Below are 129,323 nucleotides of genomic sequence, written 5' to 3' on the forward strand. Positions count from 1 at the left end.
GGAAGTACGCGTGTAATTAAGATGTTACTTTTTGCGTATGTTAGATAATCGGTTATGTCATTTATGTCCGTCGTGAGGTCGGCTATCATAGCGGTTATCAGTATTAATTGTTCGTCTATTTCTTCTCTGTGTATGAATTGGTCGTGTAGTTTTCTGGTGACGTTTGCCAGTAAATTTTCGTTGTGGGATAACGTATGTTCCAATTTTTCCATATGTCCTAGCGTGGAGTTGATGATCTTCAGCTGGTTCTTTGCTGCGTGCTGTAGCGTTTCTTGCTGATTATTAAGCAGTTGTAATTGCTCGTTGATTGTTTTTGCGTCTTCAGCATCCATGGTACCAAATAGAGTTTTGCTTATCTCTCCAATGGCATTGATTAACCCTCGCTTAGATGCGGGTGACTTGTAGATTGTTTGTAAATGTTCTATGGCGCGTGTTGTTTTATCGTTTTCTCTCTTATTGATCTGGAGAGCAATCTGGCATTTATTTTTGGCGTCTCCAGTGGCATATTTGCAAAGTTCCTCGGTGTTCTCTAAGTATCTCTGGAGCTGTTGGTGTCTGCTTTTTAATGCGGCTACGTCTATGCGTATCGCTAATTTCCACGTTGCTTTCGTCTGCTGCAGGTGTCCGATTCTTTCGAAGTAGATACCTGGCTCGTTGATAAATTGTATCACTTCGTATGGTGGTAGGGGCGGTGCTTCTGTTGCGAGGTGCTGGTAGAGAATGAGCGTCGTGATCCTGTAGTCAGAATACTTATTTTTACTTTGGCTGACATAGCTGTCAGTGGTCGCTCTCTTATTATGCGTTGTATACTGTGTAATAGTTTTTTTTTTTTTTTTTTGCTCTTAATTTTCAATAAAGGTCTTTAGTCTGTTTGCGTGTACGCGTAACGTTTTTCGTCCTTTTTTAATTATGTAATTTACGTCGTTAATTTTTTCCATTACTGTGTACGGTCCTATCCATTGCGATTCTAGTTTTTTTTATCTTCCTCGCCGAACCGTTTCGTCATATAATAATACTGGATCTCCCGCTTTAAATGTTTCTATATTTGTTTTCTTATCGTATTGTTGTTTTGCCTTAATTTTTTTTTGCTTAGTGTTTTCTCTCGCTATTTTGTTCGTCGCGCGTATTCTTTCTCGAAGTTCATTTGCGTAATTGTCGTAGGTATATGTCAGTTTTGGCGGTTTCGTTAGAGCCGTCGGTAATATAGCTTGATGACCGTAAACTAACTCGAACGGTGTAAATCCTGTCGTGGTGTGGGGGGTTGTGTTATATGTGAACATCGCATAGGGTAGCCATTCATCCCAGTTCGTCTGATCTTCATTTATATAATGTCTTAAATATTCGGCTAATGTGCGGTGCGACCGCTCCAATGCTCCGTTACTTTCTGGATGGTATGCTGTCGTTTGTATTTTTTCAATTTTTAATAATTTACACACGTTTTTGAACATTTCGCTAGTAAAATTTGTACCCTGGTCCGTGAGTACTTTCTCTGGTATTCCGTGTTCTAACACGATTTTAGTAACAAAAGCTTTCGCCACAGTAGTTTTTTTATAACGGTTTTTTTCTTTTTTATTTGCGCACCACGTTCCGTGCCTGACTCGCATTCGCTGTTTTAAATCGTTGACACTTTCACGAGTTTAATTATATTATTAAATAATTAAGACAACCATGGCAAAAAAATTCTCATAATCTTAATAATAAACTGAGTGGATTAAACCTACAGGGGACACCACATAAAAAAAAAACGCGCCACTAACTCTACCGCAAGGTGGTGAGGAAACGAGTTCAAAAGTATACTACAGCCTCTGACAAGGGAACGGTCGGGGGTGTCCGAGACCGATTTGGATGCGCTTTGGATATGTTGTTGAGCATCAAAAAATATTAGACTCGTATTTTTTTTTTGCGGCTTATCTCGACGTTTATTGGTCGAAAAAACCCGATTTAGAACCTACCCGATTTGGATGCGCTTTGAATATGTTGTTGAGCATCAAAAAACATTAGACACGTGTTTTTTTTTGCGGCGTATCTCGACGTTTAGGGGTTGAAACAACCCCTCGAAAATAACGGATTTTATAGTTTTTAGCGAATATCTTCGAAAATATAAGGCGTATAAAAAAAAGTTTGGTACAAAAGGTTTATGGCTTTTTGTGCTCTTTACAATGGCGTAATCAGATTTTTCAAATTTGTCACATTTTTTAATTTAACCCCACCCCCACCTATTATTTTTGCCAAATATAACAATTTTTCCAACGCAAATTTAAGAGCGTCAAATGCCAAATACATCCATGTGTATTTTTATTATGATACCATTATTAGATTTTTGGCAAGACGAGATGATATGTGGTATAGGCGTCGCGCTGTAGGTAGGTGTTGCGTTATTTCTGTTCAAGTTGCGCCGTACGCTTAAAAATTTCCATTTCAACTCCGGGATGACCGAAAGCGCTGATGCGAAGGCCAGCGCAAGGCTATTTCGAGAGTCCTGGACTAGCAACGGAATGTAGACTCCGATATTATAAATACCACCGCCGAATTGTAAGATCGAGCGGGCAGTCGCAAATTTGAACGTGCGTCACATTAACCGCTACAATAATACACTATCCCAATTATAACTCCGGGACAACCGAAAGCGCTGATGCGAAGGTCAGCACTAGGCGCTGACAGCGAGGAGTTTACGCTATTTCGATAGCGTTAGCACGAAAATAAATAAGCAGGAAGTCCGGAAGGTTATATGGAGTAGGGGAAAGCCTTCGCGCGTTCTGAAGGAAGGCACGGACGGACGGCAGATAGATTTGAGTCGCTGAGCGAGAAGTACATAACATAATTTGGAGAGAGAGAGAGAGAGGTGAATAGTTGAAAGCAGTGAAAGTTGCAGAAAGTAGCATTATTACATTGTATGAATTAAACTTCATTCTGAAAGATATTAAAATTAAATATTTGTCTCGAACTTTAATTATATAAATAAATACGCACTTTATAATTAATGGAGTGGTCTTTGTTAGGTTTGATACCGTCTCTTTCCAATTTGCGACTGCCCGCCCGATACAATTCGGCGGTATTTATAATGTCGGAGTCGACATTCCGTTGCTAGTCCAGGACTCTCGAAATAGCCTTGCGCTGGCCTTCGCATCAGCGCTTTCGGTCATCCCGGAGTTGAAATGGAAATTTTTAAGCGTACGGCGCAACTTGAACAGAAATAACGCAACACCTACCTACAGCGCGACGCCTATATCACATATCATCTCGTCTTGCCAAAAATCTAATAATGGTATCATAATAAAAATACACATGGATGTATTTGGCATTTGACGCTCTTAAATTTGCGTTGGAAAAATTGTTATATTTGGCAAAAATAATAGGTGGGGGTGGGGTTAAATTAAAAAATGTGACAAATTTGAAAAATCTGATTACGCCATTGTAAAGAGCACAAAAAGCCATAAACCTTTTGTACCAAACTTTTTTTCATACGCCTTATATTTTCGAAGATATTCGCTAAAAACTATAAAATCCGTTATTTTCGAGGGGTTGTTTCAACCCCTAAACGTCGAGATACGCCGCAAAAAAAAAACACGTGTCTAATGTTTTTTGATGCTCAACAACATATTCAAAGCGCATCCAAATCGGGTAGGTTCTAAATCGGGTTTTTTCGACCAATAAACGTCGAGATAAGCCGCAAAAAAAAAATACGAGTCTAATATTTTTTGATGCTCAACAACATATCCAAAGCGCATCCAAATCGGTCTCGGACACCCCCGACCGTTCCCTTGTGAGAAGTGAGATACGGCGAGATAAAGTCGCTGAAACCGTTTGTTACAAAAAGTATCCTACTTTTCCCAGCTCTAGCGCCAAAATTATTGGTCGTAGGAAAAAAACCTATACTTCCTTTTCTGTAGAGAATTTAATTCCCTGCAATATTGTATTAAACTATTTTAGCCTAAGTCTAATGGAATCCGAGATATTCGCGAAAAACCGATTTTTTACCCCTTTCTTCCAAGATGGCGGCCAAAGCACACCACGGGGGAGGTCAGAAACTTAGTATGTCATTACTGACACCCAAATAAAGAGATTAAAATTTTTTGCAGCTTTGTCGTAATTAGTCGATTTATTTGTCATTTTTAACAACGTGCCGACTGGACTAGTACACATGTAAGCGGAGGAGAGGCTACCGCACCTACCCTGCCGGCAGGGATGGGTGGGGGTGGACCTCGGTTCGCGTGGAAAGTTGAAAACCCGAACTGTACAATGATAGACCTTGTTTTACCCTATATGCAGGCCGGGATGGAGTAGGGTGACTTTTGCTTCGATCTACCCCATCCTACCTTTGCTTACAGGGCGAAACAAGGTCTATCATTGTACAGTTCGGGTTTTCAACTTTCCACGCAAACTGAGGTCCACCCCCCCACACCCCCGCCTATATGTGTACTGCCTATACACGTATATTAGCAAATTACTTTTCTTATAGACCTCGTTCCGCATACACGTATGGGCTGGGGAGGGACTCCGCTGCCCACGCATTCAATAAATAATATTTATAATTGTAATCATACAATTATGGTAGAAACAGAGAATACTTTGTATTCATGCTTTCTAACATATAAAATTGTATATATACTTTTCTATATTCTCTGCTTTAACAAAAAGATTGTTCAATATATTAAGGGGTCATGCCTAGTCAGGAAGCCGAAAAATAGGTGATTTTTTTTGCATAAACTATAAGACTTGTTTAAAATTGGATTGGTCTATGTGAGAGAATATATTTTTATGAATGTAACATAAATTTTTAATAAAAAATATTAATAATTAAAAAAGATACGGCCATCCTCCTGAAGGAAAACTGGTTTTGCGATGATCACTGCTGCTCGGATTTGGATCATCTGAAATCAAAAATGCGAAAAGATTTATTTAATATATTAAAGTATCTAGTTCGTGAACGAACAGTTTTTCAAAATATTGATTTGGGACAAAATGGCGGACGTTCAAAGTTAAAGTTTCGATTTTCGATAAAATAAAAATCGAAACTTTAACTTTGAACGTCCGCCATTTTGTCGCAAATCAATATTTTGAAAAACTGTTCGTTCACGAACTAGATACTTTAATATATTAAATAAATCTTTTCGCATTTTTGATTTCAGATGATCCAGATCCGAGCAGCAGTGATCACCGCAAAACCAGTTTTCCTTCAGGAGGATGGCCGTATCTTTTTTAATTATTAATATTTTTTATTAAAAAAATTATGTTACATTCATAAAAATATATTCTCTCACATAGACCAACTCAATTTTAAACAGATCTTATAGTTTATGCAAAAAAAAATCACCTATTTTTCGGCTTCCTGACTAGGCATGACCCCTTAACGATTCACTGGTTTAAATGACTTTTCCTCGTTCATATATGTACGATTTTCACATACATATTAGTCGTTTATGCCTTTCATACTCAAAATAACTGCTATATTTTTCAAACTTTTTTTGTTAATAACTTTTTAACAAACAATGACCGAGGGCTAAAACCTTCTGAAGGTCACTCAGAAGGGTGACCTTGACAACATATATCAAGGTCAAGGTCATCGGAGGGTGGTCCTCTATAATACATAATTACCAATATTTACCATTGTTAGTAATAATTTTCGTATTATTCCAAAATTTTTATGAAAAATTTTTATAAAATATTTAGGTTCTACATATTTTTGGAAAATAAATTTTCAGAATATATATGAATATTTATCATAAATATTTCTGTGCTGTCTGGGATAGCCGATAAATATAGAATTCTTTACAGTTTTTGTTTCAAAACGGGTTCAATCGATGCCGAATTATTTGTTGGTCCCAAATAAACTAATTAAAACGTTTGTTGAATCAGGGTTTCTCTTAAAGAGCCCAAAAACTGTATATCGTCCAGCTACCGGGGAGTGAGGGTGAGACGTATGTGGTGTGAATTGGCCGGGCAAATACTTATGTATCGACCCATATTCCGAACGCACTTTTATCCGTAAATGCGCGCATTTAGCATATAGCATATATTCACATTACATGTACTGTAAAATCTGAGAAATAAATATGCGTATTTATCGATAACTCACACCACATAGGGTAACTCCGGTATATACGCCACAGCTAAGGGAAACTTAATTTATCGAGTAATATTTACTATGTTTAAGGCAAATAAATTATACCAAAAAGAACTTTATACTGTCTACTACTATAAAAAAATAGAAATATGAAATATTTATTCTTTGTATTTAATAAAAAAAACTTTTAGAAATCCTTGCATTTTTGCCATATATCTCATAGGGGTAGGATATATTACATTCATGGGTGAAATATACGCTTTAGACAAAACGTTGTCCGATTGAATAATCGCTAAGATATTTTTGTTTTTGTTTATTTTAATTTTTTATCTAAACATTTTAATAGAACATTTACAACATTTTTAGAATATTTTCTTGCTTTACAACTTTATTTTCTTCCTCGTCGTCCTCGAATTACTCGTCGTTCTCGTCCTCCTCGTTGTTTGGTCTGCGTCGCCGCTTCCTTCTTCTCTGCTCCTGAAGTTTCTGTCTGCGTAGAGGAATCCCGTTTTCCTTGCTGTTCCGTCTGCGTTGAAGAGTCTGGAAACTCCTGACGAAAAGTCTGCGTCCCCTCAGTGGTTCTCCTGATCGGTGACAGCGAAGGTGGAGAGATCAGGGGAGGAAGAACCCACGGATTCTTCGGCGTTGATCCTCCTGATTCCGGCGTCGACGTCCCAACTTCAAAAAGGCCGTTTCCTTTTTGGCGTCGTTGATTCAACGAGGATTGAGCGACTTGCGCCGAGGATTGGTGAATGACCGGCGCCGGAAGTCGGTGTTAAGCCAGGGGTTGAGCGACTAGCGCTAGGAGTCGGCGGAGCGACTGAGCGACTTGCGCTAGGAGTCGGCGGAGCGACGGAGCGACTAGCGCTAGGAGTCGGCGGAGCGACGGAGCGACTAGCGCTAGGAGTCGGCGGAGCGACGGAGCGACTAGCGCCGGGAGCAAGGCGCCTTGCGCCGGCAGATGTCGGCTTTGAGCCGTGAGCCAGGCGTCCTGCGCCGGTTGATGGGCGGCTAGCGCCTAGGGAAGGTGTCTGAGCACCTACCTTGAGGCGTCTAGCGCCGGAGGCTGCGGCAGGAGCTTCCTTCCTCCTCTTGACCGCGAAGATTTGGTCAAGAGGAAGCGGGCGAGTCTTGCGCCTCTTGGTGATCTCTTCCTCGTGGGAACGAGGAGAGATCGGGTTACTCAAAAGACGACGAGGCGTTTTGATCCTGTATATTTATCGCCAGGACAATTCGCCTAATCGCCGAATTTCTTCGAAATCGGTCGCCTTTATATTCACTCGTGATTGAATTTTAATTACGAGTTACGACATCCACCTATGGGTGATTTTTCGAAAAACTCGGTTGCTAGGAGACACGAAGTCCTGTCAAACAAATCGGAGTAATTGTAATTTTGACAGGATGCCTCGATGTTTCTAACCTGTCGCCGCGAAACGTGATCTCCGTGACTTCCTGGTGGCTGACGACGGCTGCCACATACGCCTTACAAAAAATTAAAAATAATGTTTATAAATAAAGCAATAAAATGTCATAATAAGTTATAAAATGTGTGTAAAAAGTTTATTAAGGTGTAAGAATGATAAACAAATTATAGAACTGAAAAATTTTTTAAAGAAAATAGACGAACGATAAATGCATTAAAGGTTATATGATCCAAAAAAAGACGGAAAAAGAACACATAGGAGATTTCGATTTTTACAGAGTGTTTGTACTATGGCATAAATCCCGCACGCTAAAATGCCATATATCCTAAACAGAAGGGATATACAAGATATCAAGCTAAACAAAGAATATAAGAGTTACCCGCGACGCTGCAGGAAACTCCGAGAAGAGTACCGTCCAGTACATCACCTGATATGTACGTCAGCCAGAGCGCTACAACCAGCAGTTCAATGTCCCGCACGAACTCGAGTAAAGTCACTAACACCACGTAGATGTAGATCAAACAGAGGGAGGTCATCAGACCGTTTCAGTCCATCGAATTATCAATAAGCGAGAATAAGAAAGCACTCAAGATAGGCTAAATATCGAGTAATATAAAGAAATTTTATTTGTGAGCAAGTTCGACAGCCTAATGACGTTTCTTTCTAATTTCATTATTTTATGTATTGTGATAATTAGAGCAAAAAGGGGGCTTTTCTAAAGAAAAAAGGATGTTATATGTGGCGTGATGAGAGATTCGACTGTACGTTCAAGTCCGAGCATTCGCGCTCGATTCCGGGACTTAATCCCTGTACTCTTATACTTTAAGACCGCGCTTCACGCACAACTCAGTTTGTACTAAAATCTAAGAATAAAGGTAAGATAAGTTTGAAAAAGGAATAAGCTCGAAATCTGGAATCTCATCTCGTATTAAATTAAATTTTCAAACAATCGCTTCTGAGTTTCGACTCGCAGTTTTCGCTGACAAAGAGCGTGGTGATCTGTCCTGGGCGCTGACGAAGAGTATGGCGAACTGGTACTTTTGCTGCCGAAAGGCGTGGCGATTACGGGGTTGATTCTTAGAAATCACAATAATCGTTATTAATTCCCGAAAGTGAATTTGGCCTTTACGCTGACGAAGAGTATGGCGGATTGGCTTTGAGCGCTGACGAAGAGTGTGGCGAGCTTAAAATTCATTTTCGAGAACTCGGGCTGAATGACGAAAAAAGGAGGTAGACGAGTTCAAATCAAACGAATTAGGTTCCAGATCAAACAAGCTGTTACTTCTAATCGAGATCCTTTCCCTCTTCTCCAGGAATTGCAACAACTAGAAAACGCACCACCATTTAAACCTATTCCTGTCGACTTCGACATTGATTATATTATCCTAATTACAATCAGATAGATAAAAGTGATCATTGTTACAAAATTTATAAACTCAGATATCTTTTCGGTCCCGAGTAATAATAATAATAACATAACGATGACGATGACGATGACGATGACGATGACGATGACGATACGATGACGATGACGATGACGATGACGATGACGATGACGATGACGATGACGATGACGATGACGATGACGATGACGATGACGATGACGATGACGATGACGATGACGATGACGATGACGATGACGATGACGATGACGATGACGATGACGATGACGATGACGATGACGATGACGATGACGATGACGATGACGATGACGATGACGATGACGATGACGATGACGATGACGATGACGATGACGATGACGATGACGATGACGATGACGATGACGATGACGATGACGATGACGATGACGATGACGATGACGATGACGATGACGATGACGATGACGATGACGATGACGATGACGATGACGATGACGATGACGATGACGATGACGATGACGATGACGATGACGATGACGATGACGATGACGATGACGATGACGATGACGATGACGATGACGATGACGATGACGATGACGATGACGATGACGATGACGATGACGATGACGATGACGATGACGATGACGATGACGATGACGATGACGATGACGATGACGATGACGATGACGATGACGATGACGATGACGATGACGATGACGATGACGATGACGATGACGATGACGATGACGATGACGATGACGATGACGATGACGATGACGATGACGATGACGATGACGATGACGATGACGATGACGATGACGATGACGATGACGATGACGATGACGATGACGATGACGATGACGATGACGATGACGATGACGATGACGATGACGATGACGATGACGATGACGATGACGATGACGATGACGATGACGATGACGATGACGATGACGATGACGATGACGATGACGATGACGATGACGATGACGATGACGATGACGATGACGATGACGATGACGATGACGATGACGATGACGATGACGATGACGATGACGATGACGATGACGATGACGATGACGATGACGATGACGATGACGATGACGATGACGATGACGATGACGATGACGATGACGATGACGATGACGATGACGATGACGATGACGATGACGATGACGATGACGATGACGATGACGATGACGATGACGATGACGATGACGATGACGATGACGATGACGATGACGATGACGATGACGATGACGATGACGATGACGATGACGATGACGATGACGATGACGATGACGATGACGATGACGATGACGATGACGATGACGATGACGATGACGATGACGATGACGATGACGATGACGATGACGATGACGATGACGATGACGATGACGATGACGATGACGATGACGATGACGATGACGATGACGATGACGATGACGATGACGATGACGATGACGATGACGATGACGATGACGATGACGATGACGATGACGATGACGATGACGATGACGATGACGATGACGATGACGATGACGATGACGATGACGATGACGATGACGATGACGATGACGATGACGATGACGATGACGATGACGATGACGATGACGATGACGATGACGATGACGATGACGATGACGATGACGATGACGATGACGATGACGATGACGATGACGATGACGATGACGATGACGATGACGATGACGATGACGATGACGATGACGATGACGATGACGATGACGATGACGATGACGATGACGATGACGATGACGATGACGATGACGATGACGATGACGATGACGATGACGATGACGATGACGATGACGATGACGATGACGATGACGATGACGATGACGATGACGATGACGATGACGATGACGATGACGATGACGATGACGATGACGATGACGATGACGATGACGATGACGATGACGATGACGATGACGATGACGATGACGATGACGATGACGATGACGATGACGATGACGATGACGATGACGATGACGATGACGATGACGATGACGATGACGATGACGATGACGATGACGATGACGATGACGATGACGATGACGATGACGATGACGATGACGATGACGATGACGATGACGATGACGATGACGATGACGATGACGATGACGATGACGATGACGATGACGATGACGATGACGATGACGATGACGATGACGATGACGATGACGATGACGATGACGATGACGATGACGATGACGATGACGATGACGATGACGATGACGATGACGATGACGATGACGATGACGATGACGATGACGATGACGATGACGATGACGATGACGATGACGATGACGATGACGATGACGATGACGATGACGATGACGATGACGATGACGATGACGATGACGATGACGATGACGATGACGATGACGATGACGATGACGATGACGATGACGATGACGATGACGATGACGATGACGATGACGATGACGATGACGATGACGATGACGATGACGATGACGATGACGATGACGATGACGATGACGATGACGATGACGATGACGATGACGATGACGATGACGATGACGATGACGATGACGATGACGATGACGATGACGATGACGATGACGATGACGATGACGATGACGATGACGATGACGATGACGATGACGATGACGATGACGATGACGATGACGATGACGATGACGATGACGATGACGATGACGATGACGATGACGATGACGATGACGATGACGATGACGATGACGATGACGATGACGATGACGATGACGATGACGATGACGATGACGATGACGATGACGATGACGATGACGATGACGATGACGATGACGATGACGATGACGATGACGATGACGATGACGATGACGATGACGATGACGATGACGATGACGATGACGATGACGATGACGATGACGATGACGATGACGATGACGATGACGATGACGATGACGATGACGATGACGATGACGATGACGATGACGATGACGATGACGATGACGATGACGATGACGATGACGATGACGATGACGATGACGATGACGATGACGATGACGATGACGATGACGATGACGATGACGATGACGATGACGATGACGATGACGATGACGATGACGATGACGATGACGATGACGATGACGATGACGATGACGATGACGATGACGATGACGATGACGATGACGATGACGATGACGATGACGATGACGATGACGATGACGATGACGATGACGATGACGATGACGATGACGATGACGATGACGATGACGATGACGATGACGATGACGATGACGATGACGATGACGATGACGATGACGATGACGATGACGATGACGATGACGATGACGATGACGATGACGATGACGATGACGATGACGATGACGATGACGATGACGATGACGATGACGATGACGATGACGATGACGATGACGATGACGATGACGATGACGATGACGATGACGATGACGATGACGATGACGATGACGATGACGATGACGATGACGATGACGATGACGATGACGATGACGATGACGATGACGATGACGATGACGATGACGATGACGATGACGATGACGATGACGATGACGATGACGATGACGATGACGATGACGATGACGATGACGATGACGATGACGATGACGATGACGATGACGATGACGATGACGATGACGATGACGATGACGATGACGATGACGATGACGATGACGATGACGATGACGATGACGATGACGATGACGATGACGATGACGATGACGATGACGATGACGATGACGATGACGATGACGATGACGATGACGATGACGATGACGATGACGATGACGATGACGATGACGATGACGATGACGATGACGATGACGATGACGATGACGATGACGATGACGATGACGATGACGATGACGATGACGATGACGATGACGATGACGATGACGATGACGATGACGATGACGATGACGATGACGATGACGATGACGATGACGATGACGATGACGATGACGATGACGATGACGATGACGATGACGATGACGATGACGATGACGATGACGATGACGATGACGATGACGATGACGATGACGATGACGATGACGATGACGATGACGATGACGATGACGATGACGATGACGATGACGATGACGATGACGATGACGATGACGATGACGATGACGATGACGATGACGATGACGATGACGATGACGATGACGATGACGATGACGATGACGATGACGATGACGATGACGATGACGATGACGATGACGATGACGATGACGATGACGATGACGATGACGATGACGATGACGATGACGATGACGATGACGATGACGATGACGATGACGATGACGATGACGATGACGATGACGATGACGATGACGATGACGATGACGATGACGATGACGATGACGATGACGATGACGATGACGATGACGATGACGATGACGATGACGATGACGATGACGATGACGATGACGATGATAATAATAATAATAATAACTTTCACACGACTTGTCCAAAACCCTGGTAAATTACTTAAATGCATTGACCAAAAAACGGACAAACAACAGACAGAACGTGACAACGCTATCTATTGTATTTTATATCTTCTCATTTTATTATGTCATTGTATTTCATACATTTTAAATGTCTTCTACATCCTATATTAAGTCTACTGCAATTTTGAGAGATAGTTTATAAAATCTTGTACTTATATTCCTTTAAATTCAATTTCACGCACAAAATATATATCTTGCGAAATATTACTTACTCTAATAAATATACTTGGAATAATACTTTGATTTCACTTCTTTTTTATACCATCATATTTATTTTTTTCCGTTTTTTAAATAAATATTTTCTTTATTTGTCTAATATTATTTATAAAATTATTTTGTCTAAAATATACTTGGCGTTTTTTTTTACATTTTTAATGTCTTTTTTTAAGTAGATTTCACGAATTTTTGTTAAGTATTTTTATTACAGTAATACACAGTAATAATATATACTTTGTAATTAATTATTTATTTTTCTATTTATTACTCCCTTAAGGCCATTGTACGTAACAATGTTTTAGTTGTAATTGTAAGGCAGTGAGAAAAAAGACCGATCACAGTCGATTATTCTTCTCGCGCTTTAAGAATAATCGAGTGTGATTTGTCTATTTTCTTACGGCCTTACGATTAAAACTAAAACTTTATTACGTGCAATGGCCTTTACTCAATACCGAACATAATATCAGTTCATCATTAGTTAATAATACAACATTGCATTATTAAACAAATATAATACGATGTTTCTAATAAATATTTTTTTATTCTCTTTCACTAACTTATTATTATGTTTTTGCTTATAGACCGTGCGGCCTCAGGTGTCATCAACTTTCTTTGATCACTCCCTCGCTCGTAACAAGCCCAAACATTTTAGCATTTTGTTTTCGAGTAAGTTAGCCATTCGGAATTTAAATAAAAATTTGAATCGTAAAGTTACTATCAAAGTTTAAAAAAAATTTTTTTGTAAATTTTTTATTTTTCTTTAAAATTCTATAACTTATTAACTATTAATTTTAGAAGATGAGTCTATAGGACCTTTTTTGTCAGCCACATGGAGCCCTATCCATAAAATTTTATCTCATTTCAATCGGACCATTTTTTTATTTTCAACCCCCTCCAACCTTTAACTTTAAAAATTAATAACTTCCAAATGAAGAGGGCTAGAGGGATGAGCCCAACGGCATTGGGTCTGGCTTTATGAGGGCTACCATTCGTTCTCAGATGCCAATCCTCCCCGACTGCTCTCTAGCTTGTAACAAGTTCAAGCGTTGAATATTGCATACTGGAGTGAAGTAACCACCCTAGACGTAAACTAAAATCCAATTTAGGCCAAACTAACAATAAGTATAAATTAAGCCTTATTTAAAATTCGAAATTTTTAAACTTTTTTTAAAAAAGGGAGTAAGTGGTGGGGAGTTGGCATCAACCCCTATCTAACTACAATTGCAAAGCCTACAATCCGTCCTCAGACACCAACCACCGTCCATCACTCCTTTCCCTTCTTTCCTTGGACAACTGTTTTTACCCCTTTTCATCCCTATACAGGCCACAGGGTGTTGCTGATCAATCCCGGACCTGTGTCAAAATCCGAATCATGATAAACTAAGTATGAATTAAGCCTTAATTAAAATTCAAAATTTTTAACCCTAACTGTTATGTATCTTTCTTTATTACAACTCTGGGTTCGATAGATATAATATATCTATGAGATATAAGAGGAACAGTCTCCGTGACTCGCGATATCGCCGGTTGGAGCTAGATTCCGATCCCCGCGTGCTCCGCACACATGTTCGGTTTCCCTATCGGCGATCCGCGGATTTAATTGTGTCGCTAGCCTCGCGGACGCGAATCCCTTAGACGACGCGCGCTATTCTGAATGGTAAAACGCGCACTACTTACGTCGGTATATAACATCTCTTCTCCCCGTAAATTAATTACAATATTAATGCGATAAATAATTGCCGAAACGATCCGGTGGTTTTCGCTTTCGCGCTGGCCATGCATGGCTCGCAACTAACGCAGGTGATGCCTTAGACGCAGATGATACATTAGGGTGAACAGTTTGATCCGGCGCCTCCTCTTCCTCGACATCCGAAAGCGTATCCTGAACATCTCGTTGTTCAGAAGGTGCTTTCAACAGTCTCTCTCTCTCTGATAACGAGTGCGGTGGCTCACGTGATTCGTTCAGATTCTTAGAATCTAAATTTACAGCCGGACTTCCATAATCCAACATTTGCATTGGAGTGTTGTCGGCCGCTGCCGAACCTACGTGTCGTTTCCAAATTTTGTTGTTTTGCAACTGTACTCTGTAATGTAATCTACCTAACTTTTCAATTACTATCCCAAAACGCTATTTAATGTTTTTATCTATGTATTCACTTACAGCTACTCTCTCTCCTATCTTAAATTGTTTAATAGTCATATTATCGCTTTTGACTTTCTGTTCCGTTCTAGGAAAGATCAAATTTAATTTACTATTTAAATTTCTACCAAACAATAATTCTGCTGGCAATTTTCTAGACTCCTGATGTGGTAACAGTCGGTAGTGGAATAAGATTTTTTGTAAATTTTGTTTAATATTTTTATCTGTAGTCCCTAATTTCTGTAGACCTTGTTTCAATGTTTGAATAAAACGTTCTGCTAACCCATTTGTAGCTAGGTTGTATGGCGCAGTGCATTTATAAAAAATACCATTTTGCTTTAAAAAAAATTGGAATTCTTTAGAAATAAAAGTTTGGCCATTATCCGATACTAACACTTATGGTAATCCAAAGGTGATAAAAATTTCTCGACACTTTTCTATAGTTGTTTCTAAGTTAATATTTTTCACGATATGCACCTCGGGCCATCGGGTATATGCATCGACCAGAACCAAAAAGTTATATCCCAGGAAGGGTCCCGCAAAATCTACATGTATGCGTTGAAAAGGTTCTGATTTCAGGTTCCCAACGATGTTTAATTTTAACGCTTTTAGGATTATTACTAAATGTATTTCATGCGCTACAATTTTTCGCTAACATTTTAATGTCCTTGTCTATACCTAACCACCAGCAAAAATTTCTACTTAAATTTTTCATTTTAACGCAACCGAAATGCCCTGCGTGTAACTCTCTCAAAACTCTACTCGATAAAGATTTTGGAATTACTACTCTTTCCTTTCTAAAAATTATTCCGTCTTGTAAGGAAAATTCGTTATCCTGGTAACCTACAGGCACGAAGCTTTTTCCTTGTTCTAAGGGATTTACTATTTTTGCTAGTGATTTATCTTTACGTGTTTCTTTATAAATTTCTTTTGCTGGTACTGGTAATGTTTCTAAATTTTCCATTAGAAATACATCTATGGGATCGTACTCCCCTATATGCTTTTCTGCTATTGGTAATCGCGAGAATCCATCCGCATTACCGTGATTACTTGACTTCCTATATTTAATCGAGAAATTAAATACATGTAAAAATACTGCATAATGTTGCATTTGCATCGCGCTATACGCTGGCAAACCCTTTTGCGGATTAAAAATCTGTGTTAATGGCTTATGATCCGTTACTAACGTGAAATGATTACTATACAAAAACTGATGAAACTTTTTAATACCAAATATAATCGCATACGCTTCCTTATCTATTTGGGCGTACTTTCTTTGCGTTTCTGTAAGTGAGTTTGAAGCGCACTGTATCATTCGCTCGCTTCCATCCGGGTATACGTGTGATAATACAGCACCCACACCATACGGGCTAGCGTCAGTGGCTAAAACAATTGGCAACTTAGTATCAAATGGAACTAAGATTTTCTCTTTCTCAAATTCCGCTTTTGCCCGTTTAAACGCTACTTCACAATCTCTTGTCCATTTAAAGGGAACATTCTTTTTAAGTAAATTATTCAATGGGCGTAATAAATAGCTTAGATGTCTAATAAATCTCCCGTAATAATTAATCAACCCAATAGATGCTCTTAGTTTTGTGATATTGGTAGGTCTAGGCATTTGCCGTACCGTTTCAATTTTATTTTTCTCTTTGGAAATTCCATTTTTACCAATTTCGTACCCACAATAACTAATACTGTCTTTAAGAAATTCACATTTATCCTTATTAATACGTATTAATAACTAATTCTAACTGTTGCACATGTTCTTCCCGGTTCTTTCCCGCAATTCTTATATCATCCAAAAATACCGCGATTCCTGGAATTCCATTTAAAATCTCTTCTATTGTTCGTTGCCAAATTGCTGACGCTGACGCTACTCCGTACATCAATCGATTACTTCGGTATAACCCTTTATGTGTATTTAACGTTAAAATCTCTCTATCCTGTTCGGTTATTGTAGATACGTTTGTTTTAAATCAATCTTAGAGAATACTTTTCCTTCGTCCATCGACGCGAAAAGTTCATCTGTTGTCGGTAAGGGGTGTTCAACCACAATTAACCATGGATTTACCGTGACTTTGAAATCACCGCAAATTAGAATTTGACCGTTCTTTTTCAGTACCGGTATTATGGGCGTGGCCCATCTTGAAGACTCTACTTTTTCTAAAATATCTGCTTGGACCAATTTTTCTAATTCAACTTTAACTTTTTCTTTTAGTATAAATGAAACTGTTCGGCTTTTTAAAAATACCGGTTTTGCATTCTCTTTTAATTTTAAATGAGCTTTGACTTTGCACATGGATGAACATTCCTCACTTATAATCTCGAGGTATTTCTTAAATAGTTGCTCTAACCTATCGCAACTGTGCGTCTCAAGCGTTTTAATATTTCCAATTTCCTTTAAACTCGACTTTACTTTTTCTAAAATTTTTAACTGATTGATCCATTTACGGCCTAATAATGGATTTCGATCGTAACAACCCACTCGGCATGTAATATTTCAAAGGCATTTCTGCAAAATTCCATTTGAAATATTACATCTTTCATTAATATTTCAGAAATTTTTCACGACCGTTTCTACATCATTTCGGCAATGTTTCAATGTCCGCAATTATTTCAAATGCGACCATGCTGAAAGATTTTGGCAATGTTATGAAGTATTTCTCAAATATATCTACGAAATATTGCGGAAACACTTCAGAGATGTTTCAAATACATTTTACACTAAAAAAATGTTTCGTATTAGCAAACAAAATTTTCTTACTGACACAAAAACTATTTGTTGATATGTGAAAAATAAAATATTTTATTACCGGAACAAAAAAAATATATTAAGCCGTATATGTGCGTATAGCCGTCGCGCGTTTGTCCGAAGAAATCCGCTCTCTCAACCGGTCACCCATCCAAGTAGTATACCGGCGCCTTGTCGCTTGACATCGATGATCGAACAGGGTAGTGGTGATCCTCTGACTTTGACGCTTCTTTCTTTCTTATACTTGCTTATTTTGGTGAGCATAAAGCTATCGCATAACAATATTAACAATACAGATATACGAATAAATCTTTTTTGCCAGTCAGCGTCGAATATTATTTTATATTAAATATTATTAAATATTTTATATTTTATATTAAAAATGCCATATGACAAAATTTGGAATATCAGAAAATTCTTAATAAAAGAGAAAAAATGCAATAATTATATAATAATAAATTTAATTTTTTATAAGTTCTAAAGTCTGTCAGCAACTTTTCGGAAATATTACAAATGCAATGTTGTATGTGAAACATTCAAAAATATAACGCGTGCAATGCAAACGTAATAATAGTTTTATCATGTATCAGAAATGTTTCTAAACCATTGCATCTGCAATATTTCTCCCGCAATATTGTAGAAAATTCACTGCCTGCAATTCAATTTTTTATTACCGACGCAATCTTTCGGAGATTTTTCACAGGTATTTTAGATGCGGTGTTGCGTTTGATATGTTACAGAAATATTATTCGTGCAAAGTAAACGTAATAGTGCTTTTGTAGTGCTTTGGAAATGTTTCTGAAATATTGCATCTGCTACATTTTTTTTTGCAATATTACAGAAACTTATAAATATTGTAAACAACTTTCTGAAAGATTTCAGACATATTGTTAATGCAATATTGCAAAAAACATGGTGCAAGTACATTTTTGAAATATTTTAGATGCATAGTTGCAAGTGAGATGTTAATGAAGTGTTTCTGCATTGTTTCCGAATATTTCAATATTTCAGCAACATAACATGCCGAGTGGGAAACTACATACATGTTCAATTCGCGCACGTCATTTATATCGCGCACCCTGACCTTGACAAATCCCAACGGCACAAAATTCTGTTTACAGTATGAACGCAATTTTAACTGTGTCTTCTGTATAATTAACCGTGGAAATATTTTCTGCAAGCATTTTTCACTCACCAGAGTGACCGCCGCTCCGCAATTTACTTCGAAATTGACTCGCCGCTTTTCAAGATAGAGAGAAAGACTGTGAATTTATCCCGAAAACGAGAGTGTTCCATCTCGTTCAGTCTATAAACCTCTTCTAACAGTTGCGTTTTACACTTCTTTTTGCAGACTTTCTGCAAGTGCCCTTGTCCGCCGCACTCACATGGCATTTCACATGTCGAGGAAGAGTGTAGTCAGGCGCCAGATGATTCCGTCCACACCTATAACAAGAAACGTTATTGGGATCTGACATTCGTCGCCATGACATCTGGTAGTCGAAAGTGAAAGCACTGGACTCTTACAGATCTCGTGGCATTGTACAGGCTTGACGTGCGGTCGTACTGGCTTTGCGTTACTGGCTTTGTATTTTTATTAATGTGGAATTTTCTCCGCGTTGTAAATCTACGAGCAGAATTAAGTGTTCAGTTCGCGGTTGTAAAAGTAAGGTTGATCGTAATTTAAATGTTCGATTTCATCTCTCGAAAATTTAATTTGGCAGTTAGATTTTTGATATTTTTTATTTTATTTCACATAATGAGTAATAGCAAGTAGTTTATTAAAATGTCATGTTTATTTAAATGTTTATTAGATATAGGATTATAAAAGATATAGAAAAAGTTAAAAGAATGAGTATATATTTATATTAATGTTAACATGTTAATGTGATAAAGTTTATTTTAAAAGTTGATATAAAATGATATATGTGTTTAACATTTTAATAAACTACTTGCTATTACTCATTATGTGAAATAAAATAAAAAATATCAAAAATCCAACTGCCAAATTACATTTTCGAGAGATGAAATCGAACATTTAAATTACGATCAACCTTACTTTTACAACCGCGAACTGAACACTTAATTCTGCTCGTAGATTTACAACGCGGACAAAATTCCATATTAATAAAAATACAAAGCCAGTAACGCAAAGCCAGTACGACCGCACGTCAAGCCTGTACAATGCCACTAGATCTGTAAGAGTCCAGGGCTTTCACTTTCGACCACCAGATGTCATGGCGACGAATGTCAGATCCCAATTAGATTTCGAATTATGTGACGGTTGTGACTTTGACTTATAATTCATGTTTTTTCCATTTTTGGAATTCTTCTGTTGTCCCTTGTGTTTGGCATCCTCCGTCCTTCTTCTTCTTCGTCCCTCTGGCGCTCGCTCCAACGAAATCTACGGCAGCTGCTGTCTCCGCTTTCAGCTCACTTACACCCTTCTCCGCCAGCTCCATCCCGCCGGCCGTCTTCAAGGCTGATTCCATCGTCAAGTTCGCTGTCTCCACTAACCGCCCTTAGATCCGTTGATTTCGCAGCCCATATACAAACTGGTTCCTGAGTTCAGCTTTTAGATATTCCCCGAACTTACAGTGTAACGACAGCTTTTGTAAGGCTGTCATGTATTCTTGGGCGCTTTCTTCTGGCAATTGTAACCGTTTTCGAAAAACGAATATTTCCGCTATCTTTAACGGCTCCGGGGCGTAATATTCCTTCAACTTGTTTAACAAGGTATCGTAAGGAATTTGATATGGATCTTCGGGAGCTAGTCGATCGCACAGGATTCCAAATGCTTCTACGCCAAGAAGATGCAATAGATACGCGACCTTCTCTTGTCCCTCTTGTATTCGAAACACTCTAAACGCTCCTTCCAATCGCTGTAGCCATCTTTGAAAAGTTTGCTGCTTCGGAACAAAAAAATCCACGCAAATAGTATTACGTTCGGAAGATTGTTTCGTTGTCTGCCGGGTCAGCTGTCCGGAAGTAATTAATCCGGAGATTTCCGCGCTCAGATTCATACGTTCTTTCGTCGGCATCCTTGTCAGATACGTAGCCGTCCTTCTAGAGCGCTCCGCGCCACGCACTCAATGTCCACGTGGCTTCTCCAGCACTCCGCGCGTATCTTAATTATCACTCCTTGCCCAGTGATTTATTAAGATCCCATCCTCGTCGCCAACTGTTGTGTATCTTCCTTTATTACAACTCTGGGTTTGATAGATATAATATATCTATGAGATATAAGTGGAACAGTCTCCGTGACTCGCGATATCGCCGGTTGGAGTTAGACTCCGATCCCCGCGTGCTCCGCACACATGCTCGGTTCCCCTACCGGCGATCCGCGGATTTAATTGTGTCGCTAGCCTCGCGGACGCGAATCCCTTAGACGACGCGCGCTATTCTAAATGGTAAAACGCGCGCTACTGACACCGGTATATAACACCTTTCTTTAAAAAATGGGGTAAGGGGTAAGAAGTAAGGGATAAGGGGTAAGGAGTAAGGGGAAGGGGTTTGTGTTAATCCCTGTGGAACCATTCTCGCGAGAACTACAATCCGTTCTCAGACACCAACCACCGCCCACCACTCTTTCCTCTTCTTTCATTAGAACTGTTTCATTAGAACTGTTTTTACCCCTTTGAACCCTATATAGGCCACATAGGGGTTGCTGTTCAATCCCGGAATTGTATCAAAATACGAGTCATGCCACTCCACGTACATACAAATCTGATGATAACTCATAATAGAAAATTTGAATCCAGTAAACTTTGCCACCTAACACGGCTCTCACTTACTAGAGCTTTGGATTATAAGAGTAGCGCAAACCTTTTATCTTGCCGACCCGCCATTTTTGACCTATCATTTAAGAGTAACAGGGTCAGAATATATAAGAACGAGTCACAGACCGGCCTTAGGTCCGGTTTGTGGAGGGGTTGTGCGCTACTCTTGTAATCTAGAGAGCTCTATTACTTACTCGTGACGAGTGTCATCTAGCGGCACGGTAGGCCAAACCGACAACTCTTTTTAAGATTTCGCGAAGAAGAAGACGACGACGACTACGACGACGACGACGTATCTGAATGATATAAATTGGGCAGAAAGATAGACCCAGATAGGAAAGCGTGTCTGAGCAAAATCGCGCAAACCTGTGATTGCTTATAATGCTGGAAACTTGCCGTTCATTTGCTTCAATTGATTTCGAGTAATTTAATATTTAAAGCAACACGCAGGCAACATTGGATATATGTATTGCCAGCAATTTGTCGGCAAGAAAGCAGCATCAAATTTATTTTGCGTTGCTAGCAATATGACAGCATTGTGTGATCCTATGAATTATTACAGCAACATGACAGCAACAGCTCAAATTTTGAATCAGACGATTTTAGACCGCAGCGTAAGTTGCCAACAAGTTGCTGGCAAGTTGCTATACAAAATTGTTATATCGTGTGAAGGCATCAACTTGCCGACAAATGCGGACTCAGTTGCCACAATTCTGATAGCAACACATACTATGTTGTCGGCAACATGCCAGCAACAATGCAGACACGTTGCTATCTGGGGAAGCATATATGCATATCCCCAGATAGCCAAGCGTGATAGAGCATATTGAGCAAACTAATGCATTGCATGTGTTTTCATATATTTGCTGTAAATTTGCTGACATCGAAATAGAACACGTTACAAGTACAGCTACATGACTGCTTATACATGCAATCAGTTGACGCAATTTCAAAAGCAAACGGTCAGCAATATTGGTACGTTGTGTTGTCTGCAACATGTCGTGCTATCACAAATCCCTCACAAATTGATGCTGTCACGTTGCAATCAATTTGCTGTTAATAGAAATATGATTCATATGAGTTCAACCCGACAAGCATAATGCTGTCTCACCTTGTCTTGAGTTTGTCAAAATTAGTTGCATTAATTTGTTGGCAACATGGCAGCAAACTCACAGTATTTGGCTATCTGGGTCTATGCGTCAAGCGCATATCTGTGCATCAATGTATCGATCATTATAATCAGAAAAATCTATTTTTTTCTCCGATATTTAAATCTTTCGATAATATTGACTTATTGTTAAAAAAAATTCAGTGGTTTATTTCTAGAGAAGCGTTTACCTTCCTGTAAAAGATACGCTATAGCGTCTCGCTTATGAAAGGAGAATGTATCGCTCCTGATCTTGTTAATCGCTTACGAAAGGATGTATCTCTCTTGTATCTTATTAAAAAATATCTTGTTAAAAAATTATGTATTTGGCGTGAGACGCTACCGCGTCTCTTGATTAATAGTTTTAATAGTTTGTCAAAAATATATATTACTAATTTGAAAATTAATAATTAGTGGAAAATAATTATTAATTTTTTTAATAGTGAATAATTAATTTCAGGTAAATTATTTATTTTAAAAATTATTAATTGTTAAACGTAGTTAAAAAAATAATTATGTTAATGTTATATATATGTATATGTTCTAAGGTATATACAGTACACATGTAAGCTATCGCCCCTCTCCCGCTGGCAGGGGTGGGTGGGGGTAGACCTCGGTTTGCGTAGAAAGTTGAAAACCGGAAACGTATAATGATAGACCTCGACTTGCCCTATAAGCAGAGGTGGGGTGGGGTGAGGTAAACCTCGCTTCGCGTAAATTATTTTCTGGACAGCATTATACTTTTAACGCAAAGCGAGGTCTACCCCATCCCACCCCATCTCTGCTTATAGGACAAAACGAGGTATATAATTGTACGAATTTTTAACTTTCCAGGCGAAACGAGGTCCACCCCCACCGACCCTCGCCTACATATGTACTATCTATACATACATATTAGTAAATTACTTCCCTTAGCACTGACAGAAACTGCTATATTTCTCAAACTATTTTTGTTCATAACTTTTAAATAAGCAATGACCGCCGATTAAGTTATAAGGAAAAATTACTCACAATCAGGGTCATATCGTTGACAACATATTTCAAAATTATAGAAATTGGGGGTGGCTCCTTAATACTAAATATTTACCGCATTTTTTCTCATTTTCATGACGATATCTTAGAAAATACAAGCAACCCCCAAATTTTATCAACAGTTTGGGATTCAGGGGGCAAGAATACATAAATTTTACCTCCTTCCAATTAATTTCTCGTATAAGCCCTAATTGTGGAGTTTTACCAAAGTAAGAAATAAACTTTTGGCTGCTATTTACCTATGTAAACCTGGCACTCGACTTTAAGAAAAAAATTTTTTCAAATACGCCTTAAAATTAGCTCGGTTTGTACTTATTTGTACCACCTTTCTTTTGTTTGTACCTCAAAGGGTTGAAAATAATAAAGGGTTGAAAAAATTGTAGCACCCTACTTTAAGATATTAATGTTTTCTAAATGCCATCTGATTAAGCATCATTTGTACCCATTCGTACCCCGTAAAAACAAAAAATATCTATAAAAATAGCGATGTTGAATCTTACCCTTATTTTGAAAATCCGGTACAATTATTCCCTTAAGAGTACAAACAAAATGAACAACGGTACAAACGGGTACAAACGAATCTAAAACAGCACCCGCTTCCGGATTTAAAATATCTTAAAAAATGGCGATGTTAGCTCTTTCCTCTTGTGGTGATTACATCGGCACATTCGTTACCGCTGGGTGAACCACCCAAACGGTCGCGCAAAGAAAAAACACCGAGACAATAATAGACGTAAACACAACAGACAGCGAATAATCATGTGAACAGGTACCTAGAATCGTTAAAGCCCCAGGTTGCAAGTTTAGCGAAAATCGTTTAGAATTTAGGGCCGACATCTCCCGCGATGCGATGCGACGATGCATTACAAATAGGTGCATCCGGGTTTGCATGGTCGCGGCGAGCGAATAATCAGAGCCGTTAGAGGAGTGACCGAGATTAAATGCGGACGGACTTTTCTCGAATTTTAGTAAAATGTGGTATACCGTTGTAAAGAGTGAACCCTTGGCTACAAAATTTATCAGATCAGGGCATTTTTCGTCTATGTCGCTTTGTTCAACTGGTATAGAGTAAAAACGACAAAGGTGCAAACATTGAAATGTTAAAATTTCCGGGGCGGAGTCGTCACTCTATTCTCGGACTGGATTTCAAATAAAAATTTATAATTTCAATTATGAAAAATGATAGGATACATTTTATTAATTATTTTTTAATAAAAAAATGGGAACATTAATTAAAAACACTATAGCGGAAAATAATTACAAGAAAAGCGCACATACTTATGTGCCCTACGCTCGCACGAAATGCACTGTTTCTCGTCAGCTCTGTTCTCTGTCACCTCTGAGCACACGCAGCACATATTATCCAAGTCCTCATCGGAATCCGACCACTGCTGCTTCTTTGACTTTGATTTTCGCCCGAAGCCTTCATGATATATCGTACGGCCACGTCATCCAAGTGTGCTATTTCATCATTATTCTTCTTCAGCCAGTCTTCAACGTAGTTCTTGGGACTCTAAATTGTTTTGCGGCTACTTTTGTCTTAATTTTATCTTTTTTCATCGCAAGAACTGCCTTCCTGAGTTGCTTTTTGTCGACGGGAATCGTTTTGCGATGGTACGTGCGTACCATTTTCTTGCAATTGAGAAATACAATGACGCATTTGCAACGAAAAATAGAGTGAAACCACCGGGATAAAGTCGTCACAGTGACGAATCTGCCTCGGTGGCTTGGTGACGACTTCGCCCCAAACACAGATTTTAAGTTTGATCGCTCATGAAATATTAAAAATCACCAAAATAAAAAAACTTCACTGGATTCGTGGTCAGCATGCATTACTCTTCAGAATCACTTATCTCGGGATTCGGAGAGAAAATAATATTTAAAATATTAAAAATTTTCAATGCGCAAAAAATTTCACTTTTGACCTCCGAAAACACGTTTGCCTTAATAAAAATCAGAACATGGCATATAATCTTACTGAACTCCGTTGGTCACATGGTAGCGTTTATCATCATCATAAGTAGCGTTTACAATATTAATGGCGAGTTTACACAACATACAGATTTCGAGATAATTGTAGTGACGACTCCGCCCCGGTGACGACTCCACCTCGGTTTCCCTTAAGTATGGAAATTTTGCTTTTATATATAAATTATATATTATACATATAATTATTATATATAATCTTTTTTTCCCGGGAACTTTTGTCTGAACCTCGATAATTGTTTGTCGGAGGGAAAAGTGGAAACGGACTTTTTGACTTAATTTGGCCTCAAGAATATGCTGTTGCAATAGTACCCTAACTTTTTGAAATAATTGTATAGACACTTCCTTGGAGCTTTTATGTTATACACAAGTAAAAAAGTTGGGGTTAAACATTGAAAAAGTTACAAAGTTTTCTTTGAATATTTCAAAAAATATTAGGCAAATAAAAAAATGTTTCAGACAAAAGTTGTTCAAATTAATTAGTAAAAAAAGATAATACAGTAAAAAAGGGTTTCCATTTTAAAAAATTAAGTCAACCTTTAAATTTTTTAAACGTTTTTACTTAGAAAAAAATGTATACACTATGTAATGACCCTCTCGAAGTCATGCAACTTTTGTATATGTATAACAATTTCTCGTACGACTTATAATTTACAAGTTTTTGGAGGTGTGCAAATTAGGTATCCTACCCTGTATATGACACATACACTCAATATACATATCATAAACCCCATTGGATACACATTGCATACTTACATTCCATTATCAGTAATTCGAAGCATGCTTAGAATGAACGAGTAGCAGTATACAATAAACATCAGAAAGCGGCTTTAGAGATTGTGTCTATTTCCTGCATTCGGTCGATTGTGGCAAAAGAATAGCGCTTCAGGAACGAAATCTTAATAGCAGCAAAATGGTTTTTAAGTAGATATGGATAACCACATCGCAGATTTGGCGCACATCTCGTGCATGTGAAGGCAATCAGGCGAGTACAGCTGATAATCCTTTAGTAGTGGTAATGTCGCTAGAAATTACTTTTCTATGAAGGGAGAGAGAGAGGGAGAGAGAGAGGGGGAGAGAGAGGGAGAGCACAACATTTTGTGGCTTCTTTACTATTGAACAGCTTTGCAAATGAATATATTCGACGAGACAAGCACATTTCTCGGTAGACCGGCTCTCAATTCCTAATGTAATTGTAAATCTGCGATTTGTTGTTTCCTTCTATATGTATATACGTGCATACTATGATTTTATAATTTAAACAAAAAAAGAATTTTAAATTTGGATTAATATTAATATTACAATACAGTCCAAGATATGAATAAACAGTTAACACATCTACGTTTTCTAGATGTCTTTCTAGTATTTATTAGACATTTGTATTGTCTAAAAAACGGGATTTACAAAACCGACTTTAAAAAGTTTCGAAGAAACTTATACAAATCTACAGAGACATAAATTATTTTAAAGACAGAGCTTTGATTCGACAAGGGAGTCGGTACTTAAGAAGCTGCGTAGAATTTAGGCTAAAGCGTACCATTCTAAACATTTTCATCTCTCATGCAGTCGAGACTTTTCATCTATCTCATATTTTTAGGAATACAAAGACTTCAGGGACGCAGAGAACATAATGCCCCTTGCTACCAGCGACTTTCGTAACCCAGTGTGTCAAGAAATGAGGTCCCTTAGGTTCAGTAGCAACAGTGGTAATGGTGGAGGTGAAAACGGCGCAGAACATTTAGGTTCATCACTTGTGGAATCGAAGATATCTCCTATTCAGCCATCAGAAATGTTAAGCTTTGCTAGAATGTACAATGAGCAAAGGTACAATTATACAAAGACGTATAACGAACAAGGAAGCATCGATAGTTCGGACACATACGCGAGCTGTCAAACACATCCATCATATTCACAGGTGAGAATCGATGTCGCATAGTTAATAATAGATTAATATTTTGCGCGTGCAGTATATGCTACTAAAAAATAATAGACAACCCAGCAAGTAAAATGATGCAAACTTTGCGCAAAGTTTGGCGCAAACCCGAGCGCGCAGTAAAATTGCAACAAGGTGTGCCCGCAGAAAGCTTAGCTTTTGCTGGTAAGGCTTGTTGTAACAGCGTGACTCACATTCTACGCAAATAACACTGGCAAGCCTTGCCGTGCACACCATAACAGCAAATTTACTGCAAAAGCAGAGCAAGGTTTGCTGGCATAACGACGTAAAATACACGCAAATAACAGAGCAAACCTTACGGTACATGGTATGACAGTAGCATTTATGGAAAAAATAGCGCAAAGCTTGTCGTTATAGTACGGATCACAATTAATTAATGAGCTTTCTATTAACCCCATATAGCACAGAAAGATTGCAGGAACATTGCAGAAATATTTCATTGTAAAGGCGGATACAGACTTGAGCACGAACGCGAATGAGGCAGTCGTTCGGAGTCAGCGGCACGAACATGGAAGACGAAAATGTTGCAGTGGCTTGTGTCAGTTTATTTTTTCAGAAAGTTCTCTCCAAGCATCTTCTTTTTTTATTTTGTTATATGCGGAATCCCGCGGATTCCATAAAACTTCCTTATTTTTATATTCGTTTATTAATTATATGCATATTTCTTGGTCCCATTCCATTACTACAAAACACATTCATTTAAAACAATATACGTGTGGCATTTATATATATATAATATTTTCTACATTTATTGCACTTACTGTAGATAATTTATTAACTGGTCTTCACTTCGTGTCGTGCGCGGCTGTCCTCCGTACGCGTGCTTGAACACGTCCAAACTGAGCACGAATTGTCTTTGACGGACCGACAGCGCTCGGCTCGGTCCGAGGCCGTGCGGCGAATAATCCGAGGCAATCTGCCGCGCCTCGGATCAACGTCCACACTTGTATGCTCATGCGGCCTCGGCTTGCCTCATGCGCGTTCGTGCTCAAGTCTGTACCCGGCTTAAAAGATTGCAACATTGTAAATACATTGCGAAATGTTTCTGCAGCAACGGTAAAATGTCCGCCCTTACACTGAGAGCCGAAAAACAGTAATAATTCCTGTATATTTGCTCACTCTCAACTTTTAGGCTGAAGTCACATGGCATGTATTTTCCGCGTAACGCGTAATCGCGTAACCAATTAGAAGCGTTTTGCATTTTCGGTTACGCATATTCGCGCTTCTGATTGGTTACGCGATACGCATTACGCGGAAAATATCGGTCCATGTGACCGCACCCTTAATCTTTCTTACAGTAACCATTACGCACTACTACAGTAAACATTCTTCCAGTAACCATTACGATAAAGACCAGTAATGATTCCGGTGCAATATTTTAACAAAAAAAAAAGAATTTTTTTCTTTTTTATTTTTAAATAACTTTTTTTTAAATATTTTTATAGTTTAATTTGTATTCGTGGTTTCGCATATATTCTATTTTATTAATTAAAATTACGCACTGTTTTACAATTTTTGAAAACACATTGACGGGAGACGGGATTCGAACTTAAGATTTCGGCATAACTGCCTAATACGCTAACGCTGAGCTAACAATGTATTCTACAATAACTATTATGAATCTCATATATCTCTCTGAACTGCTCTAAACTCGCGCGATAGAACGAATATGGAGAGCCAACAGTAATGGTTACAGAATCGCACATGATTATTGTAAGATGGATGGCACTGTGTGCACCAACACGAAGCAGAGAGCGCAACGACCGCCTACGGTCGTTGACAATAAAGTTCAGTTCGCTTCCTACCAGCCACGAATAAAGACTATCTTCTTGCTCAAGTTTGTCTAATAACTAGTCAAATAAATGTGACTCCTAAAAAATTAGAAAAGTTAGTAGAAGAGACAAATAAAGATGAAGAATTGACTGAGCTTAAAAAATTTACCTTAGCGGGTTGGCCTAAGAATACGAAAAAATTTTCGAACAGCGTGAGAAGTTACAATCAATATAAAAGCGAATTAACTATTGCGAACGGTTTAGTTTTTAAGGACCAAAGCGTTGTAACTCCAAAAACTATGCGTAACGAAATGGTGAACAGAGTTCATTATAGCCACTTAGGTGTAAACAAATGTCTCTTAATAGCCCAGGAATCAATATTTTGGCCTGGAATGACAAATCAAATCGAACAAAAAATCGCCGAATGTTCATTAGGGGTATTCAAATAAGTTAGAGTTTAACGGTTTGACAGGTTATGTCGGGTTAAAGTCGGGTAAAAAGTTAATTTTTAAACTTTAGGCGCGCTACTCTTTAAGGTTATGCAAAATACATAAGTGACTCATTAACCTATCACATTAATCTTTGGGTTAAAAGTTTAAAAATTAACTTTTTACTCGACTTTAACCCGACATAACCTGTCAAACCGTTAAACTCTAACTTATTTGAATACCCCTATTATGTCTAAAGTACGCGAAATCACAAAACAGAGAACCGTTAAAATCTCACGAAATACCAAATTTACCGTGGAATAAAATAGGCGGCGATATTTTTTAACTAAATGGTAAAAAATATTTATTGTTAATAGATTATTTCTCTAAATATCCGGAAATCGCAGAACTAAAAAATAACATGAGTGGCAATGCTGTAATTAAAAAGATGAAAGCAATATTTGCGAGACACGGCATACTCCGGACGATGATATCTGATGGAGGAACTCAATTTACTTCAAAAAAATTTGAACAATTTGCAAAAGAATATGAGTTTGATCACATACCGTCGTCCCCAACGTATGCACAGTCCAATGGAATGTCGGAAAGAAATATTCAAACTGTTAAAAGTATGTTTAAGAAAACATTAGAAGGAAAGTCGGAACTAGATCTTGCATTGTTACATTATAGAAACACACCAATACTTGGTAATGCCTCACCTGCGGAAGCGTTAATGTCTAGAAAACTTAGATCTAAATTACCGTATACAAATAAAATGTTAAAACCTAAAGTCGCGACAAAACTAATGGCAGAAACTGTAGCTAAACTACAAAAAGGCAAGCAAAAGTATTATAATGCGAGAAATGCGAAAGAGTTGCCACAGATACCAGACAATTCTTTTGTATACATTCAACGTAGTCCAAGGTCTAACTGGGATCCTGCTACGGTTGTATGTCAAATGAGAGATAGGTCATACAAAGTCAAGCTTCAAAATGGCTCAATACTAATTAGAAATAGAAGGTTTATAAAGCTTGTTAAAACCCCGACCGTATCGATAAACGCTTCTAAAACGGAAGTTTTTAAAAAAGAGGAGAAAAGGATAGAACCAAAGATTTATATTAAAATAGTAGATAATGAGGTCGAACCGAATCCAAATGTAAACAACGAAGCTAAACTTCAGGCTAGCAGAAGCACCTCAAGTGCAGAAGAGTTTGAAGATGCTAGAATGGAGTCAGAGAGTACAGGATCAGATTCTGAGGTTGTTCGGATCCGTACTCCGAACGGCGCGCCTACGAGAGCGGCAACCCGTTCTGCGCTCCAAAGCGCCTCCTCGCCCCACGACGCGAGCGCGAGTAACACCTGTCGCCGCGGGGCGGCTGTCATTACTCGCATTTAAAATGCAAACGGAACCGTTCATAAGGGCAAGCCTGCCCGCAAGGAATCATGATCTTCTCTCGCATGGATACTCCTCCGGGCGATACATATACCGGGTGTCGAGACTGCGATCGAGAACTGCGATCTACATTCCGCTCCAACCTGGAACGAGCGGAATCCGCTTTCCGTTCTTCGGAACGACGTGCGGGGGACCACCAGCACCTGCTTGTGAGCCTGGTAGCGTCCGCCCCTCCCACCCGCCGAACAGGATACGTTCGATCCGTGGTGGTGGCAGCGCAGGGCCACTCTGCCCGAGACTCCATCAGGGGACGCCGACGACCACGACCAAGGAGGCGAGCCAGGAGGCCCTCCCCATCACGACGACCTGAGGCCAAAGTACCAGCGCCTCCACCAGAGCCGCGGTGGCTCCTAACGCGGATTAGCCTCCTCGAGTCGCACAGGAGACTCACCCGCCCACCAGGGCTGAGCCTTGCGCCGGGTGATCCTCGGGCACGAAGGCCTTTACCACCGGACGCCTGGAGAACAGTAGGCACCCAGACCGAAAAAAGGAAGAAGAAGAGGAGCAGCGAACCGAAGACCCGCAAGCCGGCCCTGCCCTTCCCTGTGATCCCGGAGTTACCCCTCGATCGGGCCCCCACAACTCCGGGAAAAGAGGCAGACTCTAAGAACAACGAAAGCCTCCCTGATCTAACATCTAAACAAGCAGTCAAGCAAAGGCTCTTGTTGTAGATTTTTTTAGAAGTCCGGCGCCCTTGTGCGCCGGCAAAATCTAAGCTAAAGACAATCCAAGAATGACTGTACATTGAAGGAGAAAATATATGTTACATTGCCGTTAAGTTAAATCGACTCATCCCTTTTTTTACCTTGCCTCTGCGTCTCCCGAACAGAGGTGGAATCAGGAAACTAAACTATATGAACTGCATCAGGCAGATTAAGCAGACCACCTCAGAGACTGAACCTGTAGATAGAGGTGTCAATGATTTATATTCAAGTTTCCTGTCCTGATTCGATCGCAGAAAGATTGACCGGCGGCACTGCCATGGATGGTGGATCCGCGCCGCGGCTGGCCGGTCTCGAGTTCTCGCCGTCTCCCTGGTAGCCCGCTTCGAGACTAGTGATACTCGTGACCGATGTGACGAAGCTCACCGGCACGGCGTTACCTCTGATTGGCTCCACGAGTTTAGGATCGAGCGGTAATTCTTCCGGCGATTGGGTTCTCTCGGTACAGCCCTCCTCCGCGGGTTTCACGTCCACCAGCGGCCTTGTCGAGGCAGACGCTCGGGTCAATGCCAATTTCGAGCCGGCCGATCCGGTGAGATTCTCACAGGATGGTGTCCTGGAGCATTCCAACGCCACCGCGCCGTGAAGTCGGTCATCTGGTTGTCCTGATTCGATCATCCTGTCGATCCAGCAGCGCCTGTCTCCCCTCCTTATCGACTCGCTCGATCCCCTCGATCCCCAGTCGAAACCTCCCCATCGGTACCTCACCTCTCCACTTTACCGACTCGCCTGTTTCGCCGGATCCCGTGCTTCCTTCTGGCCCTTCGAGTCTGCTCACCCCCACGGCCGCCCCGGCGCCTCCACGCCGGCACGCCCGGCAGGTAAGCACCCTCGCTTTCCTCTCTTCTCCTTTCTCTCCTAGCCTTCTCCTTACTGCCTCTCGTTCCACCTCCGTCGACTCACCGGCTCCCCCGCCTCCTCTCTCCACCCGTCTTGCTCGATCTCGTCCTCTGTCACTCCGATGCCTCCACGCCGCTACGCCTGACAATGTGAGGATCCCCGCCTTCTTCTCCTTTCCTTTCTTCTCCGTTTTTGCCCGTCTTGAGCCTTGCTTTTCTCTCCACAGCCTCCTTCCAAAATCCCACCGTCATCCTAACCTCTTTCTCAGGCCTCCTCTTCTCTAACCAATTCCTGGCTCTCCGCTTTACTCTCACCCTTGCCTCCACTCACTCCACTTCCTTTCAGCTTCCTTTACGCCTTCCTTTCTTCCTCCACCTTCCCTTTCCCCCGCAACACCCTTTTCCAACACCTTATTCTTCCCTTTGCACAATCCACCTGTTCTCCCGCCGATGGCTACGGGGGAATCCCTATTCAAGTTTTATGTTTCTTATGATTATTTTTGTATTGTATAATTCTCTTATGTTTTTGCTTACAACTAATCCTAAAAAGGGAGATGTAAAATAGATGGCACTGTGTGCACCAACACGAAGCATAGAGCGGAACGACCGCCTACGGTCGTTGACAATAAAATTTAGTTCGCTTCCTACCAGCCACGAGTAAAGACTATTTTCTTGATCCTTATACACCTTACAATTATAATGGAACTTCTCAGTAATTTTTTTTTCTATTATTTCTTTTAGACAGTATTGCTTACGATCTTAATCTTTAGATATTACATTAGATATTAGCATCTGCGTATTGAGATTAAAAGTTAAGAATAAACGAAAATTCAGAGACTATTACTGTTTTTCGGCTCTCAGTGTAGAAACATTGCAAAAAATTGTTACAGCAACATTACATTGAAAGTAAAGGCAAACACATACGCCGTGTGAGTACACGCCCACACAGCATACTGTATCCTGAGGATATCCCAAATTGGTCCAGATTTCCAAATACGATCCCACGGATATCACAGCAGGTGATCCCGGGATATTCCAATAGGATATCGTGAGATATCCTATTATGATCTCACGATATCTAAATATTCTGCCATATCCGTTGGCTTTGCATAAGATATCTTACGAGATCTTCTGAAGGATATCCTTTAGGATATATGTATACATTATTTTTTGTAAATTCTCAGGATGTACTTGTAATATCTCACAGTAGTACATTATTTTTCGTAAATTCTCGTATACTACTCAGAATATATAAATTAATACGGATCAGAAGATAAAGTCCGCTCGCGGCGTGTTGCTTTCACCGACGACGCCGAATCGGCTAAGTCCGAAGGCGGCGTGTTGATGCGCGCGCATAGGCGAGCCGAAGTCGCCCCGATGAGAGTCGATCGGGAACGAAGCGCACGAAGCTACGAACACGAAGCACGAAGTCGGACGTCGGCGGTCGGACATCTTGTCAATGTGCACGTTAACAACGAGTGATCGCGACACGAGTTATTATCCTTCAGTGTTCAAAGTCAACGATCGGCATTCATCTTGCGCGGTATCGCCGCCCAATCATCCAAGTGATCGAGGTGACGGGTAAGTGTTACATCGTCCGTGCGTCAGCGCGAGAATTATCGTTCAGGTTAAATAGCGCGACTCAGACAGCATCGCGAATACGAGTGCCACAGTGCTTTTCTTCGAGTCCGTGTGTGAATCGCGACAATGCCGAGGGTGTAAATGTTAGGCACATTATGCTGTTGCGACGTACCCGAGCGTTTTTCATGTTTGTGTCCTCTGGTTTAGGCAAGAGCGAGGCGACGGCGCAGCAGTACCTGACGTTGGCCGATGGAAACGTGGAGATGGCAATTAGCCTGATGTTCGAGGGTGGCAGACCGCCGGAGACCGAGAACGCGGATCCCGAGCCACCCGTGAGGGCTCCTATATTACCCACGCGTGAGACGCTAGTGCCTCCGGAGCCGATATGTTCATTGCCACAATTGTCGAACAACGTGTATGACTGTATGACAGATTCCGTGATTTTGCGGCAGAAACCCGTACGCATTTTGTCCTAGAACTTATATCAATTAGAATATGTATAGGTACTGGACAATTAAGAATAGGTGTATTAAGTGGGATGGTTGCATGGATGGTATAAGGATGTTAAGTTTTTAAACCAAGTTTCTTCAAATCTACTTCTTGGCATGTAAGTTGAAGTTAATAAGTTATTATTATTATTATTACATGCTGGTAATTAATGTAGGACGACAAGAGGAAGAGATGACTCGCAGAGTAACTGGCACAAATCACATATCTCAAAAGAAAACGAAGCGACTGGAAGATCTATTTAGACCACCATGCGATATTCTCTTCTTAGGCTCCTTCATGGAAGCACAGGACCACGCAAAAACTTTAAATCGTTGGCTGCTCGTCAATGTTCAGGATCCACAGGAATTTTGTTGTCAGATTCTCAATAGAGGCGTGTGGTCAAACGAGCATATCCAAGAAATTGTGAAGGATTACTTTATCTTGTGGCAAGTATGTCATGTCACCTGAATATCATGTCACTTTCTATAGTTGACGTTCTGATTCATCGAGTTACATTTGTTGCTTTTAATTTTAGGTCTTGTCTAACACTTCGGACGCGAAACGTTATATAGATTTTTACAAAGTGATGGCATATCCTTATTTGGTGATTGTAGATCCTAGAACGGGAGAATGTATGAAAACTTACAAAAATATTACTGTGGACAGTCTGATATCTGATTTAAATGATGCATTAAGCACACATGCATCTCCCGAAAGTTCACAAGTTACATCTGACTCTTCCAAGGATTGGAATAGTTTTCCTACGAAAACGCCGCCAAAACGAAATAATATAGCTGATCAAATAAAATTAGAGAAAGTTTTAGTATTTAAATTTTACATTTTAAAATATGGTTTAGCGTAATGCAAAAAGAAACCAAAAATCTTTAATTTTAGTGTTATATGTAGATAATCGCGTTAGCAAAATATTAAGTATTATTTCGGATAGGTATTATTCTCGTAAGGAAAGTTTCATATTAGGAAATAAGAACCTTTAGTTAAGTGTATGTCACACGCAATCAATTTTACAGTGACCGTTGAACGCCTATTTTTCTTACGTCTTACGTTTTTCAGCTAATGCACAACGAGCTGATATACTTACATTTAGAATTACTCACATTTAGATTATCGGAGCATTTAAAACGTTGTGTCTGGAGGAGCAGCTTATTTGTTTACTTTTCTAAACGCGAGATGCATTCTAACAAAATTTATAAATAAGAGGAAATTCTTTGACCAAACTGACGTTTAATCGTAATATTACATTAATCCATATCGTAATATTAAATTATTCTCGACGTTTCGACACTCGTTTTGTGTCCTTATCAAGAGTTAACTAAAAACAACAAAGTCATGTTACATAATCTATCGCACAAGGAACGAAAGCGTAGAAAGGGAAATTAAATACCTATCTCATACTAGAAATTAGCCGCATAACAAATTTTCCTTGCAGTGTTAACACTTTGTCAAAATTTCAATATGAAGGAGCCGCCGTCCATCCTTATCGTGCGATGTAGCACCAAATTAATATGACCGGAACGGAGACATGTAAGAAGCGTCGTTCCGAGTTGAAGGACGTAGTCAAACTAATTTGAACACGCCGAGTACATGAGTGGGTCAACGGAAGGGAAACATACACACTAAGAGAAACCTATTACGTAGATCTTATAATTCGGTCGTATAACGGATTAAGATTTTCCGTATCTTTTTTTAGATTGATCGTATTATTGTGTTTTTTAATATAAAACATTTCCGCCGGGATTCGTAAGTCGTCTACAGACGATTCCGAGTCTCGACATCGAACTCGCGAAACTCATGTTCGACCGTTAGACGCCGTGCCGTCGTAAGCGGTGAGATCCTGACGACGGGCAGAGGCGCCGCGCCGTACGGCAAACCGGGCTCGTGCGACGACCGGCCCGCCTAGTAGTGTGTCACATTGTTTTGAGCCTTTCGACTCACGAGACTCCTAGAGATATCATTGCCACCTTTGACTAGAGAAGAAATTTATAAAGTCTATTTTAATTATCTTCTATCTGAAATATCGAGATTACTGTTTGACATAACTTATAAGATAATTGCATGTTCGTACTGTAAAAATTGTTTGTCTTAATGTATTATTCAATTGAAAATGTATTCACGAGATGTTTGAACGATTGCAGTGTTCTCAAATTTTAAATCACGCTTAATTTGTAAGTACATTTTTCTGTGCAAACGATAACTTACGAGTGAGGACTCAGATTTTTAAATCTTTCCAACAAGTCGTGTGACTATAATACATTTTCCTATCCTTTTGTTCTAAATAAGCGTCATTAGATACACGACATGTAAAAAATGCATACTTTCCTATTTTTTTTGTTTACTTATGTGCAATCCTTTTTAAGAAAACGATTATTTTCGCTAGTTTTAAATATGTACTTCATATGTACTCAAATCACTATGTGATTTAAAGTTCGAGAACACTGCAATATTCTATAAGGAAATCGTATGTGACATAAAACAGGCAGTAATCTATTATTCTATAGCAATTCTCTCTATCACGTATGACACTCGAAGTAACAAGCATTAAACTGGGCGTTATCCAATGCTATGTATGTGTTACCGCAATGTCCTTTTATTTTTATTATTTTTATTTTTTATTATCGTGCTCGGCGTCAGCGCAACGTTTATCGCATAATAGTGCGGGAAAACTGACTGTTTTCGTGGAAACGAATGACCGACCGTGCGTTCTATATCATTATTTCCCTTTTATGAACGGGAGAAAGAGAGAGGTGTGCTCACTTTGTAACCCTTTTCGCCGCGTTTATTTCTACCGTCGCTGCTTCCGGTAACATCAAGCGCACAAAAAAGACGAATATTATGTATGTGCGAGCGTACACGTGGGCGAGCTCATCATTCTACAAATATGTTTCAAGCCGCAATTAAGCGCCGACAATAAGAAACCACTAGGCTTCCCCCCGATGCCGCTATTGTTATAATCGGTATATTAATATTGTACATTTTTAATTGTAGCGCGATAGAAAACATACGGTCTCGGGCAGAGGAGGGAAAAACCAAGTGTTCCTTTATAAAAATTCTAATAGCGCCTTTTCTAACGTTCTTTTTTTTCTTCTTGAACAAGACCACATCTTGTTGCATAATTAAATATTTTCCCCACGTAAAAGTATACTTTGTTTCGACATATCTGTGTAACGTAAAAAAAAGGACTTAGTCACTCGTGAAAAAGCCGAGACCGTCTGTTTCCTGTGGTAATTAGCAACATTACATTTATTGCTGTTATTTTTTTACAAAAAGTGTTAAAGTTTAAAAGTACTTTATATATGTACCTCTATTTTTGTACGGTGTACAAAATGTTTTTCACAACACCTCCACGGAAATGTTCGACTTCCATCCCTGTAGAAAGAGGCGAAAGTGGCCAATTTCACGCCAGGGCTTACTTTCCGCCCGCTATACCGGGTGGAAAGTATAAATTTTCTTCCCTAGGGAGGAAAGTAAGCCCTGGCGTGAAATTGGCCACTCTCGCCCCTTTCTACAGGCATGGAAGTCGAACATTTCCGTAAAGGTGTTGTGAAAAATATCGTGTGCACCTCGGGTCGAAAGCTTTTTCAGACTCGTGTGATATGTATTTTTATTTTTACTGATTGTATTTTTTTTAAATTAGAGGTACTTTGTTTAAAAACTATATTCTTTTAATAAATAAAGATTTAATATGCAATGTACAATATACTTATTTTTTCATGTACATCGTGGATAGAAAGATTGATTTTTTTGTAATACGTTTTGGAATGTGTTTGTTTAATTTTACAATTTATTTTCCAATGGAAGAATTCTTTTATTAAACAAGACGAATGCACATTCCGAAATTTATCACAAAAGAGAAACAATATTTCTGTCCACGATTGTACGATTATCCCCTTTCTGGTTAAACCATAATTTCTGGCTCATTGTATATAAAATATCCATACGATATCGCGAGTGCTATATAATTAATATCTTGCGATATTTTTCGATCTGCCTCAGATATCCTGTGGACGTCATCTAAGATGTCTGCAAGGTACTAAATAGCCGGACACTTGTGCATCCACTGGATATCCACCGGATATCTGAGACCATTTTGGGATGTCCTGCGGATATTGAGATATCCCAAAATGATGTCCGTAGGAAGTCCCTCAGATAAAGTGTGCTGTGTGGGCGGGCGCCCACCCGGAAACTCGCTCTCTTAGCCGGTCATCCATCCGAGTAGTAACTGCGCCTAACGTTGCTTGACATTGATGATCGAACGGACTAGTGGGGATTCTCTGACTCTGACACTTCCTTCTTGCTTATACTCGTATATACATAACACATCCTTATAGTGTTCAAAAATCTTGATGATATAATAACTGGTAAATAACAAAAAATTTGATATATAATGAATATTAATAATATTAATACTAGTGTGATAAATGGGCTTCCAAGCGGCATTTTGAGGTCCGACGTTGAGATAAACACATTTAACGTTGGTGTCCAACGTTTTCACAACGTCACGCCAACCTTTTTTTTGCACTAATTTGGGGAACCAAATTTAGGTTGTTCCAACGTCGGGATCAGACTTATAGTTAAATTGAGGTCACATTTTTTTCACCAGTTTAGTGTAAGTAAATTTTTTTAAAGCAGTACCTATATACAAAAAATAGACCCAAATGAGAAACTTATCGCAACTTGATGAAATTTGGCAGAAATATTCATATCGGCTTCAGAATCATGCCGGAGAAAAAATTTTTGTTGACACTCGTCTGGAACGAAAGCGGTGAAACGCGCAAAAAGAATCGCACAAAAGACAATAGGTGTGATTAATTGTGAACAGCACTAGCGTGAAAAGGTAAAAAAATCAACTTTCCTGCTATTCGGCAACAATAATAGCCGAATAGCAGAACAGTAATTTTTTTACCTTTTCATGCTGATGCTGTTCACAATTACATTTATCGTCTGCGACGCCCGTTACAGTCACCGGCTGATACGCGGCTGCAGGGCGAGGCAAAATTTTTATCTGTCGCTCGAGCACTCTCAAAAATTCCGAACTCAAAATCTCTCATAAAAGTTTGGGCGCCAGGTGCGGATAAGGCCGCACCGCCTATTTACTCTAACTCTAAAATTAACACAAAAATCTCCTAATTCGCTCTTACCGACTGCGACGTCTGCTCAATTGTATTCGGTAGAGGTTCGTAGTTCAGACAGTATTATGGAATCAGGAAAACTTTGATTTTGGTTAGGCAAAACAGAAGGAGAAATCATACACGGAGAAAAAGTTACGGTTGCTACAACAGAATAATAATGTTAATTTTCGCCCATCCATACAAAAGGGTTATGGAAACCATAGTACTCTGGAAGTGACCTATATGGTTGCCCTAACCTTAGTGAGGGTAGCTACTATATGGATGTTGCAACCATAATATATGGATGTTACAACCATAATAAACAAATATTGACCCGACAAAAAAAATTATTTATTTCAAAATTTTATTACTATTTTTTAACTAAATTTGTTTCTTAAGATGCAGTCTACGATTATAAATATTTTCTCGTATTTGAAAAAAACTTACCTTGGTTCGATTCGAACTCGGGACCTCTGGATCGTGAGCCAACTGCCTTACGTGGTAGACTACTTCTTAATTTAATGTGAGTGTTATATATAGTCTACATATGTCATAACCAGCGCAAATATATAATTTTTCAAAAATCATCTTAAGAAACAAATTCAGTTTAAAAAGAGTAATAAAATTTTGAATTGGATGATATATGATGTAATATTTCTTAATGTCGGGTGAATGTCAGAAACCAGTGTCGGCTCATTACGAAATTTTGTGTTCATAAATATATTTATGAAAAAAGTATATTTATAAAGTTAAAACATCCTTATCAAATCCACTTTATTCTATGCAGAAATTCTTTTGCGCGCGCAATGGAACTAAACTCTCAATCATGCAGTGATTCAGTGCTGTACCGTGCAGCTATATCTTATGGATCTCTCGACCATAATATTTGTGCTACAGACCACATAAGAGAGATAGCAATAATTCTTTGGTTGAGGCAACCATATACGAGGGTATTGTAACCGAATGTCACGTATCGTAAGAACTACGGTTATGAAAACTGTATAAATGAGCATATCTTAACAGCTACATTCAATGTAATATCAATTTAACTTGAATTCACATACATTTCTTTTTCAATCATAGAGAATGTTGTTGTAACAACCGTAGCAATTTTCTCCGTGTAGTTTGAAATATATATATCATGTATTCGTAAACCGTTGCCATGCGGAGCGCCGATATTCGAGCGCAAAGGGGCGCGTGCCACACGGGTGGTGTTCACGTGATCAGCCTGCGGCGTATTTACCGAGACAACCGTTCCGCACGAAATAAGTTTAACGCCTCAATCCGAGGACGACTCGAATATTCTATAATTCATAATTCCATACAATATTTAGAAAACGCATAACGCAAAAAGATATGCTAGAATAACTCGACGAACGCGGACGCAATATTCCCTAATACTTCACGCGGACGCACATTGAACGCAATAAATTAAACACAGAACGCGAGAGTAACGCAAACGCAAGTGAAACGCAAGTTAACGCCATAATAATATTCAACGCGAACACACATTAAACGCTATGAAATAACGCGGAAATATTACACGCGGACTGTCGTACTCCGAACATACGCACGACGCAAAAGAAATAAATGCTGAGAAACGCTAGTTAAACGCCAGAAGATTACACGCAAGTTAACGTATTCCAATTATAAGTGGAACGCAAAAATATTACACGCAATAAACGTCAACGTAAAGTTCACGCTGAGATCACAATTTACGCGAAAAGTCTAACGCCACACGCCAGGAGCACCGGGTGCAACAATTCGATTCGTAATACTAAATTCGCTCAAGTATGCTCCACAGATAGACTCGATTATACGCGAAGAAGTAAACGCGAGCAAATGTAACGCATATTCTCTCACGAATATTCCACAGGTATAGGCAATGTATATTGGAATAGTAACGACAAACACGCGATCACGAAGACAAAAATACAGGTGACTGTTGAGTCGATATGGAGATGGACCCTTATTAATGTACACGAGGTAGCAACGGGCGGAGTACGTCAGACCCGAAAAGCAACGATAATACCGAAGTATTCACGACAAAATTGTAACGTGAAGATCTACGAGATCATACGCAAATCTCTCAATAACTTAACGCGCGGATCTATACCAGATCGTGCGCGTGTCTCCAAAAAATACGGTACGCGACCATCCGTCCGCGCTATTCTCCGTTACCTGAACAATACTCGGGATTGCTGGCCGTTTACACGTTTCCTCGACGGTCCTCGGTCCTTTTGGTCCTCGGCAGGACGTCTGCTCTTAACCACGATCGACCCAATTGTGAGATCCTGGCGCGACGTCGATCCTCTGCTCCGATTTCGGTGGTGCGTCCCCATCACGCCGGATGGCGCCAACCTCCCGAAATCGGAGTAGTACCGCCGCTCCATCCTGAAATCATCTATCAATCGTCTACAGCCAGCAATGCCCGCCTATTAAACACGTCGTTACGCACGAGCCTCAGGTTCATGTGACGGGCACACGGGGCCACGTCACACGTCTTTCTCGCGATTCTTTTTGCGCGTTTTACCACTTCTATTCCAGACGAGTGTCAACAAAAATTCTTTCTTCGGCATCATTCAGAAGCCGATATAAATGTTCCTGCCAAATTTCGTCGAGCTGCGATGAGGCGTATCCCGATCGAACACGTAACGATTGGACACCGCTCGATCAGACACGTAATATTGGACACGTAACGATTGGACACCGCACGATTGGACACCGAATGATTGGATACCGCACGATTGGACACCGCACGATCGGTTTCACATGGGTTTTCAACTTATCACGCGAACCGAAGTCCAGCCCCACCCACCATTGCTTGCGGGGGAAGGGCGTAGCTCTTCCCCCGCCTACGTGTGTACTGTCTATACACAATTATCACGCGAACCGTACAATATTAAAGCTGTGTCCAATCGTGCGGTGTCCAATCGTGCGGTGTCCAATCGTGCGGTGTCCAATCGTGCGGTGTCCAATCGTGCGGTGTCCAATCGTGCGGTGTCCAATAGTGCGGTGTCCAATCGTGCGGTGTCCAATCGTTACGTGTCCAATAAAACGTGTCCAATAATACGTGTCTAATCGAGCGGTGTCCAATCGTTACGTGTCCAAACAGAGGTCACCTACTGCGATGAGTTTCCTATTTGAGTCTACTTTTTGTACACTCCTGGATTGAGTTAGACTGCAACCTAAGGTTATTTCTTACAACTTAAGATGATGCTGGAGTCGTCTGTATCACCGATAAAATTACCATTTTCTATGTTCTCGACCTATACCTTGTATAGACAGGGACCTCCGTATACTTAGCGGACAAATTTGATATTTCTTATTTTTTATTATTGCAATTGTTTGAGAATTGTTTGGGCAAATTTAGGAATATATTCTCCTAGTTTAGGAAATAATACATTATTTATAATTAATAAAAGTTAATTGAGCGTATAGTTAGCAGACATAATTTTAAAAACATTTTTTTTAATCAACGTGAAATGATTTGGGGAACACGTCTGTAATGTTTTCAACGTTTGAGAAATAATTATTTTATCTGAAAATCAAGTTTTATGTGCGTTTTCTGGGGGTCGATTGTGTATCTTGGATCGAAGTAAAAATTACAAAAATGAGGAAATTCACTAGAATATCTACGATTTGATTTGTCGAAATCTAATAAATATGTTCACATTTTCACCTCGTTTCAAGATACACAATCGATCCCCTGAACAGTGTGACGTAAAAGTTCGCAAAATTTAAAATATACTATAGGGGAGACCGGGGCGGAGTCGTCACTGGGGCGGAGTCGTCATTACAATTATCTCGAAATCTGTATGTTGTGTAAACTCGCCACTAAAATTGTAAACACTACTTATGGTGCCCATGTGACCAACGGAGTTTAGTGAGATTATATGTCATGTTGTGATTTTTATTAAGGCAAACGTGTTTTCGGAGGTCAAAAATAAAATTTTTTGAGCGTCGAAAATTTTAAATATTTTAACTATTATTTTCTCTCCGAATCTCGAGATAAGTGATTCTGAAGAGTAATGCATGCTGAACACGAATATAGTAAAATTTCTTTATTTTCGTTGATTTCTAATATTTCATAAGCGATCAAACTTAAAATCTGTGTCCGGGGTGAAATCGTCACCAAGCCATATCATGGAGGCTTCGGGCGAAAATCAAAGTCAAAGAAGCAGCAGTAGTCGGACTTAGATAATATGTGTTGCGTGTGCTCAGAAATGACAGAATACAGCTGACGAGAAACAGTGCATAACGTGCGAGCGTAGGGCACATAAGTGTGTGCGCTTTTTTTGTAATTATTTTTCGCCAATGTGTTTTTAATTAATGTTTCCATTTTTCTATTAAAAAATAATTAATAAAATGTATCTTATCATTTTTAATGATCGAAATAATAAATTTTCATTTAAAATTCAGTCCGAGAATGGAATGACGACTCCGCCCCGGCAATTTTTACATTTCAATTTTTGCATCTGTGTCGTTTTCACTCTATACCAGTTGAACAAAGCGACGTAGACCAAAAATGTCATAAATTTTGTAGCCAAGGGTTCACTCTTTACAACGGTATACCACATTTTACTAAAATTATTTGTTTTGTTGTTAAAAATCGACACCGGAGAAATAGTGACGACTTTGGCCCGGTCTTCCCTACTATTATAATGTGTTGAGAATCGAATATTCGTGTTGAGAATTAAATATTCCAAAGTGAAAGCGAGTATCTTTCGAGAACGCTCGAAAGACGCTCCAAACCGCGAATGTTTACGTTCCCCCCTTTTTTTTGGTATTTTCTCGAGCAAACGGCTCGCAGGTGTACATCGCGTGATCGCACGTACCGCGCCCAATAGTCTGTTCGCTAGACGATTTGGAGCCAATCAGCGGATCTTACGTCACGAAATTCCTCGCGGCCTAACGCGAAGCTCCGGCCGCGATCCCTTGCCTGCTCCTGCCGGGACAGTCAGTGAGCCAACAAAATCCGTATGCGACACTGCTGGTCGATATCGAGAAACCGGAGTCGAATCGTAGCGAGTACTGCGTTGTGAAATAGCGAGTGCGACATTGTAACACGAAGCGTATGACATTGTAATCATCTTTAAATAAATTGACTCGTGTTACATTAACCAAGGAAGCTGATTCTTATTTTGTGCTTTCCTCGGCGCAGCGCGCGAAAACCGGAGCGGTCCACTAACATAATGAAAACCTATTTGGAATCGTACTAGCTTGGACCTTGTTTCGCTCTGCTACACATGGGGGTGTGGGGTGGACTTCGCTTCACGTGTTAAGTTAAAACCGATTTAAAATTGTAATATCTTGGCCTTGTCTTGCCCTGCTGCATAATTCCAAATAGGTTTTCAACTTACCGCATGAAGCGAGGTCGAGTCACACTCCCATGTGCAACAGGGTAAAAAAAGGTCCAAGCTAGTACGATTCTAAATAAGTTTTTATTATAATAGCACAGTATAAGAATATACAGTAGGGATAAAGCACGTCGGCATCTTCGATCTTTTTCAGCTAACTTTCCAGGATCCGCCATGCCGTTGGGCTGCTAGTATCGTATCAATAGTATTAGAAACCATCGCCACTAATAAATATTTTTAATTTTTACAAATTATAATAAAATGATAATAATATGATCACAGCACACATCCGATATATTATTTTGCTTGAATAAAGAAAGCGCAAAGTTATAACACAAAATATGAAAGCGGCGTGACGGTAACGTTCATTGAGTTTGGTTATCTCTATCGTTATGAGCAATTACAGAGATACTATAGGGTCATTGCTCTGAACGGGATTGGGTGCATTCTAAAAACATGGTCGCTTGAGATGCGCAAGCAGATCTGCGCGGCTGAATTGAACACGAAGGATTGTCTCTACTGTATATTCTTATACTGTGATAATAGTTTAGTCTATTTTAAATTTCGCGCACTTTTACGTCACACTGTCCAGAAAATGTAGGGAAGACCAGGGCAAATTCGACACAGGGGCAAACTTGACACTAGGCTTTTTGCCAATTTAAATCTATCGTAGAACCTTGCCTTTTCTACTGTAAATACGTCTTTATGTGCCAGTATTATCAACGGAATTTGTTTTGTTGTTAAAAATCGACACCGGAGAAATAGTGACGACTTTGGCCCGGTCTCCCCTACTATTATAATGAAAACCTATTTGAAATCGTACTAGCTTGGACCTTGTTTCGCTCTGCTATTCTGAGTTATGGTGTAATTTTTAGCGCGACATAAGCGTTTTGATGGTGAAAAGTAATTTTTCTGATCTCTCGAAAATTTCTACTCTTTCATCGAGCTCTACTCTTGCGAATCTACCAGTAAGTGATTTTGATGGGAAATTTGATGCTCTATACGAATCCGATAATAGTTTTTGCATATTTTCAAAATTTTTATGTTTTTGGAGTGACAAAAGTGGAAAACGATGTTCGGTGCAAAGTCGACACCACGCCGTTTCATCGGCTCCCAATAACAAACGGTGCTTGTCATGCACCCATATGGCCCGTGACAAATGTGTGCGCACGTCTGATCGCGAATTTACTTGCATAAATTGTTTTTCAGACATGAGTTTAGATGAAAATAATTGAAAGTTCAACAATTTTTGTTCTCATTATTTCCAATGATTGTTTTACTTAATTCCGAATTTTTGTACTTTCTAAATACACGATAAACAATGTATTATTAGTTTCAGACAATAAAAAATAAATTTCAGATCAAATTGTGTCGATCAGGCAAAGTGTCGAGTTTGCCCCGGCATTTTTCAATTTGAAAATTTGTCTTTGTGTCACTTTTCCTTTTCTGGGGGCAAAACTAAACGACGTACAGCAAAACTTCTTTAAGCAATTTTGTACCTAAAAAAACACTTTAAATGTGTACCATTTGCTTGAAAATTTTAATTAATTGTTGAAAATTGCCTTTGAAAAAATCGTGTCGAGTTCGCCCCGGTCTCCCTTACATAAAACTTGATTTTTAGATAAAATAATTATTACGTTGGAAACATTATATAGACGTGTTTCCCAAATGATTTTACGTTAATTAAAAAGAAAAAAAAATGTTTTTAAAATTATGTCTGTTAAGGGGGGAGTCTCATGCTAAAAAGTAAGGTAACTTTTGGAATTTTTTTTTGAAGAATCAATGCGACGGATTTTTTTCAAACTTTTAGGGTATTTTATTATACATTTCAAGAGATAAAAAAATTTTTTTTGTTAAAAAATAATAGTTGTGTTAGGAACTATGGAGGTTACGAGGCCGCGGTCTCGTCGCCGGAGTTGTAAATCGGCGGGCGTTATAGCGCCTGTTGTACTCGCCTGAAACAAAAATAAAAAAAATTTCTTATTCTCTATACAATTACGTCGTCGATGAACCTAAAAAAGAAGGTAAAAGTGCAAAATTAAGGAAACGGCGGGACTTAAAAAAAAAGTTGCAATTTTGACAAAAAATTTTCGTTTCTTTTAAGTCCCGCCATTTCCTTAATTTTGCACTTTTACCTTCTTTTTCAGGTTCATCGACGACGTAATTTTACAGAAAATAAGAAAATTTTTTTTATTTCTGTTTCAGGCGAGTACAACAGGCGCTATAACGCCCGCCGATTTACAACTCCGGCGACGAGACCGCGGCCTCGTAACCTCCATAGTTCCTAACACAACTATTATTTTTTAACAAAAAAAATTTTTTTATCTCTTGAAATGTATAATAAAATACCCTAAAAGTTTGAAAAAAATCCGTCGCATTGATTCTTCAAAAAAAAATTCCAAAAGTTACCTTACTTTTTAGCGTGTTACATGAGACTCCCCCCTTAAGGGGATGCTGGAGTGACGGCCGAACTTCCTTGATGTCGATAATGTCAACATTTCTAATTTTGTTTTTCCTATATCTGTCTTTGTCTAACGAAATGACATCTGTCTTTGTTTGATTGCTGCGCCATCTCTGCTTACTAGTCTGCGTGTATATTTTTGTGGAAAATATACACGATTTCTTCGAAGCTCTAATTTTTTTTCTAGGCTTTTAATCTCAATTTCAACGGTACGTTATTGTTTGTGCACGTATTCTGAAGAGTGGGAACATTTCATTTTGTACATATAACTTATACAACTGTTTATATTAGAAAATATGGTTATGAGGTGACAGCATTTTTACATTTTTTTTCAATTATCACTAATTTTTTATATTTCCACTCTTCATTAGTACCTATACTTTACTCCTGTAAAAGGATTTTGCGATCTATAAAGCCGTTTCAAAGAACGAACTCTGACTGATTTTTTCTTCACTCTGTCTAGTCTTTCATCATTTTTCCACCCCATACTTCTGCCCCGTACATCGCTATACTTCCCACTAGTGCGTTGAACATCTTCATTCTTCTCTCAAAGTCGTCCTTGAACAGCCTCTCTCCAATACTCGACATGTCTGTTTCATCGCAATCATCGCCCTCCTCAATATTTCTTCTAAATGCTTCTCTGCGCCTCCATTCTTTTGGATTATATATATTGTTACGCGCGCACTCGCGAACGCGTACGCGTGCTTCCGGGATCGCAGAAATAACCACTCTCGTTATTACAAAAGAACTCGGGTTTATTAAAGCTCAGAACGGAATACAATAAAGAGATCTGGGAAAACCGGTCCGAACGAAACGAGTCACCAGATCGATCTGACAGGCGGTAATTAAATCAATAATTGTCCCGTTGTCAAGGGACCGCTTCGCGACTTCTGCGGAATGACCGCTCGCTTCAGCTCGGAGTTAAGGGCCGTTTCAGCGCGGGCGTAACACTGCCCTCCCTCTCCAAGATTGTCGTCCCGACAATCCGGAAGGGCAGTTTCCTGACTAGGCGATCTGTCGTGCGATTCCAGGCTACCGGGACGACTCCTGCCCTACCCTGGGCTGCTGCCACAGGTTACCGGGCGTCGTCCTCTTCTCGGTCCCAACCGCACTTTGGAAGTCCAGGACTCAGTCCTCTTCCTTGTGGGCTCCAGGGCAGGCTCCCAATCAGCTTTCCCGGGAAGGAAGCTCCCGGGACCTAGAACGGCTTCCTGCCCCTACCTGAGCTGTTGCTGCAGGTTTTCTCGGGCACCGTCCCACGGGGCCCCAAGCTCCCCCCAGCCGACTCCAGGGCAACCCCCCAACCCTCTCCCTCGCAGGAATCCGCCGTTGAAAAAGATCCCTCCTCCTCCGTCCGCTGAAATCGTCTTCCTCTTCCTCAGTTCGCAACTCCTCTCGAAAATCTTCGGACAAGGGGGGGGGAAACTTCCCGTGGACCCTGCGCCCCGCAGGGCTCCCCAGGTCCCCGCCCGGCATTTGCCCTACGGCCCACGGAAAAACCACGGGTCAAAAACCGTGGGCAGGCGGTCTTCTTTATGAAGTCTTCGGCTATCGTTGTTGGTGACGACACCGTAGAAGCTCTGCTTAGTGTTTCTCTCTCTCAAAAATCATAGAAAACTTCTTTCTGCGAAAGAACAAACATTATACGCAGAAACTCGAACACACAAAAAAAAAAGTTTTTTTTTTTTTTTTTTACACAACTTTATTCCCTTCTATTCCTCCTCCTCTTTCCTTTCTCCATTATTCCCCACGCTCCTATCCTTTCCCTCCTCAAATCGCTTTTCAAAATCCCTCCTTTCCTCAAAATTTCCTCCTAGTAAAATTTTAACGGCCTTCGCCCTCTCTATGGCCAACTTCAGTGAGGTAATCCCTTCTAGCTGAAGAGTTCTTTTAACAAATCCGTCCGAAAGGGAAGAAACAAATTGAGCGCACGCGATCTTGTCTCGAACCACGTAGGGGCACTCAGGATAAGCTAATCGAGAAAGCCTTTCGAGCTCTGCTCCGAAAAAATTTTGTGATAAACCTCCCTCACCAAAACGAAGCTCTAATTTAGATTTTAATTTCCCGAAATCAAGGCTCTCTAAATTTTCCACTGACTCTAATACCGCCCGCGCCTTTCCTCTCAGATTTGTGGCTAACGCAACGGACTTCGACGTGTCATCCCAACCGTTCGCGCGCGCGATCAAAAGGAATTGCGAGAGAAATTCTCGCAGCGGGGTCGTTCCGTCAAAAGTGTCGGGCTTTAGCTTATAGCCCAGCTCCGAACGCGCGTCGTTCGCTCCCGGAAATGCGGTACAAGCCGCCGGATACGCTTGCGCGCCGCTCACTCCCGGTAACACGTCATAAGCCGTCGGATACGCTCGCGCGCCGCTCACTCCCGGTAACACGCCATAAGCCGACGGACCCGCGCGCCCATCCCGCCCCGGGAAACGCAGAACGCACCCCCGAACTTCGTATTTCCTCGGTCGCTCTAGAAGGACTTAGCTGTACAGAGCTTCGGAGACGTTGTAGCTCCTCATCGCGGCGCCGCAGCTCCTCCGTATGCTGCGCCTCCCTCTGTGCCCGCTCTTCTCGCAGCAGCCGCACTTCCTCAATTACGCCCTGTAGAGTCGCCGCTAACGACGTCACTTCCGGGGCGTCCGGCTGCGGTGTCCTCGCTCGTGCCCGCTTCCTCAAGGAAGGCGCCGATGAGGCCATTCCGTCTGTCTGAATCACTGTCACTCTCCCGTTCCGCGGTCGCTCGTCTGATCCCGGACGAGCCCCCAAAATGTTACGCGCGCACTCGCGAACGCGTACGCGTGCTTCCGGGATCGCAGAAATAACCACTCTCGTTATTACAAAAGAACTCGGGTTTATTAAAGCTCAGAACGGAATACAATAAAGAGATCTGGGAAAACCGGTCCGAACGAAACGAGTCACCAGATCGATCTGACAGGCGGTAATTAAATCAATAATTGTCCCGTTGTCAAGGGACCGCTTCGCGACTTCTGCGGAATGACCGCTCGCTTCAGCTCGGAGTTAAGGGCCGTTTCAGCGCGGGCGTAACAATATAATACTATAACCTAGGTATTTCATTTCCTTCACTTCTTCGATGTTCTCCTCTCCCCACTTCCACTCTCTTCTTCCTCTTCGCCCTTTCCCTTTTTTGAACACTAATACCTTGGATTTCCCTGGGTTCAGTAATAAGCCTTTCCTTTCCACGTATTTCCTGAATCTCTTCATCATTCCCTTTAATTCTTGCTCGCTTGTGCTATTAATACAATGTCATCTGCGTGATTGTCCAAAATTTTTCTTTCCTACTACTGTCCCTCCTGTCTGTTCCTTTCTCATTTCCGCCTCCAAGTCCGCTAGATACACATTTAATAGTGTAGAGCTCAGTGGGCATCCCTGTCTTACTCCTCTTTTTGTCCAAAATGCCTTTGAACTTTTGCTTCCCACTCTTACCACATTCTTTATCTCTCTGTACGTCTCCATTATCCTTCTCCTCAAGCTTTCTCCCACTTCCAGCTTCTCTAGCATTTCTCCGAGCTTAGTCTTGTCCACCCTATCAAACGCCGCCTTTAAGTCCGCGAAGAATGTAAATAGTTTCCCTTTCTTCTTAGCCAGCTCTCTATTCGCTACATAATTTAGCGTGTACACTGCATTGATAGTTCCTCTTCTTTCTCTAAACCCAAATTGTCCTTCTTCCAGTTTTTTCTCTATTACCTTCTTCAGTCTTTCGTTTAACACTTTCGCGTAAATCTTGTAGGCTGTGTCCATAAGTGTGACTCCTCTGTAATTCGTTACTTTGTTCCTCTCTCCGCTCTTGTATATCGGGCATATCACTCCGTTATTCCACTCCTCCGAGATTCCTCCTTCCTTCCATATTTTATTTAACAACGTTACAAACACTTCCCCTACTTCTTTCGGCATCAGTCTCCAAGCTTCATTTTTTATTCAATTTTCCCCTGGAGCTTTACCCTTTCTTTGTTCCAATAATTGTTCAGATTTCCTCTCTTGTCAGTTCTTCCTCCTCTCCCTCCGCATTTTCCCTCACCCGTTCTTCTTTCTCTCCCTCCGTCATTCCTTCTCCCTCTTTCGTTGTTACTCTTTCCTTTGAACCTCCTAAGTAACTCCATGAAATGCGTAGTCCATTCTTCCATCTTGATGCTTTCGTCTATCCCTTCTCTCTTTTTCCTGTATTTGTTTATATATCTCCATGCTTCTTTCTCTGTTCTGATTGCTTTGATCCTTTCCCTCCTCTTCGCTTTCGTGTTTCTTCTTTTCCTTCTTACACCATTCTTTGTACTCTTTTCTTTTTCTGACAAATTCTTCTGTCCTTATTTTCCCTCTTTTCATTTTTCGGAGTTCCTTTCTTAGCTCTCTTTACTTCCTTTTCCATTCCTTATTATGCCACATCCTTTTTCCTATCTTCCAAGATATAATCTTTTTCTTCACTTTTGTAATCGAATTCTTCATTTTCTCTTCCAGTTTTCTCCAAATTTTTCTGCTCTCCACCTGTTCACATTTCCATCCTGCACATTTTCCATGGTATTGCTCAATCCCTTCCTCTATCCATACACTTATATCCTTTTCTGTCATATTACTTTTTCCTTCCCTCCTGCTTTCCTTACCTTCTAACTCCACCTCTAGCGGTACATGGTCTGACTCCGTTTTATCTCCCTTCCTTACTCTTCACCTCTTCCCACGCTTTTCCATTTGCTACAACGTAGTTTATGACCGACGCTCCTCTTTCTCCTATATATGTCCATTCTCCTTCCTTCTCGCCGCTCCCGTTTAATATCATCCATCCTCTCTCTGAATCATTGATGTATGTACTGCAATTATAGAGAAGCATTTTTAATTCTGTCAAATTAATATGACGCTACGTGAGTAGAAAGAAAATGGTAATTTTGCCGGTAAAATAGACGACTCCAGCATCCCCTTAATATTTTTAGGTGTACCCAGATAGCAACGTGTCTGCATTGCTGCTGGCATTTTGCCGATAACATAGTATGTGTTGCTATCAGAATTGTGGCAACTGAGTCCGCATTTGTCGGCAAGTTGATGTGGAATATATGAGGATAAACCCGGGGCTGTGGAATATATATATCCTCAGCTCTCGACCCACATTTTTCGACTATAACGCTATCTAGAGTCATCAAAGTACAACTGCTTCTATTCGAGAACTTGAATCAAGGACTCGGACCGAAAAGAGAATTATATATATATATATATATATAAAATCCTCTTTTCTCTATTTATCAAAGATTTATGAAAGTTACATACATTTCCGTTGTCCAACGTCACATTGACCATCATTGACTAGCTATTTATAAAGTAATAATGTTGGCAAAAAGAAATTGAATTGGTATAAACCTTGTAACTAGTACGAAAAAATGGGACGTGCTGCATTTTTTCACCCGGGAAAAAAAATCTCTTATAATGTCTTACCCAGATAGCCAAATGCTGTGAGTTTGCTGCCATGTTGCCAACAAGCAGCTTGTCGTTAATGCAACTAATTTTGACAAACTCGGGACAAGGTGAGACAGCATTATGCTTGTAGGGTTGAACTCATATGAATTATATTTTCATTAACAGCAAATTGATTGCAACGTGACAGCATCAATTTGTGAGGGATTTGTGACAATTTTATATTGTCAACACTTCGTTAGCAACGAGATACAATTAAAAAACTTCATAGCTTAATGACATATACACAATAACGGATGGAAATCATTATATATGTGTTGCCGTCACGTTTGTATCATGATGCTCAAGATGGAACGATGAATCATTCATTGCTGTCATGTTGCTGACATGTTGCAGACAACATAACGTACCAATATTGCGGACCGTTTGCTCTTGAAATTGCGTCAACTGATTGCATATATAAGCAGTCATGTAGCTGTATTTGTAACGTGTTCTATTTCGATGTCAGCAAAACAGCAAATATATGAAAACACATGCAATGCATTAGTTTGCTCAATATGCTCTATCACGCTTGGCTATCTGGGTTATATGCTCATATAAGAAGCGATCTTATATGCTCATATATGAATTTTGGCCTGATAAGAACTTATATGGTCATATATGATTATGTAAGATTATATATAAGGACATATATATTTAAATAAGTTTCAGAAAATTGTTATATATTGTTGCGCTCGCCGCGTCACTCTTTCACTCACTCGCACTCACGCGCTCGCACTCCCGACGCTCGCGGAAATAAAGGAAACTCTGTGTTAAACGGCAAAACAATCTGTACGTTTATTATAAAGCCAAATCTACAATGTGTTCTTTGCTTCCTTTTCTGCTCTTAACCTCTTTGCGACTATCTCGTATTTCGCCATTCCGTCGCGTAACGTGATGTTTCTTGTTTCTTCTGAAATTCGTCAATTTTTATCTTGGGCGACAGAGAACAAAAAACATCGCGTTACGCGATGGAATTGCGAAATACGAGATAGTCGCAAAGAGGTTAAGAGCAGAAAACAAGAAGCAAAGAACACATTGTAGATTTGGCTTAAGACTCGTTACAAAAGAGCGCGGACACACGTCCAAATGGTCCAGCGGCTCGAGAACAAATCTGACAGTCGTTGTTTAATCAATCCGGCTCGTTGCTAAGGACGCTTTGCGACTCTCTTGTATCAGGCGTCTCGCTCGAGCTCAGCGCGGATGCAACACTACCCTCCCTCTTCAGATTGTCGTCCCGACAATCCAACTGGGTAGTGTGCAATTGGTTCTCCCTAAGTGAAGACTCCAAGGTTCCTGGACGGTTTCTTGCCCTCCCCGAGCTGCTGCTACGGGTTACCGGGCACCGTCCTCCCCCGGATCCATCCTCGAACGTTACGCGTCCTTCCTCAGGGAAACCGTCCTTAGGGCAGGTCCCCAACCGGCCTCTCTTCTGGAGAGAGTTGGCCAGACTCTCCCCTTCTCCGCCGACTCCAGGGCGACCTCCCAATCTTCCGCTCAGCGTTGTCCTCTTCGACCCGTCGCTGTCCTCTTCAACTGCAAACACCGAATCTCTTCACAATTCTTCGGACAGGGGGGGGGGGAACTTTCTAAGGACCCAACGTCATTCAGACTCCCCGAGTCCCTACCTCGGCATTTGCCCAAGTCCCTCGGAAAACCTCAGTCAAAAACCGAGGAAGAGGCAGACTTCTTTAGAAAAGAAAAAAAAATAGATTTTCTTCTTCCTCAGGTAGGTCTCAGCCAGTAAGGAATCTTCCCCATGGGCAGACCGCTCCCTGGATCGTAGGCTCTACTCGGGCAAGAAACAAATAATACACGCAGTAACGTTGAACAAACAACTTAACTTCTTTAGTAAATAAAAGAACACTCTCTTAACTTTTAAATTTAAAAAAACCAAATTTTCATTTGAATTGAACAGGCAGCTAACCGGGCTCCATCCTACTCTAACAATTCTCGTATGTTCTTTAAAAAAAAAGATGCTAATTTATCTGAGTAAACCACCTTCTTCTTATGTCTAGGTGTCTTTTGGATACAATACACTACATCGTTAAATTTCTTCACCACCTGGAAGGGTCCCTCCCAGTTACTTTGCAATTTCGGGGCTTTCCTCTTGCGTCTTCGAGAGTTATAAAGCCAAACTCTCTGTCCCTCCTAGAAGAGAACTTGCCTAACTCCCCGATCATACCAGCTCTTTACTCGAGAAGATCTAACACTCATCCTCTTTCTGACTTCGGAATGGATTTCCTCCAATCTCTCCTTCAGAGTTTTAACAAAGTTTCCCACCGGAGGTGATTCCTCATCTTGAAGCTTTGGGGGACTCCCTCGCAACAAATCTATGGTAACCTGAGATCTCGGGCGAAGTATAACTCTGGAGGAGTCATTCCGGTGGTCTCATGCTTCGAGGATCTATATGCCAAAAGGAACATAGGAATCCAACGATCCCAGTCTTTCTGATTCGCAGAAATGTACTTCGCCAAATAATTAAGTATTGTTTGATGTTGACGCTTGACCTGGCCATCAGACTGGGAATAAAAGCAGTGGTATGAGTTTTTCTAACTCCAAGTAGATCCATTAACTCTGAGAAAAGCTTTGATTCGAAATTTCTTCCCTGGTCAGTATGAACTTCCGCGGGTACTCCATCCCTGGAGATAAACTGACTGACGAAGATCTCTGCCACAGTTCTCGCCCTAACATTCTTTAAAGGGAAAGCTTCTACCCATTTGGTAAAACAGTCTACGATGACGAGCAAGTACTTATTTCCAGAAGAAGTCGTAAGGAGTGGGCCAAGAATGTCCATTTAAACCCTCTCGAAAGGAGTTCCGACATTACCTGTAACGGAGATTTCCCCTTTCCTGTAGGGCCCTTCTTAGAAACATAAATTCTACAGGATTTACACCAGTCTTCGACATCCTGTTTGCACGTAGCCCAATTCGTGCGCCCAATAAACGCCTTCGAACCTTTTCTAAAGTCTTAGTCACCCCAAAATGTCCACCTGATGGAGAGTCGTGCGCCTCCTCCAAAACTTCCTTCACACGCTTACGAGGAACAATAAGCTGAAGAAAGCTGGATTTTAAATTCGTAGCTTCCCATCTCTTATAAAGAATTCCTTCTCGCAGAATCAGAGCGTCCCAGTACATCCAATAAATCTGGGCAGAAACGTCTTGAGCAACGATCTCAGAACGCGGTGGGCGCACTCTTGCTGCGGAGGATAACTGAAATAGTGGGATCCTCCTCCTGGCTTTTTCGCCATTCCTCCAAATTATCACTTTCGAACACCATGCGTGCGACTGCCTTTTCTATTTCCTCAGTGCTTTTCCTTTCTACTTTTGCACAGTATTCGCAGCCATGCGACTCATGTGAGTCTGGATGCTTCTGGGCCGTCTGGATAATCCACCAGCGTTCTTGTGAAAATGACCTTTTCGATGGATAATCTCGAATTCATATTGCTGGAGTCTTTCCAGCCATCGTGCCAGCTGTCTTTCTAAATCCTTAAAAGACATTAACCACCTTAATGAAATATGATCCGTGCGGATCAGAAATTTTCGTCCCAAAGGTAATGACGGAAAAACTTTATGGAATCAATTATTGCCAACAACTCCCGACGAGTGACACAATAATTTCGCTCAGCTTTGCTGAGGACACGACTAAAAAAAGCAATGACCTTCTCCTTCCTTTCTTGTTTCTGAGAAAGAACCGCGCCAATACCAACATTAGAAGCATCCGTATCTAATACGAACTCGCCATCCTCCTTCGGAAAAGAAAGCACCGGGGAGGAAGACAATATTTGCTTCAATTTTTCGAAAGAATTTTGGAATTTATTTCCCCACACGAACTTAATCTGATTTTCCGTTAACGCGTAAAGAGGCTTGGCCAAAGAAGAAAAACCTTTTACAAATTTACGGTAATATGAACAGAATCTGAGGAAGTTACGTAATTGTTTCTTAGTGTGGGGTGCCGGCCAATCTTTGACGGCAGCAATTTTTTCGGGGTCTGTAGTAACGCCATCCGCAGAAATTACATGCCCGAGGTATTTAATATTTTTTTGAAAAAGAACACATTTCTTTGGGTTAATCTTTAAGTATGCTTCCCGTAAACGTGAAAGTACTGTTTTGAGATTTTTTAACATTTCAACAAAAGTCTTCCCGAAAATGATTACGTCGTCCAAATAGGCTAAACAAATTTTTGATAGCAATCCCCGCAAGACTTTTTCCATCAAACGTTCGAATGTGGCAGGGGCGTTACACAAACCGAAGGGCATCACTGTAAATTACCAGAACCCTCTGTTGATAGAGAAAGCCGTTTTCTCTCTGTCCTCAGGACGGATTTTTATTTGCCAGTAGTGTGATTTCTGCCCAGTGCTCTGAATGTCAACGTGAAGAAATTCAAGCAAGCGCGGGTAAACGGCGGGAGTAACTATGACTCTCGGCGGGAGTAACTATGACTCTCTTAAGGGCCACCTACCTTGAGTGGGGTGGGGGAGGCTGCCACCCTCAGTCTCTTCCTGCCCCGTGGAGCTATAGTTGCTCGTTCGCAAGGAGGCGTAAGATCTTACAGCCTCAAGTCTGCCCCACCTCCAAGTTGGTGCTCGCCGGGTACCCGGCTTGCCGGGTGGCGGACGGGGTTCAGGCGATACGGGAGCACACCCTGGGCTCTCGGCTGATCAAAGTGATCAGTGCTATCGGGTAAATTCCCGTCAGGGCAACGAATAGGTATCTTGGGCCACCATGTACCGAATACCTATTAAATGATCAGCTGATGCGACACATGGTAGTGAGTGGCGACACTCACGACGGCGACTCGTCACACGTGAGCTGGGAGGCGCTCGACACGACTACTGAGGGCGGCGGGGGTGCCCACACCGGAGTATGCTCCGGTGCCCTGCCGAGGAGGCGTTGGACTCTCAGGGGCTGTGGTTAGCTGGATGAGTGGAAGTGTGGGCATCGTGAACGAAAGTTATGCTGGATCTCGTATCCGTGTTGTTTGGGCAACTTGTTGCGCAGAAGAGCGATTCAATTCATACCTGCAGGATCGCTCAGCCAAGTCCCGTTGTTATCAGGAACCGCACTGCCACGAAGCGGTAAGACGCGCCAAAGGCGTGATGTAAATAACCAAATGCCTCGTCATCTAATTAGTGACGCGCATGAATGGATTAACGAGATTCCCACTGTCTCTATCTACTATCTAGCAAAACCACTGCCAAGGAAACGGGCTTGGAAAAATTAGCGGGGAAAGAAGACCCTGTTGAGCTTGACTCTAGTCTGGCACTGTAACAAAAACAAAAAATTACCTGATAGCTGGTCAAAAATATCGTCGATTCTGGGGAGAGGAAATGTCTTTTTCCGTAATGGCATTTTTTTACTCCCCGATAGTCTACACAAAATCTTAAAGTGCCATCTTTCTTTCTCACTAAGACTGCAGGAGAAACCCAGTAATCCAGTCATTTTAGACGAAAATATGGCTTCTGTGCAAAAAAATTCGAAACTACTTTTTTTTTAAATCGCTTTATTTTGTTGTTTTAAATAACATATTAAAAACAGAGAACGATATCGGCAGGGCTAAAAAAGTTATTCAAGATCAAAGGTCACGAAAATCAGTTTTTTGCGAAAATCTCGTTTTGTATGGCTTGGAAGTCAATTAAGGTTATTACAAAAAAGAAAGATCATGAAATTCTGTACAAAAATGGTTATATTCATTTTTCACGTACGATGAACATTTTTAAGAAAAATAAGCGGTGAAGTTTCCGCGCAAGGCGTATGCTCCATTCCGTATAGCCTATACAAAGAATATGTGAGTGTTCTACGATTAGTATATGTATGTATGTATGTATGTGTATATATATATATATGTACAATATATATTGTATATAGTATATTACATATACTATGCTCCATTCGGTATGGCGTATGCATGGAATATGTTAGCTAACTTTACACTAAAATTTATTTTGCTAATAATAATTACATTAATGACCAACAAACGATTCGCATAGAGAAAAATTAAGAAAGTAAAAGTAGGGGAGCCAACTTACTGGAGGTATAAAATATGAGTCCCCTATGTTGCCAATGAGAAGTATAGTAACCTTGAGTGGCAGCTGGCTCGCATTCTATTGTATTGTAGTTATGGGTACCGTTATTTTATACCTGCGAGGGTTAGTAGCTGTACTGTGCGTTGGTTTTCAGTCAGTTTTCAGTCACTTTGTATTTCGCAAACGGTTCATCGTACGTGAAAAATGAATATAACCATTTTTGTACAGAATTTCATGATCTTTCTTTTTTGTAATAACCTTAATTGACCTCCGAGCCATACAAAACGAGATTTTCGCAAAAAACTGATTTTCGTGACCTTTGATCTTGAATAACTTTTTTAGCCCTGCCGATATCGTTCTCTATTTTTAATATGTTATTTAAAACAACGAAATAAAGCGATTTAAAAAAAAAGTAGTTACGAATTTTTTTGCACAGAAAACCTAAAATGACTGGACTACAGGGACTATGTGATTATTCCGTGTGTCCTCATTTCCTCTAAGATTTTATTTACCTCATCTCTCATATGTATTAGAATTCTGCGGGGTACCTGTTTAATGGGAAGAGTCTTTCACATTGATAACATGTTCGACAACATTACAGTTCCCGGCAACAATATCTTGAGAAAATACATCTTCATATTCATTCAAAAAGTCGGTAAAAACCTCTTTCTGCGCCTCTTTCAAATTATAAGAATTGTTTTCGAAAAGTTTATTTAAGATAGAGGGGACTTTTCTAGGATTCTCTATTCGAGAGCAATTAAAAGTTTTTTTCCAATAGACTTAGTATTTCCAAAAGCAAACTCGAAAACATTTTCTAAATTGACCATTTTCAGAAAATCAACTCCTAACAAACATTCATCATTAATTTCCGCCACATACATAAGAATTACAACCGAATATTTACCAATTCCTACTTTCGCTTTGATTTTGAATTCGACTGAAACTTTTTCCCCCGTAGGGTACCTTAAATTGAAATCTTTAACTTGTACTGTCTCTATACTTTTCTTCACCATCTAACTATTTAAAATGGAAATGTCGGAGCCCGTATCTATCTTAAAAAAACAACTCTCTCCTTCCAACTTTCCAAAATAACAAAAATTGCCATGTTCAATTCTCTTAACATTACATTCTACAAAATGATTAACATTCGGGGCATCTTTCTCGCAAGTCGAACTCGCCCCGCCAAGTTCAACTAAACCGAGTTTCCCTCTGCGTCTGGACATTCAGCGCGGAAATGTCCCGTCTTTCCGCAAGTCCAGCACTCCCTCCGGTTGGAAGCAAAATTGTTTCCTCGCCATTTTCCCTTACGGTCGTCACCTTTATTAACTTTCGCTTCGTTTTCTCCCCCTTTCTTTTCTTTTCGAGCGTCTTTTCTCTCCCCCTTTTCGAAATTTCCCTTTCTGTCACATGGTCTTCCGAAATTATCCCCTCTCCTATCAAAATTTTCCCCTTGTGTTATTTTAATCGCTTTTGCTCTTTCTACGGCTAATTATAACGAAGTGACTCCCTCTAACTGGAGAGTCCGCCTCAAGAAGTTGTCAGACAAAGCCGAGACAAACTGGGCACACGCGATCTTATCTCGCACCGCGTAGGGGCACTCGGGATACACCAATCGTGAAAGCCTTTCGAGCTCCGCCCCGAGAGAAGCCAGATCCTCACCATATCTTTGTCTACGGCTCGTGAATTGAATATAATAATTTTAGGACAAACCTCCCTCACCAAAACGTAGCTCTAATTTTGATCTTAATTCCTCGAAACCAAGGCTTTCCAAATTTTCGATAGACTCCAATACCGTCCGCGCTTTTCCCCTCACACTCGCGACCAACGCAACGGACTTCGATGCGTCATCCCAATTATTTGCGCGCGCGATTAAAAGGAATTGGGAGAGGAATTCTCGCAGCGGTGACGTACCGTCAAAAGTGTCGGGCTTTAATTTGTAGCCCAACTTCGCGTTCGCGCCACTTCCGTGTGTCTCTAATGCAAACGCATTCCGCGCCTCCGTATCACCGGACGCTCTTAATAAGGAAGGACTTAGCTGGATAGTTTCCCGTAGCAAACGGAGCTCCTCTTCTCGTGAGCGCAACGACGCGCGACGTGGCGTATTCCTCCTCTCGCAGCGCGTGTTCCTCGCGCAGCAGCCGCACTTCCTGCATAACGGCCTGCAGAGTCGTCATTTCCGCCGTCATTTCCGGGGCGTCCGACTGAGGTGTCGCTGCTCGGAGTCGTTTTCTTGAAAGGGCGGTCAAGGCTATCTCGTCTCGTGTAGCACAGCTCGTCTCTTCTATCCCGGACGAGCCCCCAAAATGTTGCGCTCGCCGCGTCACTCTTTTACTCACTCGCACTCACGCGTTCGCACTCCCGAAGCTCGTTGAAATGAAGGAAACTCTGTGTTAAACGGCAAAACAATCTGAACGTTTATTAAGACTCGTTACAAAGAGCGCGGACACCCGTCCGAACGGTCCAGCGGCTCGAGAACAAATCTGACAGTCGTTGTTTAATCAATCCGGTTCGTTGCTAAAGACGCTTTGCGACTCTCTTGTACCGGGCGTCTCGTTCGAGCTCAGCGCGGATGCAACAATATTTTCAAATGTTATTCTTTAAGTGTGCCACTTTATTATAAAAGTGGACTTCACGATACAACTGATACAAAAATTGTGCCGCTCCATAGCGCGAGACAGTGTCGTGTCTTTTGATACCGTTCTTATAACACAGTTTGTCAAATTTTAAATACGAGAAACAGATCTCATCAAATGCCATCTATCGGATACTTTGAGATGCAATATTCTGATCTGATTATATATAATCTTATATGACTATATAAGTTCATATATGATTATATTATTTTCAGTTTAAATTATAAGGTATGTTTGCAAAATAATACGATTAATATATTTATTTATAAGAACTGTAATATATATTATATAACAGTTTTTTTTCACGAATTATTACAGATAATTTTACTGTTTACGAAAATATTTAATAAAAATTAATGTAATTCATGTCAATTAAAAAAAATTAAGTATCTTATGCAAAATTAGAAAAAAAAGAAAACTTAAAAAACATAAGCAATGAGAAGTGCCGTTTTCGGTCGAAGCCGATCTTAATGCTTAATAATATTTGACAATATCAATTTTATTATTAAATACATTTTTTAGTTTTTTAAACTGCGTGCCAATATGGACTTTGTCGGACTTAAAACGCAATTGTGTAAACTGAAACTAGAAATAATATCTCATATTAATTTGATTGTCAAGTAAAATAATATAATAGAAGAATAAGAATATTTATAACAGTTATACAAACTTATGGATAAATCCGAGTATATGTTTATATATGATTATCTTTAACCTTATAAATATACTTTTACATTATCAGACATAATAATATACAAGCGTATAAAACCATATATGGCTATATAAGGTTATACTTAAAGAGGTTTTATGGAATATATAATCATATATTTTTATATATAGCCATATAATATTGTTCAAGATTATATTTACATTTCTTATATGACCATATATAATTATATATCTACTAATATAAACAAATAAGAGGTATTTTTTCCTGGGTATATAATCATATATGCTCATATATGGCCACATATAATTATATACTCTTATATATGGCCATATAATATTGTTTAAGATTATATTTTCCATTTCTTATATGATCATATATAATCATATATTTACTAATATAAACAAATACGAACTAATATGAACAAATAAGAGGTTTTTTTTCCCGGGCATTCAAGCTTTCTATTCGAGTTTTGCATCCAAGTTCAGTGGGTCCACGATCCAAGTTTCAGTAACTTTTCCTCGGTCCGAGAACTTCGATCAAGTTCTAGCATCGTGGACACAGGCCTTAATTCTTCGAGCCGACTCGATCGCTTGAACGATCGATTTCTCGCTGTTCTCGATCCATTCTCTTCGCTGTTACCTCCACTCCATCGCATCGTCTTGCAACACGGGCCGGTAAACTTCCTTCTCTTTTTACTCTCCTTCGCCCATTCTTCTCCTGATCGCCTTCCTCACCTCTCTCCTCGCTCTCCCTCTATCTTCTTCTCGCGTCACTGCCACCTTCCACTCACTCTCCTTCTCCCTAATCTCACTTTTCATGTTCCTCTTCTCCTGCACTTTCTGGCTCCTTCACGCCATCCTCAGCCTCACTTCCAATCTCCCATCCTCCACGCGTCCTCCCCCATTTACTCCTTCTACTCCGCACCTCCATCACCTCTCTTTCACTCTCCCTATGCCTCCTTTTGCATTTCCTCAACTTGTTTTCTTGTTCCCTCACCAAGGGCTACGGCAAACTCACTATCTGGTAATATATAATAGATTAAAAACGTATACAAATATAAAAGATGTTCAATTATGATCAATGGAGTTATATATCTTCTTGTAAACTAAAGAAGTTGTCACAATACCAACAGTGTTATTGTATTAAAAAAAATGTATATATTACTCATCGTCAGTTGCTCTTATACATAGTTTTATTGATTAATATGAGATACAATTAAGTTATTTGTATCTTATTTTCGAAATGTCAGCTTATTCAAATAATGATATTGTAGCATTTTGCAAAGATAAAAATTTAATATTTTATTAATTTATACAGGGTGTTTTTTAAGTAAGCACGAAATATTGAAGGGAATATTCCGTGGCTTATTTTAGGAAGAAAAGGCTGTATAAACATGTCCTAAACTGCTTCGTTTTCAAAATACATGATGTCAAAGACGTAAGTCTCTGATGGATTGAAAACAGTTTGAAGCAGTTTAAGGCATATGTTTATAGGACCTTTTCTTCCTAAAATAAACCACGGAATATGCCCTTCAATTTTTTGTACTTACTTAGGAAACACCCTGTATCTGATATGTGACATTTCTTCATAATGTCAATAAATGATAGTGTGCGCGAGCGCGGAAGGAATTTCGGCGAAAAGGCGAGAAGAGAATTTAGACGGAATTGCAGTCAATAAATTTAAGTTTGTATTTACAATGTCTTTGGAAGCTTTATACAAATTATTTACAAGTTATTGATTTATATCGAGTCCGCGAGCCACGGGGCAAACCACTCGAGCGAACAATAGAGCCGCACGAGCTACGAGATTTGTCGCTGAAATCAGCGTAGACTAAACGCGAGCCGCGAAAGTCTTTCTATTTCGTGCGCGCTCGAAAGGAATTCTAACACTTTCTTAACTACGAGACTTGGAAGCGAGTGCGGAGAAGCGCGCGGAGGACCGGAGCTTTATCAACTCGAACTCTGAACCCCCGTTCGTGCTCCGAAAATTGCGCGGGGCCAATCGGCTATCGACATTCCGAGACGTAAGCGATTTGGCAAATTTGAACTGCTCAGCCGTTCTCGGGGTAGGAAACCGATCAGCTGTTTTCGAGTAACTCTCTCTCTTTGTCCCGGGTGTTTACCTCTCGCTCAGAGGCCCCGAGACAAAGGAAGAGAATCGGCACGAGCAGAAAAAGCGCGACACAGTTTTTCTGCCTCTGGAAACTGTCGGAAACATGCCGAATATTCTCGGAGACGCGAATATATTTAGCCGTGAAATTTAATGTAAGATTCGAGAAAATCCGAGCGAGGTTTCGAGAGAAATTCTTCTATAATTTTCTAGCTGGATTAAGTCGTTTGATTTCGAACAGATAGTAACATTATTTTACTATTAGAAACTGTTATTTATTACTGGATATTACTAAAAACTTTCATTATTACTACCATGAATTATTATTACTAGATAAATTATTCATATGCACGCAAAGACGTTTGTCATTTTTATGACAAAGTTACATTTAAGAGTCCTAAAATTAAACTGTGGTAACCCTCTTTTGATTTTTTCGCCTTCACAGGGTGATTTGACTGAGGAAGCAGATAGCAACCTTTACATAAATCCTCTAGAGGTAACAGAGAAATGCGGAACTAGTCAGATGAAAAAATCAATTTCTGGTGAAGTCGGTCGAAGCATTATCACTAATACATCGCCTAGCGCTGAATCTTTGAAAGAGGCCAGTAAAGCTAATCTAAATGATATGATACCCAAGCATAGGAAAATTAGGATCCAACAAGTAAGTTCTTTAAAAATTAGTATTTTACATGTGCTTGTCTTAAAATATCCATTTCTTTACTGTACGCAAATGGGCGTATCCCGTCCGAACACGTAACGATTGGACACCGCTCGATCAGACACACACATTGCACGATTGGACACTGAACGATTAGACACCGAACGATTGGACACCGAACGATTGGACACCGAATGATTGGACACCGCACGATTGGACACCGCACGATCGGTTCCACATGGGTTTTCAACTTATCACGCAAACCGAGGTCCACGCTCACCCACCAATGCTTGCGGGGGAGGAGCGTAGCCCTGTCAAATTGTGCAATGTGCATGTCCAATAGTGTGGTCGAATCGTTTTGTGTCCAATTAGTAGGAAAATAGTGAGTGTTCTGTATCGGGTGCTCCGAGGGGGGAGCGGGGCGGGGGGGACTCGAGGGCGAGGGGGTCCTAGGGAAAGAAGGGGGTCAGGGTTTCGGCGAGCGCGTCGGGACATGTTCTATAAACAAATGTCGTCTCGCGTCGATGTTCGGCCGATAGTATTTATAAACAGATATCATTTTACACTTCAGATGCGAGCGAGCGCCTATGACAGGCGGCTATAATTTATGACCTGCGACTAGCATGACGCCGATGTCCTTTTCACTTTTCTTTCTAGGAAGAGTTATCAAGCGCGGGGGGGGGGGGGCATTAGGGTATCGACGAACGATTTTTTGGTGAACATGTGGGTCACAGGTTTACTGGGTCACGTTTTTGCAGCACCGATCGGTTGACGTCGCGCGTTATTTCTTTCTTTCCTTCTTTTCTTTCTCTTCCTCTCGAAAAGGGCTGAAAGTAATAAAATCAAGCCCGTCTTCTCGTTTGCGTTCTCTCTCTTGCGCGCGTCTTCTCGTTCGCGTTATCCCTTCCTCGCGCGCGTCTTCTTGTTCGCGTTCTCTCACTCTCGCGGATGTTCTCTATCGCCTGCGTTCTTACGTTCGCCTTCTCTTTCTTTTATCCACGTATCCTCTCTCGCTCTCATCTTTTTCTCATAAAGTTATAATTAAATGTATAATACTTTATAGCAATACATAATTTTTATATTTTAATAATTTTAATAAATTATTTTAATATCTGAAATTAAGGAGAAGGTAAGTGAAAGAATGAACATAGGAAACACAATACAAAATTTATTTCAGTGTATTTATGAGTACTTTTTATATAAACAATTTTTATTTAAAAAAATTTTTTTTCTTTATAATCGCAATTAAATTTTTAAATGTTATCTGTTTCGAATAACCGGGTGAGGCAAAATATCTCCTCCCGCGCAGACCAAATATTATTGTTATTTTTTTTAATAAGCCGTCTTTCGAATCTCCTCTTTCGTATGTCTAGGATACTCAGAAAATTATTGATTCGGATATCCTCCAACTGCAACCACCCCTGAAAAATAAAATAAATGTTAAAAAATGTTACAATAATAATATTAAAAATATTAAATATGTCACGCATACCTGATCGCGTGGGATCCTACATGTCATATAATTGAACATTTTGAACGGGAAAATTATCAACCCACAGCATCTGTAATGTAGAAAACACACAGTTAATTTAAAAAACTATAAATTAAAATTCACTTGCGAATCACCATACTTACCCCATCGGCGGGATACGTAATTTCGATTATGTCTTGCGCGCGAACCATTTTAATAATAACTTCTTTCGGCCAGTTGTCCGTACACGCGTTTGCAACCGTTCGCGGACTCGATGAGACTGAATTTAACGACGGTTGCAGAACGAAGCGGGGTAAAATGTCGCCAGAGAAAAAAATATGGTAACAGTTTAAAAACGGACAGCTCCTTCCGACGAAAAGAAATTAAGATGAAATATGTCTCGCACTACAATGGCGGGCAAGAATACATAGGGGTCGACGTTCGCAAGAATACATACGTGGGTCGACGTTCGCGTTCTCTGTCGCTCGCGTCTCTTCGTTCGCGTCCTCTCTCGCTCGCGTCCCTTCGTTCTCTCTCGCTCTCATTCCACTTCGCGTTTCTTTTCTTTATAATAAATAATTGGGAAAATTGAAAGATAATAAACTTTTTATCATATAAACATTAATTTATTTATTATGTGTCGCATCGTATACAATATTGTTTAAAGCATAAGCTAATAATTCGCAATCAATAATCGAATTTTTATCAAAAACGTTGCGCAAGATTCTAGCTGCATCACATTTATCGGTTATACAATTTCTTCGTAAAATGGTTACAAATTGATTAAATTTCACATTTACCTCATTTGTATTTTGATACAGCTTGAAATATTCATGTTCGACGCAGTGCTCGAGTTCGAATAAGAAAAGTACGGTCAATGATTTCATATACATGCAATTATTATATAATGTAAGTTTTACAACACTCGCATCACGTATTTTTACGAGTTCTATAACCAGATCTCGAGTCGACATTGATGAAGGTGCGGTTGACTGCAGGAGTCGTTCGATATCCGCACGTCTTTCAATTAGCGCTGTCCACGTCGTATGAGCCAACACCATCTGATTTCCTCGGTTATAACCGAGAAGTAGTTCCACAAAGGACACAGATCCCACGCTGATTCCAATATCCAAATATTTATAAGCTGTTAGTGTCAATGCGTATCGTCTGCCTAGTATACGAACCGCGCGACGCTCCAACGAAATGCTGTAGAAAAAAATAATGAGATTACTTTCAAAATAATACAATTCGCAAAAAGATATAAAAATATAAAGCTCTATAAATTAAACAAAACTTACTTGTTTTCACACGTTGGAGTTTCATCATCATCGTGAATCGGTACGTAATAATTCATACGTCTACTGCCACTGTTGCCGCCGTTGCTTCCTTCAACGGAATACATTCTTTCTCTCGGTTATGAGAAGTAAACACCGTTCGCACAAGCAGTCGATACGAGACTAGTCGTATAAAATTAATCGAATATACGCGGCAACTTCCAAAACTATGATGAAGGAGGGGGAAATTAATGTTTTTGGAACGCGCAATCAGCGCTCTGAAATTTAGGAGAGGGGACTAAGGTAGGATGTTCGAGATCATGATAATCGCGTGTCAGCGCAAACACGCTTTCGTTAAAATGTAAAGTGAAGTCGCATTTAAGAGATTATTAAAGCAATCGCATAAAGATATCGCATCAAGTATAGCATGGATCTTCCCCTTTTCGCGTTCCTGAACATTCGCGAACATTACAATAACGCTGCCACGGTCAACCAGACGACAAACAAAGTCAAGTAACCGCTCTTACACAAAGGAAAGATCCATGCTGTAAACATAGCAATCGAAAACATGTAACGAGCACTTCGGATCTCCAACCGAAACCGTGACGTAAGCGCGATGACGTTGGCCACCGATGGCCAATCACCCTCCCGAAATCATTTGCAACCAGCCTGGAGGGAGTTTCGACTCGGAGGTAATAAAGGGACCGCCGACGCGTCGCGGGATCGATTTCGCTCGCAGATCACCGCTAGTACACCGCTTTTCTATACCGCTACCGCACGTTTTGTTGAAACCGCTTATTTCGCTCACCGCCTAGAATCACACGCTCTTCTTTGTCGAAGTTCACCCGCTTAGAATCACCGCTCGTGCCTTCCGCTTAAACGCTACTCGCAATCCACTCTCGACCCCGAATTAGCTTGTGCAGCTAAATTCTCTGCTTTTCGCTGTGATAGATTCAGTGCGCGCTATCACTCACGGCTCTGAACTCTGTAAATAATTGTACATATTAGACTTTGAATATACTTTGTTTTATTTTCGTGTATTTCTGGACTTGCTGTTTTCTTTGTGGTCGTCTTCTACCTCGCGCTATCTCGCGCTACCGCGCACTCTCGAACATAGGATGTTTTTTTTATTAAGACGTATACCCCCCCCCCCTTCGCATGACATCAACCGCGAAACATGTTCAGACATGTTTGCTGAAACCTGATACCTCCCCTCAAAGCTCTTGAGTTAGAATTCGTCACGTATACCTACTTATTCTTTAATTTGGGGGGGAGGGGGGACATTCGAACAGCGTTAAAAAAACGTAAAAAACGCTAACATCTATCAACCACTAACAACTAATGGGAGAGGGGAAAAGGAAATTAAACATTGTAAAATTTATATTTTTTATTTAAAAAAAATTACATCTCGCTCTGGCGTCGCGACCACCAGTTAAATATTTTTAATACATTTTGCAATGCGCAATTCTTAACATGTTTTCCACATCGCACAGTATTGGTAACATCTAAATTATTTAAAGATTCGACATCTTCGTAATCCGCATCCAAAGTCTCGATGGTTAAGTTTTTTCTCGCGTAATTCTCGAGCAGATCCACCAGCCATTCTCGTTTCTGGCATCCCTTGACGTACACGAGAGTCGGCATCTCGTCGTCGTCGTCCTCTTGCTCACCGAGCACGGCCGATGTAATTAAACGTTTCACCATGCTGTACGGCACGTTTCCGTCTTCCCATCGTAATCCATGGTGATTGCGAATCAACCAGGAAGCACATAACTTGTCGAATTTTGTAAGGAGACTCCACGGCATGGGGCATGTAAAGATGTAATGCGCCAGAACGGCCCCGTTTCTCAGCACCGCTACCTCTTTTACGACAAATTTCATCCCGACGATGAATCCTTGCAGATCGACGAACGTTGGCGCGATCATGATGCAACGAAGGAACGATCCGTACTGTATCACATCGCGATACATCTGTCTCTCTTGTATCAAAATTTTTACCGACATTACAATTTACGTGAGTTTGCGCACTACGTTTGACAACGGACAGTATTCGATTACGCGGTCATGCAAGATGAGACAATAGGAGGTAGTATTTGCAGGCACGTTTTCTTTACAGTCAAATTTTATTCACACATCCACGGTGGCGCTCTTGACGGACTTGTTTTGTCGGGAGCAATCGATGATGACGAAAGGTCCAAGCGTCAGAAATGTAGTCAAATTGAGAAACGTATCGTAGCGATCGTATCCGTAATAAGCTTTACGAAAACGCGCATACATATCATAAAGAAGGGCGTATCGATTTTTGTCAAAATCTAGATTTAAGTCATCGTATGGATAAGATTCAGAGTTTAGATAAAGCTTGATATTGGTCAAGTTACAGTGATTAAAATAGCTAATATTTTGAGCCATGATATTTTTGCGACCGGTCTGCAGCGCAAAGATAACGTATCGCGGTTTCTCTAACTGAGTCGCGGTCTTGACGGCCCACGAATGCTTGGTCGTGCTCTGCAACAGGGGGTACTCGTACAGATCCCACGAACGAAAACTGACACTAAGATATTGTCCGCTTCCCAAGGCCCGTAACATGGACAGTTTATTGACCTTGTTTAACGTAATTTGAGGCATTCGCCACTGTACTTTGAACAATTCGATTTCCGGCTCAATCGCCGGATTGTCGTCGTTACGCGCTTGTATCAAAATTAATTAGTGACGAGCGTTAACAATCACGCGTTTGTAATCCTCGCAAAAGCCTAACAATGTGTAGAGCGGAACGCAAAAATTGAAATATCCTTCCGAGCGGGTAGATGAAATGTTCCATCCAGCATTCCGCAACATCTCCGCCTTGTCGTACGTTATCGATACATAGTTCTTGATAGTACTGGTTATTCCAACGTTTCTGCTGCGATCAATCTCCACGCCGTTGAGCTCGTATCGAATTTCATCGAACATGAACGCCACGCAATTAGTTACAAGCGTTGTCACAGACTCGTTATTCCTTTTCTTTACCACCAATCTTCCTTCGACGTAGAGAAAGCTTTCGCACGGCAACGTGTATAAATCTTGTTGTTGTATGGGTACATCTTATCTCGTCGTTGTGTCCAAACGTCGTATTGGCGTACGGATTGTACGTGTGTTTCAATCTTGACGACACTGTCGTCAAAGATCGGTTCACCTCCAATGTTAAGGATATCGGCCATGCTTCCTCAGATATTTCGCAAGGCGAATCCCAAAGATCGTAGAAATTCAATGTTCGATGCGGTGAGCTTCTTTCTCGTCTCTTTTTTAGCGCCACCGAATGTTGATCGGATGATATCGTCGACCGCTGCCGTAAAGATATTCTTATCTCTCGCGTGCTCCGAGTCGTTCAGTACGAGCATCTCATATGTCGTCCGTACACTCGCGCGCGTTATCGCTGTCGCAGTCGTACGTGCAATCTGACGGTGATCTCTTCTCCTCGAAAATCAATCAATCGATCGTCTTGATCCACAACGCGAATCGTTAGGTCCGTAATGCTCCGTACGGTAATCGGCAGGTAAATGATCTGTGCCGGCGTTTCCGATATCTTATATCCTGGTGGCATGCTCGGTGAAAACTCGTGTATCGTGTGCACGTACTTGTCGTTGCTGTACGCGCCCGCGGTCACGTTACCCTCTACGCAAATGATGTTTACGCTAATGATATTTATCGGTACGTCCGATTCGTACCATTGTCGCGGCTCCAGCACGCGATTCGTTGAAAATCCCAGCAGCGATCCAATGTTGTTCGGTTTGTTAAAGTTTACTCTAAAAGCGCACTTGATCTCGCTCTTTATCGTATTGTTGTTGGCACAAATAATCAACAGATACTCTTTATCTTCGTCGACGTGTTTCTTTCTCGCGACATTATTGGATTGATCCCGTAAAATAACGCGTTTTAGATACGTGTTTATATCACGCAATTCGTACGATCCTTCGGGAATGGTAATTTTCTTGTCGTCAAAGTAGAATTTATTGTTCGAAGAATTCACGTTCGGTATCGTGTAGTAGGTTTCATTTGTCAGGCCGAGCTCGTAATCGCCATCGCTCAAGTCCACGGCGGGAAAGTAGCTTACCGCGAGGATGCTACTCTTGCCGGTGAGCGTGAATGTCAGCGACATGTTTGAATGAATACTGAGTTCAAACAGCGCGACGGTGGTCTTTAAATTGATCGTCAACCGTCTGTAGAAAGCGCAGACACAGTTGTCCGCAATTGCTTTGATCGTATCGTTGAAAAGGCGTGCGATTGTACTCTATCTTCGTCACGTTGTTCTTTAGATACAGCACCAATTCCCTCGGCGGTCGAAGATTGCCAAAACTGTCGAAATATATGGCTCGATCTCCCCTCTTCGCGTACGCCACCCAGTGAGTACCCGGTCCCTCGGCGTTATCCAAATTCACGATACCACTCTTGTTTCGACGCACTCCCTCTGTTGGTAAAGCAGTACGCATGAAAATACCTCTAAAATATGGAATGCGCATACGCTTTGCCAGTTTTTGTAGTTGTACGTTGGTTGTTACACCCTTGGGAATTTTTAGTATCTCCGCGACTTTTTTTTTCTTCTTCAATGCCACTCCTTGCCCACGTTTGTACGGAGCGAGATAAAGTCCATGACTTTTCATGGCGCGATTGTGACGTTTTAATTCTTCCAGCTGACGCTGCGCGGCTTTGTTATCGTTCACGGCCTTTACGACTCCCGCCGCTCCGCCGACCAACGAGCCGAGAACTCCTAACAACGGTAGAATCATTACGCCGCCTCGTTTCGCCACCGAAAGTATTCGTCTGTTCGATACTCTCTTCTTCTTCTTCGTCTTCTTTGTTTTCAAACCCATACCGAATTTCGACTTAGCCTTCATGGTCGCCCAGACGGCTGTAGCGGCAGCTCTCTCTCCGAGAGTCGAATCTTTCGCGGTGTTGTGCCGTACCTTGGATCGCAGGGTCGGCACTGAGTTTTTTTGGATCCGCCGGGAGGAAGGAGAATCACTTAACCAGTTTCTTGGTCGAACGATGTTTAATAAAGTTATTATTTGAATGATACAGATATCTTCTTACTTCGCTGCCCTGACTTGCGGGCGTTCACAATATAATAGGTTACGTTCGGTCGTGCGCGATATAGCCTTTCGTTCTAGACTGTCCGCCGCTTCTTGGAAGGGCGGGCTTTTATCTCCTCGCGCATTAGCTTCCGCGATGCTGACTTAGCTATCAGCGCTTTTGCTTCCGGGCGAGTGACCTGGATGCCGCTTGCAAAACCCGGAATGCCACCTCAGGTGAGTTTGGCAAGATCCGGAAGTAGCGCTGACAGCTAGGTGTCGTAATTAGGGCGCGGTGACTTTCGCCACACAACATCCCTCCCCCCGTGGAAAAAGAAAACTGAGGTATGAAGTTTTCGTCACTACTTCCTTTTTCCATGGAAGTTACATCATATTACAGCTTATTTTTCTAGTTGTTTGCGGAAGTCGCGTCGTGTGTCTTTCCTTGTTCTTTTCTTTATTATCCACATGATCGTTACCACAATTCCTATTATAATGACAACTATGGACACGGAGCCCACGGGATATATTACATTCTTATTGGATAAAAAGCTGACTTGGTTGTTTTCTAACTCCTCGTCTACTTCTTCGAGATTTAGGCTTAGTTTTGTTAGTTCTACGGGATCATTGATCACTGGCTCTAGTCGTAGTTCTGTTTCTGACTTTTTATTATTTCCAAAATTCTCAGTTACTGATTTGAAGGTCAAGTTAAATTGTGGTAAATGCATTTGTATGTACTTGGCGTACTCTTGTTTTTTAGTTCGTAGTGTCAAGTCTGTCGTGGTCAGTCTACAATTTTCGTTTAGTCTAATTTTCCCTGTTCTATTAATTTCAATTTTCTTTTCGGCTTGATCATTGCACTGTACGGTTATATATTGTTTGTACGGAGTAGAAAATAACCATGTCTGTGGTTCTGCTAACGTAATCCAGAACGTCACATTCGAGAGAATGTGACGTCGCTCGCAATTATCTTTTTGTACTCGGATATAAATTTGCACCTTGCAGGGTGCGTGAGCTGTTACGAAATATACGGGGTATTTTGTGTCGCATACGAATGTTCTGTCGGCATGTATGCATATGTCTAAATCGCTTTCCTTTAGTATTAAGTAATTTCGGTTCTCTTTATTTATGGCTAATAGGGTGTGTGAGATTTTAGGAATTATAAATATGTTTTTGTTGTCGTGCACTGGTAGGGAGGTTATTCGCACGATTTCGTAATCTGGGTAGGTGATAATTGAGAATGTCAGGATCGTGTACATGTTGGGGTTGTCATAATAGGCGTTTAACTCTACGAATTTTTCGATAGTGCTCCAGTTGTTTATTTGTACCTTGAAAGGGAAGTGTGCCCCTCGGGATAGGTGGGTCGTCGCCTCTTTTAGTTCCGCCACCAAGGTTTCGAGTGGTAATAGACGAATGAGAATTATTCCCTTTTTTGCGTACGTGAGATATTCTAAAGTGTCTTCCACGTCGCTTACTAACTTTGCGGTTATTGTGCTTACTACTAGAAGGTGCTCGTCTAATTCTTCGCGGCGTACTAACTTTGCTACTCGTTGTTGTACTCGTCTCGTGACATTTGCTATTAAATTTTCATTCTTATTTACTGTCTGTTCTAACGTCTCCATGTGACCTAACGTGGCGTTTATAATTTTTATTTGATGCCTCGCCGCGTGCTGTATTGTTTTCTGTTGATTGTTTAGTGTTTCTAATTGTTCTTGTATTCGTCGTGCGTCGTCGGCGTCCATTGTCCCAAATAAGGTTTTACCTATGCTACCTATTGCGTCTATTAATCCGCGTCGATTTGTTGTTACCTTATATACTGTCTGTAATCGTAAGAGTAGTTGTGTCAGTTTAGTGTTACTGTCTTCTGTTACGCGGAGGATATTGTTGCAAGCGTCTCGGTTGTCATCGTCGGCTTTTCCGCATAGCCCTTTGATTTGTTCAATGTAGTTTTGCAGTAGGTGGTATCTTACTTCAAATGCTGCAACATCGATTCTGATGACCAGTTTCCATGTCGCTTCTTTTAACTGCATGGTTCCAATTTTCTCAAAATAAAGTCCTGGTTCGTTGTTAAATGATGTCACCTCGTACGATGGCATCGGTTCGGGTGTCATTTCTCCCACTAGGTGAAATATGATGATCGGTATCCTGTAATGGGAATACTATCTTGGACTTGGTGTTATTTTTATCGCATTTTTTGCTGGCTATGGCTGTCGTTTTTTTTATTTTTTTTTATTTAGCGAGTTGCTTCAGTCTGAAGTTTGTTTCGGTTTCGTACGTTTCGTGCAAGTTTTAATATCATGGCTCCTCTTGAGCGTTTTGTGCCCGTTCGAGCTGTTGTGACACCGGAGGAGCTTCGTACTGACGAGGAAGGGAATGGGGTTACCCCCCCGGTCTTAGTAGTGCCCGAGAGGTCAGAGTATCCAGGCCTTATTTCGGGCCGCGTCCGTTACACCGCTGGTATGCGAGAGTTTTGGGTTGAGCCAGGTCGACGTGCACCGGATATTGATGATGATGAACTCGGCGCTACAGCCCGGTGTGGGCCTTGGCCTCCCTCTCGACGCCCTTCCATTCCTCCTTACTCCGCACCTTCTCCCACCAATGTCTAACCCTCATGGTCTTCAGGTCCTCCTCCAGGTCTTGCACCCATCTTTTCCTTGGTCTTCCACGTCCCCTTCTTCCCTCCATGTTTCCATGGAGCAGTTTTCTTGGCAGCCTTTCTTCACTCATCCTCTCTACATGACCCAGCCAAGCTAGCCGGCGTGACTTTACGAATCTTACTATATCTTTCTCCTCAATGGCCAACTCTATCTCTCTGTTCGTTCTTATTCTCCAAATTTCACCTTCCTTCACAGGGCCATATATCCTTCTTAGGATTTTCCGCTCAAATATACGTAAAGCTTTCTCATCGTCAGCTGATAGAGTCCACGCTTCCGATCCATAAGTCACTACCGGCCTGATAAGTGTCCTGTATAGTTTGAGCTTCAGGTGCCTGGACAAGAGGGTCGATTTCAGGAGCTTACTGTTGGCAAAATAGGCTCTATTCCCAGCCATTATCCTTTTTTTAATCTCTTCTGTCATTGAGTTCTCGCAGTTTAGATCAGTACCAAGGTATTTAAAACATTTTACACTTTCAAAGTGGTACTTCCCAAAGGGCATGTTTTGTGTCGTTCTTCTATGCCCCTGTGTTGACATCTTCATATATTTAGTTTTTTCCTCGTTAACTCTAAGTCCCATCTTTTGGCTCTTCTCTTCGAGGGTCTTAAAAATTTTCTTGAGAGCATCTAAGTTCCGTGCCATTAATACTATGTCATCCGCATAAGCAAAAGCCTGTTTGGATTTATTTATTATAGTCCCTTTTACTTCTAGCTTTTTTATTGCTGCATGTAGGGCTAGATTGAACAGTGCCGCAGAAAGGGCGTCTCCCTGTCTTACTCCTGTTGTTATTTCGAAGGATCCGCTGGTCTTTCCTCCAATGTAGGCTTTAGCTTGGGATCCTTTCATAGTCATCTCGGCTAACTTAATAATCTTCCTGGGAACCCCAAACTTCTCTAGGGCTTTCAGCATCTTTCCTCTGTTGATACTGTCGAAGGCTTGTCGGAAATCGATGAATAACATGTGCAGGTCGACATTGTACTCGTAACATTTCTCCATGGACTGTCTCATTACGAAGATCTGGTCGATTGTGCTTCTTCCAGGTCTAAAACCGCACTGGTATTCTCCAAGAATTTCCTCAGCATAGTCGTTCAATCTTTTTAGTAGTATACTTGAGAAGATCTTATAGATGACGTTAAGTAATGTGATCCCTCTGTAGTTTTCACACCGTAACTTATCTCCTTTCTTAAAAATAGGGCATATAAAGCCAATTTTCCACTCCTCCGGCATTTCTTCTCTTTCCCAGATTTCACAAATCAGACTATGTATTTTTTTGGTTAAAGCTCGTCCCCCATATTTTAATAGCTCAGCCGTAAGTTGATCCTCTCCTGGAGCTCTTCCATTCCGCTGGCGTTTCATCGCTTCCTCTACTTCCTCTAGTAGGGGTATAGTAATCTCTGGGTCTACATTCATGTGCAGCACTTCCTCGTTCACTTCACTCTCTTCGTCTCTCTCTTGGACGTTCAGTAGTTCTGCAAAGTACTCCGCCCATCTTTCCAGGACTTTTTCCTCCTCTCCTATCAGTTTCCCATTTTTGTCCTTGCATGAGTTTGTTCTTGGCTGGAATTCCTTTGTCATCCGTTTGGTTGCTTGATATAACTTTCTGCTTTCATTCTGTGTGTTCAGTTCTTCAATTCTCTCCATATATCTCTTCAGATGCGCCTTTTTCTTTTTTCGGAGTGTTTTCTTTGCTTGTCTTCTACTTTCTCTGTATTTTTCATAGTTTTGTCTTGTTTTCCTTTGGAACATAGTCAATCTGTCTGCATTCTTCCGTTCAATTTCTGCTCTGCACTCATCATCAAACCACTCCTCATTTCTCGTTCTCTTCCTCTCTCCTACAGTCTCTCTGGCGGTCTCCTTGATAGCTCTCTTGATTTCGTCCCATTTTCTCTTCACCGTATTGTTCTCTGTCAGATCTTCCTGTCTTTCTTCCAGTTTCTCGTTCAGCGTGTCCTGATAGTGGTTGAGAATCTCCGGCTGCCTCAATTTTTCTATGTCCCAATGCGTTTTCCTGAGTCCTTTATCACATTCAACATTCGATAATCTCTCTCTGAGTCGAGCCTTTACTAAATAGTGGTCTGAGTCACAGTTTGGGCCTCTTGCTGACCTCACATCAATCATCGACGATGCATGCCTTCTTGACACCAAGACATGATCAATCTGATTGATTACTCCAGTACCTGGCATTTTCCACGTTCCTTTGTATATGTTTTTCTTTTCGAAACAAGTGCTTTTGATTATCAATTCATTGCTTTCCGCTAACTGGGCTAACATCTTACCGTTTGTATTTGTCTTAGCATGTAAGGAGTGTTTTCCAGCTACATGCTGTAAAAAATTTTCTCTACCTATTTTTGCATTGAAATCTCCAAGAAGAATCAACACATCATACTTAGGTATCTTGCTGCATTCCCTGCCCAGTTCGTCATAGAAAGCGTTCTTCTCCTCCTCATTGGCATCCTCTGTAGGCGCATAAGCCGAGATAATGGATAGGTTTCTAAAGCGACCTTTAAGCCTTAGTTTGCACATTCTTTCTCCTAGTGGTTCAAATCCAAGGTAACTTTTCTTCATTTTGGAGTTAATGATGAAGCCTGTTCCGCGTTGTCCCGTTCTTGTTTCGGATCCGCTATAGAACATGGAGTAGTTTTTCTTGTCTATTCTTCCGTTACCCTTCCACCTCACTTCTTGTATAGCCACCACGTCCATCCCGTATCTCAGTACCTCTTCAGCAACCTCCATCATTTTTCCTGCCTGTAACATGGTTCTTACATTCCACGTCGCCAAGGTCAATTCCATATTCCTTTTTCGAGTCCTTGAGTTTTTGCTGTGTTCGTCACCAGTAAATCCATCATTCCGAGGCATCTCTGAGGGTTTCGTAACAAGAGGTTTTTCCGAGGTGGGGTTGTTAACCCCACGCCCAACCCCCAACCTGGAGGACCAGTTCCCTTCTCTTTCGTTCCCCCGTCTTCCCCAGGGGTTGTTTATCCTGGCTCCAACGGGGGTTAACAGCACCACCGCTTGAAGGCGAGATAGGGTGGAGTATGAGAGGTGAGAGGTATCATTTCCAAAGATCTACCATTCGGTGCACTTCACTACTCCCTACGGTGCCGCACCGGATATTATAATGCTGTTTTTGATGCTCGCCGAGCTTCGTTTTCGTTTCATAGGCCTGGGGCCTGGTGTTCCCCGTCGGGGTTAACGTAAGTTTTGCTGACGTCTGTCCGCTTTGGGTTGCTCTTCTAATTTTTCTGCACGATTTCGCGTCAGTTGGCTGCTACCTTTGAGCAGAGTTAAGTGTTTTTGTTCGCGTTCTGCTTCTTAATTATGCGGTGCTTTCGGTGCTCACGACATTTTGCTCCCTTCACATGCGATGCCTGCCAGCGAGTATATTGACTGATGGATTCGCGGGTAGCGGCTGCTGTGGATCGCGAGGCACCCCAATCGCCCCCTCCTCCTTATGATGAGGTGGCCCGTCCTGGCACTGTGGTGCCCATCTTCCTGTTGCGGGTGACGCTGCACACCGCAACAGGACACAGGGACGTGGTCCTAGTTCGTCCTCGTCGAGAGTGATATTTTAGTAAGTCTTACTACTGTATATTTTTTTTGCTTATTTATACTGCTTATTTCTACTGCTTATTGTTGGTATTCCGTTGCGCGCGAGGCCTATTCTTCGATAAATGCTTTTAGCCAATTTGCATGCACGCGTATCGTCTTGCGCTTTATTTTAATTGTATAATTTACGTCACTGTGTTTTTCCACAATCACGTATGGCCCTATCCATTGTGATTCGAGCTTTTTTGATCGTCCGCGTCGTACTGTTTCGTCGTGTAACAGTACCTTGTCACCTACTTTGAATGTTTCTTTATTACATTTTTTATCGAATTGCAATTTCGCTTTCACTTTTTCATCTTTAGTGTGTTCTCTCGTGACTTGGCTCGTTGAGCGAATTCGTTCTCGCAATTCCTGCGCGTAATCTTCGTATGAATACGTCAATTTTGGGGGCTTAGCTAGTGTTGTCGGTAGGTTCGCTCGATGTCCGTAGATAAGTTCAAACGGCGTAAACCCTGTTGTAGTATGAGGTGTTGTGTTGTAGGTAAACATCGCGTAGGGTATCCACTCATCCCAATCGGTCTGATCTTCATTTATGTAATGCCTCAAGTATTCTGCTAGAGTGCGATGTGACCTTTCCAACGCTCCGTTACTCTCGGGGTGGTATGCTGTCGTCTGGATTTTTTCGATTTTTAATAGCTTGCACATATTCTTAAATATTTCACTCATGAAATTTGTTCCTTGGTCCGTGAGAATTTTCTCCGGTATCCCGTGTTCCAAGACTATTTTCGTGACGAAAGCTTTTGCGACTGTATTTGCTTCCTGGTTTTCTACGGGTATCGCTTTGCTGAATTTCGTTAGGTTATCTTGAAATGTGAGGAGGTACTTGTTTCCGTTATTCGTAACCGTTAACGGGCCTACTATATCGAGCGCGCATTTCTCGAATGGTCGCTCGGGTGTGTCTGTAATGGTCAATGGCATTTTCGTTTTCCGGCTTAATTTATTTTTCTGGCAATACTCGCACTTGCTTATATAATTTTCTACATCCGTCGTTATTCCGCGCCAATTGTGTTGTAATCGGATGCGGTTTAGTGTTTGCGTGACTCCCTGGTGCCCTCCTGTAGGCGAGTCATGATATTCGTATAGTATCTGCTGCTTTTCCTTTTCGGTATACTCCTTCGGAGTGTTCTCGTCTTGCTGTGTCATATGCACGGCCGATGCCTCCGTTATCGGGTTTCGGCTTAACGCGTCGGCGTTCAGATTACTTTTTCCGGCTTTGTGTACGATCTCGTAGTCGTACTCTTCTAATTTGAGTCTCCATCTGATTAGTCTCGAGCCGGGGTCAGTAACATTGAACAGCCATATCAACGGCTTGTGATCTGTTATTATTTTAAATCTGACACCATATAAATAGAGACGGAAATGTTTAACCGCCCACACGATGGCTAATAGCTCTTTCTCTGTTGTATTGTAATTCTGTTCCGCCTTGCATAGTACTCGGCTGGCGTACGCGATCGGTCGATCATGGCCTACTGTCCCCTGTGAGAGCGCGGCTCCGATGGCGTAATCTGACGCGTCGGTGGTTACCAAGAATTCCTTGTCGAACTCAGGGTAATTCAATACCGGTGCCGTTGTTAATTTTTCTTTTAGTAAATCGAACGCGTTTTGCTGTTCGATTGACCAATTAAACTTTTCTCCTTTCTTTGTGAGCTTGGTCAAGGGCTTGGCTATTTTTGAGAAATTTTCAATGAATTTCCGATAGTATCCGGCTAGACCGATGAAAGATTGTATGTCTTTTACTCTTCTCGGGGTCGGAAATTCTTTTACCGCTTGTAATTTAGACGGGTCCGGTGATATCCCGTTCTCGGAGATTACATGCCCTAGGTAAATGACCTCCTTTCGTAAGAATGCGCATTTATTTGGCTGCAGCTTTAAGTTGAATTTGCGGAGTTTGATTAATACCGCGATTAGGCGTGTGAGGTGCTCCTTTAGAGATGCTCCGTAAATTACGATATCGTCGATGTATACGAAACATTTTAGGCCTAACAATCCGGCTAGTACCGCGTACATTAGTCTCTGAAATGCTGCTGGCGCGTTTCTTAATCCGAACGGCATTCGGTTAAACTCGAAATGTCCGTCCGGGGTGGAGAATGCCGTTTTACTCTTGTGGTCCTCATGCATCGGGATTTGATGGTATCCCGATGCTAGGTCTAGCACCGTAAAGTACTTTGCGTTGCCTAGTTGGTCGAGTATGTCGGTGATATTCGGCATGGGAAAGGAATCTTCCATGGTTAGATCGTTTACTTTTCGAAAATCTATCACGACTCGAAATCTTATTTTGCCCGACGCGTCTGGTTTTTTTGGTACTACTATTATGGGTGCGTTCCACTGGCTGGCGCTAGGCCGAATTATTCCGTCTTCTAGCATTTTTTGTATCTGCTTTTTCACTTCGGCTTTATGCTTCTCCGGCAGCCGATATGGTTTTACTTTCACCGGCGCGCTATCAGGTCGCGTATTTATTTCTTGCGTTATTGCCGTAGTCGCGCTCAGTTTATCGCCGTCTAGGTAAAATACGTCGCCGAAATCATCGCAGATTTGATTTATCGCTTCGCGTTCTTCGTTGTTTAAGTGATCGAGCTGTAATTGTTCGCGTAATTTCTCGCGTCGCTCGGTAATGGGCTCGCGTTTCTCGGTCGCGTGTAATGTGAGAACGTCGGTGGAGTCGTTTGCCGGGACGTCTTCTAATGTTACGTGAGGTGTCAGTATCTCGACCGGCTTGTCCGTCACGTTCAAAATCCTGACCGGGCATTTGAATTCGACTGGCTTTACGAGGCAATGCCCGATAAAAACTCCGGGAGCAGGTTCGCCGCTTTTTACGATGCCTACTCGGTTATGATCGGTGACGGCTTCCACGATGGTTTCGCTGCGGGGCGGTAGAGTTACCTTTCGATACGGTCGAAGTTTGAAAGTGGCTTTACCTATTTTCAACTGCTTCGATGTGTTCGAAATATCGGCCTTATGTTTAGTCAGGAAATCGTTCCCTAATATTCCCTCATATTCGATAGGGAAGTCGTCCTTCACCACGTACATTGTGTGGCGTATTTTCTTATTTCCGAGGTCCACCGTCGCTTTTATTTTCCCTAACGTGTGGATTTGGTGTCCAGTTACGCCGATTAACGCTAACCGTTCTTCCCGCACCATCGTTTTACCTTTTAAATTGCCGACTTTTATTAATGTCAATGTCGCTCCTGAATCTAGCAGAAGATTCATTTCTCCTCTTTCCGCCTCCTGTATAGGCAACGTTATACATCTAGCGGGCCCACCTTGTGCTTCTCCGTTATCTGTGATACCCTATATGTCTCAGCGGCGCGTGCCTTATTTTTTCTGGGCTTCTCTTCCTTCTCGCTACTGCTGCTGGAGGATGTGTCCTCGCTAGATTCGTTCGATTTTGTTTTTCTCACTGTGCTTACTGGTGCTTTTTTAGCAGCTTCCGTTTTTGATCGGCGCGGTCGCTCAGGCTTCGGTCGCCCGTTTAGCGACCAGCATTCGTCTCGCTTGTGCCCTGCTTTCTTGCAATATGAGCACTCGATGGTGTTGATTCCACCAGGCTTTTCCGCTTTCGGCAGTGTGTATTTGCTTGCATACCGGCTCGAGCGGCAATCTCGCCCGTAATGACCGGTCTTCCCGCATTTATGGCATTGCACGGCTGTACTTCTCGCGGTTCGAGCGTTTTCCGCGGGGAATCTATTCTTTGACATCGGCGTTTCTCGGGGAGGGGCCTCTGACCTTTTCCTCTGCGCTGGCGCCGGTTATCGCCTCCTGGAGGCTCTGGTATCTTTGCGCTCGCACTAACATTTTAATGTCTTCGTGCAGTCCAATTTGAAAATTGTGCAAAGCTTGCATTTTAATGCTTTCAAGGATAGCTTTTTGCTGCTCCTGTGAGTGTCTTTGGCCTTCTTCCATGGCCTCGTATAATTCGCGTGCTAATTTTTCCACGCGTCGGCCGAATTCCTGCGCGCTTTCTCCCGGCTTTTGTCTTAGGGAGTTAAAGTCCAGTTGCAGGTGGGTCATGCCGCGCTTGTCCAGATATTCTGTCTCTAGCTCGCGCTTTAGTTGTTCGAAATCGCGAATGTCGCGCGTGTCGAAATCCGTCATTGCTTTGCCCTTGAATTTTGTGCATAATATTGCTTCTAACAGCATTGCTTCATCTGCGGGCTGAATATTCTTCATTGCGTACGTGCTTGCGCTTATGAATTCGCGAACGCGCTCTCTAGATTCTCCGTTTATTTCGGGAATCATGTTACGGGCTTCCTTTAGGCTAAGGAATCCGACGTGGTGCCCTGGCTGACTACGGACGTCGCTACGTGTTCGTCCGTAGGTGACGTCCAGCGGGCCCTGGCTGCGTACGCGTCGCTCTCGTGCGTTGGAGCAATTGTAAGTGGTGGATTCTAGCCGAGTCATGCGTTCCTGCATCTCGCGGATTGCGCGAATGACTTCTACAGAGCGCTCGAACTCTGCGGCCTCTGTGCGGTCCATGCGTTCCTGCATGTCGCGCATCATGCGTAGCACGTCGCTGAGCACGGAGTCTATTGCTCCTGGGCTTGTTCGCGTCGGCTCGGGGGCTCGACTTTGATCAATCTCGGACGATCGCCCGTTTGCCGCGGGTCTGAGCCGCTCTATTTCTGCGTTAATCTGTGCGGGTGATATGTCCTCACGCGGTGCAATGGTCGCGGCAGCTCGTTGCTGGCTCATCGTGTTGGCCCGGGGGGTATAATCCTCTTCCGCGGGGTCGAATGTATCGCTGTCGTATGAGGTCAGGGAGAATTCTCCTCTCCCTGCGTTCTTGCTCTGCGTATCGGCCGAGGTGTCCGATTGTGCGTCACCGTCGGTCGGGGGCAATCTGTGTGCATCACTGTCGTGATTGTCGCTATTTTCGTCACCGCTTTGGTTAGCTATATTATCTTGCGGGTTTTCGTTCGCGTTATAGAGGCTAGCGTCTAAAAATTCGAATTCGCGTTCCACTACGACGTTGGGGTGTAACTCGAGCACAGGCGTATTATCGCCGTCAGGTTGCGCGTCTAGGTTTCGGCGCACGCGGTCTAATTCGTTGTTTGTAAGTTGTGCGGCGCGAAGACGGTTTCGGATGCTAGTTTCGATCGCTCGCTGCGCGCGCTTGCTCAGCACGAAGGACGCGTTGCTGACAGGGGGATGCCGGGATAAGTCGTCCGACATCTATCGGCGCTTACGCTTGTATTCCCTGTAATCGCAAAGTTTCTTTCGGCGTTCGCGGTTGTATTTCCTGTAATCGCGAAATTGACTCTCGGCGTTCGATCGCGGGGGACGCTCACTATTTCTACGCTCGGCGCGTGCCGTGGTCGGCTTACAAAGTGTTTCGGACTTACAGTACTGCCGCGCAACGCATGGTGTCCGCTTTCTGCTGTGTCGGAGTCCTGCAGGGCCGCTCCGCTGCTTTGTGTCGTCTCTGCTTCGCGGTTTCCCTGCTGCGCTGCTTCGCTAGCTCGGTGCGTCCCTGTGGCGCTGCCTCGGGCTGGCGAGTCTGTGCGGTAGGTCGGGGCCTCTCCGGTGTCGCTGAGATGGGGCACTCGGCGGCTGCTACCGTTGTTTCACTCACTCACTCGGGATCTGGCTGGCAGTTCCCCTCCGGGATATGTACCGCCGTCTAACGATCCGTTCCCGTATTGCAGGCGCAAAACTGGCAGAATGTCCTCGCGTCCGGTTGGCAGATCCCACCGCTGCCACCAATTTGTTGTGCCGTACCTTGGATCGCAGGGTCGGCACTGAGTTCTTTTGGATCCGCCGGGAGGAAGGAGAATCACTTAGCCAGTTTCTTGGTCGAACGATGTTTAATAAAGTTATTATTTGAATGATACAGATATCTTCTTACTTCGCTGCCCTGACTTGCGGGCGTTCACAATATAATAGGTTACGTTTGGTCGTGCGCGATATAGCATTTCGTTCTAGACTGCCCGCCGCTTCTTGGAAGGACGGACTTTTATCTCCTCGCGCATTAGCTTCCGCGATGCTGACTTAGCTGTCAGCGCTTTTGCTTCCGGGCGAGTGAACTGGATGCCGCTTGCAAAACCCGGAATGCCACCTCAGGTGAGTTTGGCAAGATCCGGAAGTAGCGCTGACAGCTAGGTGTCGTAATTAGGGCGCGGTGACTTTCGCCACACAACAGCGGTAATGCGTTTTCGCCCTTCCGCAGCGAATATCTCGTCCGCCGCGTGTCTCTTGGCGAGATCGTTGCTACGCGAATAAGCTATGTCGTGCTCGCGACACGCCGCGTCTAATGGATTAATACCTTGATCGCCTCTCGCCAATCGTTCTTCTAAATGATTGCCCGGGCCACATAATTGATAGCCGGGAATATGCAATTCGCCGCAATTTTTTATCAATAGCGCGAGACCGTCGACGTGCGTTCGCTGCCACGGTTGATTGTAATGTTCGTAACAGCGACGATAGGTCTGAACCTCCAAATCCGCCTTTATATGTTCCGGAAGCTTGTCCCACACGTAGTGAACGTGATTGCCGCACATTTGCAACAGAACGGCTTTCGGCACAAACTGCAGCTGTTCGGCGCTCAAGGTCTATCGGAAGGTCTCGACAGTAGGACGAACATCTTTGCTACTGACCGATTTGCGGTTTCGCTCGCTTATAAATAGGCGTTCGAGTCAGCCAGAGAGTCGGCAGTGTGGAAAAAATGAGATTCGTGCGACAACCGTTGGCGATTCGTGTGACCAATTGCGACGACAGATTACGGTCGATGGGGGGCAACGCGGAGAAACGCAGGCACGGTACGATGTTACCGACTACTATACGCGCGATCATTTGCGGCCCCTCGAATTGCGGTAAAACCAACGTTTTGATAAGCTTGTTGGAAAGTCCGCACGGCGTACGTTTCGAAAACGTGTACGTATACTCGAAATCGTTGCAACAGCCGAAATATCGATATTTGGAGAATTTGTTGACATCGATCGACGAAATCGGCTACTTTACGTTCTCCAATAACAGTGACGTCATTCCACCGAGCGACGCGCGTCCAAACTCGATCTTCGTCTTTGATGACGGGGCGTGCGATAAGCAAGACGCGGTGAGAGAGTATTTCTCAATGGGCAGGCACTCGAGCGTTGACTCTTTCTATCTCTGTCAGACGTACGCGAGAATACCTAAACATCTGATATGTAACAACGCGAACCTGCTGATCCTGTTCAAACAGGATGGTACCAATTTGAAACACGTGTACAACGATTACGTAAATACCGACATGCCGTACGACGAATTTTGCTCGTTGTGCCACGATTGTTGTCAACAAAAGTACGGATTCGTAGTGATAGACAAGGACGCTTTCGAATGGCCGATACAGAAAAGGATTTAACGTGTTCGCGATACCGCAAAAGCGATAAGGATGGAAACGTTACCCGTTCAGCAGCGCGAAGAGGAGGAGGAGAAGGAGGATGCGATGCCGAGAAAGAGGAAACGAGATAGCTCCTGGTCGAATCGCTTCGGATCGACGCCGCTTAAATTTCTTAAATCGAAACGATCGAAAGTTGCTCCACTGGATGTACCTGCACTGATAACCTCTACACCGTCCGCGGCGACGCGAACCGTACAACGTACAAGTCTCGAATCACTCGCGAGCGATGATGATGATGTTTTCGAAAGCATGGACACAAGTAATCTCGAGACGTCCGTTCGAAAGCAGTTGCAGACAGCGGAGGGTCGAGAAATGTTTGAAGAAACGTTGCGAGATCACTTGGGTCCGTTGACCAAAAGTACATCGGAGCTGTTTTGAGCGACAATCAAAAGATTATAGATTACGTGTACGGCGTTTATTTCGACAACGATGGAATGATGCTCGGCAACAAACGTTTTGACGTGGACAACGCGGATAACATAATTATCGACGGCGTACGATATATCGGCACACCTGGTCTTTACGAGTTAATCTTCAAGAGAAATTCCAATGACGACATCTACACGGAGGATGATAAGCAAACGTACAACAGCTGTTGGCGACGAGTGCTCATAAACGCAATCACAATGCGCATGCTCCATTACTGAGCAACAGGGGATACAAGTATAGACATGTAATCGCACCGTTGATATCTATCGAATCCAGAAAGAAAAAATCTGGAAAGGGATTATCCATGCCTCGCGCGATGACGCTAACCGACAATAAGATCGACTACGTGCACTGGGACGACCCCAACGAGCTGGTGGATCGTCTCCGATTGCTCAACGCTTCGCGCCACGTTGGCAACAATGCTCACGACAACGAGATCATGTTGATCATCGAGGAACTTCGCGAAGCCGGGCTTATTATAAATTAAACCATGCGTCGGCGAACCATTCAATCAGCATTGAAATGCCGATCAACAAGTTTGGCATATCGCTCGGAAGAGACGAGGCGGAACCGTACCATCGATGGAGTGGATTAATGAAAAATTTCGTGCGTGATAACGTTCTGTGTCGCACCGTTACGGACTTTGACGCAAGGTCGCGGAAGATTCGTCGCGTGGCGCAACCAGAGGCTGATGGTGACGCGGTTAATAAACTATACGTTGATCAATTCTTTAAAATGTTGAGCAATCAACGAAAAGAATCAGACGAGAAGCTGACTGCGTTCGAGAAGGATCTGCAAGCGTTACGGACTACGATAAACGAGCTTCGTCATTCGACTATCGTTGAATCAGACGCGACAACGAACAACAATGGACAAACGGTACAGGAACGGCTACGAACGGCTAACGAACGAAAACGACAACGAGCGACAACGAACGGTTCAGGAACGGCTATCGGACGGCTGTCGAGCGACTATCGAACAGCTAACGAACAGATATCAAACGGCTAACGAACGGCTCAGGAACGGTTACGAACGACTAACGAGCAGTTATAAACGGCAAACGGACTACAAAGAACGGCTATTGAAGGACGACGAACGGAAATAAACGGCTAACAAACGGCTCAAGAACGGCTAACAAACGGAAATAAACGGCTCAAGAACGGCTAAAAACGGAAATAAACGGCTCAGGAACGGTTAGAAACGGCTAACGAGCAGTTATAAACGGCAAGCGGGCGACAAAAACATGACATCGCTAAAATCCGACGGACGTAAAAATATCGAGAAGCAACGACTCGTCGAGGAACTGCACGCTCCGGCGAGAAGAAATTTTCCCCGAAGACACGTCATAGTGCGAGGGTACGATGACCTGTGACAGGCTGACATCGTCGAGATGCGTCCGTACTCACGTTTCAACGGAGGCTACCACTACATACTTACTGTCATCGATGTGTTGAGCAAGCACGCATGGGCCGTGCCACTCAAGGGTAAAGGCGGAAGCGAAACAGCTAACGCTATCGCTGAGATCATTCGACACAGCGGGAGGTGCCCTAGTAACCTACAAACCGATATGGGGAAGGAATTTTACAACACCGACGTGCAACGTCTCGTGAGGAAACACGGCATCAATCATTATTCCACATATTCGGTATTGAAGGCGTCGGTCGTCGAGCGATTCAATCGCACGCTCAAGAACGACATGTGGAAGATGTTTACACTCAATGGAAATTACAAATGGGTCGACGCCTTGCCGCGACTCGTATCGGATTACAACGCGCGCAAATATCGAACCATCGGCATGCGACCCGTCGACGTTACCCCCGCGATCGCCGAAAAACTCTTGGCTATCGTATACAGCGCAATAAAAATCGCGGGTCCGGCAAAGTTCAAAGCGGGCGACTTGGTACGCGTTAGCAAATACAAGACGATTTTCGAAAAGGGTTACACGCCGAATTGGACCACCGAGGTGTTTAAGATCGTTAAAGTGCAGCGTACCAATCCCGTAACCTATCTATCTTATATACAAGTTATCTTTATACAAGATCTAGTGTGTGCGTGTGCGTGTGCGTGTGCGTGTGTGTGTGTGTGTGTGTGTGTGTGTGTGTGTGTGTGTGTGTGTGTGTGTGTGTGTGGTGTAGAATTACGTAGATTTATATATGCGAACGTGAGTTCTGTGCCATATTAACGTATAGTAATGCGTCACGCTCTCCTCACTTTGCCGCCTATGCGCAGACCGAGGATATTCTCTCGCTGGACGGAGTATATATCAGATGTTGCACATAGTCCGTGCCAAATACTAACAAATACTCTTGAGGATATAAATATGTCTACCAAATGTTCATGCGTATTATGTTGGATAATATCATATTATGTACTTATAAAAAAAACTACTATATGCACTTTTACATATTCCTACTTGCATAACTGCTATACATTATATAATCCTGTCTCTATACATGTTGAACGGTATACCTTTTAGTATCTGTGCATATCAAATCCAAATACACACTGTCTAGCTGCTTAGCTGCTGTCTGCGCATAGGCGGCAAAGTGGGAAGAGCTGACGTATTACTATACGTTAATATGGCACGGAACTCACGTTCGCGTATAAACCTACGCAATTCTGCACACACTAGACCGAGGGTCACATATATCGAGTCGAAAAGCTTATACCTTTACATGTCAAATCTGGACCTTTCAGGGCTTATAGCGCGGAAACGGCTCATAGGATCAAGTTGTGCCCGTTGAGACATTTGTTCAGAATGACAAGAACTACAACATATCCAAAAATTAGCCAAATCCGCAGAAAGACATTTTCCCATAAGAATGGTGCGGGGTCTTTTCTTCGCAAATTTATCTGGAAATTTTTCTGAAAATTTGCTGAAATTTATTTGAAAATAGACTGAATTTCTCTGAAATTTTGCGAAAAAATTATTTTCAGCCAAATTGCTAAAAATTGTTTGAAGCTACAATTTCTCTGAAAAAAAGGAAGAAAGATTTTCAGTCTAATTGCTGAATGTTCGCTGATTGTGAAATTAAACTGAAATCTTTCCGAAAATTTTTCTAAAAATTTGATGATATTTTTCTAAAAACATATTGAAATTTCTCTGACATTTCACTTAAAGTGTTGCATAATTGCTAAAAATACGCGGGTTAAAATATGTTTTTAATAAAATATACGTCTATTTCTATTAATATGTATGTTTCTCTGTTACATAAAAAATAAAATTGCTTTTAATAAATTAAGATATTAATTATATTGAATTAATTACTTAATTTATTGTCTAATTTTATTATTAAATAGTTAATTAATAACGTCTAAAGTTATTGTGTAATTTCAACAAAATTTGGAAACAAATTGCATATTTTCGAATGTTTTCTTTGAATTTAAATAAAATTTTTAAACCCGCCTTCGGCGGGCTCGTTTCGATCGCAATTATGCGAGCATCTCGTTCGAAGATGATTACATGTAGTAGCGCTTCGCGTAGGAAAACTTCACAACGTTTAGAGCTTACAAATTGTAACTTCCCTCCCTTAACCTAGCTCGTGCCATCTGTATTCACCTCATATTGTTTAGAGGCTAAAGAAATTATCATTGTTTTGAAGATAATTACGGGTTACTAAATAATCATTGTTATTTTTGGGAGGGTGAGGTTGTAATCATCTTCGAATGAGATGCTCGCATAATTGCGACCGAACCTCGCCCGCCTTCGGCGGGCTCGTTCGATCGTTCAATTATACTTCGCATCTGGTTCTCGATGATTACATGCAGATATTTAGAGATGTAATAATTTCTGCTTTTATTGTGTTGCGTTATAACTCTTAAATTTATTATACTCTGTTATAACTGAACAAAAATCATACATTGAAGTTTCATATAAGAACATTAGTTTAATGTGGTTATTGCTTAATCTATATAAGATTTATTTATTAAGAATTAAACGCGCAAAGGAATCATCTGAGATCTGTATTGGTCGGTTGTAGAATTTCGCAAAAACCCTTGACTTTTCAGACCAACCTGCGGTTTTTCTTATAGCATTGAGATCTACGCCTCGATTAAAAGCTTTAGAGACTGAGGCATGTCGCGTGCTGTACGCACTGAATTGTTCAGTGTCAATACCCGCTTTTTCTAGCAGATTTTTGATACAATGTCCGATCGTTTGAGATGTGACAGCTTTGTGAGGCTTTTTAATCGAGATAAATAAATTTCTTTCTTTACCTCTCAAACTTTTTGTCGCTTGTAGATATTGTTTAATGAAGGAGGCAACACAAAGTCTTGGATTCTCTTCAAATACTGGTAATATTAATTCTGGTTGAAAACTATTCCGTTTAGAAGTTTTTATTGGATCAGGAATTTTTATTTTAACTACCTAACTTAAAATTACGATATTTTCTATATTAATTATTGACAGTGTTTGAAGCCTGTGTGCTGTTGTTAGCGCTAAAAGTGTTAAAGTCTTTTGTGATAGAGTTTTTAAATTACTAGAATCATCCAATTTTTCAATATAGTCGAGGACAATAGATGTATCCCATGTAGTTGAATATCTTGGTCTACTTGGACGCATTTTGTAAATACCTTTCAGGAATCTCGACAGTGTGTTATTATTTAAAAATTCTTCCAATGAAATAAGCGAAATGGCTGATCTCATTGAGTTAATTGAACTATAGCTGCTTCCTTCATTAAACTTCATTGTCAAGAATTGTATGATTGTTGTTATATCAGCCCTAAAGGGGTCAGACTTTTGTTTTTGCGTAAACTCCCACTGCTTTAGATACCCTTCATATTGCTTAATAGTTGTCTCCGTTATTGAGCTTATAAAAATGTCTAGGAAATCTTCAGGCATTTTCTTTTTTAAAAAAGTTTCCCTGATAATTTGACGGCAACCAGGGAAAGGCTTGTATGTAGCGGATGTACCATTTTCCTGCAAGGAGAAAGTAATAAATTTTTATTGGGTTCAAAAAACAGTGGTGGTTTACATGCTAGTGACATTAACAGAGGGTACCACGGTTGTGATGGCCAAAGGGGAACAATTATTGTACCACAAGCTTTATCTAATATAATTTTCTTTATAGTAGGAGCTATTAAAGCGAACGGAGGAAACGCATAAAATTTTTTATCAGACCAATCAATTGTAAACGAATCAACAAAGGTAGCTTCCGGATCAGGAAATCGCGAGCAAAAAATATTGCATTTTTTGTTTTCCCTTGATGCGAATAGATCGATAGAAAACGGACCAAATCTTTCAGATATACGTTTGAATATTTTTGGACATAATTCCCATTCTGTATCAATATTTTTATTTCGCGATGCAGCGTCAGCCTCGAAATTCTCCTTAGAAGGGATGTAGGAAGCGAATAACCAAATTTTTCTTGTTTCACACCAGTCCCAAATTTTCCTTGCCAGGTCAGTAAGGTGAGGAAAACGTATACCCCCCATTTTATTAATGTAGGATATGGCAGTTGTGTTATCTATTCTCAGTAGGATTTCACAATTTCACAAGTCCTTCGCAAACGATTTCAGCGCTAAAAATTCAAGGAAATTAATATGGTGTTCCCTTTCCTCAGGATTCCAAAATTCTCCAATCCTTACTCCTTCTGAGAATGCACCCCAACCTGATAACGAAGCATCTGAGTCTATTGTAATTCAGAATTTCATTGTTCTAATGGGATTAACTCCTAATGCAGCATTTTTTTTCCACCAGATTAAATCTTCCTTTAGTGATTTGTTTATTATCATTTTTGCCTCATAAATATTATTTTTTAATAATAATTCTAAAAATCTCACTCTCTCTAATTTCTTACAGTGTATTCTACTGTATGCCACTGCTGGGCAGCACGCGTTTAAAACTCTCAAAACATGAGCAAATTCACGAATCGTTACTTTCCTTCCAGCAATGAAATAATCTAGCAAGTCAGAAACCTGTTTCTTTTTCTTTTTCGTCAACTCTATAGTATAATTATCTGAATTTAATATAAGACCCAAATATTTACATTTTTTCTTAGAAATTAACGAGCTTTTCTTATAATTAATAATAAAACCTAAATTTTCAAGTAACTTAATTGTTTCATTAATATTAGTTTGACACATCTGATAATTCTTTCCAATTAGCAATAAGTCATCTAGATATATAACCGATAGAAAACCTTTCAATCTTAGGATATTTATAACCGGTTTCATAACTTTCGTAAATACGAAGGGACTTGAACATAATCCAAAAGGTAGACATTTGAACTGATAAAGACGACCTTCAAACTTAAATCTCAAGAATTTTCGACTACTTTCATCTACTGGAATTAGAAAATATGCATCCTGCAAGTCAATAGAACTCATATATGCCCCTTTAAACATCAGATTTCTGGCAGATTTTAAATCTTCCATTTTAAAATGAGGGGGCTTGATAAATTTGTTCAACTTTTTCAAGTTTAAAATAAACCTATAAGAGCCATCAGGCTTCGGAACTAAAAAGTATGAAGAAATAAATTGGTTTTCGCTTTCGTTACATTCCTCAATGGCTCCTTTGCTTAGTAGCTTATTAATTTCATTTTTAATGTTTAATGACTCCTTTGAGTTCCACTTTGGCTCACTTGGAATTGCGTTTTGACTTGGTGTCTCATTAAATGGGATTTTATATCCTTTAATGCATTCAATGACAAATTTGTCTTTTGTTATTTCTTTCCAAGAATCTACAAAACCTGATAATCTTCCTGCTATCATTCTTACTTCTTCTATTTCCGGGATGTCGTTTGAGACGGTTGGCGGTGTGTCAACTGAGTTTTCGGGCGAGTCGGGTGACTGCTGGTTGATCCGTGGGTCGATGGCATTCTCTGTCTGTTCTTCAGAAAAATTCGACGATTCTGATATGTACCCACCTGTCTCATCCTGACAGGTGGGTTTCTCCAGTTTCCCAAAGTTGCCTTGGTTTGTAATTTTGGTTTATTGGGTGCCTTTATTTGTGAATATGCTTTTTCTACAGCCTTTGCCTCCTTCACCTGTTCGGCAAATTTTTGACCGTATAGCCATTTATCGTTTGGTTTGGCTGCTTCAACTGTGGGTTTAACAGATTTACTAAGCAACGGCGTAATAAACGATCTTCTTGTCATTGAATGTTGGTAAAAAATATCTAATATCTAATATTTTTCCCGCGTCACAAAGATAGCTCACGAACCGGGTGTAATCTAATCCTACTTCTGGCTGATCCACGATCATTCAGACTGCAGCAGTCAGAGCCACAATAGCCGTTCCAGCACTATTCTGAATGTCAATAAAGTGCTGATCACGTTTCTTAGCAGTTTCCGTTAGTACAGGTCGGACTTCCAGGTTTACTTTCGGGGCTTCGGCATATAAATTACCTTCTCTTGGATATTTTGTAATTATAACAGTTTTTACTTTTTTAGGCAGGCCTTCGGACATGAATTTTCTCTAAATCGTTTTAACCTCTTCCTGAATTTTTAGCTCAGCAGCAGTTTCTGCTTCTTTTCCGACTAGTTGTAGGATCTCAGTGTCGGCACCACCTATATCGCCAATCTCCTCTTTATCTTCCTCATTTATGTTAGCGACATTTTTGTTATTTTCATTTTCTCCGACATCTAGAAGTTCTAAAAAAGGAGGAAAAACTAATTTGACTTCTCGAAGAAGTATTTTTGGGAAAGGCTAATAATGTCGTATGGTCTTATTCCTGATATACTTCGTATGGACACGTATGACAGTCACGTAGTGGCTGTCAAGAATTCTTATTTACGACTGACACCCTAGCTTACTGCTTGCAGTATTCGTGTGGAAACTGCAATAAAGGTTAAATATTGAAACTGACACTTAAGAACTTAAGGCTTACTGTCCGCAGTATTTGTGTGAAAGACTGCGATAAATGGTCAAGTATTGAAACTGACATTTGAGGCTTGTTGCCCGCAGTATTCATGTAGAAAACTGCGATAAAGATCAAGTATTAGAAACTGACACTTACGGCTTGTTGCCCGCAGTTTTCGTGTGGAAAACTGCGAAGGAACAGATTCGTGTGGATTCTTGTTCCTGTTGTTAGCGACATTTTTACCTACCTGTCGGTGGTTCGTTTTCTTTTTCATTCTCAACTTCTAGACAATGAGCTTGCGTCTTGTCGTCCCTTTGGTTCTCTATGAACCTCGAGAAGATGGTTGTTAGGTTATGTATTTGATTTTCGATATTTTGCAACCTTTTTTCCGTCTTTGACTCTGATCTTTTACGATCCTTCGATCTCGACCTTGATCTTTTCCTCTTCTTATCACTCGGCATGATGAATATCTGCTTACTATTAATCTTTTTATATCAATATTCTTTACTTGCTTCTCTGTACGTGTGAAGTTCTCCGCACAACGAAACAATATGAGGTAAATACAGATGGCGCGAGCTAGGTTAAGGGAGGGAAGTTAAAATTTGTAAGCTCTAAACGTTGTGAAGTTTTCCTACGCGAAGCGATACTACATGTAATCATCGAGAACGAGATGCAAAGTATAATGAAAATATTCGTAAGAAACATATAATTTTGTTTCTAAATTTAATTAAATTTTTGTTGAAATTGTTTCGAAATTATGTTAAAATTATGCTGAAATTTCGCTGAGAAGTATTCCAAAAAACGTGAGACTACTTCAGAAAATTTTCAGGCAAATTTCAGCGAATTTTTCAACAATCCACCGATAGTGGAATTAACTAAATTTTTCCACCAGTAGCGAGACTCATAACTAAATATGTGTGCGTGCGTGCGTGCGTGCGTGCGTGTGTGTGTGTGTGTGTGTGTGTGTGTGTGTGTGTGTGTGTGTGTGTGTGTGTGTGTGTGTGTGTGTGTGTGTGTGTGTGTGTGTGTGTGTGTGTGTGTGTGTGTGTGTGTGTGTGTGTGTGTGTGTGTGTGATGGCAAAAATACGGGGTATTATGAGAATTTGTTTCTTCTATTTTCAACAGTATTCAAAAATTCGAATATAATTTTTAATTACAATTGATTACAGAGCATAAAACCACGAATGCAAATCGTCAGCGATGAAGAGAGCATAGTAGTGCGCAGTATCTTAAAAGAAGATACTGCCATAGAAGACAATAATAATCATTACGGAGGACTACGTGGTGGCAAATCCTTCCCGCTCGTGTCAACAAACAGCTTGTCATCTGCTACGCGCATAATTAATTATCACATGTTTGGATCTCTCGGCACGTCAAAACATTACAAAGGTAAATATTTGGTTTTTATCAAATTTAATTGAATTGGTAGTTCTCTTTGTTCATATAAAGTTCCTCATAGTTTTTAAGTGTGCAAGTAGAAACTTGCACATTGCTTTCTCTTAGTTTTTAAGTGTGCAAGTAGAAACAGCAAATGTTCGGGAGACGCAGGGGCAGGTTAAAGAAGTGGCGAGTCGGTCTATTTTAACAAACACTGCGACATATATTCTTTGTCTATATATACATGCTTAATCGGATTGTCTTTGGCTTTATATTATGCCGGCGCACACGGGCGCCGGACTAATTTTTGAAGGATAAGTTTTATTTTTTATTAATGAATAATTTTTTATTAATGGATCAATTTTCTTGAAACCAGTGCCAAAATTTTTCTAATTTTTTGTTGATGATTTTGATGAAATTGGTACCAAAAAATTACTGATTTTATGGAGATGGCTACTATGGGGTTGAAAATTGGGTTTTATGGGGTTCTATTGGTGCTTCTAATTAATGAGTGAGTTTGGGGAGAGGGGAATAGATTTTGAGCCCGCGCGAAGCGCGGGCGAAAAATCTAGTCTATATATAAGTACCGTTGTCTGTATGTATGTATGTATGTATGTCTGTTTGTCTGACCGCGAACTACTCATTCGTTAGTGGACCGAATTTTTACCAAAAGTATATGAAGTAAGAGTAGAATTTCCCGGGGAGTGCCATAAAGTGTATAGTTTTTCGTTACCGATTTTCTGGAAACCGGTTTTTTTAATTTTTCTAATTTTTCGGGAAATAATTGACCGAATCTCATTCGTTAGTGGACCGAATTTTTACCAAAAGTATATGAAATAGGGGTAGAATTTTCCGGGGAGTGCCATGATGTGTATAGTTTTTTGTTACCGATTTTCTGGAAACCGGTTTTTTTAATTCTTCTAATTTTTCGGGAAATAATTGACCGAATCTTAAAGAATTATAAATCAAACAGGGGTAGAATTTTCCGGGGAGTACTATAAAGTGTATAATTTTTCGTTACCGATCTTTTTGGAAGCCGGTACCGAAATTTTTTCAATTTTTCGGGAATTAATTGACCGAATCTCAAAGAATTGTATATGAAGTAGGGGTAGAATTTCTCGGGGAATGCTATAAAGTGTATAATTTTTCGTTACCAATTTTTTTGGAAACCGGTTTAGAAATTTTTCCAATTTTTCGGTTCAAAAATTTTATTAATTTTTCGAGGATGAGTTTAATTGCCACTGGAAACCAGTTTGGATCTATATATATATATATATATATATATATATAAGTACCGTCTTCTGTCTGTCTGACCGCGAACTACTCATTTGTTAGTGGACCGAATTTTTACCAAAAGTGTATGAAATAGGGATAGAATTTTCCGGGGAGTGCCATGATGTGTATAGTTTTTTGTTACCGATTTTCTGGAAACCGGGTTTGCTTCCTTATAGAGGAAGCTTTGTTTTCATAAATTTCGTATATGAACCTTTGATTGCGTATAAAGTTGGGTCTAATCAACCAAATTTAAATGAATTATATATGAAATAGGGGTAGAAGAAACCAAAGAAAAGATTGGTTTTGAGTTTTTGCTGCTAATATGTTCAGAGTGTTCTAAAACGTCGAAATATTGAATTTTAAAAAATGTCCGTATGTGTGTGTATGTATGTGTGTGTGTGTGTGTATGTGCAGATTTGATGTCCCCGTGGTTGCTCTAACTTCCGCAAATATTGATATATCGGGCTGTTTTTTTTTAATCGATAGAGTATTATTCAAGGAAGGTTGGTATTGAGCTTGGCGATAATCGCTAAAGGGGTTCTTTTAAAAAAAAAAATTTGAATTTTTTTAGAAATGCCCGTGGTTGCTCTAACTTTTGCAAATTTGAAATATTGGGCTACTTCTAATTTTATTATATTCTTCAGTCTTTTCTACTGTTGTGCCTCAATGATGGGATGTGCCGGCACAAGGTTCTTTTAGGATTTCGGGTTGGAGAACAAATAAATCACTATGTATAAATGAGTGAAATATATTTCCCTTTTACAAGTTTAATGCGGTTTCCTCTTTGCTAATCCCGGTATTCGCGTAACAGAAAATACTTTCGTATAAGACGCACGTTTCTCGTATCGTTACTAGCTGACGACCGACTGCCCGCCACTCGTCGGAAAGGCGGGCTCTTTATCCGCTCGGTGTTGCTGACTTCGTTGTCAGCGTTTTTGGCACCGTGGTCAAATGTCCGGGATGACCATATTTGGTCATTCCCGAAACTTGGGCAGGTCTTCGCGTCAGCGTTCCTCGTCGCTAGGGTCAAGTTACCGATAGGAGGCAACTCGGAGTTGCCAAGTGCAATACTTAATCTATAATTCGTTGTGCGCTCACAACATCCCTTCCCTCGCGGAAAAAGAAAAACTGAGGTTTACGAAGTTTTTCGTTATTTATTTATTTTTGTTTTTTCTTTTTCTTGAGGGGTTACAATCTGGTTTACTTATATGCTAATATGTATGCTATGGTTTCCCCCTTTAAATTTTTAATTATTCCCTTTTTTTCTTTATTACATAAATAATTATAACTATGATGCTTACTACGGTTACGATTACGGTCGCGTAGCCTATAGGATATATAATATTCTTATTTGTAAAGGCGTTTGGCTGGTTATTTTCCACTTCCCTTTTGATTTCATCTAAGATTAAACTTAACTTCATTAATTCTGACGGATCTCTGATTACTGGTTCTAACTTGATTTCTCTTTCAGAGTCTATTCTGTTGTCCAAAATTATACTTTCCTCTAAAGTATTAGTTGCATTAAATTCCGGTAAATACATTTGTATCTGTTTAATATAAATTCGGTTGTTTGTTTCTAAAAATATGTCAGGCGTAGTTAATTTACAGTTCTTGCGCAATGTAATTTTTCCAGTTTTTTCGATTTTAATTTTATTTTCGGGAAGTTCGTTACATTGGATCGTTATCTCTGATTTTTTTGGAGTGGAAAATAGCCATGTTTGCGGTTCGGTTAATGCTATCCAAAACGTTACGTTTGAAAGGATATGGCGTTGTCTACGGTTTTCCCTATATTTAGGCGTTTCTATAAAAAGTTGCACTTCGCTTGGCGCATTCTCAGTTATACGGTATACAGGGAAATTTTGATCGCATACAACTGCGATTTCACGCTTACATCTGTTTAGTTCGCTGTCCTTTAATATTAGATAATTGTGATTTTCCCGGTTTATTCCTAACAACGCGTGTGAGGGTTCTAGCAATGTGAATACATTATGGTTGTAGTGTATCGGTATGGGAGTAATTTTTATAATGTCATATATCGGGTATGCTACTATTGGAAACGCTAGGATGGTATACACGTTTACCTTGTCGTAGTACGCGCTTACGTCTATGTATTTCTGTATAGTGTTCCAGTTTCCGATCTGAATTTTAAATGGAAAGTTCAATCCTCTGGCTAGGTGTACTGTTGCTTCCTTTAATTCTGCGATTATGTTTTCCATGGGAAGTACGCGTGTAATTAAGATGTTACTTTTTGCGTATGTTAGATAATCGGTTATGTCATTTATGTCCGTCGTGAGGTCGGCTATCATAGCGGTTGTCAGTATTAATTGTTCGTCTATTTCTTCTCTGTGTATGAATTGGTCGTGTAGTTTTCTGGTGACGTTTGCCAGTAAATTTTCGTTGTGGGATAACGTATGTTCCAATTTTTCCATATGTCCTAGCGTGGAGTTGATGATCTTCAGCTGGTTCTTTGCTGCGTGCTGTAGCGTTTCTTGCTGATTATTAAGCAGTTGTAATTGCTCGTTGATTGTTTTTGCGTCTTCAGCATCCATGGTACCAAATAGAGTTTTGCTTATCTCTCCAATGGCATTGATTAACCCTCGCTTAGATGCGGGTGACTTGTAGATTGTTTGTAAATGTTCTATGGCGCGTGTTGTTTTATCGTTTTCTCTCTTATTGGTCTGGAGAGCAATCTGGCATTTATTTTTGGCGTCTCCAGTGGCATATTTGCAAAGTTCCTCGGTGTTCTCTAAGTATCTCTGGAGCTGTTGGTGTCTGCTTTTTAATGCGGCTACGTCTATGCGTATCGCTAATTTCCACGTTGCTTTCGTCTGCTGCAGGTGTCCGATTCTTTCGAAGTAGATACCTGGCTCGTTGATAAATTGCGTCACTTCGTACGGTGGTACGGGCGACGCCGACGCTCCTGTTGTGAGGTGCTGATAGAGGATGAGAAAATTTATAACGATGCGTAATTTTATTTCTCTTGAAACGTCAGATTTTTTATTTACTTTTTCTTTATGCTTCTCGGGTAGGCGGACGTTCGCCGGTGCGCTATTAGCTCGCGTCGTGATCTCATGTTTCACCGCCGTGGTGTGTGTTAGCTTATCGTTTTCCACATGAAATATATCGCAAAAATCGTCGCATCTCTGCTCTAACGCCTTCTCTTCTTTATTATTTAATTTAATTTTCATGCGTTTTTTACGTAATTTCTCGCGTTGTTCTTAAATTGAGTTGCGCTCTTCAGTCGCGGGTAATGTGAGTCCGTCAACCGTGTCATTCACCGGCATCTCTTCTCGAGTTACATGCGGTGTGAGCATCTGTACTGTCTTCCCGGTGACGTTTAATTTGCTTCTCAGACAATTGGAATCTATTGGTTTTATCATACAACTTCCGATGAAAACTCCAGAAATAGGTTTTACACGTTTTACAATACCTCTTCTATTTCGATTTGCACCTGTCGTCTGTATGATTGTTTTACTGCGGGGGGGTTGAATTAGCTTCTTATACGGTCGGAGCTTAAGATTTACTCCGCCGATTCTCAATACGTTTTTCCCATGGAGACAGTCAGCTCTGTGCTTTTTGATGAAATCGATTCCTAGTATTCCTTCATAATCCATCGGGAAGTCGTCGTTTACCACGTATATTGTGTGGCGTATGACTTGTTTTCCCAATTTTATTGTGGCTTTCATTTTTCCAAGGGTGTACAGTTGGTGTCCTGTTATCCCTGTCCGTGCTAGTTTCTTTTCACGCATTTGTGTATTGCCTTTCAAATTTCCTATTTTGATAAAGGTTAGTGCTGCTCCGGAATCGATCAAAAAATTCATTTTTCCCGTTTTGGTTTCCTGCATCGGGAGTGTCACGAGATCTAGATTATAATTTTTACTAGTCTTGCTTGTCACTTGAGTAACTTGATACTCGCTCACGGCTCGCGCCTTATGCTTTCTCGGTCTCTTTTCCTCTTCACTGCTACTGCTGCTGCCGCTGCTGCTGCTATTCGATGTTTCATCGTCCTTGTCTGACGTATGCTTAAACGCTTTCGCTGTGGTATATACCTGTGGTTTTTTATTTCCATCAGTTTTGGATTGGCGTGTTCTTTCCCTTTCGGGTCGGCCGTTCAGCTGCCAACAATCTTCCCGTTTATGCCCTTCCTTTTTGCAATACTTGCAATACTTTTCGACGGTATTTATTCCGCTGGGCTTTTCTGCTCTCGGGAGAGGATATCTGTTTGCGTATCGGCCCGTACGGCATTCTTGCCCGGTATGGCCTAGCTTTCCGCATTTATCGCATTCAACTCCAACGCTTCGAGCTTGTCGAGTTTGCTCCTGACCGTTTTTGTTTCGGTCGGTATTATATGTCGAGCGCTGAGGAGGTCCTTTCAATTTCTCCTCGGACGTGGCGCCTAAAATGGCTGCTGTGAGATTAGCGTAATTTCGTGATCGCACGATAGTTTGAATGTCATCTCGGAGTCCTAGCTGGAAATTTTCTAGTGCTAGTTCTTGTATCGTATCTAAGATTGCTTTTCGTTGCTCTGAGGAATGTCCACGGCCTTCGATCATAGATTGGTATAGTTCCATTGATAATTTGTTTACCCAGAGTCCGTAGTCTCTCGCGCTTTCGCCTGGCTTCTGCCGGAGCATATTAAATTCTCGCTGAATGTGCGTGGTGCTACGTTTTGCCAAGTAACACATTTCTATTTCCTGTTTCAATTGCGCGAAAGAGTGTATGTCTCGCGTTTGGAAATCGTACATGGCTTTTCCCGTTAGTTTCGTGCAAAGTATAGCCTTTAATAACGATTTTTCATCAGCGGGATTAATTTCGTTCATCGCATAAGTACTTGCGTTTAAGAATTTTTGAACTTGACTGCGCGAAGTTCCGTCGATTTCCGGAATCATGTCGCGGGCTTCTTTTAATTTAATGTACGTGTTTACTGGATCGTGTTGGTTTCTGACGTTTTCCAACGTTCGTCCGTAAGTTACATCGAGTGGACCGTTACTGAAGTCACGTCGGACTCTGTTGTCTTCGCGTTCGTAATTCGTGGCCTCTAATCTCTGCAAGCGATTTTGTATTGCGCGTATCTCGTCTAATAGCTCGCCGAGGATGGAGTCTTGCGTGCCCGGGCATGCACGCGCGGGCCCTGGATTCGCGGGCGTCCGGTGGGCTCCCGTCCTCTGGCGGCTTATCTCTGCGTCCACCTGCTCTGGCGTTATCGGCGGGTCGTTGACGCCCTCGCGGGACGTGCTCGCGTGTGCCGCTTCTCTCCGCTGGTTCATTTTTTCGCCCCGGGGCATATAATTCTCTCCGCTTGGATCGAACACGTCGCTATCATACGACGTCAATGAAAATTCTCCTCTCTCGGAGTGATCGGTCGGTATACTGGAACGTGCGTCACTTATTGTGGGGTTCAGTCGCAGTACGTCACTGTCGTTTTCGCTATTATTCGCGTTATTTCTTTCGTTAGCGGCGGTATCGCGAGGTCCGTGATTATTTCGGGGTAAGAGACTGTCGTCTAAGAAGGCGAATTCTCGCTCTAACACGACGTTGTGGTCTAATACCGGCGAGTTGTCATCCGAATATTCTAGACTACGTCGCACGCTTTCTGCGATGTCGCGAACGGCTACTTCTACGATACGAACAGGGCCTATTGGGCTGACTCGCTTTGTCCTACGTGCGGGCGCACTCTCGGCCCTATGTAACTACGACGGATTTCGGGCGGGGCGTTCTCGCGATTCACCATCCGACATCTAAGAATCACAGGCTCGAGTTTCGCTCGGCAGGACGTGTCGCTGTCCTCTAATAATTACCGCTTTATCTCGTCTTACAGTTAGTCGCGTTACAATTGTTTTCGACTCACATTGATAGTCGCATGTTGTTCGCTACTGCGTTGGTCGTTGACCGTTGCTGCGTGGCTTGGCCGCGGGGCTGGCGAGCCTTCGTTGTGGTAGGTCGCGCCTTCTCCGGTGTCGCTGAGCCGCTACCGGGTGCTTCCTTCTGCTGGAACGGGCTGCTACCGGAGCTTCCTTCCTCTGGAGCGGGCTGCTACCGGGTGCTTCCTTCCTCTGGATCGGGCTGCTACCGGGTGCTTCCGTCAGAGCTGGTTTTCACCACTTTCACCGTTTCGCTTTTTGATTTCAGGCGAACACTCGCGGCGGGAGCACTCGCGGCGGGAACACTCGCGGGGAAACGTTCTCCGATTTTCCGAAATCCCACCGTTGCCACCAGTTGTTATGCCTCAATGATGGGATGTGCCGGCACAAGGTTCTTTTAGGATTTCGGGTTGGAGAACAAATAAATCACTATGTATAAATGAGTGAAATATATTTCCCTTTTACAAGTTTAATGCGGTTTCCTCTTTGCTAATCCCGGTATTCGCGTAACAGAAAATACTTTCGTATAAGACGCACGTTTCTCGTATCGTTACTAGCTGACGACCGACTGCCCGCCACTCGTCGGAAAGGCGGGCTCTTTATCCGCTCGGTGTTGCTGACTTCGTTGTCAGCGTTTTTGGCACCGTGTTCAAATGTCCGGGATGACCATATTTGGTCATTCCCGAAACTTGGGCAGGTCTTCGCGTCAGCGTTCCTCGTCGCTAGGGTCAAGTTACCGATAGGAGGCAACTCGGAGTTGCCAAGTGCAATACTTAATCTATAATTCGTTGTGCGCTCACAACACTACCCCTATTTCATATATACAATAATTCTTTAAGATTTGGTCCGGGAAGCGCCATGATGTGTACAGTTTTTGGTTACCGATTTTCTGGAAACCGGTTTTTCTAATTTTTCCAATTTTTCGGGAAATAATTGATTGAATCTCAAAGAATTATATATGAAGTAGGAGTAGAATTTCCCGGGGAGTGCGGGGAGAGGGAAAAAAAAGAACCAAATACTTTTCATCGCCGCGAATAAAAGCGTCCACCCGTTGAGTGATTCGGGGATGGTATAATTTAGGCAATCCGGGGACTGCCATAAAGTATATAATTTTTCGTTACCGGTTTTTTGGAAACCGGTTCTGAAATTTTTTTCAATATTTTAATAATTGATCGAATCTTAAAGAATCATATATGAAATAGGGGTAGAAAGAACTAAAGAATGTAATAGAATTAGAAAAATTGCTAATAGTAAAAAGGTTTTCGATTTCTGTAAAAAAAAAAAAATGTACGTGGTTGCTCCAATTTCCGCAAACTTTGAGATATCAAGCTGAATTTTTTTTTATGGATAATTTTTATGGATAATTTTTTGTTACCGATTTTTTGGAAACCGGTTTGGAAATTATTCAAATTTTGAGAAATAATAAGTGTTAATTGACCGATTTTCTTGAAAACAGTGCCAAAAGTCTTTTAATTTTTGAAGGATAAGTTTTATTTTTTATTAATGGATAATTTTTTATTAATGGATCAATTTTCTTGAAACCAGTGCCAAAATTTTTCTAATTTTTTGTTGATGATCTTGATGAAACTGGTACCAAAAGATTACTAATTTTATGGGGATGGCTACTATGGGGTTAAAAATTGGAGGTTTCATGGGGTTCTATTGGTGCTCCTAATTAATGGGTGAGTTTGGGGAGAGGGGAACAGATTTTGAGCCCGCGAGAAGCGCGGGCGAAAAATCTAGTAACAAATAAGTTCCAGATCAGATTGTGTCGATCAAGCAAAATGTTAAGTTTGCCCCGGCATTTTTCAATTTGAAAATTTGTCGTCGCATCACTTTTCCTTTCCTGGGGGCAAAACTAAGCGACATACAGCAAAACTTTCTTAAGCAATTTTGTATCTGAAGGAACACTCTTTAAATGTGTACCATTGAATTTGCTTGAAAATTTTAATTAATTGTTAAAAATTACCTTTAAAAAAATTGTGTCGAGTTTTGTCCCGGTCTCCCCTATGTATTGCAACTTTGAAATACTTCCTCAAAGTCAGACAATTTTATGCACGCGTTCCATATTATTTAGCAATTATGACATCGTGCTCTCTTACAATGATAATAACCTATAAATTTTTAATTTCTTTGAATGACAATTTGATAAGATCTCGTTCTAACTTATATTGTAATAGAAAATGCAATATGCTGTTTTTATTAATATTTATAATACACTACTAAAAAAAAAATAGGGAACACTTTTGATATGCTAAAAATTTGGGCTATTTTCAAACTACTGAAACTCAGCGAAAAATTATCGTAGACACAAAACTAAAAAAGCATTTTAAAGCTTGAAACTTCTTCTTTTAAATGCTTTTTGTCGATTTTGATTACCTTCTTTAAAAAAAAAAACGGTACAATGATAAAGCTTGATCCGTCAAAATACAAATTTTTAATGCAAATTTGCTGCGTTACATTTGGCGTGCAAAAAATCGAGAATTTCTATTATTTGTATCTTATGGGATCTTTCCCCTTTAATTGAAGAGGTTGTGGAGCGTTGTGCAATTTTTTTGGTCGAGTTATCGAGGTTTGAATAAAAGGTGGTTGCTTTGACTTTGATCGCTTGTAACTCGTGAAAAAATCAACGCACAGCATTCTGCAAAAAATCATTGGAAAGCTGAAACTTAACCCTTTCGAACGCTGTTAGTGTTTTTTTCTTAGCCTTACGTTTTCTATCAGCAAATCGAATTTAAAAAACATGTAAAAAATCACATATTTTTTGTTTTTTTCTTTAAGTCAGTATATTGTCGCGAAGAAAGGTCCAATCAAAATCGCTACAACAAAGTTTTGTAGCCCGATTATACCTCAACTAGTACCTCAATAGCAAACAATAACGTATCAGCTAAAACAATTTTGTTCCGTGTGTCCATCGCACTTGAAGTTGCCGAAATTGCTGAAAACTAAGAAAATTAATCTGCTCTACTGCAGTTAATAAAGAAAAAATCTCTCAAAAAATTAAACACGCATTTTGTAGCTTGAAGTTTCATCGTTAACGCGTTATCGGTAGTTCAAAACTTTTATATTTCTTGTTCTATGCTTTAAAGAAGAACACATTATTTTGTTTTTCAAAATTACATGTTTTTTACACTCTGCAGGTCGATAAAAAAATTTTTCTTGAAAAATGTAACAAGTAAAAGTAGGACATTTTAACGTTTACCAAACACTTTTTTTAAATTTTCCAACGATTTTTTTGACCGAGTTACAGGATTATGAAGTCAACCTCTCACTTTTCTGAAAAATCAAGAGACACGGTAGTGTCTCGCGCCAAGTATACGCGAAGCAAGACCGCACCGTGGATCATTTACACGACGCGACAAGTTGCGAATACCCGAGATTTTGAGATCTCGATAACCACCCAGCAAACGCAAAAGGATTAAAAGATATTAAAATTTTTTAATACCTTTGAATCCCTTTTTTGGCGGAATTAGATGAAATTAGATGGGATTCGAAATGAGATGGTCCAATCCCATGGAATCCAAAATTCTTGGAGAAATAAAAAAAATTATTTATTTCGAAATTTTATTACTATTTTTTAACTGAATTTGTTTCTTAAGATGCAGTCTATGATTATAAATATTTTCTCGTATTTGAAAAAAACACTTACCTTGGTGGGATTCGAACTCGGGACTCTGGATCGTGAGCCAACTGCCTTACGTGGTGGACTACTTCTTAATTTAATGTAAGTGTTATATATAGTCTACATATGTGATAACCAGCGCAAATATATAATTTTTCAAAAATCATCTTAAGAAACAAATTCAGTTTAAAAAGAGTAATAAAATTTTGAATTGGATATATAATATAATATTTCTTAATGTCGGGTGAATGTCAGAAACCAGTGTCGGCTCATTACGAAATTTTGTGTTCGTAAATATATTTATGAAAAAAGTATATTTATAAAGTTAAAACATCCTTATCAAATCCACTTTATTCTATGCAGAAATTCTTTTGCGCGCGCAATGGAACTAACCTCTCAATCATGCAGTGATTCAGTGCTGTACCGTGCAGCTATATCTTATGGATCTCTCAACCATAATATTTGTGCTGCAGACCACATAAGAGAGATAGCAATAATTCTTTGGTTGAGGCAACCATATACGAGGGTATTGTAACCGAATGTCACGTATCGTAAGAACTACGGTTATGAAAACTGTATAAATGAGCATATCTTAACAGCTACATTCAATGTAATATCAATTTAACTTGAATTCACATACATTTCTTTTTCAATCATAGAGAATGTTGTTGTAACAACCGTAGCAATTTTCTCCGTGTGAGATACCACATATGTGGAAGATAAGATCGCTAACAACAAGTAATCAATTTTTAGTGTCGATAGTCGAGGTTGCTTCAAAGATGGTTCTAGTAGACATTGGAGAACAAATGTATGTTTGTTCAATGCCTAATGTATTCAAGGCTGATTAATTAAAACCTTTTACTTTTAAAAATTATCTTTAATCGATAATTTTATGTAAAATTGATAATGTAATTTATTGTAAGAATGCGTATTATAATACTTAATATTATTTTAAAAAACACTATGTCTTATATGACTTTATGTGCTTGTTACTCGGAGTATCCAGATAGCACAGAGAATCGAAAAAGAATTTTTTTGTATGTCACCAATTCTGAATTCTTTTTTAGATGCAAAAAGAAAAAGAATTCTTCTTAGAAAAAGAATTCTTTTTGCATCTAAAAAAGAATTCAGAATTAGTGACATAAAAAAGAATTCTTTTTCGAATCTCTGTGCTATCTGGGAGAGGGTAGATTAGAATACAATTCTCCTCATCGAGCTCACGCTGTACGCTGAAAAACAAAAAATAATATAATTTATTTTATTGTCAACTTAATTGTATATATATTTGCAATAAAAATTGTCTAATATGATTTTTGTAAATAAAACGTTTTATTTTAATGTAACAATACCGACTGTTGAATATTTAAAAAATTTAATGTTTGTAACGATGCACCCCCAAATATGCATCGTTCCGGCATAACATCCCGCCGAGACCGCCCAGCCGACCATCCGCCGGGCGAGGAACGGGCACGTGTGCCCACCGTATTTTAAAGCATTCATCGTAGCGTTAGAAAGCCCGCGAACGGACTTGCCGCGGCAACCGCCTCGACGCGCCGAGCGGTGCCGACCGCGACCGAAGACCGCCGAACGCGATCGCGGCGTCGGGACGCCGTATTTTCCGACCGTTCCGCCGCACCATCCCGGCGCTCGCGATCGCCGTCGCTACCCCCGCCACTGCGGAACGCCGCCGCGCGGGTATAAAAGACGAGCGTTTTTAACGCTAAATGCGATTTCCCGATCAACGCTCCGACCGACCGCACCGATCCTGAATTCCCGCATTTCTCTAGCAAGTCAGAACGAGGGTAGAGCGCCTCCGGCATTCTCTGTCTTCGCCGAGCGATTCTCGCAAGACGACAAGCTTTCTTCCGCACCGCGCCCGCACGTCAGAACGAGGGTAGAGCGCCTCCGGCATTCTCTGTCTTCGCCGAGTGATTCTCGATCGACGGCCGGCTTCCTTCCACCGCGCACCCGCTAGTCCGAACGAAGGTAGAGCGCCCCCGGCATTCTCTGTCTTCGCCGAGTGATTCTCGTCAGACGACCGGCGCTCCTACACCACGCGCCCGCTAGTCAGGACGAAGGTAGAGAGCCTCTGGCGTACTCTATCTTCACCAAGCGCTTCTCGGTACCCGACCGGCGTCCCCGCGCACGAAGTATCCGAACGGGAGCAGAGCGCTTCTCTGCCTCCACCGAGCGCTTCTCACCGGATACGCCCGCCACCGAACGCACCGAATTGCAGCGATCTCGCCGCCGTATCCGCGCCCGTGCGCCCCGCGCCTGGCCTCGCGCCACCCGTCACACGCCGATCGCCCGTCACGATCGCCGCCCGCGTGCATTTCCGCGCGCACCGCGTGCGCCCCGACTCTGCGTCCTGCGCTTACCGCGCCATTGTACATACCGCGACTGTTACACTGTGTACTCAATCCGCTGTAAATATCGCGACCGTCCATTATACAATAAACTCTGTCACGTTAATTGCTAACCACGATACACTTCATTTTGCCGAACCTCACCGCGCGTCCGTTCCTCCGCACCTCCTTCGAACCCAGCCCAGCCGCGAGCTAGATCCGCGTTCCGGACGAAGGTTGTTTTATGGCGCCCGAACAGGGACCTGACCGTAAGGAGCAGACCCAGGAAACCGGCAAAATGAAGGAGTATTTCTATAGGCTAAGCAAACCCGACTTGATGACCGAACTAAACTCACTCGGACTCGACACCGAGGGCAATCTCGACGATCTCCGCCGCCGATTGAATCGATTTATCGACGCCCATCCCGAGCAGTTCCAGGCGAACGCGTCCGACGCTCCCCCGCTAACTCTGACCGTGCCCACCGGAATACCGCCGAACGCATCCGACGCCCCCCCAAGAACGCTGACCGTAGCGTTCCCACCGGCATCTACCCACCGGAGTACCGGCATCCCCCGTAACGATAATTCCAGCCGACCGTCCGACGGACCCCGCCCCCCCCACCACCCAGATAATGAACCAAATGCGAAAATGGGGCCTCCACTTCGACGGGAAGGACCCATGGGCATTCTTGGAACGGATCGACGAGCTCCGCGCCGCGTACGGATTCTACGATGACCACTGGCTCCGCGGGCTGCCCGAACTCCTAAAAGGGGACGCCCTCCTGTGGTACCGTAATAACCGCGACCGATGGTTGACCTGGGGGGACTTCATCGCCGATTTTAGAGAGACATTCCTGCCGCGACGATACCGACTGCAACTAGTAAATGAAATCCGCGACCGCGTACAGAAAGACGGGGAGCCATATGTGAAATACGCGACACAAATGCTGACCCTCATGCGTAGGGCAGGGGGCTACTCGACCGAGGAGCAGGTCGAGCAGCTCTACGAGAACATGCACCCCGATTATCAAAACCGTATCTGGCGGAGCGACGTCCGCAGCCCCCGGGAACTGCAGCAACGAGCAGGCGAGTTCGAACGATTGCAGCAGAATCGCAAAAAACGCACCGTCGCGAAAAGCACCGCCACCGACCCCCCGGTCACCGCCGCCGTGTACAGTCGAAGCGAGTGCTGCTGGCGTTGCAAGCAACGCGGCCACACGCGCTTCGATTGCCGACGCCCCGCCCGGAAGTTTTGCTCACAATGCGGCAAGGACGGCGTACTGACAAAAGACTGTCACCCGCCGCCGGGAAACGAAACCGGGACCGCGGAAACGCCGGCCGCCCCCCGGTCCTCCCCGTAAGATTCACGCCCCGGCCGCACCTAAAAACGCGCATCCGCGACCGCCCGTTAGAGGCCCTACTAGACACTGGCTCAGACATATCGTTCGTCAACGAGCACACCGCCCGGCTCGCGCAAACCCTCGGTTTCCCCGTAACGCCGGACGAAGGGCAAGTCCAGTTGGCCAACGGGCACTTAATAACGCTGCCCGGCCGCGTCCGATTGCCGATTCAGACCGCCGGCAAGACCGTCTGGCACTCGTTCACAATTATGCCGAACCTGAAAAACGCGATGTTACTCGGGGTAAATTTTTGGGCCAAACTCGGCCACGCCATTCCCGCGCCGGACACCGCGAGTCACCGCAGCCAGACACCCGCCACCGCGATGACCGAGGGCATCGCCCCGCGAACCCCGACCGAGGAGGAGAGGCTCCGAGCGTTCCTCGCAGAAGAACTTCCCCTCTTCGACCAGATAACCGGGCCGACCGACAAAACTGCCCACCATATCCGCGTCAAAACGAACATCGAACCGATTAAGCAGCGATACCGACCGCGCAACCCGGCCATGCAGGCCATCATTAACACCGAAGTCGAAAAAATGGAACGGAAGGGGGTAATCGAGCGCTCGAAAAGCGCATGGAGTTCCCCGGTCGTCGTAGTACGAAAAAAAGACGGGAGCCACCGATTTTGCATCGATTTTCGCCGGGTTAACGACGCAACCGAGACCAACGCCTACCCCCTCCCTCAAATCACCGCGACGCTCGACAAATTACGAGGAGCGAAATACCTGACCACGCTCGACCTTAAGAGCGGGTACTGGCAGGTCCCCCTCACCCCGGCAAGCCGACCGATCACCGCATTCACCGTACCCGGGAAGGGGCTCTTCCACTTCAAAGTCATGCCCTTCGGTTTACATTCCGCCCCCGCGACGTTCCAACGGCTACTGGATACCGTGCTCGGGCCGGAACTCGAGCCACACGTGTTCGTGTATCTCGACGATATCATTGTAATCACGAAGACGTTCGAGGAACACCTCCGCATACTGCGCGAAGTTTTCCGCCGCCTCCGCGCCGCGAACTTACGGCTCAACCCGGCCAAATGCAAATTCTGCGTGGACAGCCTACAATATCTCGGGCACATCGTCGACCGCGAAGGGATCCGTACCGACCCAGAAAAGGTCCGGGCAGTCGCCCAGTGGCCTCGGCCGCAGACAGTTAAGCAAGTACGGCAATTCCTGGGAATAGCGTCGTGGTACAGGCGCTTCATCCAAGATTTCGCGACAGTCGCCGCGCCGCTCACCGCGCTCACGAGAAAACACGCTCGCTGGAACTGGGGGGAAGAGGAAGATACCGCGTTCGAGAAGCTAAAAGACACGCTGACATCCGCGCCGGTCCTCGCCTGCCCCGATTTTTCACGGCGATTTGTCCTGCAAACCGACGCCAGCACAACCGGCCTCGGGGCCGTGCTCACGCAGAATTTCCCAGAGGGAGAAAGAGTAATCGCGTACGCGAGTCGCACGTTAAACCCGGCCGAACGGAACTATAGCGCAACCGAGCTCGAATGCCTAGCGGTAATCTGGGGGATTCGCCGGATGCGCGAGTACCTCGAGGGCTACCCCTTTACCGTCCTCACCGATCACCAGTCCCTGCGGTGGCTACAAAAGTTAGACACCCCGACCGGCAGGCTGGGCCGATGGGCATTCGAGCTCCAACAGCACGACCTGGAGATTAAATACCGAAAAGGAGCCCTCAACCGGGTCGCGGACGCCTTGTCTCGGCAACCCACTACCGCCGCCGTCACGATGCCGCCCCGCTGTTCGTGGTACCGCCGCATGCTACGGGCCGCGCAAGACAACCCCCGGGACCACCCTGATTACGACATCCGAGACGGGAAACTATACCGACACGTACTGCATGACCTAAACTTTAACGAAACCCCGCCCGAAAATCAGTGGAAGGCATGCGTGGCCAAAGAACAGCGCCCAGAAATCCTCCGCCAGAACCACGACGCTCCCACCGCCGGACATCTCGGGATCGCAAAGACAATAGCGCGCATCGCCCGAATATACTACTGGCCCGGCATGTTCCGGGAAATCGCGAACTACGTCCGAAATTGCCCCCGGTGCCTAGGACACAAAGTCGCGCAAACCCGACCGGCGGGAACGCTGCACGCCACCGCCGTCACTCGCCCATGGCAGCAAGTCACGCTCGACTTAATCGGACCGCTGCCCCGATCGAAACAGGGCCACACGTGGCTCCTGACGATGCAGGACCGCTTCTCTAAATGGCTAGAGATGCGGCCCCTGCGCCGCGCCACCGCTTCTGCCGTAACCACGCACATCGCCGAAGCGATTTTATTCCGCCACGGTTGCCCCGACACGATATTGTCGGATAACGGCACGCAACTCCGGTCCGGAAAACTCGAAAAAATGCTCGCCGCCCATAACGTTCGACATGTATACACGCCGGTCCACGCGCCGCATTGCAATCCGGTCGAGCGAACAAACCGGGTTGTAAAAACGATGATATCGCAGTATGTCGACCGAAATCACCGTAATTGGGATGAGCGCATCCCCGAATTGCAATTCGCCTATAATACGGCCCACCACGAAGCCACGGGCTATACCCCCGCATACCTCGTCTTCGGCCGCGAACCGACCTCCCCACTCAATCGGGAGGCCGCCCCGAATACCGCAGCCGCCCCGCCAGACGAGACGCGACGTCACCTCGAGGAAGCCTACGAGCTTGTACGGATACATTTGGCGCGCGCTTTCCAGCGGCAGGAAAAGTATTACAACCTACGACGCCGTCAATGGGCACCGAAAGTCGGGGAGTGGGTGTGGAAACGCGAATACCCACTCTCCAACAAAGCCGCCGCGTTTAACGCGAAGCTCGCGCCAAAGTTCCGCGGGCCCCTCGAGGTGCGCCGGATAATATCGCCGGTAATCGTCGACCTACGCGACCGAAGCGGCAAGTGGAGCCGCCACATACACGTGCAGGATTTAAAACCCGCGCCCGCCGCCCCCCCGCCAGCCGACAACGAGGAAAACAGCGACATCGACCCCCAGGAAAATAGCGATACCGAGGACGACGGTAACAACAATAACGAAACAAAACCGGAGGACGACGACGACACCGAAACATAAGAAACATTGCCCCACTCCCGAAACAGGCAACAATTACCGGCAATGAATACCGATACCGAAAAAGAGAGCTCACAGACGAGCCATGGAGACCGATCCGAGCAAGTCGAGCATCGAGAGCGATATTCTCGCCGAGATAGACAAGATCCTGGCAGAGCCGGTGGAATACGACCCGGCCTGCCCAGGATTCGGCACCACCTGGACGAAACTCTTCGCCCCGGGCACTGCCACCGCCGCCGCCGCCATCGCCGCCGTCGCCAAGCCCACAACCGCACCGCCGTCACGCAAAAACGTGCCGACGGTCGGCTGCGCGGTACAACGATCGGACGAGCAGCAACGACGGAAGCTGGAGTGGCTCACTACCCCGCCACCACCACTGACCCGGAAGAAGCCACGGGCCGCGACGCCCACGATTACCAGCGTCGAGAAGACCAACCTCCGGCTTACCATCCTACCGGGGCGGCCAACGATCTCGCCGAGCGTTCCACCGGCACCGCTGCCAGAGCCAGCCACAACGCGACCCGACCAACCGGCGCCTCCGCCGCCACGACCAGCACCGGCCGACATACGACCCCTGCGGGCAGAAGGGTCTCGACCGCCACCTCCGATCCCGGTGGAAGTGGAACACGGACATACCATCTGGGTACCCCACTTCCACGCCCACGTATCGCGCCAGCACAAGATGCGATCCAGGGGGAAACGCTGGCACATACGTTTCAATGCGACCGGCTCCGTCCGAACCATCCGCGAGATAAAGCCGAAGCCGTAGAGCGCCAAATTCGCGCTTTTTCAAGGAGGGGGGTGATGTAACGATGCACCCCCAAATATGCATCGTTCCGGCATAACATCCCGCCGAGACCGCCCAGCCGACCATCCGCCGGGCGAGGAACGGGCACGGTGTGCCCACCGTATTTTAAAGCATTCATCGTAGCGTTAGGAAGCCCGCGAACGGACTTGCCGCGGCAACCGCCTCGACGCGCCGAGCGGTGCCGACCGCGACCGAAGACCGCCGAACGCGATCGCGGCGTCGGGACGCCGTATTTTCCGACCGTTCCGCCGCACCATCCCGGCGCTCGCGATCGCCGTCGCTACCCCCGCCACTGCGGAACGCCGCCTCGCGGATATAAAAGACGAGCGTTTTTAACGCTAAATGCGATTTCCCGATCAACGCTCCGACCGACCGCACCGATCCTGAATTCCCGCATTTCTCTAGCAAGTCAGAACGAGGGTAGAGCGCCTCCGGCATTCTCTGTCTTCGCCGAGCGATTCTCGCAAGACGACAAGCTTTCTTCCGCACCGCGCCCGCACGTCAGAACGAGGGTAGAGCGCCTCCGGCATTCTCTGTCTTCGCCGAGTGATTCTCGATCGACGGCCGGCTTCCTTCCACCGCGCACCCGCTAGTCCGAACGAAGGTAGAGCGCCCCCGGCATTCTCTGTCTTCGCCGAGTGATTCTCGTCAGACGACCGGCGCTCCTACACCACGCGCCCGCTAGTCAGGACGAAGGTAGAGAGCCTCTGGCGTACTCTATCTTCACCGAGCGCTTCTCGGTACCCGACCGGCGTCCCCGCGCACGAAGTATCCGAACGGGAGCAGAGCGCTTCTCTGCCTCCACCGAGCGCTTCTCACCGGATACGCCCGCCACCGAACGCACCGAATTGCAGCGATCTCGCCGCCGTATCCGCGCCCGTGCGCCCCGCGCCTGGCCTCGCGCCACCCGTCACACGCCGATCGCCCGTCACGATCGCCGCCCGCGTGCATTTCCGCGCGCACCGCGTGCGCCCCGACTCTGCGTCCTGCGCTTACCGCGCCATTGTACATACCGCGACTGTTACACTGTGTACTCAATCCGCTGTAAATATCGCGACCGTCCATTATACAATAAACTCTGTCACGTTAATTGCTAACCACGATACACTTCATTTTGCCGAACCTCACCGCGCGTCCGTTCCTCCGCACCTCCTTCGAACCCAGCCCAGCCGCGAGCTAGATCCGCGTTTCGGACGAAGGTTGTTTTATGGGTGTTTTACATTAGTCTGTTTATCCCAAAGTTACCAAAAATTAAACTAATACGGAACTTTTAAAATTACAATTAATTCATAAGAATAACTTTCAATTTTGTAAGTGATAGGGAATGACATATTCAATATATATTATAGACTCAAATAACGATGGGATAAAACTAGGAATTTAACGTATTATACTCGTTTTTCAATCTTAATTTGGAATAAAATGGAATTTGTTCTGTTGTAAATATCGCCGGAATTCAATGGAATTCGATATATACATATTGATTTCCAAATTTGGGATTCAATGGTATTTATTTCATTGTCGGAATAGTCGGAATTCAATGGAGTTCAACACGGACACTTTTCAATCCCTATCCTGGCATTCAATGGTATTCATTTTATTGTCAGAATAGACGGAATTCAATGGAATTCAATAAGAAAATTTTTAATTCCTAGTTTGGCATTCAATGGTATTCATTTCGTTAACGGAATCAATGGTATTCAATGGAATTCATGACGAAACTTTCCAATTCCTAACCTGGCATTCAGTGGTATTCATTTCGTTACGTTTTTGTGTCGGAATTGGATGGGATTCAAAAAAGACAAATTCTTTCCAAAATAAGGAATTCCATAATATTAAAACTATTTCAATCCCTTTTTTGGACAAAATGGAATTCGGAAAGTCCTTAATTGAATTCCTGGCAATCCCGTTTTAATTCTTTTCAATCTTTTTTCGTTTGCTGGGCAGTGAACGCATCAAGTTCTAACTAGGCTTAATGGATAGCTTGGACCAAATTTATATAATAAAAGTGTTTATTTTTCCGTTACGTGCTCTACGAGCGGAGATATTGCGATGCAAATCCAAATGTGGAAATTTTTATTTAAGAAACGTCCACGTCGTCGTCGTCGGACAAAAATGGCGGCTGGTGTGTCACTTTCCCATTTTTGACACGAGAGGGCAGTGATGCCCGTGCAGACCGGACACTGCAGTGCACTGTCGCAGTGCGTGACAGCATATGTATGTACGTGTTCTGCGTTCTGCGCTCAGTGCAGATAGTGCGTTCAGCCGGTTCAGCGCGCTGTCATACTATGTTTACGCGAGCATTACTTCTGTAGTAACTTACGATAATTTCTCCGCGTAAATGGGGTTTTGTGGTATAACTTACGATAATTCATTCCGTGTAAACGAGTAACGCTCGCGTAAAAGTAAGTCAGTTATAACCTAGAAATAGATAGTGACAGTCGTGACCATCGCCGCGTGATAGATAGTGATAGTGAAATATATATTGACGGCAGGGAGCTGATGTGCCGAGGAGATCTTTAAAAAGGAAAGTGTATCCAAAATCGCACACGTACGTATATGCTGTTTTGTAAAAGTTGTAAAAGTTAAAGAGAACGAGAAAGTGATCTGTATCTTTATGCACGTGTGACAAGCATTATTTTTCTGAAAAATCTATCGTATTTATATGCACGTTTAACAGCACTAATAAAGATTTCTCCGAAGAATGTTGATTATTTTTTAATAATACATTTTGTGTAGTAAAAAAGATTCTGAGAAGAAAAATTGTTACTCATGTTACGTTTGTTTCCAATTAATACTTGAAATATCACGATATCAATAAGTAAGGAAATGATATTTAAAACGACAATTTATGGCTATATAAGTATATTTCGCTTGTTACTTTAATTAGATATTATATTATGTTATTTAAACTTCAATATAGTATCTGATTGATATATTTTATATTCAGTAGAACAAATTAATAATAGTCCTTGCTTGCAATTCAAGATGTAATTGGTAATATCAATACATAGCCCATTCGAAAAATGTTTTGGGATAAAAATATAAAGGAGCTCCGTAGTTATTGACGCTGTTTTTCAGCCAATTCCCTTTAGGTTTTGTAACCAGAGTTTTTGATTTGTTTTTTCTGGAAAGCTCTGAAGTCCTTTTCCGTGTATCGGTCGCATTATTAGAAGACCATCAAGATCAATTATTATTATGTTGCGATAGTTTTGAAAAAATTATGGACTATCTCAAGACACGTGTGCCAGCAATAGACAAACAAAGCTTAGATCGCATAATGAAACGTATATTTTATCCCGATTTGGAGATCACAAAGCAAAACATAATTTAGGGAAGTATGCAGCGGGAGTAAAAAAGCAGCGCCAAGTTGTTTTACAAGAAAAATTTATTTATTTTATTTTAATTAAATATTTTTATTTTGTGCTGTTATTTCTTTAATTCTTTGTGATTAAAATGATTCTTTGTCATATTATAATTTTGTTAAAAAGAATTAAAGCTTGGGTTGGAATGAGAAGACCCTTAAATGGGAATACAAAGATACGTGTACCACTTAAGTTTTATTTTTTTAAAGTAGTTGCGCAACAATTATTTTTCAAAGCAATATATATATATATAGAGGAAAGTGCCCTATTATGAGACAGGATCCTAATATGAGATATGTTAAGCTAAAAGGCCCTATATAGGCCCTATCTGTTGATCCCATCATGAAAAAACCCCGCCATCTCATATTAGGATCCTATCTCATAATAGGGCACTTTCCTCTATATATATATATATTCTCTTTGCAATTGGCGCAATTTAAAGATTTCACATCTTTTCTTGAAATACATATCACTTGGGTTAAGTTAGGTAACGCAATTTTGTGAATTATTTTGTTAGGGAGAAATAAAGCTACTACCATTTAGTACATATCACTTGGGTTGAGTTAGGTAACGCAATTTTGTGAATTATTTTGTTAGGGAGAAATAAAGCTACTACTATTTAGGATTTTTAAATTTACAACATACATTGCGCGTGCACTTGGCGCCTTTCTTTTACCTTTTTTTGAAAAAGGTAATTTTGTACTGATATCATGCATTTTGTAGTGATAAGCGGGTACGGCAAAAAATTTCCATTTTTTATTTTTTAATTATTCACAAATTAGCAATAACAACAAATTAAATTTTTATTGAACTAGCAAATTAGTAATTGGTCACAAAAATTAATTATATAAAAATTAATATTAGGCTAAAGTGAATTACCCATTACTTAAAAGATTGGTAATTCGTCAGAGAAAAATTTCTATAGTTACGTGAAAATTAGTATTTAGGCGAAAATAAAATAATTTTTTTTGCAAATTAGTAATTAGTAGAAATAAATTCTTTATTATTAAAATAATTAATAGCTTGTCAAAAATATATAGATATTAGAGTTCCCCCGTAACCCTCGGCGGGGGAACAGGTGGATCATAGTAAGGAAGTTAAGAGTGTCTGGAAGAGTGTAATAGGGAGGAGGATGATGGAGGAGGAGTAGCGGAGGGCATGAGGAAGGCAAAGAGGAGGTGCAGGAAATGGAGGCGAGAAAAAAGGCGGAGCAGGGTAAGAGAAAAAGTCGGAGAAAAAGAGCCCGTAGAAAGAGGTTAGGGCTGACTGGAGGAGATGACAAAGGCAAGAAGATGGCACAGGAAGCGAGAAGGAAGTAAGGCGGATGCACAACGCGCGCGTCGCATCGTGTAGCGGCGGGCAAATGGAGTGATCGAGGGATCGAAGTACCGAAGTAAGGAATCGATAGAGCGAGGTGAGCAGAAAGGAAAGTAAGTAGCGAATATAGGGAAGGTGAGTACACGTGGCGGTAGTAAGAGCGATCAGTGGAAAGAAGGAGAACAGAAAGAAAGCGGGGTTGGCCAAAAGAATTGTCTGCGGAGGTTCTAAAGGTAAAGATTGGCAGTTAGGGAGAAAGAAAGAGACGGAGGGAGGACAGGAGGAGGAGACGAAGACAGGAAAGCACGTATGTTAAATAGAGGAAATAATTAGTTTTGTTTACAGATTCCGAAAGAGGAAAGGAAAGGAAGATGGACGGAAAAGTCGAATGTAGAGGAACACTAACAATCGACAGGGAGGTGATAGAGAAGATAGTGGAGGAGCGTGCAGCAAGAATGACGAAGGAGCTTAAGAAGGAAATAGAAGAACTGAAAAGAAGGATGCACAGAATGGAGCAAAGCTCAGGAAAAAGGAAGAGGGACGAGAGTGGGGAGGGAGGGGATATTGAGTACAAGAAAAAATGGTGGTATGAAGATGATGAAGAGTACGATGAAGAAAAAAGAAGGAAGAACATAATAATCAGGGTAGAGAGAGAGAGATGGGGAGGAGGTAACTCAAATTGGAAAAAGGTGAAGCAATTATTTTCAGAAGGATTGAAAGTGGAGGTGGAAGTGAGGGAAGTGAACGTGATAGGACTGAGAGGAGAATGGTTAACTTTGCTGGTAAGGATGGGAAGCGAGGAGGATAAAAGGAAGGTACTTGAAGCAAGAAGAAAAGAAGGAAGTAGAATGAAGATGAAAATGGATGAGGACAAGTCGATTAAGAAAAGAATAAAAGAAGGAAAAGAGAGGGAAAAGAGATGGGAAAAAAGAGAGGAAGAAACTAGGAGGAAAGCGAGGTCGGCAGAGGAGGAAATTACGCAGAAGATGGAGGAGAAGCTCTTGATGAATTCGGACGAGGACGAAGAGGACAAAGGGGAGGGACCGGAGAGAAGACACTGGAAGGGGTAGGGAGGGTGTATAAGCAAACTTGTAAAGGGTTGGGAACGTCCCTTCAAAACGCCACGTGTATATGTGTGTACATGTGTAAAAAAAGAGGAAGAATGGGAGGAATGTAAAGATGTAAAGATTTTTGTAAAGGTTTGGGAACGTTCCTCAAAAACGCCCTTTAAGGCCCCCTTCGGGGCAAATAAAGTATCATTCGTATCGTAATATATAGATATTACTATAATTTGAAAATGAATAATTAGTGGAAAATAATTATTAATTTTTTAAATAATAAATAATTAGTCTCAGGTAACTTATTTATTTTAAAAATTATTAATTTGTTTTAATATAAATAATTTAATTATTGCAGTTAACCGTGGTTAAAAAAATAATTATGTTAATGTTATATATATATATATATATATCCATATCTAAAAAAGATATGTAAAGTCGATACTCGAATCTATCGAAGTTTATTGTTGTCGCTTTACCGCGATGCCGATTGGTTCTCTCGCTGCGCTTACTTCATTTGCAGTTGTCATCGTATATTTTGACAGTTGTGTGTATCAAGGAGTTAATTGTGTAATAGTAATAGCATAATGTTAAAGTTAAATAGCGCGCGCGAAGCGCGCATCTGTGGTGTCTAGTATATATATAATTGGAAAGGCTGTGAGAGTCAGACGCGGTTCTCTGTGCGTAATATCAGAATCACTGATTTATTACTTATTACGTTTTACATCAATCTATCCGATCCGTACGTTTCGACTCAAGTTTGATCTTCAGCGGTATAATATTAATAAGTTCTCCGTTCCACAGTGGTGAGTTTCATGATTGGAGATTTCAGAAACGAAATTGAAAACAAACTTAGACTAAGACATCCATGTCTGTAAAAGTAATTTCATTATTACTATAGATATTGTCAAAAGATAGTTAAAATATAAAAAAGTGGCACAGTTATGGGCATAGTTGATAGGGCCTTTTTATTATCACAACCGAAATATCATTTAAAAAATATGAAATTTATAATAGACACTCTTTTACAAAATGACTACCCGTTATCATTCATTTTTAACATAATTAATACCAGAATTAAATCTTTGCTCAATAAATGTACTCGAAAACAGAATAAACCTCCACCTACGAATAAAGAGGGACAACGCACATGGTTTACGGTACCATATATGTCTCTAATATTTCGGAAAAATTTAAAAGTATTGTTACAGGTCTTAATGTTAACTTGTCGTTTTATAGTTTGAATAAACTTAAAAATTTTATTAAAGTGCAGAAGGATATTCTCCCTATCCAATCAAATAAAAATGTTGTGTATAAAATATCATGCAAAAATTGCGACGCTTCATATGTTGGTCAGACGATGAGGCAATTAAAGACTAGAATTTCTGAACATCGTAACCATATTCACAGAAATACAACTCAGTCTGTCATTACTAAACATAGAATTAATTTCGATCACGAATTTGATTGGGAGAAAAAGTCGAAATCTTAGATAAGGAAAAATTTTCATTAAAGCGACTAGTTTCTGAGATGGCCCATATTAAGAATACAAGAATACTCTCAACTCTCAAACTGATACAAAGTTTATGCACCATGCATATGTGTCTATTTTAAATAAATTGTAAACCATGTCCATAAACATTTTGTCTTTCGTCAGATCACGTGTTATTGTTTATACATTGAACATTTATTAGTTTGTTTTTACTGGTTTGACCTACACTTTTATAATTTATTTCTCTACTGCTTTGACCTAATACATGCCCCTTCTTGCAATAGGGCAGACCGGGGCAAAGTCGTCACTATTTTTTTGGTGCCGATTTTTAACAACAAAACAAATAATTTTAGTAAAACGTGGAACTCTTGGCTACAAAATTTATATGGACATTTTTGGTCTACGTCGCTTTGTTCAACTGGTATAGAAAACGTCAAAGGTGCAAAAACTGAAATGTCAAAATTGCCGGGGCGGAGTCGTTACTCCATTCTCGGACTGAATTTTAAATGAAAATTCATAATTCCGATCGTGAAAAATGATATGATACATTTTATTAATTATTTTTTAATAGAAAAATGGAAACAGTAATTAAAAACACGATGGCGGAAAATAATTACCAGAAAAGCGCACACACTTATGTGCTTTACGCTCGCATGTTTCTCGTCAGCTCTATTATGTCATCTCTGAGCATACGTAGCACATATTATCCAAATCCTCGCCGGAATCCGACCACTGTTGCTTCTTTGACTTTGATTTTCGCCGGAAGCCTCCATGATATGGCTTGGTGACGACTCCGCCCTGGACACAAGTTTCAAGTTTGGTCGCTCATAAAATATTAGAAATCAATAAAAATAAAAAAACTTTACTGGATTCGTGTTCAGCATGCATTACTCTTTAGAATCACTTACTTTGAGATTCGGAGACACAATAATATTTAAGATATTACAAATTTTCGACGCGTAAAAAGTTTTACTTTTGACCTCCGAAAACACGTTTGCCTCCATAAGAATCACAACATGGCACATAACCTCACCAAACTCCGTTGGTCACGTGGGCACCATAAACCGCGTTTACAGTATTAATGGCGAGTTCACACAACATACAGATTTCGAGATAATTGCAATGACAACTCCGCCCCGGTGACGACTTCGCCCCGGTCTCCCCTACCTAATCATATCATTGTTGTGCGTCGTGTCGACAAGATCTTTGGATCTCTTCGTACAGAATTTACTTTTACCTGATGTCATACCATAATTTTATATTTGCTTCGTTTGACTTGTTTCGATGTTTTCGTTCTCTAGACTACTTGGTGAGTTATCTTAGATCTTTTAACAATATCTATAGTAATAATAAAATTACTTTTACAGACATGGATCTCTTAGTTTAAGTTTGTTTTTAATTTCGCTTCTAAAATCTTCAATCATGAAACTCACCACTGTGGAACGGAGAACTTATCTATATATTGTATATAAAGGAAGATGTCCTGAGAGACACTGACTCACTGATTCACTGACTGACTCATCAACGCCCAGCCCAAACCCCTGAACCGAATTTTTACCAAAAGTATATGAAATAGGGGTAGAATTTTCCGGGGAGTGCCACTATGTGTATAGTTTTTTGTTACCGATTTTCTGGAAACCGGTTTTTCTAATTTTTCGGGAAATAATTGACCGAATCTCAAAGAATTATAGATCAAACAGGGGAGAATTTTCCGGGGAGTGCTATAAAGTGTATAATTTTTCGTTACCGATCTTTTTGGAAGCCAGTACCGAAATTTTTTCAATTTTTCGAGAATTAATTGACCGAATCTTAAAGAATTATACATGAAGTAAGGGTAGAATTTCCCGGGGAGTGCTATAAAGTGTACTATTTTTTGTTACCGATCTTTTTGGAAACCGGTTCCGAATAACCGAATCTTAAAGAATTGTACATAAAGTAAGGGTTGAATTTCCCGGGGAGTGCTATAAAGTATATATTTTTTCGTTACCGATCTGTTTGGAAACCGGTATCAGAAGTTTGACGAATTTTTCGGGAAATAATTGATCGAATTTTAAAGAATTGTATATAAAACAGGGGTAGAATTTCCCGGGGTGTGCTATAAACTTAAAACAACCTAGCTTCCGAAGCGCGGATCTAGCTCGCGACTGGTCAGGGTTCGGAGTAGGCGCGGAGGAAGACACAAGACTCGGTTAAAATGGACAATGTAACAAGTTTATTCTATAAAGCGTAAATGTACAGAGAGATCGCGGGAGTCGAAGACATGTACAGAGATCGCGGGAGTCGCGGACGCGGATAGATCGCGAAGTTCGAATACAAAGATCGCGGGAGTCGAAGATATATACAGAGATCGCGGAGTTCGAAGATATGTGCAGCGATAGTGGATACGGTAACGACGATATACCGGGCGCTGTACGCGGATCGGCGGGCGCGCGGGCTCGCGGAACACGGGGCGCGACCACGGTAGAAGCGCAAGCTTCGGCCAGCGGCGGCGCGGCGCTGGAGCGCGCGGGATCGAGCGGCTAAGATCCTTAGCAGATATATAAAGAACTCTTTATATCCTGGCGTCTCGGAATACGCGGGCGGGGAGCGGCACCGGGTGGCCAAGATCCTTGGCGAGTAAGAGAAGAGCTCTCTTACCCTGGTTCACTCCGGTGTCACAGGCTCTCGGATGGAAGATCGAGTCAACCGCCTAGATACTTCACTCGGCAGAGCCAGAGATGCCTCTCTAACTCCTGGTTGTTCAACTTTGGGGATTGCGGGATCCGTGAGCAGCGGAGAACAGGTCGGATCGGTTTGCTGGCTCACGGCGGAATCTAATTGTTGCTAACAATTCGTCGGTTTATATACACCCGTGGTGGTGTGTCGGTATGGCGGGGGTATACGCGGCGGCAATCGCGAGCGCCGGGATGGAGCGGCGGAGCGTTCGGGAAATACGGCGTCCCGACGCCGCGATTGCGTCCGGCGGCTTTCGGCCGTTTTCGGCACCGCTCGGCGCTCCGAGTCAGTTGCCGTGGTAAGTCCGTTCGCGGACTTATACGCGAGATAATGTATTTAAAAAAAAGGCACACCGTGCCTTGTCTCGCCCGGCGGGTGTTCGGCCGGGCGGCATCCGGCTGATGCTCGCCGGGAATGATGCGTTTCGGGGCGCATCGTTATAAACTGTATAGTTTTTCGATACCGATCTTTTTGGGAACCGGTATGTTTTGGAAATAGGTTACAAAATTTTTCCAATTTTTTAGGAAATAATTGAGTGAATCTCAAAGAATTGTATACGACGGAATTGAACTTCAGTAGATAAAAAAGTAATATTTTTCAATTTATAGCATTTTAGAGAGAGAGGGAGAGGGAGAGGGAGAGGGAGAGGGAGAGAGAGAGGGAGAGGGAGAGGGAGAGGGAGAGGGAGAGGGAGAGGGAGAGGGAGAGGGAGAGGGAGAGGGAGAGGGAGAGGGGAGGGAGAGGAGAGGAGAGGGAGAGGGAGAGGGAGAGGGAGAGGGAGAGGGAGAGGGAGAGGGAGAGGGAGAGGGAGAGGGAGAGGGAGAGGGAGAGGGAGAGGGAGAGGGAGAGGGAGAGGGAGAGGGAGAGAGAGAGGGAGAGAGAGAGAGAGAGAGAGAGAGAGAGAGAGAGAGAGAGAGAGAGAGAGAGAGAGAGAGAGAGGAGAGAGAGAGAGAGAGAGAGAGAGAGAGAGAGAGAGAGAGAGAGAGAGAGAGAGAGAGAGAGAGAGAGAGAGAGAGAGAGAGAGAGAGAGAGAGAGAGAGAGAGAGATTGATTGATTGATTGGTTTTATTTAAGCCATAGTCAAGACTTTAGGCTATTAGTGAATTAACAAATATATATCTAAATGTACAAACGACAAATAATCAAATATCGAACAAAAATAATAATAACAAAAATAATAAGAAAATAATAAGAAAAGTAAATAAACATATGCAAGACGCAGTGTAATCGCTACCGATATGCATTTAACAGTAAATAAAATTTGAAAATGTTGGCGAGCGAGTGATATGCATATGGCAGCGACCGAAGACATGTGAATGCACTCTCTCATGAGGCGAGCAAAAATGATCAGTGTAAAAACAAGGATAAAAAGTATAACATAATAACATATAGCCGATCTGAATAATATTCGCTGTAAAACTAAGAACTAACTCAAATATGTAATGAAATTAGAATATGATAAAGCGCAAGTAATATATATAAAACTAAGAACTAAGGACTAAAAACTAAGGCGCAGCGCAATTTACAAACTAATGACGAATTCCATGTTAGTTTACCGATCGACCAAATATAGTTGAAAAAAATAAAAATAAAAAACAAAAATAAAAAAAAATAAAAAATGTACATATACAGTACGCAATATAGCAAACAAAAGAAACAGAATCGTAAGACTACAATAACATGACCCAGAATCAATAAATGGTTCAGCACGCGACTAGATTGACAATCAGATGACGCGACTTAAAGTAATTTGGCACGCGACTAGATTTGATATTAGTGTCATGTTCCAACGCCTGACGGCTCCGAGGTAGAAGCATGCACGGAATTAGACTCAAGAGAAAAGAGATGGTTGTAAAGCTTACGTTTAAATACAGTGACGGTTGAAGAGGACACGATCTCAGTAGGAAGAGAGTTCCATAGATAGATTCCAGCTAAATGGAAGGACCTATGATAAGTTTCAGTCCTGTGGATAGGAATTTGATACGCATGTTCGAGAGCAAACCGCGACGAACATCTAATTGAGGAATCAGGCTTAGCGAAGATTTTGGAGAGGTAACTGGGAGACATACCGCGGGATATCTTGTACATTTCGATTCCCAGAAAGTACAGACGTCTGTTTCTTACGGACAACCACCTCAATTGATGACGAAAAGGCGTGATGTGTTCGTCGCGTTTTAAATTGAATATAAAGCGAATTGCACAGTTGATAAGAGTTTGCAATCTACCGTTGAGCTCATCAGTGACATCGTTATACACAAGAGAACAGTAATCCAACAGAGGCCAGATCAAAGCAGTCACAGGTTTTACCCGTAGCTGAAGTGACAAGGAGTTCTTATGGAACTTGAGCTTGTATAGCGTGAAGTGCACTCTCTTTGAAATATGGGAGACATGACTAGCCCAAGAGAGGTCAGACCTCATTATGACACCCAAGTTACGCGCTTCGGTAACATAAGAAATCGAAGCACCATCAACAGAAATGAGGGGAAGGTCATTAAGATCGATTTGCTTGACATAATTTCTGCTGCCAAGTATTAAGACCTTGGATTTGTTTAAATTGAGAGTCAGTCCATTTGTAGCAGCAAATTCGAAGACTGCACTCACATCGTACGCCACAAGTTGAAGCCCAGCATTTAATTGAGAAAAGAGACACCTGCGATAGATTTGAGTGTCATCGGCAAATATCAAGTGCTCTGTAAATCTTAAGAACTCACCGATATCGTTAATGAAAAGTGAAAAAAGGAGAGGTCCCAAGACGGATCCCTGCGGAACACCAGCAGTGACAGATAGCCACTCAGAGAAAACACCTTCTAAATCTACAACAGCCTGGAGACGACCAGTGAGGTACGAAAAAATTAGTTTAATAGCGAGATCAGAAAAGCCCCATTTCCTGAGCTTGGTCAAAAGCAAAGGATGAGAGACAGTGTCGAAGGCTTTACTGAAATCGAAGAGAACAAGTATCAGTATCTCACCTACGTCGACACCACTCCTGATATCATGAGCTAGTCGTAAGAGGGCAGACTGGGTCGAATAACCCTTACGGTATCCAGACTGCCTAGCATCAAGGATGTTATGCAAATTGATGAAGTCAACGATTTGACGATGAATAATTTTTTCGAATAGTTTAGAGAGTTCACACAGGTTGGCTATAGGTCTTGTGTCTGAAGGAGAGATGGGTGACTTAACTTTGGATAGTGGACGTACTATAGCACGTTTCCAAGGTGATGGAAAATGGCCTGAGCTGAGACAACAATTGAAAAATGTGGTCAGGAGATTACCAATATGAGGCAGGGCCAAGGCGATGGCGAATAATGGTAACTGATCAGAGCCGGAAGCAAAAGAAAGAGAGGAAGCGACTGAAGGAGTGTGTCAGTGGGCTGCAACTGCGCTGCAGAAGCAGCAGCAGCTCCCGCACTAGGGGAGGCAGAACCAAGGAGAGCATCCTTAGGCAGCAGCAGGGCAGACAGTCGCGCCGTGCAGCACAGATTTGGTAGCAAGATACGGCTTGACGCACCCCGGATGAAAATCTCTAGCGCATCCACCACACGAGGAAGCCTGACCGGCTATCGGCTTAGTACACCTGTGGCACACACGTTCACGCTGCATCGCCTAGTGGACACTGTCGCTATTACTAGTAAACAGTGCAAGGAGCACGAGGATTGCGACAGTGTCGCTCGACACGATATCCCCAGAAAGTCACCACCGATGTCCCGCACAACCAATCGGACAAGGCAAGCAGCTCATGCAAATCGCCGCAGGCGCCACACACGTCAGACCCA

General features: G+C 42.2%; 2 protein-coding genes and 1 pseudogene across 3 annotated transcripts; 2 read left to right on the plus strand and 1 right to left on the minus strand.

Moving 5' to 3' along the window:
* Window positions 1-21,026: 21,026 nt before the first annotated feature.
* LOC139783347 (uncharacterized) lies at window positions 21,027-21,545 on the minus strand. The gene has a single exon (XM_071722506.1). The coding sequence runs from the start codon at window positions 21,543-21,545 to the stop codon at window positions 21,027-21,029; it is 519 nt and encodes a 172-aa protein (XP_071578607.1).
* Window positions 21,546-27,954: 6,409 nt separating this feature from the next.
* Window positions 27,955-109,277, plus strand: LOC139783346 (uncharacterized). Of its 2 annotated transcripts, none has more exons than XM_071722504.1 (4): window positions 27,955-28,363; window positions 65,967-66,182; window positions 97,002-97,221; window positions 104,614-104,818. In XM_071722504.1, the coding sequence occupies exons 1-4, from the start codon at window positions 28,079-28,081 to the stop codon at window positions 104,715-104,717; spliced, it is 825 nt and encodes a 274-aa protein (XP_071578605.1). In that variant the 5' UTR covers window positions 27,955-28,078; the 3' UTR covers window positions 104,718-104,818. The 2 variants fall into 2 exon arrangements, with proteins under 2 accessions (XP_071578605.1, XP_071578606.1); XM_071722505.1 differs by lacking the exon at window positions 104,614-104,818 and adding an exon at window positions 108,331-109,277 and having other exon boundaries at window positions 27,957-28,363.
* Window positions 35,018-38,262, plus strand: LOC139783349 (UBX domain-containing protein 7-like; annotated as a pseudogene).
* Window positions 109,278-129,323: the final 20,046 nt, after the last annotated feature.

The sequence above is a fragment of the Temnothorax nylanderi genome, unplaced genomic scaffold (assembly GCF_030848795.1).
Source record: "Temnothorax nylanderi isolate EJ_2023f unplaced genomic scaffold, tnyl_v1.0 TNYL_tig0491_pilon, whole genome shotgun sequence".
In the NCBI taxonomy this organism is placed as follows: domain Eukaryota; kingdom Metazoa; phylum Arthropoda; class Insecta; order Hymenoptera; family Formicidae; genus Temnothorax; species Temnothorax nylanderi.

Coding starts and splice junctions, on each gene's coding strand:
- LOC139783347 (XM_071722506.1), bottom strand. CDS start 21,545: ATGCCGACGAAAGAACGTATGAATCTGAGCGCGGAAATCTCCGGATTA.
- LOC139783346 (XM_071722504.1), top strand. CDS start 28,079: ATGCCCCTTGCTACCAGCGACTTTCGTAACCCAGTGTGTCAAGAAATG. Junction 28,364..65,966: donor CACATCCATCATATTCACAG/GTGAGAATCGAT, acceptor TCGCCTTCACAG/GGTGATTTGACTGAGGAAGC. Junction 66,183..97,001: donor GGAAAATTAGGATCCAACAA/GTAAGTTCTTTA, acceptor AATTGATTACAG/AGCATAAAACCACGAATGCA.